At 32.8% G+C, this 121,576-nt stretch overlaps 5 protein-coding genes across 11 annotated transcripts; 2 read left to right on the top strand and 3 right to left on the bottom strand.

Moving 5' to 3' along the window:
- Positions 1-6: 6 nt before the first annotated feature.
- On the bottom strand, positions 7-7,471 carry LOC119832602 (rhomboid-related protein 3-like). Its single transcript, XM_038356284.1, has 6 exons — positions 7,215-7,471; positions 3,253-3,365; positions 2,527-2,644; positions 1,095-1,280; positions 468-740; positions 7-267 (listed from the first exon to the last, which is right to left on the bottom strand). The coding sequence occupies exons 2-6, from the start codon at positions 3,363-3,365 to the stop codon at positions 28-30; spliced, it is 930 nt and encodes a 309-aa protein (XP_038212212.1). The 5' UTR covers positions 7,215-7,471; the 3' UTR covers positions 7-27.
- Positions 7,472-56,553: 49,082 nt separating this feature from the next.
- LOC119832494 lies at positions 56,554-60,155 on the bottom strand. The gene is made up of 5 exons (XM_038356159.1): positions 59,715-60,155; positions 59,474-59,497; positions 58,722-58,820; positions 58,332-58,397; positions 56,554-56,709 (listed from the first exon to the last, which is right to left on the bottom strand). The coding sequence occupies exons 1-5, from the start codon at positions 59,970-59,972 to the stop codon at positions 56,554-56,556; spliced, it is 603 nt and encodes a 200-aa protein (XP_038212087.1). The 5' UTR covers positions 59,973-60,155.
- A 1,483-nt stretch (positions 60,156-61,638) lies between these two features.
- On the top strand, positions 61,639-69,645 carry LOC119832376 (spermatogenesis-associated protein 20). Of its 3 annotated transcripts, none has more exons than XM_038356046.1 (6): positions 61,639-61,786; positions 64,818-66,443; positions 66,726-66,934; positions 67,131-67,351; positions 67,930-68,050; positions 68,483-69,645. In XM_038356046.1, the coding sequence occupies exons 2-6, from the start codon at positions 64,894-64,896 to the stop codon at positions 68,629-68,631; spliced, it is 2,250 nt and encodes a 749-aa protein (XP_038211974.1). In that variant the 5' UTR covers positions 61,639-61,786; positions 64,818-64,893; the 3' UTR covers positions 68,632-69,645. The 3 variants fall into 3 exon arrangements, with proteins under 3 accessions (XP_038211974.1, XP_038211973.1, XP_038211975.1); XM_038356045.1 differs by lacking the exon at positions 61,639-61,786 and adding an exon at positions 63,756-63,996; XM_038356047.1 differs by lacking the exon at positions 61,639-61,786 and adding an exon at positions 64,179-64,243.
- Positions 69,646-71,935: 2,290 nt separating this feature from the next.
- Positions 71,936-79,914, bottom strand: LOC119832591 (ubiquitin carboxyl-terminal hydrolase nonstop). 2 transcript variants are annotated; one of them, XM_038356268.1, is made up of 8 exons: positions 79,878-79,914; positions 79,500-79,673; positions 78,185-78,420; positions 77,640-77,805; positions 76,010-76,120; positions 74,370-74,509; positions 73,001-73,639; positions 71,936-72,598 (listed from the first exon to the last, which is right to left on the bottom strand). In XM_038356268.1, the coding sequence occupies exons 2-8, from the start codon at positions 79,617-79,619 to the stop codon at positions 72,544-72,546; spliced, it is 1,467 nt and encodes a 488-aa protein (XP_038212196.1). In that variant the 5' UTR covers positions 79,620-79,673; positions 79,878-79,914; the 3' UTR covers positions 71,936-72,543. The 2 variants fall into 2 exon arrangements, with proteins under 2 accessions (XP_038212196.1, XP_038212195.1); XM_038356267.1 differs by having other exon boundaries at positions 79,743-79,897.
- Positions 79,915-81,173: 1,259 nt separating this feature from the next.
- On the top strand, positions 81,174-113,086 carry LOC119832722 (cytohesin-1). 4 transcript variants are annotated; one of them, XM_038356454.1, is made up of 9 exons: positions 81,174-81,324; positions 81,462-81,535; positions 100,458-100,590; positions 103,481-103,679; positions 104,465-104,726; positions 107,983-108,101; positions 109,220-109,331; positions 112,152-112,282; positions 112,882-113,086. In XM_038356454.1, exons 1-9 carry the CDS (start codon positions 81,246-81,248, stop codon positions 113,015-113,017), a joined length of 1,245 nt encoding a protein of 414 aa, XP_038212382.1. In that variant the 5' UTR covers positions 81,174-81,245; the 3' UTR covers positions 113,018-113,086. The 4 variants fall into 4 exon arrangements, with proteins under 4 accessions (XP_038212382.1, XP_038212380.1, XP_038212383.1 ...); XM_038356452.1 differs by lacking the exons at positions 81,174-81,324; positions 81,462-81,535 and adding exons at positions 83,478-83,631; positions 85,518-85,822; XM_038356455.1 differs by lacking the exons at positions 81,174-81,324; positions 81,462-81,535 and adding exons at positions 83,509-83,631; positions 84,999-85,334.
- The last annotated feature ends 8,490 nt before the right edge of the window (positions 113,087-121,576 follow it).

Here is a 121,576-nt window from a genome sequence, read left to right as displayed (position 1 = left end):
GGGCGGCGGCGCGGCGGGGCGGGCGCATCAGAAGCCGGCCGCGTCGGGCGGCGGGTCGGGCGGCATGTAGTGCAGCTCGTCCACGGGCCCGCTGAAGATGTTGTAGAGCACGGCGAACAGGGTGCACGCCGCGTACGCGCCCAGCGCCGCCCACCACAGCAGCCGCTCCCACAGCCGCTGCTGCGCGTGCTTCAGCACCAGCAGCCCGATCGTCAGCCCCGCCAGCGCGCCCGCCACGTGCGCCGCGTACGACACTGGAGGCGCTTCCTGCAACACGCACGCTTTGTTACAACTTATGTGTTAAAAGCTTATTGTTAGTCAATCATAAAAATAGATAGAGTAGGTATCAAGTTTGTATGTGTGACTGATCTATGAGAATTGGAGATCTAAAAGTTAAAACAAGTTTATAAGTAAAACTAAAAACAAAATAACAACAAGTATAATATAGTAAATATGAATAAACTCACTTTAGTATATCTAGCGTGGACCGCAAAGCCCACGTCGCAGGAGGCGACCGCGAGTGCGGCGACGAGGCGCACGGCGCCGTAGCGCATCGCATGGAAGTTGAGCAACGCGTTGGCGAGGTGCGCCGCCAGCAGCGCGTACACGCCGCCCGACGCGCCCGCAAGGCACACGTCCGGGTCCAGCACGGACGCCGCCAGCGAGCCGCCCAGCACGCCCGCCAGGTACACCGCACCGCACCGTACTGCGCCGTGCACCATCTCCAGCGGCAGGCCCACCTGGAACAACAGACGAACTACTTTTAAGACTTATACGTTAGTTAGGGAGACAAGGGTACCTACGAGGTAGTAGATTATTATTGCTTATGCCACCTTTTATCATTATCAAAACACTGTGCATACATATTTTTTAATCCTTTTTCGGTAGGTACATTGCAAATAGTTCCTTAGATATATAGAATAATTAACCCATTTGAAAGAAAAAAAAAACAAAATTGATACTTAGTTAAAATATATCATATAAATAGGGATAGGGATAAAGCAATTGTGTTGCTGAAGCAGTTAAAAAAATTGCACACATAAAAAAATTTATAAAGTTTTCATACAATGTACGAATCTATCAAATGTCCTTACCGCAAGTTGAACAAGGAGGTTGAATGCCAAGTGGAGCCAGCCAGCGTGCACCACGCTGTAGGTGAGGAACCTCCACAGTTCTTTGCGCCGGTCGGGCCGGTAGACGAGGGGCGAGTCAACGGGTACCGGGCCCGCCGCGGCCGCCACGCCGCCCGAACCCCACGCGTACCACGCAAACACTCCCAACTATAAGCAAATGTTATTTTACATTTTATGATTTTAAACTTACAAAATATAAATAATTAAGTATAACATTCTGAAGAGAATAGCTACAAATAAGTCAGATTGTTGATAAATTATAAATTTAACGATCCATTGTTAATTAAATTGAGGTGAAAATCTCAATACTTAAATGGTAAGAATTTATTTATTTCTTGAAATAAATTTCATCGTATAAACAAAAATACTAAAAGGTATCGTTTGTTTAATAGATGGCCTTATCGAGCTCTATCAGACAACAGAAAAAAAATTATGAAGTTCGAGAAAGAAGATAGTGAAAAAATAATAATTTAGAATAGAAAATAAATACATTTTATTATTCATAATATATTTACGAACAATCAAGTGTTTAAATTTAAATTCATATTCTCAAATGTGTAATTCCTAAATTTACATCTCAGAATTGTGCTTTTCTAATGCTAATGTACTCATTGGCATGAGCGACGCTAATTTGTCGCAATACTTTATTGTTAAACAGAGAGAAAACATTAATTACAATGAAAACGGGAGTATGCTGTACGAGTGATTGTAAACAACGTCAACGAGCATTCTACGATTTCTATATTACATGCAAAAACTAACGCTATGTTAAAGACTTTCTTGAGGTACATAGCCTTGCAAAGAGGTTTTCTAAGTTCTGCATTAAGCAATTGCTTATGTTGCACAGAGTATACTATGCAATAAATATACTACCTGATTTTGATAACAAGGCTCTTAATCTTAATCAAAGGTTTGATGAGTACCCGCAATGTATAAACAAATGTTTGAAAAAACGATCGTATACTTGGTTAAAGCTACTTTAGCCTGCGATTCATTATTTATGTTTTTGATTCCAATAAATTATTCACTAAAAGGAAAACCAGCTTTTCTTATCTCATACGCACGACGGTATAGCACCTCATAGGAATCGTGCACTCCGCAGTGAATCAATGTGTGACGAAGCTCGCGGTTGCACGCGCACAACAATAGATATGTTTCGAATACGTAAACTGCTTGTTTGTGCGGATGTGAAATCCGCAATTACACTTTTTAATTAGCCGACGTAACTGGAGCGGGGATCGAACGGTGTTTGCCGCATAGAAAGTGATGAGTTTCGACCTAACGGCGAATGATACATATTCGCGGTGTAAAAACAAACTATACGTTTCATCACTCGATTGAAAGAAAGTGATTTTGTATACTATACATGTAGACGAAAATGACAATAGCTTACCTCTAACAACGTCACACAGATGATAAAGAGCGGCGGTGGACAGCAAGTATATCTTTCCTGGTAATACTTGCGGTCTCGCTCTTCTGGGAGCACTTCCATTGCCACTAAGTGCACCATTCTATAACAAATTAAATATCCTAGTTAAAAACGATATTGAAAAACCATTCTCCAGTAACATACCTTTGAATTGCCCGACAATCTGATTGATGTATTTCAATATGTATACGTATTTTCCCAGTATATGGTAGCTATGCGTGTAACAAAATGCCGTAATTCTATACTTTCACGTTATTCTTAACTTGTATCGGCGTATTGGAGCAATTTATCAACAGTTTTTATTGCGGCATAGCACAGCACATGTCACTATGACACGACAAACGAACATAAAATTTTAGCGATCTATTGATTGAAATCAAAATTGAAACAATACACTTAAAAATTTTGAAAGGTATATTCGGGGCATTTAGGTAATGTTAAAACATTTTACTGGAATTTTACGGTCCCAACATTGTAATGGGATTTGTTATGACATAAGGAAATAAATAGATCGAGCAATTATGACGTAAGAGATTGTATTAGTGTTAGAAACTTTTTTAATTTTTAATAATGGAACTTTTCTGAGGATGGCTGTTTATAAATTTGAATAGTATTTTTCAGTAAATTCAGGGCCTACTTTAACAAATTTTACTCTTGTTTTACGGTAAAATAATCAGTTGACGTTCTTACCTGGCGAATAAAGTGGGGTCTTCAAGAAGTAAATGGAAATCGTTTTCTGAGCTGACCTCTCGGTCCCTCTGATGTACGGCGCATCTATAACTTCTCGTTCTTTTGCCACTCATCTGAAAGCGAAGTTCCGTATTTAATTATTGTGTTATGTAAAAGTCTTTAATACACGTGGTAAAGGTTAATCCTACTTTATACGGTAGCCAGGGCCAGCATTGGTTGGTTTAGTGTAATCTGTTTGCCTACGTGAGTTAAGTAACAACGCGACACTTTAGAGTCAGACCATCATATTGTAGTCTTTCTAGAAATTTCTAATGTAACAAGGTTATGGAGAATATCAGAGCAAAATTAATTTAGTGCTATCATGTTAATCTTAATCATTTTCAACAGCTAGAATCTGGGATTTCACTCGTCTGGTACCCGGCTAACATATTGTATCATATGTTCTAATCCAGACTATAATATATCTGTGTACTGTGTTTATAATATTAGGATTATAATAAGAATTTGATGGGCTATGGTCGGTCGGAATATAAAGTGTTATTTTAGCCACCTTGCAATTTTGGAATCTATACAAATCGGTCCTAACGTCTACAGAAATATTTTTTTTTTTAATTTGTCATGAGGTATTCAGGCTCGGCGTTAAGGATATCGTTCATGTATAAACAACCTCAAAGGTTTATTAAATCGCTCAATGCAGTGATGACGTACTTAAATAAATGCATACATCATACACGTAAAGTGAGCCGCAATCCTGCAACCGTATAAAAATGTATATTTTATTTATGAAAACAACGGTATGTACCTACACAATTACGATTTTTTATATGTGAATGCTTAATTATATACGCTATTTTAGTATCTAGTGAGAGTTAGTACTTGTAAAATAATGAACTACAATCTAACTATCACCTCGAGTCTCGGCACTCTTATTTTTATCAAAACATAGTTGCTAAGATTATAGCGAACATGGCATTCCTTGAACTTCGGTTGTAATAACACTTAAAGAAATTGTTTCTCGTGGAGTTGGCATGAAAATAGTGATAGCTGGCAATCGAACGTTGTGAGGGTGGATTAATGTGTCGCGGCACAGTTCGGCGGCTGGCTCGCGTCCAGTACCTACCTATCGACCCGCGCAACCCCAAACCATGAACGTGATGTAAAGCGTTGGTCACTATATACTTGGACCTAGAATATTGTTTGCGCTCTACGAACGACCTAACCTGAAGTTGGTAGAGCTCGCACTGTATGTACAATGTAATAGACGTTAAATGTCTTTCAGAAAATGTATAATGTTGAGGGTAATCGGTGTTGCATTAACTTTGTCTTATTGTTGTGGTTTCACCAAAAATTTGACTTTTAAAATCACAATTTTAGTTCAGGTGCCATATTTATTATACTTACTAACAATTTTAATAATAACGAAACCGACGTTTGCCGTTAAAGTTTATAACATAATCATTGTAAAATCGTACAAAACTTGCATTCGACTTATAAATTAGTCACCCACTTTTTATACAGTTAAGTTATGGGGCAATGTTATGGTATGTTAACGATTAGAGTTTGCGGGTGGGCGGTGGTAGGCAGCAAACTGTCGTTGACTGTTCGCGATCCATCAGACCATCGTCGACCATTGTCTCCGCAGTCGTTCAACTCTGTTTCCCACGAGACGGTGAAATTGCCAATGCCAAAACTCAAATAACCTAGACGCCGCGCAGACGTCAGTTAAATCTGTCCCAGCAACTAAACACATTCGATAAAACAAACGCGGAGACAGCTTGCGCTCGTGAATGTAGTGGTGAATATTCTTAAAATTCCATGTACTCTTTGAATAGTAAACGTATTTATTACGTTATAGAAATGGTTAATTGTATTGTTTTGAGATGACAACTTTTTAAAATTGATTTCAACCACAAGAGTAGCGGTCACGCGCAGTTATGTTGCTTTTCATGTATAAACATTTATTCATACAAAATATACTCAATACAACGCTATTTACAAATGAAAAGACAAACTTAACGTTGTTATGTTTTATGTTTTGTTATTGTTTGTTTGCAGTTATATTAATACGCATAAAATTGATCAATATATGTTTACAAATTAGTTCGAACTTTTCGAGTTTATAAATTAAACATTAAACGATAGGCCCATAAAGTTTTCGCAGATTTGCGCGGGTCGGGCGCCAGTGGGCGCGGTGCGCCGACGTGGGCGCCGCGTGACTCACGCCGACATCCGACACGTCCGATATGTATCCGGAACCACTAACTAGGCACTATTCCTATTGCCCATCAAACATGCGCACGAGCCTACGCGATGCGATTATCATTTTAACATGTTATTTAAATCTTAGTTAATACGATTGTTGATAATGTGTATTTAAATAGATTTTAATTTTCTAGCGTTATACATACAAGTACCTACGTAAAAATTTCATATGTATTATTATGTTTTGTCTTCGTTCCTTTTTTTTTGGTACTATAAGCTTATCTGTTTTGCTTCTCGCGATGTAAGTGTTAACATACCATCAATTCTATCGTGTGCTTATTTATCGGTGACTTATGTGGCGTAGGTGTTGGCATAGATTCATACCGTTGGTATGAAAGGCTTTTAATTGCTCTTCTGAAGATTAAGAAATCCATTTATTTAACACACTCATTTTAAAGTGATCATTCCTTTAACATTTCCTAACTAAATCATTTTATAATTAAGGACTGCACCTCATAGCCTCATAGGTTAAAGATAATCCTATTTATTTTTAATATCATACAATTTATTTGTGATAATGAGTTATGAGACAGTCAGAATGTGCTGACTTCTGAGCAGTATTCAGGTGAATTTTGAATTAAATTAGGAAGTTTCTTCTGTAACGTGGTAAAAGATTAATCTAAATCTTGCATATATTAATGCTACATTTAGAACGGCAAAGTAATGTGCTAAGCACGTGAACTCTGGGAGAATTCCCACGTACTTCCATCTCCCTGCCATTATGTTCTAATCTTTTCGAGTCTCTCTGCATTATTACAATGCCGTGAAAGCGTCCAAAGGTTTGCAAGAGGACTTAAAATACAATCTTGTGATTAGAATTAAGGGTCTTTGCATATTTGAACACATTAAAGTTTTAGGATTAAAAAACTTAAATACGAATAGCGATCCTAAAAGAAAACTATTAGTATTTATAGCGTTTTACAATGCACTTGTTTATACGTATATGTTTATTTTATGAATAAGGGTCTATTCATAGTTTTAATGAAATTGTAATGATGATCGAAGTCTAATAAAAACGTTTACATTGAAATTGTTAACTATTTACTATAATAAATTATAAGTTATGAGTAGTTAAATAAATAAATAAAAAAAATGACTGGATAGGCAATTGTACGTATGTAGTTAAATTCTATTATTATGTACTGATAAAAAATTTTAAATTCACAAAGTAACAAGTTCTTAGAAATTTCAGAAAAACAAATACAAACTAGCTTGAATTGTTTTAATTTTTTTATTACAAATGTCATACTTTATTACAAATGTCATACTTTTAAGTGCGCTGGGCGCAGGGAATTTTTCATGTGACAGTTATGCTCGTGTCAAACTTTTTTTTTAGACGATAGGTTGGTTATATCTTTATAATTTATATTATTCTATTGCAGCTTATAGTTTTATGAATAAAATGAAATGATTTTAAATGTTAGTCTTTAAATAGAATTTGAATTTGAATAGGTAATAGAACTCAGATTTGTTCTATTAACTATTCAACAAATCAAGATTTATTTATAAATTAAATTAAATTCAAAGATGAATTCATAAATTATAAGTTTACCATTATAAAGTTAAAAAATAAACAAATATAAATAAAGAGAACAAAGTTTAGTTGAAAAGAAAAAAATTAATATTCTATACACATGAAATCATATTTTGAGATATATCACAGTAAGAAAAATAAATTATACAAGAAATTTTAAACTTACCCATTTTGTCGTAATTTGTTATTAAGATGCACACAAACTTTGGGTTCTTTTTTTTTAATTTAACTGTGGATATAGTACGATAAAACTTCACAATTTACAATACATGAGGTAGATTCTTTCTATTTATTATAATAATATAGTATGTTTACTTCTTTCACTCGGCATTGAACACGCGATTGGTATTGTAGCTGTTTAGGATAGAGAGCGACACAACCTCTCCCTGTGAACGCTCGGCGCAGACTGATTGTTGAAATGACGTTTGCCGTCAAGTTTCATTCCGTCTGTGTCCGGTAGGTTTTTTGTGGTTCAGGGGATCGAGTGGTGCGGTGGCACAATATAAGAGAGGGTGGTTCCGATTCCGAGGGTTGCTCAGACGACATTCAAATTGAAAAACGTTTACAAATACTCAAGGAACTAAATATTTCTTTCATAGGTAGGTACTTTTCATTATAAGGTGTGTATGCGATTGTCCATATATTTGCTTGTGTTTTGTTGAACTGTGTATATAAAATTAATTTATTTAGGTTCCTATTTTTTATAAAGGCATACACTTTTAAAGACATTACTTTTAAAATTCATGATTAGTTTCCTGTTGTTGAAAAGTCTAAATGGCAGCACTGTATTAAGATTTGTCAGTTGAATACCTATTATATCACCTAATAATAAGTTTTAACCTTTACACTGGACATTAACTCTGTCCCTCTATTGGGTGAAGCTATTAACAAAGAGAAGAAGAAGTTTTAACCTATGGGTGAGGTTTGTCATAGTTTCATTGAAATAAGATTTAAAATTCCACCAATTCTAGAAATAGGCAGAGAACTTAATTACTCCGTAATATTTTTATAGGGGAACAGTATTATGTTATCTGTGATCCGGGCTATTTTTGTCTAGTGTATATAAATATGTAATAAATCGTAAAGTTTTCGCACAAAAACTGCGACTTGACCTATTTGCAAAATTATACCACTATTAGAAAGTTGCATCTTCACTATGTGTAATAGGCTATATGTGTACCACGGGCGAAGCCGGGAGGGACCGCTAGTATTAAATTTATAAAGATGAATAGGTACAGTTTGGATAAGAGATTTGGATATGGAAAATAAATTACTATTCAATAAAATAGTGGTAAGATTTTTGAATCATTCGGCAAAATGATAATTATCAAACAAATGAACCAGATGTGCTAATCTGAAAATAAAGGTACGGTTTATTGGTCATTGTTGTTGTAGTAAAAGTAACATCTGTTTTAGTTAATGTTTATTATACCTTCAATTGTCATTGTTTTGGTGTTATTTTACTTGTTTAATCCCTTCCAGATGTGCATCTTTGGATTAAAAAATTACATGGTACCTCAACTAGTACTTTTAAAAATTATTTCTTTTTCCTTAAAATATAAATCAAATAAATATAAATAAAGGATAATAATAAAAGTATAGCTTCTATACCTTAAAATTGTTTTCATGTGTCTTAATTCTTCGCAACAATACTACTATTAATTTGAATTGTATTACGATATTTTCTAAAGCAAATTTATCTTTTTTAATATTAATTAGTTAGCTGGGTACATTTTATTAAAAATACGCCTTCTAATAAATTCAGCAGTGGGAGTAAGCGTATGTAACACTTATTTATACATTTATTTTGTAAATATTCCTGTTTTATTTTATCTGCGTTTTCTTTAAATGCAAAAAAAAAAAAACAACAAACTCAAAGTTCGGCTGCGGCGTCGGCAAATTGTTTGATCACTGTATAATGACATTTCACGGTTGGTTAATACAAGCGAATTCCATAAGGATAGTATCAGTCAACATATGGACATAACTATTAGCAACAAGGGCAGGTGGCCGACAGGAGGTCCGTTAATTTGTACAATATTTATAGCAATATGGTGTCAGCACAAATCGTACGTCATTATGTCTGTCATTTGGCGAGGCACCGCCCGTGATGGCGTTTTGATGTGGACGAGATAAAAATAGATACCATAGTACGGTAATACTAATAGTATTACCGTGGACCTTATACTAAACCTACGTCCATGACTTTTACCGGACCATAGCCAGTCTGCGAAAAAAGTTAACAATTATACAAACGACTTGACCATAAAGCACATGGTGACATGAGCATAACAATAATACCCAATAGAAATAATTAATAATAATTTCTAGATAAATATGGTACAATACTCGTATTAGTGATATGATCAATGATGATTCTAAGCACGATGAAATAGAATGTCTTGCTAGAATCATGGCAGGTTGAATTTTAATTTATTTCAATTTTCACGGTATGTTTATCTACTTAATATCATTATATTTTATGTATAGTATGTCGCGTTTCCATGAAATGTTCCGGATTTATTCGTCCATCTATTTAAAAATACGTCAATGTTTTCATAATGTGTCTGCAACATTAAAATCTAGTCTTGGCAATGATATTAGAGATTAGGCAAGTAGTTTTTACCGTTAACGACCTAAACATATGGCATGAGTCAGGGGTGCTTTGGATTAAAAAAATATTTACCTCAGGCACATGACAGCCGCCAGTCAATTCATATTATACAACCGGTACAATTCTGTTTCCGACGCAAAAATACATGTTGTACTGATTTCTAATCGGTATTTTTTGAGAAGCACTGAACACTTTATTTCATTTCGTTATTTAGGATATAGAAACTATTTGTTATTAACGTCATGCATTATTACAGGTGTATATACGTATTAAGCAATATATTTCCAAGAGCCAAATATAATAATAATGTATAAAAAAACCGTATTGGGCAATGTTGCTATTTTTTGTGCTGAATCAGCTTAGTGTTATTATTAGAGATGTGTTTAATATCAGTTATAAAGGCAGTTTGATAGTATCGCTATAATTTGGACAAATCGATTTGGATCATGCGGCGCTTTTACCAAATGATTTAGTGCCACCAACAAATTGGGCCTTCCACATCCGAGACCGATACATGCTTGCACACGTAATGTGGATGTAGAAGCCAATTACACCAGCTTTATTATCCGTAATTTCACTCGTTTAATTTTTCGTTCTAAAGTTAAACGTTCAGAGTTTAGGCTTAGCTTTTTATATTGCATGTAGGTAGAGTATAGTAATAATCGAAGAGAATTATTTTTAACTATCTATGCTCAGATATGATCAGTTAAACATATACATATAGAAAAAAAATAAATTGAAAATTCTCTAAAAGAAGTAGAAATATGGACTTACGCGGGACGCAGATAGTAAATTATAAAGTTATTCCTAATGTTGATTAAGAATTATTTAATGATGAAGGAACGTTTTTCCCTTTTAATAATGTACTTAATATTAGTGACATATCTTATAGGTAGCATATTCTACATGCGACGAAAATAAAATATTAAGCGTATGACAATAAATAACATTGTAGTAATTACACTGACGTTTATCTAAATTCTAAAATCTATGGAGATGGCCTTTAGTTATTGATGGTTTAGCTCAGTTGGATATTTTCAGCCGTACCGATTCATGCAGCGACCGCTAAACAGACTTCCTGCGCTTCCTATATCTATAGCGGGGTTATGGTAAGGTGTGAAAGTGATTCACATTAACCAGTGACCAGTGAGTCATAAACACACGTTACACCACGTTACGCATGAGGTTTAGAACGCGAATGTGACTGACCGGCCTTGCTGCTCGATCTTGTCCGAACTTGTGAATTGTGGTACACAACAATTATCTCGATTCTCGTGCAATATGACGCGTATGTCGTCACTGGTCGCGGCGTTTTATCAGACTGTTTGTACCGATTAATTATTGTTATATTCTATTAACATTCCTTAATACTATAAAAAATATTATTGTTTGTGGTTGCCAAATAATATATTTGCAAAGAAATACTCGTTTAGTGCGTGTGTTTATATATGTTTTTTATAAATGGATAATATGGCAATTTAACTAAATTCATCGTCATTATTTTATTCTGGAGGATATGACCTACATGAGTCCGGAAGCTTCCGATCATTACAAATTTTATATTGAAAGGCAATTTTTGAAAAAAAAATGAACTTTTCAATGCTATCCCGAGGGTGCAAGTTCTTGACACGCAAGCGGTCTAACTGCATGATCTTATAGCTTTTTTTATCTATTTTTGTTTGGTTCTGATTTGCATTCAAAATTGGAACGCGAATGGCACGAACGCCTGCGGCGAGGCTACTGACTACACAATGCGTGCGCTTACGCAGGTTCTAATTTTTGGATTATAATGTTCATTATTTCATGCTTTAATTAATATATTTATGATTTATTTAATTAAAATTTTGTATTAAAAAATAATATAGAATGTTTTCAATGAATTAGACAGCAAGAATGCCGGCTGTATATCGCATTGATTGGTAGATCATAAGATCTGATGATTATTACCTTTGATCGAGGCATTCATATCATTTTTGTTTAATTCTTGTTATTGGTGATTTAAATATCTTGAATTATTGGCTATTTACCAACAAGATGAAGATCTTCTTATCACCATCTCATTTATTAACAAAATGCATCTTGTTCAATGAAACGCCTAGTTGCATTTTGTATCCCTTCTGCATTTTGACACCCATTAGGATGTTTTCTAGAGCCACCGCTCTACTCGCTCTTGCCATAGCAAGTATTGGTCAGAAAAAAAAGTATTAAAGTGTGATTCGTCATTGATTTATACATTAATTTTCCTGTTTTATTACCTAAAGTGACACGTCTATAAAAGTAATACATAGATCCAAATACATAACTATTTTATTTCCAGAAACAGATCGTGAAGTAAACAATGTCGATTCGGATTTCATTAAATAAAATGTAAATCTTTATGATATAGATTTACTCTTTTCAAAAAAATATAAATATTTTAAATAATACTGTTTATATGAGCTCACCGCTAGAAAATTCACAACAAGGAATTGTCTACTAATACAATAGAGATGAACGCATATTTATACAATCTTGTTCTTGATTAGATGCAAAATATAGACAAATGATGTGTCAACGTATGTTTTTATACAAGACTTTTATACTACTTCAAAATGAAAATATAAATCGAAATCATCACAATACAATTATATATTGAGTCGAGTGGTTTCTTGGGTAGAATGAGGTGTACGAGTATATTAAAGTACTTATTGTGATATTTGTTAACCCCTGACGTAAAAGAGAGGTGATAAATAATATGATAAGTTTGACGTATCTGTCTGTGTATCTGTGTATGTGTCTAGCATTACTCCCGAACGAATGAACTGATTTTCCTTTAATTTTTTGTTTATGTCAAAGATAATATGATCTCGAGTTTTCTAAACCATGCTTCATGTGTTTGCTCAGCAGCAGAAAATCATTAGCTCTTATAAAAACGTATAAAAAAAAGAAACTGTTCTCTTAAAAAATCTATCACTTGCCAGTCGCGTACAATTAGAATACGTTGTCTATTCCATGGTTAAAAATAAGCGAGGCATTGTATTTTTTTTATAAATTTTGTTTCTATGCAAATGTGTATCTCGTGCCCGCGACAGGTGACGTGCGGCAGCCTTAATTGTTTTTTGTATCAATATTCAAATATTATGACGTTTTTTCTGAGAGTTTTTGTCTGGACTGGCGCGGGTGTCGTACCAGGTGGTCCCAAAAAAGTTTCTTTTTGTCCTAACAGCTTGCATTTCATGTAATTCGTCCTTTTAATACATATTAAAATTTCAATAATACACATTTAATCATCAAAGTTTTGTGTATATATATATATATATATATATATATATATATATATATCTTTTTCTTTAAATTATATATGTAATTATATATGTATATATATATATCTTTTTCTTTAAATTAAAGTGTGAAGTGTAACAAAACCATTTTTTTCTTATGAAAACACAAAATCAATAGTGTTTTATGGACGTTAGTTTACTGACTTGTTATTTTTGCCCGCGGCTTCGCACGCGTTAAATCCGGAGAAGTTAAATAGATGTTTTTATATATATAAACCTTCCTCTTGAATGAAACCATGTAACCAAACCTTGAAAACCATCAAAATCCTTTGAGTAGTTTTAGAGATTTAAGCATACAGGTACATAGGGCCCTAAGGACTTAGAAAGCAACTTAGTTTTATAGTATGTAGTTATGAATAAGATAAAGTAATAAATATGATTAAGTCTTAGAATTCATAGACAATGCAATTTTCAGTTATCTATCTCGGAGGCTTGGGGTTAGGTCTATGTAATCACAGTATTCAAAAAATACCTGAGTATATAAGGGGTTATAATTGATGCAAAAAGCGTAGTTTTTTATGATAAAACGATTACTGAAAAACTGCAGTCGGAAGTTCATAAGGCAGCTGTCATGTGTTCAACCCGTTGGAAAGTTGATGATCTACAACTGTTCCCATTTGCATCCCACAAATATGATGTCTTCATTGTTAACATATTTACATAATAATTTACTTTTGATGAAATTTGAATCTCGAAAATATAAACAACACTTATCGCGATTGAATATTTAAACTCATTGTCGATGTTATATTGTTATATTTCTTAAAAATAAATAATAAGTTAAAACATTTCTTGTTATTTTACCACAATTGGAAAAGGTTTTCGATTGGATCGATTTGTCGGCACTTGGCGTGTGCGTTTAGCGTGCAGCCCTCGCACACCTGCCATAATTATCTGGTCATTAGATGGTACAGAACCCGCGCAAACCTAAAATTAGTGAGTGCTGAACCCTAATCGCAGTGGAACTTCGATTTTTTCACTGGTGCGTTAAAAGTGCATTGTATTAGGAAATGGTCAGGTTTGATGCAGAATGAACTCAACATGCACACAAATAATTCTAAAAGGATGAACTTGTGTACCCATTTGTTTATGAAAATGAACGAGAAAAAAAAATTGAAACAATAATGTTTATAAAAATTTCTTAGCCATCTAATTTAAAAATATCTAAGGAGGCTTTTTGACCACACATGTGTTGATTTTTATCTCGTAATTGCAGGTCTCATATTGAATCGTTCATTAGGGGGAGGTAGGTAGGGGGTGGGGAAGGGTGGGGTGTGAAGTGCGAGGACAATGGCGCCCCCCGCGGTATTGTGCGTTAATGTATGCGCGCGCGGCGTCGTCGACGGCGGCCACGGGGCAACAACACAAACATTTCAACGCATCTAATTTATTATCGTGTCGCATTGGGTTGTGGCGCGCAAAAAATATTGCCTTAAGGCGAGTCTTTACGAATGCTTGATAATAATTGTACCAAAATAGTTTTTTTTTTTTTTATAAACTGTGGGCTATATGCCTAGCTTATCAACATGATGCTGCTTATACATACTCCTATAATTCAACCGAAATTGAATGTAATTTTACATACTCTATGTAATTTCCTCTTATTCGAGAAATACTTGAAATTTAACTCGATAAAATAACAAGGGAAGAAATATTTAAGTGAAAATAAATAATTCTAAGTTCCGGTAAACATAATACTTTTTTTTTTAATTCAGCATCTTCTTAAGATCATAATGTAAAGTAATCTTCTGTGCTATAAAATGATTAGGCAAGGAAGGCGGATATCATTTTAAAAACACAATAATGTTTAGAAAATAGCTTAATAAACAATAATAATTTATGAAGAAACTTAACCTTAATAAACCGAATACAGTCCTGTCAGAGGATGACTCAGTCGTTGAGAGCAATTTTGAATATTATAATATGTAAACTAGTTGTTGTTGGGTGGAGTTCTTTCGTTGTCCTCTATGTATACAATTAGTAACAATTATTGTATAACAATTCTCTTTAAACGATTATGTCTATTCATTTTAATATTAACTAGCTTCGTTTATGATTCTTTAACAATATATCGATTTAAAGCAAAGTAAGTACTTAGTCTTAGAAGTCTAATAGAAAATTTTCAAGTACCTACGTTATAATATGATGCGTTTAGAATCATTGTTATCTTATGTTTACGATGTTACATCTTTATACTTTTCCTACTTATATATAGATTGAAATCAATACTAGTAAAGATTCACTAGACGAACTATATTAACGGCATCGATATGTTCATTTTCATATAAATTAATAAAGAACCTACTCCATCGGCTACGAATATACATGTATCGTTGAATTATTATTCTCATTCGTTTGTCAGTACCAGGTTACTAATATCTTATTTTATTTGATTGTCCCCAATGCATGTGCATCTCGGCCACCCAGCGCCACCGTTGGATGTAACTCTGCTTCTCTCAATTGGAACTTGCAAAAACTACATTTGCATAGAACTCGATGCTTGCTAAGATAACGGCCACCGCGTTCTACTCGCAATATAGAGCTACTAATCGTTGGAGGCGACAGTAATACCCAATGAATCTTGTTATTATATACAAATAGCCGTTGGTGCCAATATGACTCATTTACAACTTCGGGTAATATTATGTCACTATTGCACAATAAATGATGATATTTCCTTTAATCTGTTGCGTTTTATGCAATGAGCTAGTACTGGATCCTAGTATAGGAAATAAAAACTCCTGTTATAATTATTATTATGTTGATTGTTTCAATTCATTTGCTGAATGCAAATTTTAAAACTAGCGTTACATTTGAAGTTATAACTTCGCATCATAGCCTATTTGATTCATGTTTGCTACTGTTCCCAGATCCAGCAATAAGTTTTTTTAGAATTGATACTTTTGTTTTTTATGTAAAAAACAGTATAATATGTATTTTACTTGATTAACTAGACTGAGCTCTTACAGCATTCACATTATCATTACGTTTTCTACAGTGACCTCACAAAATCAATTAAAAAAATCAAGACAAAAGCCGGTAATTCTACTATATTACTTATATTTCATTACATATAACTGTCATTTTCTTAGACTATTTCAATGTACAATATAATAGTATTATTCCTCACTGATCTCAGAGCATACAGCTTCTGGTTAGCAGTGACAAATGTAGATGCCACCCACCGCATCCGAGCTGGCTCAAACAAATGCGACGTTTATTTATACTCGTGTTTTTATTTGTTTAATCGAATTCATCAATCATATTATATCCTTTCTAATTAGGTTTGTCATAATATGGTATTTTACATAATACAAAAGTTGTTGATAAGTACTGATTTTATTTTCTAAATACATGATGCTAATAAATTATTACTTGAATATTTACTATTTTTAGCAGAATTTTTCAAAATTTAACGAGCTTGGATTTTATACCGATTTTTCGTTGCTAGCCTTAACGTTTCAATTATATTATTTCTTTTCACAAAAATTTCATGTTACTAAGTATACTATATTCTAAATAGTACATTATGCTCTATCTTGTATTATTATTAGTCCTATGCTTTATATTATGTGTATTTTGGCATACTGTTTTTTTATTTTGTTTATTATGATGCTTTCTGTTTACTCATTATTTGAGGCCGAGCTATTATTTAAATAAAGTTATTTTTTTTTACTAAAATTAAGTTATAGAATTCACCTGAAATTGACTCAACCTCCAAGCGGAGAATTTGTAACATTTACACAATTTTGAAGGTTATTTACTTAAAAACATAATTAAACGATGTACTGTAAACATTCACACTAATCCGAATGTGTCCATATTGGTAAGGTATCGTTTAAAACAGCGCAGTTTGTTTATAGTATTACTTACATTAAACCTTCTTCTATAAATGTTATGTTTGCAACGATAAAGTACCTAACACAATCACTAAATCAGATTTGAGGTGTTAACTCTTTTAATTATCAGTGTCCTTATCTGCAATTCCCGAAATATAACCAATTAACGTTCCTTACTCGCAAAAACTAAAAGCAAATTCCAAAGCAATGTTTTTTTATTCCGATACTTGATTGGTCGGCGCGTGTAAATTAGAGACAATATAAAGGTTTCGGGACGTTCAGGAGTCGAGATCTTGGACTTAATCAACTTGTGATAAATTGGTGGCGAATAAAACTCGAACGTTAGCAAATATTTTGTACATTCTGTACCTAAATGTTTTGCTGTTGATACCAATACCATAAATATCTTTTGTCTTTATTATATTCTAGTTTTACGCCTGCGTAGTTAAAAGAAATAAAGATAGTCACGAGATTTTTCCTGCAGTTTCCGTACTTGTGGGATTTCCGGGATAAAAATTTTGCTTTCTCGAATCTCAAACTACATCCTTACCAAATTTAATTCAAATCGGTTAACAGAAATTCTATAATGCGTTCTGACAATGGGGCAGTATAGTTGTACCTTGATTGTACTATTGTGCATCTATTAAATGACACATTACTAGTATGACATGACTTAAACGTCTATTGTAATCTGTTCTGTGAGCAAGTCACTAATTAATCTTCGACTGATTTCTTTTATTTTGTATTTGGTATAAAATGGGTTAAAAAAGTACCTTCGTTTAAGTACAAATAAACATTTAAGGGAGCACATTTCTCGATCCAAATTATTTATTTTGGACGGGCGTGAGTTACTGTCCGACCACGCCCCTTCGTTACTATGTTAATCAGAGCCCTAAACAATACCTGCTCTAACGCCCTACTGTCGGCAGGACTGAGATCTAATATCATATCATTTTATAATACATATATCGTATATACTACTTAATGTGTTTTATATAAAGACGCAGTTCTTAATTTAACTGATTTTAAATCACATAAATGCAATGTATTATGCAGAATTGCGTGTAAACATGGAATGACATTTGAAAAAAAAAATAAATGGGTGAAGTGGACAATGTAATTGGTTATTAAAAAACGCATATATCACAGCGGAGGAGTGCCGCGTGGGAGACACAGGACGTGATTTGTATGGAATCATGGTGAGGGCCCGCCCCTTCATTAACATGCTAATGCTGATTCTGGAGCGAAGATGCGCTCGCGGCGTTGTATTGGATTAATTTAAAATTAACACCAAATAAGTGCACTCAAGGGAAAACATCGCATCTAAAAAAGTTAGAAAAGGTGCTCGTTAATGTCTTAACGCCGCGTGACGAACGACGCGGTATCGATGATTATTATCAAACAAACATAAAATGGAAATATTCACTTTTATGAGAGGTTTATTAAATAAACATAACGCTTTTTAAAGCGAATATAATTAAACCTATTTCCAATTGGATTTGGTGTTATTGGGCGCACATAAAGGCCAGAAGAATATGCGTGTGGCCAGCGGGCGGCGTCGGCGACAATGCGTTCTGTAATGTATGCGCATCGGGGAGGTCCTTGTCGTGGGAAGGCTGTACACCTTTCTCTTTTACACGATAATGGAGAATTGGGCAACAGGTGCCATATACGGTGTACTATTAGACTGTTATAAAAGCTTCTGAAGTGTTATATCGAGTTTCTCCGTTTTATGTACATAACACTACGGCATACGAGTATGTAATGCGATATTTGTGTACGAAAGCACTACGATATCTATGCGCTACGTACGCGCGTCGTAGCTCACGCGTTCGTAGCACTTCGATAAATATAACGGTGATATTCAATGTTGGTAACATTATATCAATTAGATTGTGATTGATACATAATGCGTACGTCGGCTTCTTACACGCGACCGCTCATTCGCAATTATTCTTGGCAAGTACTTTGTAATTTGGCAATACCCTCAGGGAAAATGCAAAATATTGCGATGTTTTAAACGGAATACGCTTGCTGTCTAGTCTGTGGTTCAAGTTATAGGAGATTACTAGATGTTTATTGATAAAATATGAGTATTGATAGTGTTCAATTTTTTTTATATTTACTTACTATTTCTTTATATTTTAAGTTAATAAAGTTCAGTCCTTATAACTTAATTAACTTAAATGTCAAAATGCATCTCTTAATGTATTTTCTTCATCGTAAATCATGCTTGATGTTGTTAAAATTACATTAAAAATAAATATCATGAAATGTTTAGGCGTCTTACTTTTAAAAATTACTTTTATGCATTTGTTGTTACGTTAAAGAATTATGGACAATATAACTATTGACTTGGACCAAACAATTGCACGTATATCGCGTGCGCATGCGAGCCGGCGCGGGCGCACCGCAAACCACACTGTTTTGAAACGCACTCTTCAATTATCAATCGTAAATTCCGATACTACTACACCAGCACCGACTGCGGTTAACTTATTGTCTTATTTATCTTTACGTACTCATTTTAAACGGTATGTAATTTTTTCGACGAAAGCGTAGTTCTACATTTTGGTAAAATAACATCAAACTAAGCGGATAATTACGGTAACCCATAACTTATTTGGGTGCATAAACGGCCCGGTCAAAAACTAATTTATATTGGAATGTGATATACGCAGAGGGCCTCGGGGCTCGTGCCCGACTGCCGAGTGGTTTTAATCACCTTATTCCTTAACTGTTCTCAAAACACTACTGACGAGCCGCCTGGCGCCCCGCCTGCTCTGCTACCACTAAGTATTTTACTGATTATTATCTTAACTACCCCTCCTGAAAATTCCATATAATTTATAGCTGTCTATTTTCTTCAAAGTACCTTTTTAACCTAGAAACCGACAATGAACGGCATTTGAACGACAAGTGAAGTTAACGCGCAGATATTGCATATTTTTATTAATAATTTTTCCAGATACCTTCCCGGTTCAATACCGAGTATTTCGTCTATGTAATGCTATTAATTTTTTGCCAAGTTAGCGACTGTAACACGGTTTTGTGAATCGATTCGTTCGTCCCGTCTCTGAGGCAGCTAATCGTTGTCACGGTTCAAGTGTTTGCGGACCCGCCATTCTCACGGCGCCGGCGCCGGTAGTCAACCGGATGGCGACAAATATTAAACACCTTGTCATATTCGATGAGGACATGAGGGAGCTGCAGGAATATAAGTAATATGTTGACGCGCCTATGGTTTACAGTTTAAGGGCTTCGTTAACCTGAATGAAATGCGAGAAAAAGAAAAGGGCGATAAGTTCATTATAACATGGCCGTAAGTTATATAGGTGTCAGGAAAATGTTTTTGGACTTGTTTCAATTGATAAAATAACAGAAATTGGAGTTATGGCTTCCGAAGATAGTATGAAACATGTAAAATACATTGAGCAATCAGTTATCGATCCACAGGATTTCCAATACCTTAACTACGTTTATTTGATATACTTCACTAACTTTTGGTTAATGTAACAGTTTTTGTTCAATGATTCTAAGAACAGCTGCCGTTCCAATAAATCTACGAATCTTGATGTTGAGCAGTGAAAAAGCTACAGGAAAGATATATTCAACCGATCTTTAAATTTTTGATTTTCCTATTAAATAAGTAATGAGATCTTCAACACACACACATGTCATAAAATGACGGTACACTTTATTCATATGAAAAGCAATACGTTACGATATTTGATTCATAAAGCACAAAGAGATGTGTCCGTTACTGCGGGGGCGACCATAGACAGCCCATATTCGCTATGTTGACCCGACCGTCCATTGACTTTTGATAGCTGTCAAGTTAGGAAACCATTAAATAAATACATTTTTGTAAGATTTTCGTATGCTATTTTAGTTTCCATGTAGGTGTTAGTATCCAATTGACATTTTAATGCTGTCTAATAAATTGCAATTCTTATTTAAAGAAATAGCAAAATCTACCAACTCTACTTAATATAGAACACTGCCCAAATGTTGTCATAATTTATAACAATGGTCTCTTTACAACTTCTACGATAATTTCAACGAACGCTAATTACGAAAAATAAAATAGCTAACCATTCAGATACCTACAATTTGAGCTGTGAGATTATATATTGATATCAAATGTATAAATATAGTCCAGTCGCTTTGAATATTAAATATATTTCTGTAGTTTAAACTCGATACATAACAAATCAATAGCATTACAATCATAAGTAGATGTTTGTAGTATAATCGATACCTATCGATAGAGCAATCGATAAACGTTGTATCGTCACTCGCAGCAGGTGCAGTTACACCTGTGCGCCTGTCGATTGTTGCATTCCGACTGCAGATAACCTGCCAGGATTCTTCTTCAGTAAACATGCTCCCACTTAGGTACTTAATGAGATTCCAGTTCGCGTTGAGAAAACGAAACCGGCGGTCGAAATTTATTTTTCTCTTTGTTCATTCAACATTCAGAATACACGATTTTTATGACGTATGGGTCTTTTTTAGTTATAAACTAACATTTTACAAAATAAAAAAAGTAACATAATTTTGCTAATCGTTTATAATGCAATTAAACATAAAAAAACGATCTACAAAAAGTTTTAATCGTTGCACTGTGGATAAATTGTCATAGGACTACGTGGTTAAATAATTAATGAATCAGAATTTGAATAAACCCTTTTCTATTCCTTTTTTTCAAATGTAGCGAGTAAACAAGTCTATAGAATTTTCATACTGAATAATTTTTGCCTCATAGGTCATATGCTCAGTTCACTTAATATGAGCAGAATTTCTTGTCAATTTGTCTTGCAACATTTCAACGATGAGTGTCCCATAACGGACGGACTTACAACCTCGTTGCATACAAAGCAATGCAGTTCCGATGCTCGTCTAATTAATTCTATCAGCGCTACTACTAAGTCATGTTGATATCCTTTCCTTTTTATACCTCATGAAACTTACATCATATAAATTATATTCATTATAGAAAAAGCTTAGTGTGGTGATGCGACACATAAATCTTTATTATACTTCGCATTATCGTTATGACGTTCACATGTTTTTACGTTGATAACCAATAAACAATAACGAATAATTGTTTTTGTTTTGTCAAGATAAGATTTCTTTGAATTAATTTTTTTTAAATGATATATTAGAATATATATTTCTCGTTCTCATATTTATATCGAATGCCCTTAGCCCGCGAAGTCAAAGAAAATAAAGGCATCCGGAGTTTTTCTCGCATAGTTTCCGTTCCTGCGGGATTTTCGGTATAAAACATTTCTATATCATTTCTCGGATGTCAAACTATCTCTGTAACAAATTTCAAATCATATTGTGGTTAAGGCGTGAAGAGGAGACAGACAGATAGTCATTGAGTTATTTTCAAATAGTGTAAAATTTCGCGTAAAATTTAACAATTATTGTCTTTTGTGTTTGCCAAAATATACTTTTTTAATTATCTCACAATTATGTTCATACGGTACGTCCGTATATATATATAATGAATCCCGTATATATATATAATGAATTATGACTGTTGAATAGACTTAAGGGCAAATTAAGCTAGATATTATCTTCACTTAGATACACCAAGGAATGGAGTTGCAATCGACATGGACTTATCTCGTTGGTATTTCCCTGGCGTGGCGCAAGTGGCGGTGGCTGTGGCACGCGGAGAGGCTTGCCTGTTTGTCGTTCCCAGGCGATAACCATATCTCATACAAACACCTTGTTTGAAACATTGCCGACAAACACACCAGCACATTTTTCGTTCAAATTCTTCTGGGTCAGAGGAAATATATCCTTAAACCAAGGAGCTAAGAACTTAAGTAGTTCTGATGTCGTCTGAATCTGTAATATTATTTTAAACATCACGATACGATATGCCTGACACGCGACTCTCTTATCTTCAAATTTCAAGTGAAGACGCACGTCACTCATTGTTTGCATTTTAATATCGACAAGTGCATTATTGCTATCTTCCTATTTTCCTTCATCTATATGAGTTTACTAGTATTATGTATATAGGACATATGAATCGAATCCTATTAAAAAAAATATCCTAAACCCAAACATTTGTTGAAATACAATATTAAAATATTTTACCACCGCGTGAATAAAATAACTATACTTAGTAGCTTTTCTTAAACACGTTTCATTACTCACTTAGGCATATAGTATGGCGTGCATCGTTATTTGTAGCTTTGAAATATAAAGGAGCATTCACGTATTATTTTAAGGCACCTGCAGACGACATCTGCAAGGCCGTGCGATAGGTCACAAGGCCGGTACAAAGGCACGTGCTAGCTGCTACTATTCAAGGACGCGAAATGCGAATATCACCTGCATAAAGATATGTGCCGATAAGCGAAAAAACGAGAAATTTTGAAAATTTTGAAAATTTCAATGCTATAAAACTAAAAATTAAATTTAGCGAAAAAACGGTTAAAATTGCATATAAGTTGGTTATTTTAAAGACTACAATTAATGTTCTAGTTGACTTTTTAAGTAAAACTTTTCGATAAAATTAATGAATATTGGTTCAATTAAGATACAGCTGACTAGTCTTGCGAAAAATGGGTATTATAACATATTAAACAGTAAATAGAAATCATTTATGGAAGTTTCAAACGATGTGTCGACTATTTTATTTGTTTTAAACTATTCATTGGCAGTTGTCATAAGAAAGATAAACCCAAAAACATAATTGCAAATGTATCACACTCATTACACTGATACACAAAATGTGGTCTTTTAGTTTGTTCCGTCCATTAACCACTCAAAGGACAGAATTAGTTCAGACAATTCGCAACACGAGGGGTATGCTGGCCGTCGGGGCTCCTTTAGCAGGCTAAATACGGCGACATCCGCGTCGCCAACATTTGTGTTTTCTTTGCTGAAGCGCTTCAAGCTGTCTGCTCAATTTTGAATTACTCTTTTAGGAAACCGTTTATCGTGCTTGAAGCGATTTTTAGATGCTGAGAAGAAAAAAGGACGAAAGTATATAAAATAACATCAAATATATATAATACACATTATATTAATTTATGTTTAGTACAAAGAGAAAGACGGCAGAAGGGAATAGAATCGTAAAATCGTGAAAAAGAAATTCACCAAAAATCTATTATTTTCTATTTTAATATAACACTCATAGTTTTTATAATTTTATGATCATACAAACAACGTACTAATATTATTGTCAGCAATCACAATACATTAAAGCCCCAATAGCTACAACTTCCGAAGACATATTAAATCCAGATATATATCAAGCCAAGAAAATATGTGCTGTAAGCTTTAAAACACGTTACAATGTTGAGTTTAATGAACCGAAGAAAATAACTTGAGAAGCGCCGACGTGTCAGTAAAAGCTATCCTGTTTCTAAATAAATCTTTAGTGAATTTTGCGATCGTCATTGTAGGCCACGGGCAGATAATTTTAAATGTTTCGTCTGATTTAAATTTAGAATAACGAGTCTGTATTTGACTGGTGCATTCATTTACAGTTTCAGTACATTTTGTTTTATATTTTCTGTATGCTCTAATGGTGCTTAATATAATAACTTTAATAGAGCTGCATTGTCCATTTTTCCATAGAAAGTTTAGCAGTAGCGCTTAGTAGTAGCGCTGAAAGGGTATTATCCCGTAGAAGAGATTTATCGATTTTCTTGAAGCTTGATAATCAAAATTAAATAATTTCCAGCTCAATCATATTGAATTGCACTGCGGTGTGTGTTTCTTTTCGCATCAATAACGTTTGCGTTTATCATCTACAATTGCTGTTATAATTTGGCCAATACCAATCTCAAAAACTCGTGAAAATGCTTGTGCTTAGCAGATACAGATAAATAAATAAGTAAGTTAGTGTTACATCTGAGGTCCAAGAAACCACGATAAGGTTTAATATGGAATATTATAACATTCCATTACATAAAACTACATTACGTACTAAATGCATACATTCCTACGATAAAAGGAAATTGCTTAAGATCACCATTAAAGCGGCTAAGAACAAAGCATATCATTCATAACAATAATTTGAAAATGTCATCTTGTATAAAATTGCAATTAATAAAGCAAAGCAAGTGTTCGCGTGTTACACGCTACATTTCGGCAATTGTCCAAATAAGTTCAACGTTTGCCGGACTAAACTACATTGATTATACTAATTTTTAGGTCTTTCGTTATATATACGCTTATTCTATATCTGCTACAAATAACACCAAAAGTAAAATCTCAAGGTGTATACAAAAATTGTTTGTTGTTTTCCCATAGGTAAAGCTAATAAGTAATTTCCATTTCTATGTAATATTTCGGTCCCGAAATACGTTCTTTCGTTCTTTCAATTGTACGACAAACTTCATCGTATGTATACTGAAAAATAACGAAAAGACTGACGAATTTCTACTGACTGACTACAGAAATTGTACTGACACTGTTTTCGTTGCTGTACACCATGTTTCACTATAAAACATATAAATACAAATAAATGTATGGATAAATATTCTTAAAAAGTAACACATCCAATATGAAGTTGACAGTACGCTCTGTATCGGCTTAGTTTATACGACAATTTATCGAATATTTGTGGGCGGTGCATTAATAGCGAGGACAATAAAAGGCACGATCCTGTGATGTCTAAATTATACGAGCAAAGCAATAAATGTTCTCGTTACTGCTGAGTTATATTTTATTTGTAATAAAGTATACGCAGAAAGTGGGATGGGGATTTTGTGGCATTTTTCCGCGTTTGGGACATGAAGTCATAGCCGAAAATGAGTGAAGCTCACATTTTGACATTATTGAATATTGAAGTATACAATTATTTTTAATAATTTGTTGTCTTATTCATGTCTGTAACCTTTAATTTCGGTTATTAATAATGGGTTAAAATAATAAATACTTTTGTGACGTGAATTTAATTTAATATTGTATAAAATTGATTCTTAAAATGGATGAAATAAATACTCAACTAGTGTTGAATTTTGTTTATAACCTCAGTTGTTTGTAATGTAAAGCAAGCATGATATAATTCTAGTACTCATCAAACATATTCCCAGGTTTACTGCACTCTAATAGCTCTCAATTTGTTGTGAATAAACAATGATCGCCCTAATAAATGACATTAATATGCGGAAGAAAGCTTTGACTACAGCGAGCAAACAAACAGAACACGCGTTCCCATGCCGCCTACGAGTAAGTAGATACGTAATCATTGTACGATTACGCCACTACGATTTAGCATTGTTCCATGTAATGTCTCTTCTAAATCAGAGCTGCACTGTGTCATGTGTGCTGGGACTATTATAGGCCTCGTTCACACGTATTCTTTGAATTCTCTCACGAACCGCGATGGGACCTACGAATTAGTAAATGGGACGAATTTGTACATTGTTTATTTTGATAATAAGTATAAACTACATGTAAAGATGATTAACATACATAAAATGTTTTATCTTGATTGCCTGTAAATTTGGTTATTCATATAGTAATAAGTGTGAGCCTATAAAATCTTTGCATAACGTTCATAAAAAATTGAGAATATAGTAATCTCATTTGTTATTAATATACGTGTAGAAAGTGCAACAAAAGAGATAACTGTTTTATTAATAATATAATGTGAAGGACTTTGCAATTTTCTGGTACTGGATTTCGAAAATATTCTTCACTATATTATTGCCGTTGCATGGATAATTTAAATTTAAAATTAAGAAATATTTGTTGACGTCACGTAATTGCTAAAGAAAAACTTAAAAGTTCAATACATTTGATTAAAATTTTACTTAATCCACGTTTCCTATTTTGAGAAATACCCCGAAGTAATATTGTAAACAGAGCAGATATAAATTTTGTCATCGATAAATAATGAACATAATATATAATACAAATAATAATTACTTGCCTACCCACACAATGAACTTATGGGAGGATAATATTCTATATATTATAAATAACTTGATGAAACATCGACAACTGATGTGATACCAGAAGTTTTTAAACAACGGCCCATTATGAAATCATGAGTTATTCAGATTTTAAATATTTCTTTTTATCGATCCTCGGTAAAACAGGTATACAGAGTACAGTCAGCTGCATAGTTCGTTCAATAATGATGATTGAGATCATCTGATCCGAAGTTTAGAATAGTTATTTACTTTATTTAAAGTAAGTGTATTAATACCCATATGCCTTTGCTGTATTTACTTAATCGAGAAATCAAGTATTCAAAACTGGGAGTTTGATGGTAAAAGTCAATTTGGGTCTGTAAAATAAATAAACAACGAAGACAGTAAAAGATAAAAAGAAATGAAATTTTTCAAAAAACTTGTTTATTGCAACTATTTTGCCTCACTCATGTTATTCCGAAGCTGTACTGATATTAAGAGTGGATGTGATTTCTTGCGCTCGTTCTGCGCACGCGTCGCTCATTGAGCACTCGACGGACCGCATGCGCAGGTGGCCACATACTATTGATATTCAGTACATTTTCTCGTCATTACTACTTTTTCAACAGTTTCCTGTCGCAGCATCGAGATACTCAGGATTTCGTTTTTTATGCCTACTATGTAAGCAATGCGGAATGTAAAAGATGTTTTTGAAATATTCACTCCTGTCAAAAGAATAACGATCGCGCAGGTGTAAGATTTTCGTATGCTCAAATTTTCAACAAAGTGCCTTCTATGATTTCGCGTTATTCGATATAAATATTTTTTTTTTATTCCTTTTTATTGACCTTCATTCAAGAATATTATAATTAATATTCAAGAATATTAAAATTAATATTCTATACTCTTAAGAATAATTCTTTTATGTATTTAAATATTTTATTATATGGTATGTACCTTTTATTGCACATAATTAGTTCATAAATGAACGCAAAAGGAAATCACAGCTTTTTTAAACTGTTAATAATAATTGACTTCCTTAAAATTATAATACAAATGTACAATAATTAGGAGGTATAACGTAATTATATTTTGAAATTATTTTTATTACTAACAAAATCCTGTGTCCAAATTGTGTCCAAGTATCCGTCTAACTAAAGCGAAACCATTTAAAATTCCTGCAATAAAATCATAACGTGCAGCAATTACAAATATTTTTCGCCATATCACGAGTGCTTAACTTTATGAGACTTTCAGTTCATAAAATCGATATGGGTTTTCTTAAAAACAAGGTCCTTGCAATCCTGGTATGTGGTAGTCGAGCACGCTTCGGCACGAATTGGGCCAGCTCGCACCGGGGAAGTACCACACCCCCACAGAAGACCGGCGTGAAATAGCATTCTGCTGTGTTTCGTTCGGTGAGTGGGGGAGCCGGAGGCCCATATCCTTTTCCTTACCCTTCCCAGTCCTTTCCTTTATTCCTATCGCCAATCCTTTCTCAATCCCTTCCCAAAAAGTCGGCAATCCATTTGTAGAGGCGTAAGGTCTGCAATTAACCTTATGCCTCTCCAAATGTTCATGGGCGGTGGTAGCGCTTACTATCAGGCGTCCCACCAGCTCCATTGCCGACTGTAACATAAAAAAAAAAAAAAAAATCCATCCCTATTTATAAGCTTGCTCTTTCATATAATCATAATATGTTATTTATAGCCTAACAAATACATTGATATTATATTAAGAATTTAGTACAATAATTATTTCGTAATCTATAAAGCAAGAACGCTACAAATATTTAAAACACCAATAACAGTCGGAACGTAATCACGAAGTCTATCAGATCGTGTCAACTCCAATACAACAATTTCTCTCACTGCAAATACACGATTGTTCTTTATTGCAAACGATGTCAAAAAACGGTAAGCTGCTAGAAATCTGATAATTGTAATAGCATCGTTGTATTGTAATGACGTTCTGTATTTACTTTCTTTAGACGCCGTCTCCCACGATTTCCTTTATCGAAAGCTTTCTCCGCAATAAGAATGGATTGTAAGTATAATGTGTTACGCATACATTGAATAATAGGTATTGCTATAAAAATAGTTTGACTATGAGTTGTACTACTATGAACCATGTAAAATGGTTGAACCACAAAATGCAATATAAATCCATCTTGTCTTAGATATAATACCTCAAAGTATTACTATTTTATACAATCATTCATTTAAAATATTAGAAAGTCATTTATGTAAATACATATATTATATATATTATATATATATACTTTATATGTGTAAAATTTCCTTCTTATATATTTTAATTGCTTACGGATACATTAAGTAACACCCGCATGGATCTATTTAAATATATTTCTGCACCTTATCAGTTTTCCAATATATTTACAACTACGAGTACACTAATTAATATCGTAAGCCGAAACCTGCGGGCGAGCCTAATTACAAATTTACTTCTTCCTTTCCTTATCAATATCGATGAATGTGAGAACTAGTATATATTACGGAATGTAAATAACCTGTTTGCTAATTTAAATAAAACCACCAAATCTGTCGTAGTGTTATTTAATTGTATGTGGAAATATAGTGTGAGCGGTAATAATTTATTCAATTTATTGAAATGAAATAGTATATTAATCGAATAAGGTTCAGGTTCAAAGATATAGGTAGACTCCATGAGATTTTATCAAATATACGTAAAGAAAAAATATTTTTCTGATTTATCAGAAACATAAAACTTAATTAACACAGAGAAGTTTGTATAAAGCTTAAACTTATCTTTGACAGTCAAGTCTAGAATATCCGTTCTAATTTAAAGTTGGATGTCTTAATTAAAACTTCCTTTCGATAAAACTCTTCAGAAAACTTATTAAGATTAATATTTATTCATTTATGAAGCTAGATTATGATAGGCATGATGATTACAATAATGGATGTTTAAATAACTGAAAATAATCTTTACTTACCAACTATATTCAAGTTGAAACTGTAAAACATTTTGTATGAATAAATCACAAGCCCGTCCGTTTCAAAGGTAATTTTATACTGCAATTTTCCATGAAAAACCTACTGCATTATGTAATATCCGCCAACGTTATGCAATATTTAGATTTTCTTGTAGATATTTTTAGTTTTACTTTGTTGCTATTTAATGTTAACATTTGAAAGAAATTTAATGTAAATATGAAACCAGTACCTATCTAATTCAGATATTCAATATTATTGTAATGCAAGTACTAATTCTAAATTAACTCAAAACAACCTTTTTCTTTGAAGATATAATAGAAGTTTAAATTAAAAAATGAATCATAATTTCATATTCCTCACACTTTGTTCCCTGCTAGATTTGATTCTTATCACTTATCAGGATAAGGAAAAAGAGAAATTTAGGTATTTGTAAATTTCGATCTAATCGTAGAACCATGAGCTAGAAATAAAGTAATTTGAAAGCTTACCACTAGGTGCTTATCGACCGTAATAGCGGCTAAAGGCGTTGACCCACGACACGCACTCGTATGCCGTCATATTTCGTCCTTTGAAAATATAGGCCGCTGTTAACCACTTTTTCTGATCATGCAAACTAATAAGGGTGCTTTTAATTAATTGTTAAGACGCGTGAATGCCGTTCTTCAAAACTTATCGAATATGATATGATATGTGAGATATTATTTTATTTCCATTAATTCAAGATATAGAGATTGTAAATAAAGTTATGTATCTAAAATTACAATACTATTTTGCTAGACATGTACTATTTCCTTTAGATGTTTATATCTGCTTCTGAGTTCTGATGTGAACATATCAGATATATCGTCATATATCAAAAAATATCGCGCATTCGAGGTACCGAATCTGAATAGGCGATCAATAATAAAAACCATGAGAATAATACACGTATACGATGGTGAAATGTTAACATTTACGTGATCATAAATCAAATCCACTTTGCCAAAGTAAGTCACAATTCTTAAGGCTGAAAAATGAAAATTAACATTAATAATCCACTGCATTATGTCAAACCCGTCCACATTTTACCATGTTTGCATGCCGATATTCCCGCAGTGATTTATAAAATCCTAGAGTACCGTAAGCGATAGTCTTCCCCTCTACTTCCCCTACGTTGGCGCGGTATCGGATTGCTATAAATTCGGAGGGGGCTGCGAGGGCTCGGCGCGGCCGTCTTCCGCTTTTGACAGGTTTCCGGATGATCAACAACAGATATGAACATATTGTTTGCAATTATCGTTTGTTCAAAAGTTTTTATGCGGATTTTTTAATTCAGTTTGTTTGATTATATCTCTCATGTGAACCTTAACATACCTACATGATAAGGTTGCATTGGTTACCTAGTGTATAAATATCAATAAGTTATTAACTTATAACTTTTTGGGGTTCGAATTATTTGTATCAAAATTTAAAACAGAAAAAGCGAAGAGAAAGCGAAAAATGGACAACTTTACATAATAAAATCATTGGATATAGCCTTTATGCTATAACAGAAAGTTAGATATCAGTCATGTTGGCGCCGTCTACGGCTCATGCTTCGTCTAGAAAAACAGATTTGTAGAGCACACAAATAATATGGCGACATGAATAAATTCCCGCACATGTTAAATTATTTTCCAGATCGTAGGCATATATTGAGAAGAGGAAAATGAGTCGCGCATAATTTTTTTAGGTTCTTTTGTGAAGTAAGTTATTTATTTGCATAATACATAAGATTACAATTAACCCTCGACATGAGCTCGGTTAAATGCTAATTTTTTTCGGCTATTAATCTCAACACTATTCTGATATTATTTTTCAAGAAATGTTAAATTTCGTGCCCTATTTTTCTAGAATAAACCTTACGCAAACATTCGTGTTTAAACGTGATTACATTTAATTGCTCGTGTCCCATTCAAATTTGACATTCCCTTTTCCCTTTGTAAATCCCTTTCTATTGAATGGATGGCTTTAAATTGGTCGTTACATGAATTACCCTACAATTACATTAATTTCGGTAGTTTCACAGTGGAAATGTAAAATAGAGTTATTTTTGCGTAAAATTGGATAAAGGAGTCGTTAGTGGCCTTGTTATTGTTATTCTTTTTTTTAAAATGGTAACGGTTATTTATGGAAGGCTTGAATAAATTCGCCGACATATCATACTTACGAACGTAAATTAATTTGGAGTAGGTTAAATCGATTTTGTTTATTGATTTAAATACATAGTGTGTTCACATGAGTGTGAATTGTTTTATCTCTATAAAACAATTGAACACTTTTTTAAACTAACTAAAAATATTATCTTATTTAACATTACTTCTATTATATATCTTACCAATTATTCATCTACTTAAGCTGGCAGTCTATGGAGCTTCTAGACTTATTTTCCTCGGTTTCCATGCACCCAAATGCTTTTTACGACCTCTGGGACAGGAGCTTTTACTTAAGGCGTAATGTAATATTGTAGCATGTATTTTAATGTCACAAACAACCGCCTAGCATCTATTCTCAACCCTCTCATTTGTTGAATATATTCGAGTATAAGTAGAAGGGTAAGAAGAAATATAAGTGAAAACATTTCAAGACTGCACCTTGGTAAATTTTTGTAAGCAAAATAAGTATTGAACATGGGATGTATCAAATTTAAAATGTGTCAAATCACTGCTAGGCGCCGGAACACCTTGCCGGCAAATTGGCAGGAGCACATGTCTTAGAAAAAAATGCATTAACACCCGGCTAATGCCCCAGATTGATTCACCCCAGTCTCTTACCCCGGTCGTTACTACTAAAAGCTTTACTTGGCCGCTTAACTTGAAATGTATTCAATATTTTGGTTTGGAAATGAATCTGTGCGTTACGTTTCTTGTATTTGAAATAATTTGCTGTTTTCATATAAAGGAATAATAATTAAATTAATTTTAAATGGACATTATATGGTAATTGTTAATATAAATGTATTTTTGAAAGATCTTGAGCAGATATGTTTTAGGTATATATTTTAATTAAATTTATTAAAAAAGAATGGTCAGGTGCGTCAGGTATAAAAATCGGAAAAAGTGGATAGTGCCGGAATTTCAACCGCATGAACAGAATTAGTTTTTCATTTATAATTTAAATAAGTATGGATAATGTAAATATCGACACGAACAAGAAATTCCAATTTAAGTTGAAAAACAATAACAATATCTAAGTCCCAATTTATTTTATATAAAAAATGTACATTTAGCCTAATTTTATAATTTTCAACTGGTATGTAGTCAGGGCATTTGTGTCAAATAATTCAATAGTATTCATAGACACCTTGCCGTCCTTGCCGCTGCCAACAGATGTTATCGAACTGGGCCGAGCACAAAGTGAATTGATTTGGTTGGTGCACAATCACAATATAATAATACAACAGAACGTGTCATAAACAAAATATGCACCAAAATCGCTATAGCAATATTATAAAACTGCATTATCCCATAAAAATAGTTGTCTTCATTCTACGTACAAGGAAAAGATCCAATTAACGTTTGATCCGAGTAATCTCAATGATTAACATAAAGGTTCAACTCTTAAGCCTGTGATCGCTTTTGATTAAGAATATCCACCGTAAAGTTAAACAAACGACAAAATAAACAATTCTAAGGCCGATGTTAAGATACGAGCTAGCACAAAACTCGATAAACATCATAAATAGATCAATAGATATCTCTATCGTGTTACATAATTTGCTTTTCTCGCTTACGATGTAAAATAGATAACTAAAGAGATAAAGTAGTTTCGCTAGGGACATCGTACAATGGGATTAGCAGTCAAATACAATAGATCATGGCTATAAGGCGCTAACAGTGTTATTTTAAACCTCGGAACTATCTGGTAATAAGATTACATGAAGCTTCTGTTAGAGCTGAGCTTTTATAGCGATAATCAGTGTAATCGGAGACGATGTGGTGTTAGCGTTAACAAATAAAGGAAAGCAATTGTATTCACTTTGGCATAGGTAAGAAAACAGATTAATCAAAGTGATTGAAGTCACTTTGGGAAATTTGATGTAGAATTAAAACTTCATTTATTCGTAAAGGTCATTTTAAAATTATGTTATTAACTGTACTGTGTGTCACATATATTTACATATATTTATAAATAAAACCAAAGTGATAACAAATGTTCGTCAAAAGAAAGCCGTCGAGGGAATTCAGCTGAAGATTGCGCTACTGAAGTGTTTGTTTAAAATGCTTGTTGGATTCTTCACACGTTTACACTTTCACGAAATGCAACAGATGGTCTTTGAACTTCAAGGGTCTGGCAGACGTGTTTAGATTCACTTTTTTAGCATCATACGCTGTTGCAATTTTTTGCTTATTATATATTTTACTGATATAAACTTTAAATGTACGGAGAAAAAGTAACATCACTGTTCGAATAAGAAATCACTGTGAAATCTTAAATATACACACATCTTCATCTGCATTCACAAATAATTATGTCTTAAGAGAGCCACGTGATATTTATTAATTAAATTAAACTATTGCAATTCATATATACTATATAATATACTAAATTATTTTTTGTTTTTTTGCATTGAAATGAGAATTGAGAAATTTTTTAAGAAAAACAAATCTGATATATTAAACTTGTTAAATATTAAGGATGCAAATTATTACATTATATTTCCATAAAAAAGGTGTTATATGGGATATCATCACATAGTACATCATCATAATATAATACGTGCAATTTACATAAGGCGGAAGTCGAGTTGCATAAAAAATATTTGGGCGCGTGGCTTTTTGTGGTTCAAATTAAACATGGAGGGCTTCGACGACAGATGCATGAAAGCTGCTGAAATTATTTACGCGCAATTGAACTATAATTATTTTCATGTGTGCATTTAATTATATATATTCCGTATAAAACTGAATCTTCTATACTTAACATTTATTGGCTATTTTACAGGAATTGTTGAATTACGCTCACGAATAGATGGATATGTTTTCAATAAATTAATGTGGATATTTGTATATAAATGTGGTAGTATGTATTATTTAATAACTAGTGTAATCGATATATTTTCAAGATGTCTTTTAACATATTTCGGATTCATTTTTTAGACAGAATGAGTTGAATGAATATTAATATGTACAGACAAAAAATCTTCTGACTATAATTCGATTTCGAAGAATTAAATCACACAAAGAAAAAGATACTTCAAGTGGTAGAGAAAAGTCTAGTTTCAGTTAATCACGATTCCGGCGCGCGTCAAGAGTCCATAAATCGTGTGGTTTTATTAAATTTCCTTCTCTTAGAAGACGATATTAATGAGGATGTACGAGCCACAAGATCATAGGCAACTAGAAACAACTACGTTATTCATGAATGGATCTAAAAGAACCTGTTATATCTTATATTAAGGCGTGTTCCGATGAGAATGTTATTACACAATGTTTTTACACAAGATTTAAAATATATCCACGTATGAACCAAATCACGTTCTTCCCTCATTACTAAAAATATACATTTTTTATCATAACTATTTTAATTTGGTTTAAATATAGAAATAGTATCGCACGTGTGCAGGAGAAACATATGCATAAGTTTTTTTTTTGGATTTATATTATCGTAGTGTACAGTGCCATCTGTCTTCAATACAGCCACGCAGATTGCATAAGCTCTAAGTAGAGCAGGAAAAAGTAAGCCTCTGACGCTGTGATTAATGTTACAGTACTATTACGTAGTATGATAAGATACATATTACTGAAACGACCTAACCAAACCAAATTAAATAACGTTGCAAAAATAAAAGTAAAAAAAGTTCAAAATGAACCCAAGCTGTTTGTCTTGTGTTTTTCAACAATATCTTGCTCTATTATCCGCATTGAGAGATTGGGTTGTCAACGAATGAGTAATACAAAGACTATTAGAATACTGTAGTATACGTTTTAATTTGTTCAATTCAAAATCTTACAAAGGATATGTTAAAATACTAAAGCAAGAATTATCGACTAAACTATAAGAGGGCACGAGCGCGCTAACAGCTCGTCGAGTGCTCTTTACCATACTGTCAAGACAGATCGATGTATTAAGCGGAAATGACCTATTACATTAGATCGCGCAAACAGCTGGTGAAGCGGCGCATGCGCAGCTGCCAGACGAATTTCACCAAGATCGCGAAACCCGCCTTCCGTTTCCGGCCGATTGTGGCTTTTACCTAAGGGTACGTTTGAATTGACATTGCAAAAGTCGAATAATTTTTAAGCCCTATTCATTGTTTTGGCTTTATTTTCTGGCAGCACTCATGTAGCTTATAGCGGCCATTGTTAAAGGGTTATTCCACAATAGATGCGTAATTGAGACCAGGTCGCGGTGCTAGCATATCACGTGACAGGGCGATTTTGTAACAATTGTCAGCAGCTAGCATTAACTTCTACCGTGTCTGACCACACATTGTCTGATAGTCAGGCTTTGCAGCGTTAGCGTGACAATGTGACAGACATCTTTTATAACGGAACTGTTATATACTTAGTCTATTAATATTATATTTTTGTTGAAAACATTTTAGTTTAGTTTTATTGTTGTTGATTTATTTTCTAATTAATAATGTGGATTGGTTACCTTAATAAAATGATAAGATTGACTATGAAAACCAAATAGACTAAATAAAAGAGGTAAAAGAGAATGCAACTGAAACCTAATATAATAGGTAACCTAATATAATAGGTTTCAGTTAACTTATCATTTTCTAAAACATTCTGATGAATAACATATAGTATATGTAAAGTATAATATAAAAAAAAGCAGATTAAAAACAACCTACTTAATTATATTTGCTTAATCCGCATTTAGGGGTGGCAAAGCTGCGGCGCACGTGCGTCCGCGCACCTGCCGCCCCTCCCCCACGCACCTACTTTAGATGAAAACACGAATTTCAACAAAAAAATCAAACAAGATACGAACATGAAATATTATCACAAACGATAACCTGCAGGAAACAAGACAGATCGTCTTAAAATCATTAAAAATTATCTCCCAAATTACTTTTAAGGAGCCGTTCCTCTTAATTTGGGCAGTAAACACTTCGCTTAATCGCCGATGCAGTCCATTATGTGTTTTTACAGCCATTTAAACAAACGTTTAACACCAATTAGCAATATTGATACTTCCTTTCATGATCAAAACAATCGTTCCATTTGTTTATGGTATCAAGTTCAATTATTTATTTTTTTTTGTTATTTCTCACTTTATAAAAATCCGACGATTAACGTTTAATCTTCGTTTATGAATGAAATTAATTGAGGTCCAGTAATAATTATTTAAATATTAACGTAAATTCAATAAGATTGATTTCCCCACTAGTCTAATACAAAGCTCGTCATAATTGTTCATACAATTTTTTTTTACTCTAAAAGGGTACAAATTGAGCTTGGATCCTTATTGCGGTTAATATAGTTAATGAGGGGAGAGGACAATAGAAGCACGGAAGTTCGGCTGTGTCCGCCGGAAGCAGGCCCACCGAGCGAGCCTGCAGATTGACAAGAACCGAGCCGCCATCAATGACAATACACGATATAATCAGGGTTGCTAGAAACAAAAAAGTCACGACTACATAATTCGCTAAGCTATTCTTGCGAATAACCTCAACAATATTTTGAAGGATTAATCCTTCCTTACTTATAAGCATACTTAGAAGTAATAAAAAGTGGGTCTATATAACCATGACCAGATTTTATATACCAATTAGGATGGATGGATAGCCCTGAAACCACGCTACCTTTATGAAAATATATCCGCTTTATTGCGGTCACGTAGCTAAATATTATCACATCAACATACATTTGCATATAATTGTTTCAACGTATTACTCCACGAGGTCAACGATCCATAGTAACGCTGATCCGATCCCCTGCACTTTGGGCAACAGGAAGTTATAAAAGAGGCGAAATTCCAAAACGCTTTCCCACGGACACTACAATTAACTCATAATTACAATTGGTTGCCTAAAACTTGTAACGTGATTGTACGTAAGTTTTGGGGCTTAAATCTAGGAGTGTGGCTAATGGCTGTTGTTTATGACACCTTTGCACAGACCGCCTACACAATGAATTCGAGGTACGACTGTCGTGTGCCGGCTTTGTGATGGGCACGTAGGAACTCACCTTCAGGATAAAGTTGGTTTAGAACAACATTCTCACGTTCCGTATCTATTGTAAACACTAAACGCCAGGAGACGCCCGTTACGATTCGTTTACTGCCACTATTGTTCTATTCTACACGCTTGTGAAATGTAAACAACTATATGAATGACAGATTGTCGTTGTATGAAACGGTTTTGAAAATAATGCGTACAAATAGCAAAGATTCCATTGGAACGGCTATGAATGCTTACATCGAGATCTCGTAGGCACGTCACGTAACCTACGGCTCACAGATTGAATACACCGCTAGTGAATGATATGGTAGCACCATATAAAAAAAAACAATAATTAATAAGAAGCTACTAAATTTATTTTGTTTTAAATATATATTGTCAACAAGATATGAAAAACTATTAGTTGCAATGGCAATAATGACTCAGCAAATATGGTAAAGTAATTAATTATTCAATTTAATTATTGGATAAAATTTGATGCACCATTAACCAGTAATCACAGAACAGTCCACGGGGACTCTGTATTTATGAACTTATTGGACATGACGTGTCCGCTATAGGAATTTCATGACTGATCGATCTTTTACTTCTACGCGCGTCATTTATGGTGATATCTGATAATGATGATTATGGTTGTGGGTATTTTACTCGTGTATCCTTACAGTCTTTAAGCTATAAATGTCGCATGTATAATTTCATTCATGCTTACAGTACATTTAATTCGTGTGAACGTAAATCAATGTATATTATAAACGTTCATATCGTATTTTACTCATTCGGAGGTACATAGGTTACGGTCTTGGCTGACATAATGCTAACGTAATGAGCGTATCGACGTCATTCATGTCCGTCCCATTCTCCGCACGGCCTTCCGGTGACCGCGCATATTAGACTACACACAGGTAGTTCATTTATTACCCGATTATGATATAGCAATATAGCCTTTATTTAGCAACAATAAATAACAGATTGGCGTGAAGCGTATATTAGAAAGAGGTAATATTGTGGTATTTCATCCGCTTTAACATTCCCTACGGGTAGCATGCGGACTGTATTATGTTAATTAATTACGATTTTTAATAATCGTCGTCACAATAGTCAGAATATGGGTATTGTGTATGAGTATTTATGCTCGTTATTTATTGCGAAAAGGATATTTTAGTATAGATATGCATCATATGAATTACTGTGCTTTCTCAATTCTTTAAAAATATAAACACTTAAATGCATAAGAGATTAAATATATTCTACGGTAAAATTTAATTAACATCTTTCTTAAAATATGAAGAAGTGTTAGAGAAGACATAAATAATATTATCCAAGAAGTTAAATATATGTACGTATTATCATATTCAAATTATGTGAATGCGAAACTTAGAAAGAAACTAATCCCAATGTTAATTTCGTCTATTTATTAATTATGTATAAAATCCTATTCAACACCGCATTAATAAAAAACACATTAATAACAACACAAGCGCTAAACTGAATCAAGTGTCCGTATTTGATAACCTGTTCACTGTACGAAACAATTCGTTATGGTTTATGTACGCGGCGCACGCGCATCGGCTTTTTCGTTTTGGTGCGTCGTCGCTCTTTGTGTCTCATTCATAGTATTTTAGAGTGCATCCATTGAAGTCGTATGAAGGATATCCGTCGGAAGCCAATGGGTTGTAGCTGATTCATTTCGCGGTCAATGAAACCGGTTTACGTATCGCACTTGAAATTGAAAGTGTAAAATAGTTTTGTCGATGAAACACATACCATTTGTATGAATTGACTTCCTTTTATTTTGCATTAACACTATACAATAATATTAAATGAATATTATAGGCAACTAAAACTGAAAGGGTACGCTTACAAGATTACAGTATACCTGAACATCTATCTAAGTTTATTAGTGAAAAGTGATATTTGCTGTTAAGTATAATACACGATAAAATGTTGGAACATAGTAAAAGTATTATAAGAATAGAAAATCATTGTTACATTGAGAATTTATTGGTAAACGCTCCACTTTCATTGCGTTCACGCCACACAAACAAAAATTGCCTTGATCGAATTTAACAACGAAGTTAGACAATACACTTAACATTACTTTACATGGTTAGCATTTTAACCGAATTACCTATACGTGAATTACGCAAGGTTGCAAGTGAGAGTTCGCTCGCTGAATTATTTCGGAATTAAGGAGTATTTAGGTCAAGCAGTAGCTCTATGTACCTAAGCGTTGATGTATATTTTGGGCTAGGCATCTTGATTCTCGACTAAGTAAAGGGTTTCTATCTCTGTTTCGAAAACTTCTTCATGTGAAAAAATTTGTGACTCACTCAGTCGTTACTCAAAACATATATGTATATCTATGTATTGAAAGAAAATATTAAGATTTATTTGCATGGAGATTTTAGATGATAAATGCCTTAACTGAAATACTTAAATATATAGAAAAGAAGCAATTAAAACAATTAACCTTTCCAATTATTTAAAACGTGTGTTTTCTTTATTTATTACATATTACACTATCCTTTGAATCATCAAACGCCGGCATTTATTATCAAATTGTTTTTAGGAAGACCTTTGTTTAGCAAGCCTTCGTATCTGCTTATTGCATCAACATTTAATTATCTTTTGTTTTCTTATTCTATTGTTAATTGGTACATTGACCGACTTTTTGTGCAATAACTAACTTCATCACTTCATAGTTATTACGGAGCAAGGTATTGAAATCAGCAAGATGTGTACAGCACCTATATTTTAAATTCCTTTAATTCTTTGATAATACGACTTTAAAACATATTTTAAATAAACACATCTTAATCACATATATTTCTAAAACATTTCATATTATATGGTGATGACTTGTACCACAGCTTCTTTTGAAACCTATTTCGAGCACCAATCTCTCACAACACTAGATATTAAGCTATCCATGTCCATGTAATGTATCGTTGGGCAGAGACAAAAAGTTACATTCTTTTTATTTATTACATATATACTTTCTTCAACAGTGTTTCATCAATGTCATAAAACAACCAAAACTTTTTGTGATCCTTAAACTCATGTGATATGGTCAACAGGGTGTACAATAAAAATCAATAGATTCCTGTTCAAACATAACCCTAATGCGGAGGGTGTGATCTGTAACCAAGACTTCTCCATTACCTATCGTGGGAATATACGCACACTAAATTATTAACAAAAATATTTACAGACTGCCTACTTAAAAGATTTGACCACGATTTGTTTGCGCTGACAGTTTACCGCGTACAACAAATACGTAGTCTACTATTTTTCAAAGTTTATGGGAAACTTTGACGAGAACAACAGTCAACAACAGAAGTTGAGGAAATATTTGCTTTCTATGAGAACTAAGGGGATTTTGATGGATAATAAGTACATGCTTAATTAGCATATTTTAATAATTATTCACATTAGAACTGTATAAATAATAAGACTTTAATTTATGCATGATAAATTTATATAAAACAATTGGGTCACCTAACTTTGTGAGATTTTGTGAGATTAGATACTAAAAAATTAAATTTGAAATATTAAAATTTTCAACTGTGAAAAAATACGGAAGCGATTTTCATTATAAAATTAATCTACGAAAATAAAAGCTATTAAAATATTCAAGCGCTAACGAGAAACTGAGGAGGTTAATAATGAGCGTGATGTTTTGATCTTCGCCGCTCATTAATTAATTAGTGTTAACAATGTAACGGTCGAGTTCACGTAGATCCAACCGAGACACTACAACAGTTACAAAATTCAATTTTTTTATATAGAAATGTTCCTAACAGCATCAACACTTTATTCTATAACTACAATACAGACAATTTCATAAAGTTCAAAAGATTAAAGCACAAAAAACAAACGACAACATAAAAAACGTCAGTTTGATCTCAATTATATAGCATGTTTTATATCTCATTCGAAATCTCCGCTTATCAATTAAAAGGAATTGTACTTGCTTCAATATATTAAGAGCAAGAGAGCGAATTTGCAGAAAATTGTATTATTTATCCGACTCGTACAGTATGATGATCAAATTTGTTTCATTGTCTCGAAACATACACTCTACTGTGTGTTATTATTACAGGGTTCAGGCTACGTCGAAACAGAGACATACACAAGTATAAAGTAGGCGCCTTTAAATTAACCATAATGAGGTTGTAATAATAATAATAGATGGTTATGTTAGCAAGCATAAACATTACATTAATTCGCTAACACTGGTGCAGTGGCTTGCGTAACCGAGGCACGATCATGATTCTCAGCAGACTAAAATTAGAGTCTGATCGATATCTAATATAATCTATAAATAATTTACACGTAGTAAACAATTGTTGAATAATGATGGCCTAGACGGCCAAGCCCTAAATAAAGGTCACGACATAGAATATGCTTGTTAGTGATGGATTGATGTATTTGATGTCATCGATAAATAATGTTTTTCGTATTTTAGTTTACTGTGTTTAGTTTTGTAAGTTACCTACTTATTGTTCAAGAAGGACAATAATAAAACAAAGCTCTTTTAAAATATATTAATATGATTACTAAAACAACAGTAATATAGCAACTCTTTTTTTAACCATGATATTATGCTTCAACAACATACATATTATGTATGATGCAAACATTTTCCTTCAAGTTGATAAGCAAATTACGTCAATTCTTCATGTTATGAAGGATATTATATGGCACGCAGCGTAACTATGACAACCGTGAGCAATCATTCAATCAGTCAATTGATTGAGCCAGGACGCCGCAGGATTGGCTCATTATTCAATAAACACTGGCGCCGACATCGACTACCTTGAATACATTACTTATAACAACCGATGTCATTATTCAATTAGAACACACATGTGTATTTGATTTTCATCAATTCTAGGAGTTATTCGGAGTTCCCACAACGGTCAGAAGGGAAAGTATTAGATTAGTGGGATTGACGCTGTAACAAAACAAAACAAAAACTACAATTGTAATTTAATCGAAAATATGTTTAAATTACAACAGTTACAGATGGCAAATAATTAATTTTTTTTTTCGAGTAAAAACACAAAATACACAAAAAGAAAACATAATTCTATATTTACAATTCATACGAAACTAAAATAAAGCGCACCACGAAAAGAAAGAATTAACTTGATTTATTTTCAAGCTACTGTGATGGATACATCCTTGGTAAGATTATTTTTAAATTGTCAAGGCAAATGCTTAAATACGAAGACGAACTTCAATATTATTTTGAGTGATTTTGATTTTCGTGTTATAGATCATTTAAATAAGGTGTTATAACTGTAATATTACATTAATAAAGCATATAATTTTCAGTTATCGCAGTAGTTGTTGACTCGGACTTGTGGCAAAGGATACAGGTCTAGTAATATGTACTGGTTATAATAAATATGGTCCTTTCTAGTATGTGATATATTATGAACTTACATAATAACTTTTAGCAAAAAAATGAATCGTCTTCAAACTGTCGACCTAGACCAAAACTAAATGGGACCACGGAAGCTTTCAATTAAAAAGACAACATCAAAATCGGTTTTGATGTTTCGAGTCCTGAAAAATACAGTTGAATTAAAAACCTTCTTCTTTTTGAAGTCTCACAAAATGTACCAATAATTGTCGTTTCTGCAGCTATTTCATAAGATTTTTGATGCTAAATGAGAAAGATTATGCCCATGTCAAGGATATTCTAAAGATTACAAAATGTAAGTAATTGGTGAGCGATTAAATATAGGCACAGCTTGGTTTATTTTAGCTGGTTTCGAAGTATCATGTTTTATAGAATTCTACAAAACTATATGCGTATTGCAAAATAGAGATAAACGTTTTATAAAGTACAATTTAGGTGCTCGGGATCTTTTTTTATAGATACACAATAACACCGACTTACACACAGAAGTAATTAGTATACATTGTTATAACACAAGGAATAGAAATATAATTAAAATGCCTATATGCCTATAATACATTATTATGATTTTAAAAGCGCAACCATAGAGTTTCTGCCAGCCCTTCTCAGTAAAAATGAATTATAAAAATCATATTTGTGTTTGAGTTTAGGTCTAGGTATTTATAGAATTAAGTACATCAAAGACGGTATTAAATAAATACCTATGTCGCAGTAAATGCTCCACTAAAATCATTCAATGAAACTGCTGCTGGCTACTAGCTGAAAAACAATAACAGAGACAAGTGGCAATATAACCGTATTAAATATCAACACGGGGGATTATCAGTACCTACTTAGTACGACTATTATAGACTTTCTGTCATCGTTCAAATTGTGACGTGATTTGGATGGATCGTGCGTCATATGTGTGCTTCAATTTTGAATTCACTGCACCGAGTTCATGACTTATGTATAGGCTCGGTCATTTAGCGAACATCCGAAGTATTTCCTCATTGCAGCACGCGCGGTGATGTGAGCGCTGCTTTCTTTTTGTGAACACCCACAACTTGCAATATTAATGAGCTCCACTCATACTTGATATTCACGATAAAGACATATACGTACATCCCCTATTTATATGATTTCCTAGTAAAATACCGTTGAGCAACTATAATTTATTTTGTAGGTATTATTTGAATGATGAATCTAATAGGTCATCTACGTTGCTAACAGAAAATGTTCAACTGGATATTATTGTTAGTTCCTACTTTTTTACAGGCCGTATTCAATTTCAGATTAGACCCTGGAATTATTTACTGACTGACCTTTGTTTCTCGGTATCAAATTACTAAAGCAACAAATTTTGTAATATATTTTTAATATATACTAGGTTGTTTTATCAAGGCTAGACAACTTGTTCACTGTTTGGCAGTAAAATTATAATATTTAAACATTATTCATTCATGTATAAGAAAGTATTACAAAAAAACCGTTGTGGATTTTTATAGAAAAATAAAAATATATGAACAGCGCTCAATAAAAAATAATTTAAAACAAGATCATGTAATCATGAACTTTAAGATTAACTCAAAATTAATTGAATAGGTACTAGAAAATTATAAGGAAATCAATTTTATTATTATCAATTATATTATGTCGTTGTTTTAAAATTTATAAGATAATTTCGCAACTTACACTTGATTCATGAGAAATAATAAGAGCGTGGGCGCATCATGCGATTAGCTTACAGGCACTCATTACCTTCATCCTGTGTTCAATTTCCGACTCCTACGAGAGATCTAACACTGACCTACATTCCAGGAACACAAAGATAATCAGGTCGACGGTCAATCGAGATGCATCGAACAATGTTAGCTAGATCGTGAATTGTTACCACGATCCAAGTTCAATAGAGACCTAATTTTTTTCATCATTTGTTGGTAAAATTGATCTCGCAAACCAATAATCTCATTTTTTTCCGAACGATGTAACCTTATTTGTCGATCGGCATTGCTAAACATAAGGGACTGCTGCTTTTTGTGATCGTCGCGTCGCATTGAATCAATTTTGAGTTTTTTGCGCGCAGATTCGGAAGCCGCAGGTAGAGATCCTAGATCCGGGTGCACCTTTGTGCACGGCTATTGTTATGATTTAAATATGTTTACAAATTTCGATTTTCGATGCAATAACTGTCGGAATAAATCAGCTGCGTTATACCTCCAATTGATGCTCAACACGCGTACTCTCATCGACAACATTGAAATTATTTACACAGCAATTCAGAATCCCAGTGGGAATTTGGATATAGATTAATACTGTGATGAGTCAAACATAAATAAATTATTATTTAGGATTGAATCAAACCTTATATATGATATATGATTTTTTTTCATTTTAAATTTAACAAATGGCAGATGTTAACTTTTTAAAATTATAACGAGATACGCTTAACGGTAATATAAATTACTACATATTCATTTAAATTATTTCAGTTGTTTAAGCGTAAAATTGTAACAGACACACACCGACTGAAGTTACTTTCGTATTTATAATATAATTTCGTATGGATTATAAAAATTAAAATTTCGGGTGGATTACAGAAATTTTATTTTTGTTTTATTTTGAACGATTTTAAAATCATTTTGTTTCAAAGGTTCCAGAAATACCGTTACAATATGTCACCAAAGCAAAGGGAAAAGTCCACTCCATATTTCTAAGCGATATAAAAATCAGCATCCAACAACCGTGGCGGTGCGTGAAACGGAGCAGTGACCATCTGAGCAGGAATGGTCGCGATGGCATGTAGTGGAACTAACAATACCGATTATCATTTACCGTATTTTACCGTAAACTATTCACAAGCACGCAGCACGCACTACGCAATCAGTTTATGCAGATTTCGTTATAACTGTGTCTGGTCACAGTTAGAGCATAACGTGGTGTAAACAAAGCGTACGAAACTGCATTCTGTGGCCTAATTCTATGAATATGCCCTTTATATAAAGTCTATAGAGGAAAACGTACCTATATTTATTGTTGCTCTATGTTGTGTGTTTGGTTCTGCAAAATTATATCCATACTTCATGAAAGTTGTAACAATATCTTTAGCTTTATGTGTGATATAAAAACTGGAGTGATTTTTGTTAAAGATTCTAATTATTTCAATCAGTTTATTTAATGAGTTATCAACCTTAGTGGTAACTGTACAGCGACCTCTTATTTTATAGCAATTTTTACTGTTTCGAAGACGTCTGAATGTAATTGCGTTTGATGAAATCAACTTTTATACACGAACTTAAATGATTTATATCTTATGATAATGTGGGAATTGTAACTGTCAGAATATTTTGTGTTAGGTTTTTAACTTTAATTTACTTAACGCAATCATGTCATGTTTATTATCTACTATTTTCCTTATATTTTAAAGTAAATTTGACGATGGTTTGTTTTTAAGTGTTAAGATTAAAAAAAATATTAGTTAATTGGCTAATTTGGATCATTAGTAGTTGTGTGAACTGGCATGAAAGAAAAAAGTCAAGTGCTAACGAATTGCAAAAAAAAAAAACGAAACGATCATAACTCATCGTAATAGCCAGTGGGTGCGTCCGCGCCGGCGGCACACTGTTAATATTTACTTTGTCTCTTGCGGCACGTTCCTGTACGATATCCGAAATAACAAATTATGAAATGGATGAAAAACCCCGGTTAACTTGTCGGCGATCCCTAAACATAATGTTTGATTGTACCTTAATGACAAAGCGCGGACTCGAACCACCTTTTGTGTAAAGCCGACTGATATTACAAACCAGATTTCACAATTTAGCATTTATTTATAAGAGATATAAAGTTGAAATTTAAATCGTCACTACCCGGCAGATTCTACTAAGGAGGTCCTGGTAATTGAGCAATCATCTACTCTAGCTCTTTGTGGTGAGCATTGCATCGAAAATAAATGAATTTTATTATTTGTTTTATTTATTTTGAATTTAGTGAAGAATACGATTTACGAGCTGATCTCTTGCTTTATAATTGTTTTGACATTAGCTTTATATTTTGTTAGTTATACATTTTATAGTTATAGTGTTTTACCGACGTGATTAACTTATGTATAATATAGCTTTTTATGGATAACAGTTAAACTTTAACTGATATGAACCATTGAAGTATGAAGTTATTGGAGCAGCAAATCTACAAAAACAATTTGAATGACTTTTCTATAAAATTAATAACAATATTTACATCGTGAATTTTTGAAGTAGTAGTAATTATTAAGATATATGCTTATACCCGCGGAGATAAAATTATTCACACAGGAAACAAAAGGACTCAAATTTTCCCACAAAATCGTTCATTATAACGTTGATATACGAGCCCCATAATCTTCAATTCGATCTCTAGTCACATATAAATTGATTAATATACATATATATATATATATATATATATATATACACCACTTATAGAAATACGGCAATTCATTTGTACGCCTCCAATTTGAAATATGGTATTATTGCACATATATATATAAGGTCAGAACAATAATCGTATTACAAATAGCAGTTAGTGCTAATATAATATTAAGAACCGGATCTCTTATACCCTAGGCACCTGTTACTTCTCGCCCTAGGCATATGACTCACTGGCCTACAAACAAAACTCAATTTATACTCGGACTAGCTTTTACCCGCAACTTCGCACGCGTAAAATTCGAGGTAGTTTAATAGATATTATTATACGTACAAATCTTCCTCATGAACTCTATTTATTAAAAAAAATCCCATCAAAATCTGTTGCGAAGTTTAAAAGATCCAACCCTACATACATACATACTTACATATGAACAGACAAGGAAAACGACTTTGATTTATGCTATGTAGTGATTCCCAACATACGTATCGATCCTTACTAACCAAATAAAAAAAACAAACCTGATTATTTTTAAAATGGAAAATATAAATAGATTATGATCGATAGACGCTTCAATACTAACTCACAATATTGACACCTACTCTATTTTCAATAAACATACTGGCTTGTCAGGTGAATATATACATTATTTTAATAAATAATATCCAAATTATTCAATGGCCATAAATAACTCCCTAATATTATACTTCCATTTAATGCAGGTCACAGACCGGCCTTGCGAAATGTCGCGGGAACTTATTTTCGAACATGATTCATAGTTTTTAAGCCGCCGAGCCCACAAAATAGCTTTGCGAGAATTAAGCGAAACACATAGAAATTCCATAAGGATCTATTTATATGAGAAGCTAAGCGCCGATCAAACAAAGTATCATACAGCGCGTGACTAATTTAACGCCAGGAAATCTGACAACAGGATACGTCACTTTAAAGCAGTCCAAATTAGTGAATGAAAATTATTCGACGTCTCTATTCACTCTTCTAACAACTATGAAATGTATCAAGTCCATTACGGTTTCAACAAGCGACGTTTTCGCTTGAATTTTAACGATAACAGTATATGATGTCGTACAAATAGAATGATGACGTATTTTGTTTAAGTGGCCGGACATGAGCGAGTAACAAAGGAGTGCGTCTAAAAAGGCCATTAATACGGAGGCGGCTCGCGAGCCCGGGACTTCCGCTGCATTCCGGGAACAACTATACCGAGACAAGACAGGAATAGCAGTAATATACTCGACAACATATAAACGATCGAGTACAAAGACTACCAAAAGTGTTAAACTGACAGCAATCACGACATTAAGAAAAATAATTTAAATAACGTTTTGAAGTTTTGATGGTCGATGATGTGATGTAAATTTAATGATTTGTTATATAATTTTTTTATCGTTACTTTAATATTTCGTTCGTCTTTCTACGATGTATTTGAGATATTATTTAGTTTTATCGACATAAAATGCATACAATGTATGCACAGAACATCACATGTACAACAAGTACATTTGTCGCCCTCAGCAAGCTTTTGCGGCGACGCTTTATGAATACAAGATGTTTAACTTTTTAATATTTACGATTTCCGAAGTCCTTGATGTATGTAAATTCCACATGTCAGGAAAACATCTTGTGTAGGTACGGAGCTGTTAATATTAAATTTAAACTTTAAGTTATGTTTAACATTGTCAAGAAATTCTTCACACGGATAAAGTATTAGGCTCACGACTTTTATAATCAATTTTTTGGTCAACGTGACCGTCCTCATAGCATTAAACGACTTAATGCTCATAGCTTTTTTAACAAAATATCGAATCGCCATCCAGCCAAATCGTATCGGTTCGATCCCGCGCACCTGTCACGACGTAACGCGATGGTAAATCACAAACTCTGATCGATGACGAATTGATTTTGAAACATTGATGACTTTATTGGAATTGTGTCGAAATATTCGATCGGATCCATGCCTGTGAAATATTTGTACCATAAAACCTTTTTATGTACCTCCCCGTGATAGTGTGAAAAGAAAATATAGATACAACAACGTTTAGTTTGTGTACATTTGCTATATAACAGACGCCAAATAAACAAAATTAGGGTATGATATCGATTGAAAAGAAAAAAAAAACAGAAAATTACTAAATAGCCGTCTATGACTAGAGTTGGGCCCTTATTTATTGGCATCCATGGTGATATATTACTGCAGCCCACCGGGACCGCTCGACGCGCTCCGATCGCTCTTTATTGAGATGTAGTGGACGTCGCTTACGTATGGGTGACACATAAAGTGACCAAACACATTAATTAACGTAACAACCATGGTGCTCCAATCTGAACTCATCGTTAATGCTTAAAAGGTAGAGTCCATTATAACATGATCGTTTAGCTGTTTGGTTCAGGTACACTGGAGTGTGTTTGTGTAATTTTTCACGTAAGTGGTGGACGCAAGCAGCGGGGGAGCACCGACAAAGCCCCCGGGGGAGCAGCCACCGCTTCACGGCTACACTACTGTGATATCAGTAATAACGTCACAATCTCTGAATATCTGATAAGTACGAACATTTAGGAGAATGAATTATAGCCTGTGATTACTGACACCTACAATATATTTTTATTATAAAATGTGCTTCGTTCTGTTTACTTTTATCGAATGCGTGAATTATAAGGACTATCATTTATATTATTGTACTTTTGTTGATGATTGATTCAGCTTTATTGGTATATTCATTATCACACTACGACATGATATGACTCTAAATATCAAATTTAAATATTCGTATTTAACATTTTGAAATAATGTTTGGAAAACAGGAATTAGTATAGTAGAGTTGTTTAACTCAAACTCAAACTGTCTATTTTAAGGTAAGTGCATTTTGTTTTACATATGAGCAATATTATTCAGGTTTGCAATATCTTTACTATACTTTGTTTCATACACACTTTTCTGTACAAATTTGCTAATTAAATCTATATGTTGTGATCTTACTTAAACGTATTACAATGACGAAACGTCTTAAACTGGGTTTGTAAAAAACGCACAAAATAATATAAGAAACGGCACAACCATAGTTATAATCGTTTATTATATACATCTGATTGGCAATAGAGCTTTCGATGTAGGGCGGCGGGGCGCGTAGGCTCATGTTTTGGCGGCGCCCGCCCACCGCTACTCTATTGTCTGCCCACGTGAGACGTGCTTGCATGATGTCATTTTATTAACTAAATTAACGACCTACATATATGTGCTTTTTTATTAAACTTGTTATAATAACGTGTTTAAAGTAGATATTCTATAATATTACATTTTAATTATGGCATAATTATCAAAGAAGATGCTATAACTGTTAAAAATTCTTTTAGTGCATGCTTATGTGTGAATGTGTTAAACAGAGAGACGTATTTCTTTAAACTAAATACATCAGTGGTCTTGTGGTAGAAGAAGAAATTATACTATTCTGATAGATATAAAAAAGTATTTCGACACGTAAAGGTGTTAGCGGCTTAGTCCGCCTTTCACACAAATCCTTTACAAAATCTCGTCATTCATCTTTGCAAAATTCGAACAAAGACGTTTAATTCCGTAGCGACTAATGTTAGGTAAACATCCCATTAGTGGAACACCAACAATTGAATACTGTGTCCGGTGGAAGACGCGGCTTTATGTTATATCCGTGGTTTTTCTTGGTAACGGCGGATTAACACAAGGAACATCTTGTGTGGCAAGTGAACGCTTAGTTCCGTTTACGCTTAAAGCTAATATACGTGATACATTTGTACAGTACATTACCCACGACCGTTGCACTAATGGCATTCGTATTTTGGGTGAACGTATTATTTGCTTGCTGCTTATGTCCGGTCATTGTTTTAATAGTTCTGAAGCATACGTACGTACTCTCAGAGCGTAAATGTTTTTAATGGAATTAAAAAGAAAAACATAAAGATTTGGTTCAATAAAAAAACAAGGAGTAAAACCATAACAAGCATCAAAAACGTCATCATGAAGTCATATTAGAAAGTAGAAACCGCGTGTAAAATGTGTCCTCAGTATTCAGTCCTCAGATTAAAATCAACGGTTTAAATTTCAGAACAATAGCGTATATCTCGGATGAAGAAAGGAGTCGCGCGTGGGCGTGGGAAAGGCTCGGGCGTCTTGCGTCGCGCGTTAACTCTATCCACAAATACCGCGTTCGCACTACTATTTATTTGCTACCTGTTCTCTTCAACTAATTTAAAACAAACAACGTCATAATCTTGTTAATCTTCTAGTTAAACTCTGTGCAGCACCGTTATGTTTCAAAGTAAATTTGTGTTAATAACAACTAAACAGTAAAGTTGTATTTTCAAGCGAAAAAGATGTTAGGAATAAGTTCGGAACCATTTGGTGCGAATTTGAGCCCCGCCAAGCGTAAAATTTGCTTAAAAAAGTAATCCAATTTCTTATTTTTATGACAGCAGTAAAGATAAGTTTGATAGTATCCATAATAAATGTGTATGATGAGATCACAGTTCGTGAGAACCTCGGGAGCACGTGATGTGTGACCAATGACCACGGAGGTGGCAACAGTGAAATGAACATGTAAATTCACTATAATAATACACTCCAGGCTTTATAATTATTGTATTGTTACGTGGCTCGAAGAGACTAACGACTTAAAAATAGAAAATTAATTCATGTTATAAATAAAATACCATTTCTGAGTTATATTTATAACGGGATTTTTTTTTCTTTTTTCAATTAAATATATATTATGTATTTCGCTTTTGAATATGTATCAACTAAACGTTTAAACGAGTGTACTTACGTTCAATTCATTCAATTATTTTCAATTTTATTTAGACAGAGAAAATGATTTAAAATGGATATAATATGCATGATTGATTCATTATGTACATGTAATGCTCTAAAACATTGCATTCCTTTTGTTACGTGATACACACATAAAATCTACTAAGTAAGTTAAGTAAGAATTATGATAAATTATGTAAAAGTTTTGAACAGGTAATATTTTTATGTATTTACCTACATCTTGCCCTTGTTACATTAATTGGCAGATTCCTGGGAACGTAATTACAAGCTGAGCACGAACTGTATTATTATCTAGAAATAAAATGCATCCTAGCGTAGATGAAAGGCTTTTAACCGATACGGTTAAGAGAGTATTAACATAACATTTTACACTTCACAACGTTGAATTAGCATTCCATTGCATTCTTATTCGCGGACGCAGTACAAGACAGAAGTATTTGAGGAATTTTATTTTGTTAATCCCAAACAGTCTGCCTTAGGCAGTATGACGAATCCAATTAACAGTTCTAACGAATGCTGTCGGACGAACCACTATTTATGTTTCCTCACAGTCATTGTAAATATTTAGTCCTGAACGTGTCTGGCATCGCCCTTGTCTTATCTCTTTATCGACGTAAATGTTTCACGGATCGACCGTGCTCTCTTTACAGGATACAGGTTTGTAAATAGCGATTAGAAAATGGCATTCGAACCGGCACTTTTTAATGTTTCCTTACGCCGGTAAGTGTGTTTGTTTACATATAACAGTATACATTTACATTTGATCTACAGATACGGCAAGTTATTTTTGTTAATGGGAACAGAAGTCAATTTAAAAGCATTGAACTAGTCGCGTGCGCGTGGGCATTGACAGGTGATGTCGGTCGATTATCTTCTAATTTATACGCGCCGCTCAACTCCTTGTTTTCCCATATGATATTATTCAGCGCAAACCCGCTCGCTAAATATAGAACGGAATGCCATGGCGCGATATTGTCCACTTAACTCTTCGTTTTACTTATTGATGCATTCTCTTTTAAATATTCTAAATTTTAAATGTCATTCTATTTAGAGCAGGACGAATGCTGTCATAACTAGTGATGTCACCGTAACGAGACATCTTTTGTGGCCCGTTTTGGAAACTTTACGAGCGACACCTCCACAATAATTGCGAGTTCATTCACACAACAATGTAGTTACCTTGTATTTTAATTGAATTCGTCAAGTAAATTACTATCTAACGGACTTGTTTACCTTTGCTATGTCATATGTTGTGTTAGGAAGAATGGTATCTGTACAGCATTTCCATGTGAGAAGATGTGCGATGTACCCACACAGATAGATGTTAATAAGCAAAAGTTTATCAGCAAAACCGATTATGTGATGCTCACTGAAACATAGGCTACATAATATTTTGAATGGCATGAATAGGTCATTCGATAACCTTATATGTCTCAAGGTTAATGGACACAATAACATATTAGAATATAAGTTTGGATCTAATTATACAAATGGACTACCGAATATTTTTTATGTTAAAATTGACTGGTCCACTTTAAATTTATAGCACGTTAATTTTATTACGAAACGTGATCTATGCTCCTTTAGGAATTCACTGCCTGATATGAAATGTTATTTAATCTACAATAATAAAATTAATAAATATTTCATAGTATTGAACACATTCAAATAAATAAATATATTTCTAGATATTAAACATTGATTATGTGTGGAGCGATTGTTTATTTGTGTATAAATATGAATAGTTGTTAGTTTGAAATGATACTCAGTTAGAATAAAGTAATACTTACTCACATACCTAAATCTACAGAAACCTATATACATTTACAATTTATTTGGATATATACCGCTACATTATTTATCAAAATTGAACAGGTGCGTGAGAAAGCAGTACGCGTGAAATTAGTGTAAATTTGCCGCGGTGTGGTCTTATGAAAAAATGTTACGATTACATTAAAGCATCAACCCTTGCTTCACCTTTCGCTACGCTTACCGCCACCTCTCTTCGATCATTTGTCCCTGCGATACCCCCTGACTAGGCATGTATACGTGAATATAGCTTGGATGTGTTTAATACTTTTATCGTCAGCGGTTCACTACAATGTAACATTGAAAAACTTTCAACGTAGTGATTGAAAAGTATTCATAATATTTATATTTATTTCCACATTATCTCTTATTACTAAATACTGAAAAATGGTATCACTGTAACATACAATTCAATAAAACGTTCCAAATTTCCAGTAATTGATTCGGCCAAAGCTTTTAAGCTCAAACTGTTTTCCAAATTGCCGTAATATATAAAAGTGATGGTAAGTAAAGTGCGGTAAAACGTTTTGTGTCCGAGATGGAATCACGGCATCAATAACGAATCGAATTGGGCGACACAGCGAGGTACCTAGCGGGCGCCAAGATCGCAACGATACCGTCTCTAGAACAGTAATCGTCAATAAAATCTCAATTTAGATGGCAGCGATACCGTGTGAGTTACGGACGGACAGTCCGACAGAACACGAAAACCTACTCGACGGAGGAATGTGCCCTGCGACAGGACCTGCTAACGAATTAGGTACTTCAAATTGGGCGTTATATCAATTTTATTTTATAAGTTACGGTTTTTAAGATAAGACGACATTTTATACACCATTAGCTCCTAACTTACGAGAATTTTTTAGAGCATGCGTAATTTCTTTGGCACCTGCAATGATGGCTAATGACAACTCAGCGGAAGAGATACGCCTCTACCTATTAAGGAAACCTTGTCTTTAAATTTTTCCATTCTTAACAAAGATAAGGACATCGCAGAGGGCATTTAAAAATAAATTTGTCGAAAAAGATAAATGATGGATATAACTTTTATTATTTCAAATTAAATTAACGATCCGAGCCCAACGTTACCTTTTCTCACATTAGAGGTATCTTATCTGGAATGATTGCTTCCATTACCTTAGAGAACGGACACGTTGTTTTGTTAGTGAGGGAAGATAAAGAGATTAATGCGTAAAGCAATTAATTTTGATTGAGGTGTGTTTTATTAAGTAATTGTTTTTGTTCCCTATGTGAATTTGAAACGCAGCGTAAAGTTGTATCTTTCTAATATTACTCTTATTGTGTTAAACAACATTCGTATGTTTTATAAACAATGAATGAATAAGGCAAGTATTATGTAGTAAAGGTATAATGCTAAAGCTATGTTCAGTAAATGAAGGATTACTTCCTTGAATTTGAACATTTCATAGATCATGTTAAAAATAACGAGTAAATATATTTTTAAGCTAATTTTAACTTTAGTACTCCAATCTATATATTCATTTTTTTCTCTTTGACACAAATACTCTAAGTATATTATTATGATTATTTAAAGCGTTTGGCGTGTGGCTCGTTCCCACAGCGAGCTTTAATACATTTTCTGTGTACCAGTTAGCGCCCCATAAATTGATTAAGGGTCCGCGGCGTCTCTCAAAAGTTTTTTGTGCCACGAGACAGGTAAATACTTAGTTGCTTCCATTCCACACATATTTTCCACGCGCATATATATTTAAATAAATAATAGTTCCTCGCACTGCATATCGTAACAGCGTGAACTAATTTCCTGCCAGGAAATTACTTCCATGTCAAGCAGATACGATTTCCCTAAAAGCTTTCATTTCGTCATTGTATTGTCATTTATCATTTATTTATTGCCCTACATTAAGAACACGAAGAAAAAAAAAATCACATATCTATTGTGTGTAATGGAAAGGAATAACATATAACCTAAATATGCATTCCCATCAAATTACTTCAGATGTGTATTGATCTCTTCAACATACGAGAAGAACATGTTTTTCTTTCATCATGAACTTTATTCCGCCTTGTCCTATCACCGTGATAAGAGGAGATGTACCTTCATATCATAGTTAGAATAAAACAACTTTTTAACATTCAGTACCAAAAAAATTAAAACAAATTAACAAGCTCATATTTCTAGGTTCGATAATTTGAAGCGTAAAAATGTTGGTAACAAGATGAAGTGATCATGTTTGCATTACGAGTGTATATTTATGGGAATGAAGTCAGACGATAATTTAGTCCAGAAGTATAGTGAACAAAAAAAGCCTGGAGGTGACAATATAAATAACAATTTGGCCCACCCCATTCGAATGTGGTTCGCCCGGATTAGCATAAGAATGCCGCATCATGGACGCCCACGATCCAACACTGTCCCTCGTTGTCTCTTTATACTTCGAATTTAATTTTGATTTACGATTATCTACACAATTGTACGCGAAACATTTTTGAAGCCTCTGCGCTGTTAAAATCAACATTCGCTTGAGCCGATCTCGACGAGGAAGAAAAAAAACGTTATGAAATATTGAATACAAGCGTATGAATAATTCATGCAGCTGAAAATTAATATTGTGGTTTTCAACGCGATATTAAATTACTTAATCCAAATATTACTAATAATTGCTAATTTGCTTGTATTAGACAAATAAGTAATATCCATTTAAATCTATTATATACTGTATATAATATATAACAATATTTTATAATTAAAGTTCAACAAAAAATATACCCTTTCAAGAAATAACTTCATCTTAAAATTCTTAGGACAGCGAATAATTCATGGCACCACATTTGGTTGACTTAATTAAGTGCTTCTTAAGATTCTTCATGCAAATTTTCGTTTTCATATGCCTTTTTTATAATGAATTAGGGGATAACCTTTCGTTTGACATTAAAGTGATGTATTAGGTTTAATGAGATCGTATCGTTGTTTTAAATCTTTAAACCAAAGCACTAATGATTTAATCTTAATGTATTTTTTATTAAGATGTCTAATAACCGTATATTACAACGCGAATACAAATAAAACAGAAGAGTTTATTTTAAAAAATTGGCGCTTCTTGTGTTAGCTTATTCTTTTTTCTTCCATATACAATGTATAAAAATTAAGTAAAGAGCAGTATGTATATATTTATATCAAATCAAAAATAACAAAATGTGAAACAGTACGGAACAAAACAATAATAAACGGTCGTGCTCAATGTTAATACGCATTTAAGATAATATATTTAACCACACAAAAATAAATGTCCACCTAATAAATCGAATTGGACTTTATCGAGTTTCGAGGCGACAGACAGAAACGATAAGAATGTGGGTCCTTTCCGAAGTCAAGTTTATTTAGAAAACTTTTTCTTTTAGCAAAGATCCCGTGTGCTCTTACTACTTGTAATAGAACTTGTTTTTGTGGAGCTGGGTTTTATGACTTGGGTCCATTTCGAAACGGGGCTCTTTGAGTGTAATCGGTGTTGCATCTTAATTTAGTTGTGTTGTACTTTGGAAACGGGGAGCGCCACAGCGATATTACCTATATGTACATCAGGACTAAACGATACCGCCCCCCTATATATTTGATGATAAGGTTAAGATTAACTTACAACTTTCAAAGATAAGACTAGTAATCGGCCCGCTAATACCAATTGCAAAAATTAGTTTGAATTAAATTAAATTTTCAAAATAACCTGATTGTATTAAATTATAATAACAAAAAACCAACTACAAATGCATATATTGAATGATATACAAAATAGCATATTGAAGGAAATGTAGAATCGATGTTATAATTTACTTTCTTTATAATGTTTCATTATTTACACATATTAAATTAGTGTAATAGTATTGTTTAATATTATTTATTATTTTTATAAGTATTTGATATATATCAAATACTCAGTTTAAATAGCAAAAATTCGCATTTAAATTTTTTCGTATTTAAAATTTTGTACATGCAAAACAGTTCTTCCTGCAATCACTGAATAATTTTCTCTAAATATGACAAAAGTTCACTAAAACTTACCACATTAACAAACTCTTGAAATGTTATTGCGGGGCTGCTGGAACTTCGGGCTTTATCTAGAAGTATCTGAAGAAGATATTATTTTTGTTAATACTGTCCATTGTATCTACTAAGTCTATCTACAATAAATTATGATGTAATGGATGTGAGTATATCATCGATTAATTATTAATAGAAACGAAATGGAGGAAATATACATTATAAATAGATTTTTTTTTTATAATTAAGGTTCTAATCTAACTTTGTATCTAAGATAAATTTACAGTTGTACTTTTAAGTTCAGGAAAAATCTTAATCAATCAAAATTAATAAAATACAATATGACAATAGCATTACAATGAATATAAGGACTTAACAATTCGAAACGTAAACATTTCAATGCGAATTTACCTCACGCTTGTGATGAGGCACTTGTGCTATAAAATCGGGATGCTGAAGTGTTTGCAGGAAATCTGGCCAAGGAATCTCCCCAAAACCCTCAGGATCGAACTGCACAAGAAGATAATAAACAAAACATTAGTATAAAATTCACACCTCCAACATTCGACATGGTCACGTACAAAAACAAAATTGAGATTTCAACAGAGCATCCGTAACGTCATAATCACCCACCGTTCCGAGAGTTTGCATTATTATGTGTATAATATTGTTGTAATAATTTCGTCCATTTCCAAAAAGGAGATGACAAAAAAATATTAAGCGCCCTATCTGTGCAGTGGCATTATCTCAATGTTTTCTACGTGACGACACACCGTTTGATCTGCGGCGCTACCGACACACTTTTATCTGCTTATAAAACTTTTTTCTAACTTGCTCCTGTACATTTTAATCAACTCAACATAAGGATTTCTGGAAATTTGTTTCAATGTCGTAAAAGTCACTTTTGATGTATTCGTAGACAACATGTGCAAAGATTCTAAAGTAGTCGAATTGTATAAAACATAACTCATACCTTAATAATTTTACTGTGAAAAAGGTACTAAGATTGAATATTTATATAAATTAAATAAAATGAATTACTTGTAAGATATTTTTAATTGTGGATACAACTGCATTGCATACTTGTAGTAAGTATTATCACAATTTCTATTTCTTTTCTGTTTCTAGTAATGAGAATATAGGTAATATATATTTTAACTAACCTTATCAAAAAGAAGACGCCATTTCTGAAACAAGAAAACTTTGAATGTTTTATAAATAGTAAATTAATTGATCCAGACGGAAACAAGATACATTTATTATTCGTTGGTAATTGTCAATTAAACCCAGGAAAAATCAATACAATTTTTACGTATAAATTGTTTCATAATTATACAGTAGGTAATTAAGTATAGAAATATTGAATGAGTTGTAAGTCATTTTTTTAATAAAAAACAGGCTTACATCATGCATCAACTCCCGTCGTATTTCAGCTTCATCAAGCTCGCTTCCAAGATCGGTATGGTCAGTGTCGTACAAGTGTTCAGCAGCCCTGGACAGGGATCCCAAGGAGTCTCTCGCCGACGCCAGCGAGCCCGTGACGGTTGGCAGAACTCCAGCTTCGATACCAGACTCCATAGAAGTGTTAGTAGAAAGGACAGTGGCTGGTGGTGGACCGCGGATCTCATTCCCGCCGCCGCCACTGCCCACCCAAATAGACATCTTTGCAACACCATCCACACCACTATGCCGTTCCCTCTTAGCGTTACATTAGGCATTCATGTCAACAATTGTAAAAGGTGATTGGACAGAATAATGGGACTGATAAATTTGCTATGGACAGTTTCCAAATAATAAAGAAATATGGGAAGATCATAAGGCACGTGATTAATAATTAATCTAGTTGGCACCTGGAACAAAATGATTACTATCATGTTGTGTGGCTTTTTACTTGAAACGTGTTTTGAAAGATCATGATGTTATAAGTGCTAATAAAGCAGCTCGTTAATATTATAAAGTACTAGCTGCGCCCCGCGGTTTCACCCGCGTAAGGTCGTATCCTAGGTATCGTAGGGATATCGGGATAAAAAATTGCCTATATGTTATTCCAATTGTCCAGCTGACTATGTACAAAATTTCATTCTTACAAACTTTCGCATTTATTAGTAGGACAATCTATAAAATTTAATCCAATTGAGAAAATCATTGAAATCAATAAATATCAACTCCATTATACCATTTTATATCAATATTAATTTGAAAGAATATTAATTTAAATCAATATAATTTAATACAATTTCAACGAAATAGAAATTTATCAGACAATTACTATACTCATATGATTCTATTAATGAAGGTCTGAAATTCAATAATATTGTTTATTTTAACAACTTATATAGTGAGAATTTTTTTTACATATATATTTTTGAATAAATGATTAGTAGCTTCGAATATTTACTAATCAAACCATACGAGCACAAATATCCCCATCTGTGTTAAATTCAGATAAATAAAAGCATGTTTGGTCATAACTAAATAATCTAAAAAAATTTTTAGATAGAGATAAGCACATACTTCCCTTATTAAGATAAAAAGTATCGAGTTAGCTCGTGACGCGTGAATTAGAATAGAATCATATTTATTTCTTAAGTTAGGCATCAGTTCTTGATTTAAAACTAGCTATTACGCATTTTTCTTGAGGGGAAATCAGAAGGCACAGCTACCCGAAGGGCTTCAACCCTCAGCCCGTTTCCATGGCAACGTGTCGCAGTTTCATTCACGGCGATATGCACTTTAACACGTGCGAGTGATGAAAAACGCTACCGTAATCACTACTTGATAACAAAAGCTCATCTAATCGTCTTATATTTTTTGCTCATATTCGACGCCCTCTAAATAACATTAAAGTTTTAACTAAAATGCCAGCATAGTTGATTGCGGGTTTACAGATGATTAACCATTTTAATCGAAATTAGTCAAGGTGACCTAAATAGTTGAGACGTAGAAAATATTCATGTATAATTTTTGCGAAGCGTCAGTTATCATTAGACAGTAAATATTTGTTTAATATCATTGTTGTCTTCGGTATCTGTTTACATTACGACCGTAACCTATAACTTATTTAATTATAGTTCAAATCACTCACCCAGTTCTTAATCTATTACGTCACTATCATAAGGGGTAATTTACACAGTATTTCATTCCCGAAATTTTGTTACACGACATTTCGTGTCAAGAACTCATTAAACCTCGTGAACATGCAGTATACGTCAAAACACACTGTGTTCCAGTGAAAGTGAGGATGGCGTCCAGATCTTGGCGCATGCGTTGTCTTCTCAACGGGAGGGTGCATCGCAAATATTGCATTTTGTATCTCCTGTGAGGCCCTCTTCTCTCCCGGTTAATTTTTACCTTACATATAAAAACGGTGAGAATACAAAAGCTGCGATCAACGGAAGCTCAAAATGTAAAGATGTGGTTGAGTATATAAATAATGCACAAATGATGCCGTAAAAAGCAACAGGCTGCATCGAATTGTAAGTATTCTTTAGTATAGTCTGGGCTTCAATTCTTTTTTTTTGTTCTATTAGAATTTAAGTGTCATGATAAATTATATATTGAAAAAACTTATGCAAAATCGTTACATTTCAATTAACTTTATCTATATGAATATTTTGAGAAAAATGCTAACCCAGTCATTCAAAAATATTTAAAGATCTATCGGTACGAATTCCATCCATTAAGTATCAAAACTATTTATTTTTATATGAAAAATTATATAAATTATACGCACAACAAGGGGGGTATTGATTCTGTACACAGGATATTGGTATATCTATCAATATGGTTCTCATCGCTTTAAATTGATTATTATTACCTAGTACTTTAGTTATTTAGCTAGTATTTGTGAAATTCTGCAGGCTATAGGATAAAATTTGACAAAATCAAGTTATCACATTGTAATATGCAATTTCTATATTATTTATTTTTTCTCAACATGTTGTACGTATACCATAACATATTGAAAATCACAACAAAACTAAACATAACGAATACGAAATTTGTAAAATGGCATTCAAATACTAACTTTACCAAAGATTTAATTCTACGACTTTTACAGTTTTAAGTTATCTCTATACCATGTTACATCCATTCGAGTTCAGCCATTTATGAATCTCGAAATCTCGAAATGAAATCGAATGTAGAAATACATCGTGCTTACTACATACAGCATATTTGAAGTATCTATTTGGCTATTATCATTTTTCAATCACACTAATATAATAAATGTGGAGTTTGTTTGTTTGGATGTTTGTCCGTCAATCACGCTGAAACTACTGAACGGATTTCGATGAAATTTAGTATACAGGCAGTACCTGACTTGGGTGATAGGATACTTTTAATCCCAATTATCTCATATGCGCTTGGGATAAAACAGGGATCTTGATATCCGGGCGGATCCGGGAAGAGGGCCTAGTGGATTATATTATATTATTTAGTAACATTGAAATGTACTCTGTTGGAGTTGCTGCCCCGCACTTTTATCCCTTCATGTCGCGTTAATTTTCGCCATTCGCGTACAAATCAATAAGCTGTATATATGTACGTTTGTATGCAATTATAAAAATTGAAATAAAATAGTAATTAACTGTTTCCTTTTTACGTTTAATATTACAATTTTCTTAAATTTATATGCATAAAGGCGCCTGTTACTTTAGATGAGCATATCGCCATTTCGGCAACATGTGCATTTAATAGTATCAGGATTTAGACTTTAAAAACATGGTAATTAGTAAATAGAATTACTATAAAGGATATTATTAATGTCATATTGACGAACAATACAGTGTAACATTATTGACTTTTAATCAGTTACCATGAAATGTCAAAATATGCAGTGTGATGATTTAATTTGCGGTGGCTACGACAACTCAAGTCACGAAGGTATGACTTGGCGACTTGACTTATGGAAGGGAGTCTCCTGTAAAAAGCAAAGCATGCTATAGCAGCCAAACTATAACTTAACGTTCTGCTGTCACGAAGGAAATTTGAAAAATTTGTTAAAGTGGTGCAGTTAAAAGTAATAAGTATATTTTATTCTGTAGATACATCAATTCACTTTAAGCTTTTACTTACTACTATTTAACTTCTGCAATCAGTTTTATTGCAAAATTTAGCTATTTAATTTTGTGTATTTACATAGAACAAATAATGATAATCTGATGTATATTAAATAATATGACTAGAATACTAGTTAAAAATTGATACAATTGGTAATACGTTAAGAGAACGTTATATATAAAAGCTTAAATAAGGAAGGAAGAGAATAAGAATAAGTATTCCTTTAAGTTATATTTGGTTCCCTAATAAGTAAATAAAAATAATAGTCACATCGTATCAGAATATGTTTCAAAGTGGTTTATGTTTATAATTTTGCGTATAACGAAATTATTTTGACACTTGACACATGTTTGACGATTAATTGTCAATCTTTAAACGCAAAATCCATACCTATCAAAATATTATTCTTCATTCAAAATAGAAAACAAGTGCTTGATTAAATTTATGTGTTTATTAGTAAAATAGTTTATATCCAAATTATGCCAAATAGTCGCGCAGTTTTGTTGTTGCGACGGTTGTCCTCAAACGATGGTAAATTGAAGAATTTAAATTTAAATACAAATACTAAAGAAGTATTCACTACAAATCCTGTGTGTAACCAAAGGGATTTTTGTTGGAGCGTTAGGTAATATGAGACACTTCGTAGTTATGCATATAAAACCTATATACTTTTTAACTAATATACTTTCTGTATCTTATTTGTAGTCTAGATGTAATTAAAGACATGACTAATGCATTCTAAATATATGAAAATCAATATATATATAGTCGCGTATGTATGTATATATCACAGTGTTTGGTTTTGTTTACTAAATTATCATACTTTGACCTTGTTTGTAATATGTGAATATTAACACAGATTTATTGTCGAGGTAATAATCTAAAAATTTGCTGTATACAATAAAATAATAACAATTAAATTACTTTTTATTATACCTTTTTGTTTACAACTTAGCCATTATTGGATTTAAAAATATCTGATTATATGACAGAATATAATACATAGTCTGTGTTTTAAAATTTTTGTCAAATATGTGAAGGTATATAATTATAAAAAAATATATATTTATATTGGAATTGAATATTTTCTATTCTCAAAACCTTGTCCCTCTGGTTTTTTTATTATAAAAAATTTATTGCAATAAACAAGAATTTTATAAATGAGAAATTTTTGAAGAATAGAAAAGAAGACTAAAAATTAATCAAGAACTTGTCTATTTGGTGAGCCTCACATATAAAACTTGCTAAAGATGTTAATCTTTGATACTTTGCTTCTTGCAATTCTTACTTGAAAATACTTTCCTAAGATTGAGTAATGGTAGTTATCTAACATGGTTGTTATATAACTTATCTATGTGTTTCATTGTTTATGGACTAAATAATACATAAAAATATAAATCTGTGCATGAGAAAATAATAACATCTGGGAATTCTAAAATCTTTCAGGGCTTCTGCATTTTGCAACACTCAACAATCAAATTCACCTCAAAATATACGAAACATAAGTGAAAATATAATAAGAATGGCTGCTTCTAGTACAGATGGTGCTTCAGGTGAGAAACCAAAATTTACCAACAAATTAATTCATGAAAAGTCCCCATATCTTCTGCAGCATGCCCATAACCCCGTTAATTGGTACCCTTGGGGACAAGAGGCGATTGATAAAGCAAAAGAAGAGAAGAAGCTAATATTTCTTTCTGTCGGATATTCCACATGCCACTGGTGCCACGTAATGGAAAGAGAATCTTTTGAAAATGAAGAGATTGCAAACATTTTGAATGATAATTTCATTTGCATTAAGCTGGACCGTGAAGAAAGACCAGATATTGATCGAGTTTATATGATCTTTATAATGGCTACATCTGGATGTGGTGGATGGCCTATGAATTTGTTTCTCACATCTGATCTGAAACCTGTCCAAGGGGGGACTTACTATCCTCCCGAAGACAGATGGGGATTTAAAGGATTTAAAACAATTATTCAGGAAATTGCTGAGCATTGGAGAACCAATCCACAAAGGCTCTTATCCATTGGTGATAGAGTCATAGACCATATTGAAAAGGCATCAAAGCTAAGCAGAAACTCATCAGCAGTGCCTGGCGAAGTAACTTGGTTAAAATGTGTTGAGAAATATATGTCCATGTATGAACCAGACTTTGGAGGCTTTGGAACATCCCCTAAATTTCCTCAAGTACCTGCTTTCAATTTTCTCTTCCATTTTTATGCCAGAGACAAGAATGATTCCAAGGGAAAACAGTGTTTAGATATGGTTCTTCATTCATTAACCAAAATGGCTAAAGGTGGTATACATGACCATATTTCCAGTGGCTTTGCTCGCTATTCAACTGATGGTCATTGGCACTTGCCACATTTTGAAAAAATGTTGTATGATCAAGCACAATTGGTGAGCACTTACTCTGACGCATACTTGGCAACTAAAGATGAATACTTTGCAGATGTTGTTCACGATATTATTAAGTATGTCAATAGAGACTTGAGACACGAATATGGGGGCTATTATAGTGCCGAAGATGCTGATTCATATCCCTACTATGGAGCGCCAGAAAAATTTGAAGGAGCATTCTATGTGTGGGAATTCAAGGAATTAAAAAGTTTGTTGAATGATAAAAAAATTGGATCCCATTCTTATTTAGACATTTTCTGCGACTATTATAATGTTGACGAAAGTGGTAATATACCGATTGAATACTCACATAAGGGTGAACTGCAAAATAAAAATGTGTTCATAATTTATGGAACTGAAGAAGAAGCAATTGAAAAGTTTGGTCTCACAAAAGAACAATTTAAAGAAGTTATAAATGAATGTAAAGAAATATTATTCAAATACCAGCAAAGTAGACCAAGGCCACACTTGGATACAAAAATACTATGCTCATGGAATGGGTTAATGATTGCTGGCTTAGCACATGCTGGTCAGTGCTTAGAGGAAAAGAAATATGTAGAAGATGCTATAAACACTGCTAAGTTCATAAAAAAGTACTTGTATGACTCGGAGACGGGGACTCTTATACACTCTAGCTATAAAGCTGATGATGGAAGTATTGTTCATGGGTAGGTACCAAATTATTACTACAACCATCCTCTCTAGTAGTCCCATAATATATGAACTTTTTTTTATATTCCTTATTTCTATTACATAATAAAGATAAGAAGTATTGCCAGCTATTTATATAGATAAAATATGGATTATTAAAGGCAATCTCCATGGTTATTTTTTAGTACAAAAAGTTCAAAAGTTTTGCATAGTCTGTGTCAATATAATGAATTATTGCGTAGAGGTTTCACTAATCTCATTTCTTTAAATAACCATTAATTACACCATTATATTTTTAGAGATGAGCCGATAATGGGACTATTGGATGACTACGCATTTCTGATACGCGGCTTGATCGACTTACATGAAGCGTCTCTAGACCAGCAGTGGCTCCAGTGGGCCAGGGAGTTGCAGGCGAAACAGGATGAGCTGTTTTGGGATCATGACGTCGGTGGCTATTTCACATGCTGTGAGACAGATAAAACCGTTGTTGTTAGACTAAAAGAAGGTAATTTTTATTTTTGTTTAAAAAGTCTGTAGTTTATAGATAAACTTGTAAATTATTTCTTTCTAATTTGATTTTTTCAAACTGCTATACGTAATATAAATGAACGCACTCATAATATCAGATATAAACATGGTATTTATCATCCCAACTTTCATTATATTTCACATATATTGACAAGGCATAAAACAAATTTCAGACCAAGACTGTGCCGAGCCGGCCGGCAACAGCGTGGCCTGTCAGAACTTGCTGCGCCTCGCGGCTCACGCGGACAAAACTCCCGCGCCCGAAGGAGGGGATAAGGAGAGGGATATGGCCAAGAAGATATTGCAAGCGTTCGCTAAACGAATGCAAGATGCTCCCAATGCGTTGCCCGAAATGATTTCAGCGCTCATGTTGTACAATGATTCGCCGACTCAGGTATAAATAGAAGAATATGTCAATGCAAGAGAACTTGCAAATTATCTCGTTCCAATAACATGTTTAGCGTGTTTTTATTTTGCACAGACACTTTGCGACTCGTCATTACTTTCGATTTCATACAAGAGATAAAAATCAATTGATTTGATCACCAATGTTTAAATTTTTATTTTTAATTTTACAAAAGACATTGGTTATATTAGATACTTTTTAGTATTTGTTGTAAATTGTAATCGATTAATTGCTAAAACAACGTTGCTTGGAAGAAATTGCTATTGAGCAATAATGCCGCCCTTTGCACGACATTTCCTATTTCTTTTTTGTTATTTTTTTGGTTGCTGAGTGTGCAATAAAGGATATTTTATTCATTCATTCATACCTGTGATTTATTTTTGCATTTTTATTGTATATTACCTTTCTCAATGCTTTAACCTAATTTTACATACATTTCACATTACATTTCAGTTGCATTTATCAAAAAAAAAAAATCTTTCCAATTCTTCTTCTATATTTTGTTTGTCTGTTTATTTTCGGTTGGCCTTACGTTGTTTTTTCTCTTTCCTCTCTTAACACCATAGGTGTTGATATCAGGACGAAGCTCGGACCCTCGGACCCTGGAACTAGTGCGGGTGGTGAGGTCTCGGCTGCTGCCGGGCCGTGTGTTGGCCGTCACCGATCCGGCTAATGAATCGCCTGCAGGTACCTATGTTCATTAATTAATAAACGAACAGTTACTTTTTGGATTTTTACAGTTGAACATTAACATTCTTGGTGTAAGGATCTCAGAAAAAATGTTAAAATGCTATTCTAGCGAGGCACAAACATTTATACTCGTAGATAAATCTAACAGTGAACGTTAGATTTATCAATTTTCTCACAAGATGACCGCCATTTAAGTATGAGACTGGGGTAAGATATAAGTTACACATTTAAATATATGTAGTTTCATTATAAACATATATTTATCCTTGCTTGTATCCATGATGATTATTCGCCAAACAGACTACAATCAGAAGAAAATACGTAAATAATATACGTACTGTTATTTTAAATAGCCGTGATCGCATAATTACAAAATTTATATCATTAACCAATGCTCCAAAACAACACATTTTCATGAATTTCGTACAGTGCTCAGTCGCATACGTGCGGCGGGCGACGCCCCGGCGGCGTACGTGTGCCGCCGATACGCGTGCTCTCTCCCCGTCACCGATGTCAAACAACTCGAAGATCTGCTCGACGAACCAGTCAAGCGCGGCACAAACAATAATAACTATTAGCAATGTTCAAGAGCTTGACTGTGATTGGTCGAAAACGTAACGTAGTTGTCGCCATTTGTCAATTTAATAGTCCACAGCTTATAATAAAAAATGTTGCTATGTTCAATTGTTTTGAAGCGGGTTACATTTTAATACTCAAGTATATTTCATCGTGACGCGATTATAATCTAGTTGTAATGAGTAGATAAAAATATGTGAACTAACAGTATTTAATCATACACAATATACTCAATCGTAGCTGGTAACACTCAGTCATGTTTTAGCTTAGTGATTAAATGTTTGTAAAACGTTAAAATAAACCGTACCTTTGGCAGGTTACACCAATGAACTGGCTGGATACGACAATGCTATAATAAATGAAACATTGCAAGTTCACAATAGGGTTCTAAAACTATTTAGTTGAAAAAAAGTAATTTTTGCACAAATTAATCGGTACAAAGATGAAACCAGATAGATCACCACTTATCCATGTGAGAGTATTGTGGCAACAGCGTTCAATTTATAGTTGTATTGTCTTCTCCACCCAGGATACACAACTTGACTATGTATTACTTAAATTGACGATCTCTCGACGATATAATATTTGTAGTTGGTAATCAAAGTTAACTTGGCATAAATATATTGTTAAATCCGAAAGTTAAAAAACATAACATATAATGCAGTTAGCTAAGAATACTCATTAAATTAAACTTACTACTAATGAATAATTCCTGCATATTATTTTTAATCGTTTTAAAAATATGATATTTTGTTCGCTAAAAATCATTCGAAGAATCTGTTATACAATTTATTTAAGATTTAAGGTCACATAATCTATACCTATGTTGCAATATATTTATTATTTATTTGTCTATTGTGTAAAATATTGTTATATTTTTGGAGTTGTATAAAAAGTTGGCCACTAAAAGTGGAAAAGAAAGGTCTGATAATGTGATAGGACTGTAAATCTCGAATTTGGTATATTTTATGGTAGCTATATCATTTGTGATGAAAATTTTAATAAAGTGTGTAGTACCAAAAAAGCTTTTTCATTTCTGAACCACAGAATATATATTTATGTGAGGGAGACCGGGGTGCAAAGGTGGGATGAAAATATTCTTCCATTCAATCTAACACGATTTAACACTGATAATTTCGAATCAAATTCAGGGATAAAAAAAAACCATTAAATTATCAAATTAATTTATTTTCATGACTTTCTATACAGGTATCGTTTTTTTTAATATACATACACTGGGAACATTATCATGCTAAGTCTAACATCCATAAATACATTTATTTCATTATACTACCAATTGTTCCAAATATGTTGTATTACTATAAAAAGGTCATTGGGCATATTTGACACGGTTCATGAGAAACTGCGTACATAAACCGAACATGTTTTATATTATAGAACTTGGTCTGACACCATTGTGTAGTTTTCGCCAAGATCCAGATAGTGATTAACGCACCGAAGATATTGATTTTGATAGAGCAGAATAAAAATATGTTTGTGTTTTTACCTACGTATGTATAATCAATGACTATTGCTTAATGTCAATAACATCTCTAATAATATTCACACTATTGCTATGGAGATACGTCATACATTATATTTCTAAGTATTATTAACGCTCACACCTTTTTTTTTAAACTTTCTATAATCACAATGGAATAGCACCATTCCATTCTGTTCCAGGTATAATAATAATTAGTGCTTGTTGTATAGTAGAACTGTTCAATAAACCTCAATACTTTGTGTACGCCGTGGGTCAAATGCCTGAACGTAATGCCGAATGACCTTAACACTATCTTCTTCCTTCAAATTAACATGACTCATAATCTTTATAGTTTAATTATGTACTAAACAGTAGTCGTAAATAGTGGTTATTAATTCTTTTTAGGAATTTTTGGATTTTATAAAACATAATTGCTATAGAATTTTAGAAATTTTATAAGGAATAATGCACAAGTAATTATACCAGTATTAACCAGGAAACCTTACATTACATGTATTATTTGATACAATTAATATCCTAGGGTATGCATGGAAATGTATTTAAACGTACAATATATGATGGTTGATAATTAAAACCAATAGGATAATATTAAATAAATACACCAATGATTTATACCAATCATAACATTACACGAATACATTTTAATTTAATAAAATGACTATAATACCTGTATTGATAAATTGATTTCAAATTACATTGAATATCTAAATTTACAATTTTGTATACAATTTGATTACATTTTTACAGAAATATCCTTACACGAGACAATTCTTTTGAACGCGAATTACGTAATTATACTAATTAAATCTTATTAAATGCAGAGGTACTACTAATTAATAGTTTAATGTTTCCTTGCTTAAAAAAAAAGCATGTGGGTTATTATAGAATTTTGATATTATGCTGATGTTGGAATCAATTCTTTTAAGAAATTTAAATGTTACAATGTAATATAATATTTGAATTTCGTTTTACTGACACATTAACTACGTCATGTTCATCGAAAACTAATTAGTTTTAGTCTTTGATTATCATTGATTAGGACTGACGACATGATGTAAGTCATAAAGAATATTCAGCGCGTCACATTTTATATACCGTTATTATCAAAGTATGTATATATTTAACTATGTCTTATGATAAAGTATGACCCATTCATTGGGTTGAAAGTGCATTTTATTTGAAAAGAATGTTCTACTAATGAGGCAATGCTAAGTTGAATTAATATATGAAAACAATCAGCCAGTCTCAAAGCTATTTCATAAGCACTATTAGGAAAAGGATTTGATATACCTACCTACTAAATACACATCATAAATATTAATTAAATATCACAATAAACTAATGTCAGTTCGGTCAGTTACAAACTACACACGTAAGCGATTGTACAGGCATAATTTCAAATAATGTACAATTAAAGTAGCCTTTTCGTGAACACAAAATCGCTTATTATTTTTCGAAGAAATTGGAAACAAATGCAAACAAACAGCGAGGTAGATTGACCATTTGTTCAATGTCTATTAAAATACACATAAACACTTATTTTTATCATAATACGGTGTCTTTTTCTATGTATTTGATAAGTGATAAGATTTCTTTTTATTTGAGAACTGTAACTTGCATAATTTAATTTTAGACATATCCGAAATATAACGTTTAGGACACAAAAAATCATATAGATATTGATAGAAACAAAGTCATAAGAAAATAAATTATAGCTTTTATACACCAACTATGTGCTTCTTATTCTTAGCACATAAGTATATATAACAAATCTATTTATTTTTTTATTTTTCATCAAGAAGAAGGGACAAACAATTGAAAAAGAATTTTATGATACATATTCCGATAAAGAAAAATTGTAATTGCAATAATTAAAATTATAAAACATTTATAAGAAATCTTACCACAGATTACAGATTTACTTCGCAAACAATTACTAGTACGTCCTAGCTCAATAAAGCGATATATAACTAAAATATTAGTTGAGAATTCTTCAGTCCATATTGTTCACATTTATCTTGTGAATACACACATTAAAGCTTATAAACTAACAAATTCGTGATTGATTCGCGCTAGTCATAAATATAAAGCATGGTCTAAGAAACTTATCTCCTACGTTCTAATAACATATATAACACTTTGAAGAAGATAAAAACGTCAAGTAAGTTCATTTGAATACATATGCATATATATATAGATATATATTTCATGGTGAAATTCAGTCCTACTAAAGTGGTTATCGAATATTTGCTTTAGACTTTAATATTCTTCTTGATACGATGAATCAAGATTTTACTCAATTGGATGAATTTAGTGCTAAAAAAATATATTGAAAAAACAGGCTAGTATTTAAGACGCATAATACTTATTACATTACACATAAGGACATTATGTATTCATTATCTAGAATTTATGAAACGTCGCAATCATACTCCAGGACTGTTTTGTGGTAGAAGAGCAGGTACCTGTAACAGTTTATAGTAGGTATGTTAGAAGTGATGACAAATTTTATAGGAACATGTACTATACAATCTAAATATCTTCCAAACATATTATGTTAAAAGACCTATGATTGATAATTAAGTTAGCTTGGAAAAAAGTATTCACTAGTCCAAAATATTAGGGGCCAGTTTCACCACTTGCTGACAGCGTCCTTGATACTTTGTTGGACACTTTTTAGCATATTTGATGTTATATTCGGCCATTTTAACAGATAGATAAGCTAAACCATCATATATTTATATTAAAAATAAATATAGAATCTCTACATCAATCCTCGACCATTAATGATAAAAGCACATAATCAAATTCACAATTCATTAAAAACAACATCAAAAGTGGGATCAAAATTATTGCAATAAACTCACCCCTCACTATCCAACACTTCCTTCAGCGAGGCGCTAGTGATCATGTGATCATCGCACTTGTACCAGCTCCCTTGCATCTGTCTCACGTACGCCGTGTAATGCCCCGCGTCCAGCGAGCCCAAGTGGTTCACCACAGCGAACAACGAATACCGATTATCTTCGAAAATCCCATCCGGGGCATTGTTATTGTCGGCGGCGTCCACGGCCCTGCGATGCGACGACATGAACGGCGTCATATCCAACACGTCCGGAAACGAGACGAACGTTGATATTTTCCTATCGATTTGCGACGAATGCTCGAATCTTTTTAGATGGAAGCTGGCCACTATCGGCAAGGTTTCTAAAGTGAGTTGTTTAGTGGACTCCCGATACGCTCTGCAATTCGAGCATTTGATCTTCGCGGCAGATCCCAGATGTTCGGCGCGAGTGAAACGTTCCAGGCAGCCCTGGAGGGACCCAGAAGGGCCGGCGACGTCGAGACTTATGTCCCAGAACGGGTCAATGGTTGTGGAAACGCCGGAACACGACGTGCACACAACATCGCTCTGTAATCCGCCCGTGAATATTTGATCGATTATACAATTACATCGGCCGTTCTCCTTCTTTTCTCCGTTATCTTCTACCCCGTTCATGCAATGCCTGAAATTTTATAGACAAACAATTTATTTATTTTTGAAGTTTTCGAACATTGTTTAATAAAAGACGAAGTGTTATTGATTTTTATTATTTTATTAACTCATTCTGTAATCCTGTCTTATAAGTAAAGTAAATTAATTTAACTATATTACAAATGCGAAAGTTTGTGAGGATGGATGTATATGTATGTGTAACCGATTGCAATGATATTTGGTACGTTTTATCGTGGTATTCCAATGGATACAGACTTACGCGGATGAAAATGTGTTATATTTATAAGGTTAAATAATAAATGTTACATGTTGATCTTGTCACGCATTCAATCGTAACCTAATTATAACTTTGAATACATTTAATTATTTAAACAATATACAACAATAACTTCGCTTACAGCGATAACTACATCTTTGTTATGGATATAATTTGGTACATATGCTTTTATATTGGTGCAATATTATTTATTCATAGAAAGGTCCAATGGAATACTGCTGTGCATTAAATCCAAATTCACAGATTTGATTTTAGATAACATTTTCCTTATATGTAACAAAAATCTGATTAATTATAAACAACTTATTATTGTGAGTGTATCTCGGATTAAACAGTAAATCAATATTGAAGTTTACAAAGCCAATTCGAAACCAAAAATGTAAAAATTCACTTAGAACCAAATATCTCCCTCTTATGCAAACATCTTTAAAAAGGATGTATTCATATAAGCAAAATTATGCACCTGTGAAGCACGTCAAGTGTGGCTATGAAGAATTCGTGTGCATCCTGTTGTTCGTAGCCGGCCAGGTGGCGCGCGTGCGTCCATATTAGATGCAGCAGTCGGTGCAGGGTGAGCGGCGTTTTGGCGCCAGAGTAGAATTCCTAGATACAAAACTCTAGTCAGTCTTAATAATAGAAATCGATCAAGTGCTTGTCGGACTTGCGACACGAAGGGTTCCGTACAAATATGTTAAAAAGCATTGGTCACCCATCCAATTTATGTCGTTATTTTGTTTTTTTTATTTTTATTGGTCATTATGTAAAGATTTCCACTGGCTAAATATCACGGTTCGTTAGACCTACACTAACTGACTGATGACAGAGTTTTTACATTCATGCAATAAAATATAATATGGTAGAAAAAATTCATGTATTTTTTATATTTCATTGTGTATCCTCTAATATTATCCATGAGTAAGTTTTGAGTATGTCCTCAAGAAAAATTTGAGTAATATGTTGAAATGAAAAAGCTCTCCTTTGACCAGTGTAAGTTTAAGTAAACGCATACCAGAAGGGAAAAAACGATCGAAAGAGATATGATATTGATATGTTCCATGATCCACTTTTGCATATATTTCAAACTGAATGTTACAACTTTTATGGCATACACAAATGAGCTCATACGTAACCATACAAATTACGCTTTTATGTCAATTTACATGTCATAAACGTAGAGCGTGTATATGTGTTACTGAAAGCGGATGATTCAGTAATAATAACAAGCTAATTTTGTGCTTAGCGTTTTTATCTCAATCAATTGTCTACGTAATTTGCACCTAATATTTCTTAGTTGGACCACACCATACTAACGTTGTTTATAAACATGCGCTATATATGACTTACAAGAAAAACATACGAACATAGTGATGATGCGCGTTTTAATTTTAAAACATCATTACCAAGAATGAGCATAGTTTGTATAGCAAACATCTTACGTTCTATATTATTATGATATTGACATGTCTGTTCGCGGCAAATTTTTTAATTCAGCCGTTTCATTAATAGCCTAAGCTATTGATAAACGGTGACGTTTAATTAACTATTATTTAGCGATACTCCGATATTATATTAAACGTAAACGATACGACTGCCTATCGTTCAGGTAGTTAATTAAACGGCACCGCAAACAGTGTTAAAGAATTCATTTGTACACAAATTTTAACTCATTTTAATCCTTTAATGTCATTATGTAAAAAAATATTACTTTTAACTGACCACATTTAATTTTTTTTATTCCAAGAAAGAAAAAAAAACCGTTTCTTTAAGTTACTATTGTGACCATATAAATTTTATTATTCTATTTTTTATCCCATATTTTAAGAGAAAATAAATTAAAACGAGAAAAAGATATGATGACGTCAAACACCAAAAAAAGTCTACTAAATATAATATTATAGTTTTTATCTTAACTTGCACAGGAAACAATTTAAAAATTTGATTCAATATACCTAAGCCGCGGTCACACTGCCTCCATACAGATAAAATATGCATTATTACGAAGGTACTTATAGTTAGTTACGTCACAAAATGCAGTGGGCCAATCCGACAGCCTGTAACGCTCGTACAAATCAATATCGCAATAAGATATTTATAGACACGTACCTGGAAGAGCTTCGATACCTCGCACACGAGGCATTTCCCGGAACTCTGCGCTTTGCACTTATGCTTCTCACCGAGGAAGTAATCTCTTAGCAGGGGTGTGTGGATTAATGTCTGAAATACAATTTAATCGGTATTTTGAGATTATCAAGCTTCTATTGTCAAAAAAAAAACACACAGAACTCGGAGAAACAAAGGATCTTTGGACATTAGCAATTCATATATTGATTGTTTTCATTCCCAGCATGAAAGGACTTGCACATAGGTTGTAAAGGGGATAATGCATTTGGATTAATTCATATTGCTACTAGAATTTACTAAAGCCGCATATTAAAACGTATGCGATAATCTTATCAATAATAAATAAAGTGCATATCAACAATACGCCCATATTTAAGAAATAAATATAATTTCTTGTTACAGTTCAACGTCGCCGTATCGAAAGAACAATATTTAATAATACAACAATATACTTTATAAAGAAATGTCTGCAGGCGTTCATAACAAATTATTCTTTGTTGAAAATAATTTGGATTTAGAATAATAGAAAATAGACCTCCTCCTTGGCACAGTGGTTAACGCGTGAGCGTAGAACCGAGGGTTCCTGGGTTCGATACCTGTGGGGATGCACAAAAAAAAAATGTCTCGGTCTGGTAGGACACAGAAGGATCAGCCTTCTTGTCCATAAAGAAAATCGATCAATGAAGCAGATGTATATCATCTGCCCCATACCCAAGTAGGGATCACGGGACTTAAAAATATATATATCCTATCCATATGAAATTAAGATAATTTTTGAGGGACGGTGACCTCCGTAACGCCTCATGAATTCTCATAATTTTTTGTTTTCGAGAATGTTTCCGGTGTTTTAAATATACCTATATTAATTCAGCTATTCATAGCGAAGAAAATAAATAGGTACAAATAAAATGGGTACTCGTTCTTGATTATGAAGGGTGTCGCTTGGTTTTATAATAAACTATTTATAATATGTAAGAGGTTAATTGGGTATAAAAGAAGTTGTTACATGTTTCTTTTTTAACGGTTTTCGAACTAATCTAATGTAAGTATATGGACCGTAACATAACAACACAAACCTGTGATATCTGGTAAAATATACCATGTCGGTTTAATTATGTAATGTCAAAAAGGATAGTGATGGTCATATCGTTGATACCGGTGGTTCAATCGCGTGAAAGGAGATTTTAATCAAATGTGCCGAAAAAATAATTTTACCCATAACAACACATTTGGCGATTGATTTTTATTTATATAGATTATTTACCCTTATATAACCTTGTTTTTATAGTATGTAACAAGTTGTAGAAAATTTTATGCATATCCTCACCGGTATCAACCCTGAGTGGAATTTATAATATACTTATATAGGCTATATTAGAGTTAAAAGTGGAAAAAAAATTGGAATCTCGTGGAACAATTGCATGCAATTAATGACAAATTTATTTAAAAAAATAACTGTTAGCTTGCTTTTATCTTTTACCAAATAATTGATGAAAGTAAAAAGTTACTTGATTTTCCTCTAAAGCTCTTTTCTTTTTTTAATACAATCTCTTAATAATAGATACACCTATCTCCTATTCTAGAACATTATTGCAAATTTTTTACCACTTACTTGAACGATGCAATTCATGAAGCAAGTGGAGCCAAGATTCTGTAGACCTCGTAAACCAATGGTTGTGTGGGGGCCGATCATACGCCTTTTCCGCAGGCGACGGAGAGCCATTGCTTCATTATTGTTAGGTATCCAGGGAGTGAACGGCACACTCATCCCTAACGCCCTGTTTGATTCAATGTTTTAACATTTAGTTTTCTATTAAATAATAGCTTTTATAGCTTGCACCTTTTATTGTTTAAAGTTCAGAGATTTGAAAAATATATGGACAAATTAGATAGGAATTTGTAAGATTTTATAATATTTCCATATTCTGATTTATAATATAGATATAAATTAATGAAAGTAAATAATAAACAGTGATATAATAAAAAAAAAACTTAACACCCAAATGAACATTAGTAAAAATTAATGAATGTTAGGTGACGATCCTCAACTGTGAGGAACCGACTGAGGAGGAGGAATTAATGTTAAATTATGCACCCCATAATCACAAATGTATCAAGATATTCAAAAATACATTATTAAAAACAAGATCTACTTACTTAGCTTCTTTCAATCTATGTGTTGTTGCAATTTCAGTAAGTTCTCTGTCATATATATAGTCTTGGCACTGCGCACAAAACACATTTCCATAACTCAAGTCGACATAAAGAAAATGTTTTTTGGTTTTAGAGTGCTCTTGCATGTGACCAGCATAACAGGCAAAGTATATGCAGTGAAGACAAGAATGCATCCTTGGTCCTGGCTGACCACAAGCAAAACACAAACATGATGTAGCCTAGAACAAGAATACAATATAAACATAAGACTGAAATCTGAAATCTCTTGCTTAAATCTCATTTCAAAAGCCTATGGAGATTTCTCGAAATCGATTTTGTGTATCTAATGACTCCATACATGAAATGTGTTATAACTATAGTAATAAACTTCCACATTATCCATTCATTTTTATACCTAATTCAGGGGTCTCTATAATATGCAGCACACACAGATTTCAGCTTGATCAAAATAGTCCAAATTTCCATGCAATATTGGTAAATGTTTCAATAACAAATCATTGTTTGTAAAGAAATTAATTATTTATATAATTTATTTGTTAATATTTCATCTATTTTATAGGCATCATGTTCATACATGATGCATCATATGGGTACCATGATGCATATACTCCTGCTGATGATTATAGAAATAGGTATTTGAAAATGAGAATCCTATGAAAACATTTTTTTAACAATAGCCCTTCATTATTATTGAAAGGTCTTATGTTAAGTTTTGTCTTATCTTAGGTTATGATTTATGAATTGGAAAGTGTTTCTAATTATTCAAAATATAACTATCAATTTGTACTTATATATTCACTAGTTACATTAGCACATAAAAAGTGAATGTAAATAAACAATGGTGATGAATATGGTGTCCATAACTGTTGTACCTTTAACAAAAGCAAAATAAATATTATAAAACAAGAAACCATTGAAAATAAGGGAGAAGTGTAAATGTTTAGAAAAGAAGTTAGGTAATTTTTAAAACAATAAAAAATACAGCCAATTAATAAATGTAGCATATTTAATTATATTAGTATATATACTGAAGGGCTTTCAATATTCAATTATTGCCAAAAACCCCATGAAATGTAATGAATATACTGCATAACTTAATATATACGTAAATAAATTCAAATATAATAAAATATAAACACGAGCAGGCAGACATTTTAAGAGAAATATAAAAACAGCTGCATAAATTATCAAATCAGCTGATTACAAACAACATCATTGAATCTATAAAATTAATATATAAACAATAAAAGCTGAGCAAATTCATTGCTAAATCATTAATTGCATATCATTTAAATACCTTGTATCTTCTAGCTTCAAAGGATGTACACGAAACAAAAAATGCATGCACAATCCGATATGGACTTGTGCCTTTCGCAGCTTTAAAATTGTTTAAATGTATACAGCCTGTGTCATTCATTTTTAGTGGTATTAATAACCGACTCAGCTTAGCTACACTTAGTTTAAGAGTGATCTAAAATAAAAACAATATTATAATAATCACGAAGTAAAACAATCAAGTTTCTTTTATTAATAGACATACAATAATAATTTCAAGGAGAAAACGGATTTACAAGGAACTTTTTATAAACCACGAGGCTATTGTGACGAACATAGTATTTTAATCACTATCATTTACAATTTAGCACAACAAACGAAACATAAAAGACGACCGAACCTCAGCGACCCCTCACAACACAATACATCCATAAAACTTGGGAAATTGGTGACTATGAAATATGCACACTGGTTTAGTAGTGTAGTGTTGCCATTACCAATGTTGTTTTAACCCCAGCAGAGGCAAACGCATTGCCAAAGGGAATTGCAAATTATCACTTTTATATCTACACAAATTTAGCACCTCATCGAAAGATTTTTGAAATGAAAATGATTTTAATAGATAGGTCTACCTTGGTTCTGTATAGGTCCACAATAATTGTTGTTAAGTCACCTATGGTTATTTAATAAATATTTTTTTAATTATTAAAAAAAAATGCATCTTAGTATCACATTTTAACCAAAACTGCAAATTTTTAAAGTCCTACATTCGTTATACTTAGGTCAGTATTGGTCTTTATGTTTTACTTTAATACTATTTATTTGATATATATATTTTTTATAGTATGTAAATAATAATGTATTATTGGTGCATGCGTTAAAGGCACCTAGTCATAGCATGGCGCGAAATTCAAAGATTTCCCGTCCTGTTTTTATTGCATCTAAAAAATTAATTAAAATACAAACTAATCATACAATAACAAAATATAAAATGAATTACAATACAAAATTATCAGCAATTTCACATATAAATATGAATAATTAGTATGTTACTGTCCACTACTAGTATGACATTTTCAGAAGATATAAAATTCTTATGAACTTTTTTTTAAGCTACTGTATGTAGTGTCTTAGCGCCAGTTTTTCAATTCGCTATAAAATGAACATACCTATGAAGAGAAAGCTATTATATTGCAAAGCATAGTATTCTTTACAGTATTAAAACACACTTTTATCAAGAGGCTCAGAATAAGGTGTAAGTAGATTACGTGCTATGGAAGTAGTCCAGCAGATGCGGACTATGTTGTCAGCGAATGCTTTTTTCTACAATGTCTGTCAAATTTAGTTTTACCCTTGCCACGGGACTTTACTTGGTATCTCTAAAGGTAGGATAAAAAATAAAAACGAAACGGAATCTACGTTGTAATAGTAATTAGTGTTGTGTACAACACAAAAACTATTAAGATCGATATCCCTAGATATTTATGTAGCAAAATAAATTAGCTCAATTTTATCTCTGTGCTGAGCTGTTAGTTTGTTCTTTATGAATCTCCTCTAAAGCCTTTGACGAGGCCTCAAAAACCTCTAACGCATCTATATTCATTATGCCTTTAATGTGACTTGTGTGGCATTTTTTTAAGAAAATATATTATCTGTTATATTTAATATCTGTATTCTGTCAGTCTATGGAGTAATTAGTAAATAAATATGGCCGTCAGTCAATTTTAACGATGTAAACTTTTGTTTATGTTTTTTAAAATTTTAAGAAATGATAAGTGAATTTGAAAATTTGTCTCTCGGAGGAAATAACGCCACAAGTAGTCATGCAGATCCTTTTACACATACTGGTAAATATGTTGTAATTTTTGTGTACGTTGTGTTTATTGACCTCGATGTACAACTCCTTATAACAGTAGACCATTTGGAATTTGGATGAATAAGTACCGTTTAGTTATAATAACACTTCCTGTGTATTATCTTCCAGAGTTGACACCTGAACAGCAAAAAACTCTTATCGATATAAGACGACGCAAGACAGAATTACTCTTAGAGATACAGGTTAGCAAAGATTTTTTTAAACTTATCTTCATTCTACTCTATATTTGTTTCATGTCACGTCTGTATATCCTATAAACTTTTGAATCAAATGACTGAATTTCAATTTATGGTATTTAAAAATTGATATAATTTATCAAAAATCGTAATAAAACTATGTCTGTATAATGTAATTTGTATTGCATTAATACATTGCAAGTTTAGAGTGTTTTCTTCGTGTACCTTAACTATTTAAATAAAAGAATTGTTATTTTGTTATTCAATTATCAGTGTTATCTTTAAACTGCATTGGTCATGCTTTAGATAAGAGGAATATGTGGATTTATTACAAATTGCCACAAATTTAGTTGAAGTATCTGTTACATATGAAAAGAAATAAAAATTGTAAATTCTCAAAATCCAAATCTATAAAAATATCTGTTCATACCATTTTCTTTTAATATTATATGCCATCAATTGAGAAACTCTCCCCATTTATACTAGTGTCCCTAAGCATATATTAAAAAATATGAAAACGGAATTATATTGTAAACAAATGATTAAGATGAAAAAAAGTTATGTTATTAACCAAAGAATTCGAAAATTAAGTACAATTTCGTTATAAATTTCTTGTGAGTTTAATTTTATGCTTGATATTACATATTTAAAGCTTGTTCTTGGTTTTTGATATTTTTTGGAAAATACTTGAACTAAGCAAATACAGTACTGTGTCTTATGTTAACTTCGCTGTAGGCTGCCATGCGCTGTCATCCATGACTCTCTCTTTTCTGTTTCATCAGACATAAATATCCATTGAATAATCAGTTAAATATATTTCATTTAAAATATTCAAACATTGCACATTATACAGTAATTTATTTTTAAAAGAGACAGTAAAATGTTGATGCAATTTCTGTCATAACTAACAAAGTGGCATCAAAAATAAAAAATATAAAAAACATGTTATTCCTCCGTCTCCTTTGTGCAATACCAGCCTATGATTATAGAAATACCCGATTGTGATGTTATATGTATATGAGACATGTATAAATAGTTATCCTTACTGTATGAAGTATGCTGAGGTTTTAGTAGATAACATTATTATTAATATAAAGGATGTATGATTCATCATCATGGGAGTTGTGGTTTTGTAAGATTGGTTGTAAATACTTAAATTGTACTGCAATATGTATGTTCCAGAACAGTATTGAAGTGGTACTTATATGTTAATGTTACTTCAAAAATATTCAATTAATATGTTTATTTATTTATAAAAATCACTTGCCATAACAGGACACGCCCGATGGTACAGCCATACAAGATAATAATTATAAAACATAAATAAAATATACTGGTAGTTTATATAAGTATAGAAATGAAAGAGATAAATTAATTGAAAGATATATTATCTCGGTTCACCATGTTTTTGTAGTGGTAAATGTATTGAGTTTACTAGTGCTTAGGGATTATGCACATATCCAATGGTGAAAGAATCTTTGATTTGGTCTAGTTATTAGTATTTCACAGTTATCAGGCAAAAAAAAAAACAAACAAGCATTAGTATAATTTTATTTTTCACCATTTAATTTTTTTACATGCACCAAGTTATTTCAACATTAATTTTTTATGTTTAAAATTTTGCTGTAAATTAAAAATCATGTACTCAAAATGTTCATTAAACTACATAAATTTTTAGGGTTATATGAACATTTATGTCTCAATGTAAAAATTTAAAAAATTCATAATTGTTTGCAAATAAACTGAATTAAAGTTAACTTGTATATACTCGAATTTACAAAGTACTTTATATAAATACAAATGAATAAAAATACACATCACCATTAAATACCAACAATTCATATTATTACCAGTGCTTTCATTGAAAAAAATGTGAGAGCAGCGTAGTATAAACATCAATGCGAGCTTTACTATGGGCGAGGGGCGGCGAGAGAGTCATGGAGTAGAGCCAGTGTGCACCAGTTACAAACGGCCCGCGGTGCGAGTGTGACGCGTTTTGCAGTTAGCCGTAAGCCGGGTCTAACATTGCAAATACTGATAAATAGACGGTTTCAATTTATACAAAAGTCAATGTGGTGTGTGTAGTGAATTCTCTTGAAAAGGTTGTATTTTAAATGGGTTCCGCATTCTTGCGTAATAACTCATTAGTAAGTTTGCTAGTGATAAGGCAAGATAAGTGGAAATTGCTATGACTCGCACGTCGACTGTCGTTGATTTTGTTTATAAAACTGTCTAATCTTCCAGGACCTCAAATATAATATTTTTTTACGATGTTGGACTTTGCGCAAGACTCTCGCACATGTGGTAGACATTAACCTTGTGACTCATTAGACGGTTCAAATACTTTTTAAACTCTTAATTGCAATTTCAAAGAACCTTCATTCAATTATTATTTCTTAATTTTCACATGTTATCTGTCGAGTTCCTCAAATTGTTTAATTTACACATGTGTTATTTTATAAATACCACGTTTGCTCGTATATTGTATTTGGCAAATACTTAATTAGCACTAATACAATTTTTTATTTTTTTAATTTAAATCAATTATTTTCGCTTCATTGACTAATCTTGGCTAATTAATTTGCCTCAGTTTCACGCACTGTTAAAATAGAACTTAGTTATTTGGCTGTCGATCAAGCTTTTATTCAAAAATTAGGTTACGATATGAAAAATGAAGCCATTCTTCTCTAAATAGGTACCTTGGTTAGAGAATATTTAAATATTAATCGAAAATATTTTGTATTACCGAACTTTAAATATTTAACTAGTCTCATTAGTTATTTGTTACAAAGTGATTCATAACTGACATGTTTACAAGTCGATCATTAGGAATTATTTTGTCATCGTTATCTTATTTATAGTATCCATTTGCAAAGCGAATTGGGACAATAAGCCCCAAATAAAGTAAATTTATTACGTTAAAAGTAATTTTATTACGTTAAAAATATCTAAGAATTCTGATTGTTTCACTAGTGTTAAGAATGATGAATAGGATCTTTGCCATTAGCGAGACTCTGTAAATTTCGCTGTTTGTAATTGTCTTATCAATAAATAACTGCATAAACGGGTATTCCACAGGAATAAATATTGGACAATGTTTTTGAGTAAGCTGTTATCACGTTTCCTTTGGCCACTTCCGCACAGCTCTTTGTCACATTGATAACAACCGCCTACATTTGCGAGCAAATATTGTACAATTATAATCAATGATTTTCCAAATTCACTTAAATAAATATGATTGTTTAAATGAAATGGTTTACTTGAGTGTCCAAAGAGTCGAAAACAGTGTTAGTCAAAATTACCCCATCATTATATATAACTAGTAACTGTACTCTAAAACGGACAATCCAGAGCTCGTGGCCTCCTCTGACGGGTCCCAGTACTTACCCCATTAACCCATTGTTAATTCCAACAACTTTAAAAGTCACGTATATTCCTTTACAATTATTTGATATGTTTATTTGTCTAGAAAACAAAGCGTGTTTGTTGTGCAATTCAGAAATATGCACACATAAATACGGATATTACTCTATCATAATAACACACAACGATAACTGCCCGCTGCGTACACTCAGACGTGTTGAAGATAACAATCTAGATAGGTACGCGTATAGGTAGTTGTCAGTTGTCACGGTGCCAAACTTTTGTGGCGCTCGCGCCTGTCTTCAGTCGATTACGTTCCTTAGCGGGAAGTGTATGGCGCGCGATGTGTTTACATGTTCGCCTACTGTGCGAGGCGCTTTGGTGGCCGGTGCTGATGCGATGCGCTCGTGCAACGCGCACCTATGACGACGATTATGATCAGGTGTGTTTCTGCAATCATGGTTATCATTCCGCTTTACGCACCGCAAAGTAATGGCTTCATCTGTATTTGGCAGTAAACTGACGTAGGCTAACGACACTTATCGGCGATGTGTAGTTATACCAATTTCGACCTGTTTTGCTTTTGTTTTTGCGTTTCAATAACGTTATACCGGCTTGTTGATAGGTTGCTTAACTAAACGTTTCATGTGCCCTTGTGTGTGAGGATCCCAAGTGTACGAAAGTGTAATATGAGTGGTTTGCATTAGCGCTCGTGAAGTTATGTTTATCAAGGCTGGGCCTGTGGCCCCTGAAGATGAACGCCGAGGATCCGTTTCCAATTGGTTTTCCTCGTTGAGACGTGGAGGGCGACGGAAACGTGAAGACAGTGGTGTTCCAACTAATTATGGTTCCTTGGGAAGGCGAAAAGATGGAACGCAAACGCGCGGCAAAACGAGATCCGCATGGGACTTAACAACTGTAACTAGAATGGTCTGTATTATAATATTTAATATCTCAGTGAAAGCTTTGCGATATTTGGCATTCATATTTAGCTGGAGAGAGGAGATTAAACTTTTGGCAATTATCCAAATGCGCCGGATCGATCACACTTTTCCAGACTGCGTGCGAAAGGATGACTGCACAATATTCAATGATTTTTGACCTTGCACTTACTATTGTGTTCTACGTAACGTATATGTGACTATGGGTGAATAAAGCGATTATTGTATAAAGTCGAACAGTCCCACGGACCATGACAATAATTCTAATGCGGGTGCTTTTGGTAATTTGCCTGATCATTGTTGGTTGATCAAAAGAGGGTCTCATATAATTCTAAATTGATCTTTTATGTAACAATTTAATGGATATAATTTTTATTCTTATTTATTTAAGACACGGCCATTAAAAAATCTTTATCTTAATGACAGTGTATATTAGGAACCCAAAATAATACTGAACTAAAAATATACAGAACATGACTTTATACAGGAGAATCATAGTTGAATGACTGTTCATTCTATGAGAACTCACTACTTAACTAATTTTGTGATCATATTATCAGTTATCTATTTTTGTCTTAATTATAATGTAAAAGAAAACATTTGCTACGGATTATTCTATTCTTTCTCATCATTATCATATTAGTCATTTTTATTCTAAATTAACTTTGGTGACGTCTGAACTGACTTAAACTGTGTCGGACCTAAATTCGTTTTGGTTTTTGTGCCAATTATAAAAGTTTTACACATTGACACACCTTGACCGTAATAATTTATATTCAACTGTCATAGAAATGGTTCTTTTATGCCCGTCATACAGTTTCGGGAATTACAAAAGTAGCATCAAGCTTTAGACCTGACTTGAATTTTCTATCAAAAATGACGGTTAATGAATCACGGAAAAATGGAAATTTGAAGCTGCAAAACATTCCAATACCATGGCTCCTATACTTATGCTTCAAATTGAACTTGAGGTCGTCAAGCCTTTATTTATATGCAGATGAGATCAGAGTACCTTGTGTTTGTATGTAAATGACATTCGTCACCATTATATTTATCTGTAGTTTTATAAATACATATAATGGTGAGTAAGAAATGTATTTGATGTGTGATAAGTGTATAATATATAATATTCACAAACCTATAACCCCTGAAATAAACAGTATAAAATCAGTTGTGAATGATTTAATTATATACACATAAAATAATATTTTTCGCTACCTAGACCCTTAATAGATTATTTTTACAGACATTGGGCACAGCGGGGTTCTTTTGCCATATGGCCTTTGAAAAAGTCTTATCGTATACCGTAGTTGTAAGTAACAATACGGTATTAAATCCTGTTCTCGCTGAAAATACGTGTCGATAATTGCATCTTAATTGTCGACATCTAATCTAATCTAATCTAAAAAAAAAAAACAAAAATAGTTTACAAATTCTTAGAATTGAATGTATCTTCGTTTGTAATCTGTTTCCAAGAACATTGTACATGCATTAATTCAACTAATAAATCTAGCAATAAACTAGACGAACAGTTGCTCTATTGGTCTTCACCTTCTTTAAATTCGCAACATCGTCTCAATCTTCACTTTTGTCAATAGAAACGACTGAGGCTTTGTTTCGAATAGTCAGGGTGCACGCAGGTATTCGCATTGACTACACCTCCACGTGACTCAGTCGCTTGACACGTTTGAAATTTAAATTGAAACCCGTTGAATCTTTTTGCATAGAGAGAAAAAATACATTTGAAACGTTAATATATTAAGGATACGTGTGCGTGTACTTGTTATATTTTTCCTCATTAAATTTCAAGGCATACAATATGGTCCGGATCTTTTCGAATAGTTTTAACAATGTATTATGCGACTATAAAGAACGCCTCCATGTTGGTAACTGGGTACTCCCAGATACGCTGAACGTTTAAAATCCAGTCATGCATAAACTTTTGGTTTAGCGCAATCCATAATCCATTGTTATGATATTATGATTTCATTTCTTTCTTTACCATGACCACGGTCAACTGCCTGTTCTACTATAATATTTTATATAGTTATATATACAATTACTCTTCTCAGAAATAACTTGTTATGTATAACGACCTTGTATCAAAGTAAAATACCACCAGTATCCGCATTGCGTTTGGCAAGGAAAAGAGTATCAGTTATATCATGGATTTTGTAGGGTTGTGTCATAAAATTTTTTTTCCCTATTTTAACCTTTCTGTTCAACATTCAAACTACTGAAATGTATACCAGGCTGTAACTACAACTTGTCTGGCTTCGCTTGGGATAATACTAGTTATTTTTTTATTTAGCTTTGTAATGGTGAAATTATGCTTAAAATTGTTCAAGAAGCTTTTTAAATCGAAACAAACTAACATAAAATTCAAAACTTTAGGCATCAATATTAGTATCATGCTTATAGTCAAACATGTCTATCTTAAATAGTCAAAGCACGAAGATAGATTTACTTTCCTTGTAAACGAGCTGTAATGTTGTACCATGAATAACTTTGTTGAAATAGATTGGTTGAATCAGGCCTTTGGTTGATTATTTTAACAAGATTTCTATTCTATTTTAACTGTTTGAACGTTATTCCTCATATCATAAATACGAGGAAAAATACATTGAAGTTCTTCACAAACTCGCAAGTTCAGTTAAAATTAATATACATAAATTTATTCAAATTTCGAATGCAATCCGGCTGCGCGCTAGAAGACGACGTCGAAAGTGTAGACTTTCCTTATTGGTTTATATTGATTTATGTGAAACTTTAGATGAAAGGGATAAATATTGTACAATTTGTTCGGAAATTACGCCAATGTGTTAGTTAGTAGAGAGGTTCTTTGGAAGTTTCTAATTTAACCACAAAAATATCGGACTCGACGCATTTTTTTTTTTTAATTTGTAAAAAACTTTAAAAAAAAAGTGTTTTCAGTACTTGTTGTACCCACTTTTATGTTCTTAAGTAGATTTCTTAAAGTAATTGTATGAAGACCTTTGTGTTTTTGTTGGCATTGTTGTGCATCGTTCCAGGAATAGTTTTTGTCAAAGGGAGTTGACCTTGCCAGGGGAAGGGGGTACGCGGCCGAGAACGTACGGCCGCCGACTCGCTAGACGGGTTTAACGTGCATTGCGTTATAATAACCACCTTGTACTGTTAGATATCGAGAGCACATATTTGATGTTTGCAATCGATCATTTTATGTAGCTATGGATCTCTATATCCACTTTAACGTGACCAGTTACTTTGCGATATTATCTGCGCTTTTTACCTTTTCATGATTGACCTATGACGTTGACGTCAATTGTTTTTATTCGGCAAATTTTGTTTGAGACTCACTAATATAGCTACGGAATATAAAATCCTATTTTAATCTGTGATGATAGCATACCATTATTATCAATGTTTATCATGTAATGTGGAACAATATTTACGTTTCAATCTGTTTTATCTTCAAACTTCCAATTTTATAAATTATCGTTATTTGTTGAGGGACGTCAGGGAACACGACACGGTTTTTGTGTTGGCCTAGCATTATTTCCCCAAGAACAGTTATAAAGGCTCCGAAATTTTTTAGCATTTATAACTGGTCTGCTAATACCGCAAAATAACGATGTTGGTGTAAGTATATCTCGACTTTGGTGTTATTAAAATCTTATTTATCTCATAACCAAATTGAATATAAACACTCGAGTTTATTTGTTTAAGCAGAATAAATATGGGTCCTTAATGGATTAAAGCTCAATAAAAATAATCATCAAAAATAAACGTATCAAAGAAAATAAAAAATCTTTTGTAATAAATTTGCATTATTAATAGCATTTTAGTAGGAAGTGAGAATAGGTAATGGTTACTTGGAGAAACTTTACATCAAGCAATTTTAATGACGTATAGGTATTTACCTCATTGATCCTTTTCCTTCGTTCGGTATTTTTGTTGACGAATAACAGATGAACATTCCAAGCTTTTATTTTCCTTATAACAAAACAGCAGTTCTGTTCAATGTTCGCCCGCATGTCATTTTGTCATTATGAAGTAACGAAAGTTATTTTTAGACAAAACAAACATTTGCTTTGTGTTAGGGTGCGTGTTCATTGGTAAACATAACAGATAAAAAAAAAGTTACGAACATAATCACCATGCAATATATGTATATTTAATAATACAGTCTTACTGAAAGCTTAATGTATTTATAAATGTTATTATGTTATATAACCTGTATACAAAAATAATATATTTTTTTTCGGATCTACGCATTAAAATCGTATAGCAAGCAACAACTATGCCGATACGTTATTAGGGGATGTAGAGCACGTACACTTCATAGTATCTTGATTTTTTACCTTAAATAAAACAACTTATACCTATGCTTGCCACTTGACATCTGGATGGGTTGAAGGTTACTTATACAAAACAGAGCCTGAAGTGTTCAAACGAGATAAACAAATTTTTAAATTATGACATACGAATAGTGGCTTATTTTTTATTTTTCATTTTTGTAATGATGATTTATATCTGGCTGCGCCCGTGATACATATATATAGCATTCAAAATATTGAAATCGGAGAAATAATAGTTACTGAAGTTATATATGAGATCTCTAAAAAAACTACTACTACAATACTAAATGTACATAAAATTACGCGTTATTAGTGCATTAAGTATAGACCCCGTATTATTGAAGTAGTATTAATAACATGTTAACCAACTTCAATTGAAGAAATCCATTACGACGTCTCTCGTGCCAATAACTTAATAATTAGTTGGTCAGATGAGCAATGACGAGACTGATCGATTAGTCATCATAATATCTAAGTATTGAACAAAATCTAAAAGACTCATTACATTTATGATATTCAAAATTTCATTACGTATTTAGTGGATTGTGAACAAATATAACATCTCAATACCTTTATTGTCTTCTAAGTGAAAAAAATTAATAGATTTTTCAATTTATCTGCGCTAAGAACAACACTGCTTAAAACGGTGAAGGAAAACATCGTAAGGAAACCGGCATGTCGAAGAAACAAAAGTTCGACGACATGTGACGTCTGCCAACCTGCACTTGGCCAGCGTGGTGGATTATGGCCTGAACCCTTATAGGAGGCCTGTGTCCCAGCAGTGGGAACATATATGGGCTGATGATGATGATGATTGTATAACATCGAGAGCTTTATTAAAATCTAATGAATAGTACATTTTTGGTGAAAAGAAATAACGAAAAAATAAACATAAACTTAGTAATATTTAAATCACCTTCACCGGCTACTTAAAACATTGAACTTATTAAATTTAATACAAATAAATATGTTGTCCGACGTGGTTTCACACGGAAACTATCTATGGTTAACGTTTATTATCATAATAAAACGTTAAGAAAATTAATAGTGAGTGATACTTCCGCGTTTTACGGCATTGAACTTTATCAAAACATTTATAATGAGTATAGACTATGATGTAATTATTTCGGGCGCCATTCTCAATGGACCATATGTCTTGTAAGTACTAAATGCGGTCATCATTTATCGTGACGGCGTGCTTTACTGTTCTTCTTAATTAATAGTTACGACTAAATAACGCTTTCAATGTGCATGTACGCTAAATTCAGTTAGATAACAATTAGGGGATTAGTGATAAAAATGTTTTAATGAATTTTTTTACTTAGCAAATTACGGATTTTGCGGACAAAGTAAAATTTATCCAACACGTGCTTTTTTGCTTTAAGTTAGGTGGTCAGCAAAATATATGATTCATTATTTATATTGGAATTATTTGTCTTACTTTGCGACGTCATTTACACGTTAGGAGGATTCACCTGTCGCGCGAGTATTTTAACGACTTATAGAAATAGTGTGATTAGGTGCACACACCTGCCCATGAGTTCAAGTTTATTTAATTAGTTTAAAATTTATCAGGCAACGGACGGTTTTGTTACTCACGGAACATTCAAATATTCCATAACAAAGTCTTCTCACGAAAGTAGTTAAATGGGTTCGTCTACATCTATTCTATTTTTATTTTATTCTATATCCTGACAAATTATTTTGTTTATAATAATTGCATTTCATGAATATTAAAATATGCCGATGATTCATGCCGATCTAATTTGACCAACACAGACGTCTTCTACAGCAGTATTGAATTTGCATTATGCATGCGCATTTCCATATTGCACATTCCTTGCGAGCCAAATTAGGTACGAAACAATTCCCATTACATTAATTTCTTCAATCATCTTTGCACGTGGTTGGTATATATTGACGTCTTAAATTTCAATATGCTTGAATGTCAATGACGCTGTTTGAATTTGTGGGGGCGTTGGCCGTGGAGTTTGCATGTGTTTAACGCGCCACCGCTTCTATACGAGCTGTCTCATTAGCTCCCTCCGCGAATTCTTTTGCTTTTATTACGTCTGTTTAGCCCTTGTAAATGGGAATGTAAGCACAAAGCAATTGTTGCCGGCGATAGATATAATCTATGACTAAAGCTCCCTTGCTTGATAAATGATTTTATTCCGGACGTATATATCTAAGTGGCAATTAGAGTTGAACCAAAAACAAGCACATTAAAAACTTTCAGCTTGCTTACCCCCGTAATAGTCCCACATAATATATAAATACAATGGTTCCTTTATGTTTAGCTTGTTTAGCTTGTATGTTTAATTCAACATTTCAAATCAAAATTGTAAAAAATAAATCCCCATATTAAAACTTGAAATAAATACGTAGTGTTATTTCATATAAAAATTGCATGGATGGTTCTTGGTCCGAACATTGACAGTTACAAAAATAAATAGCGCATAATTAGAATTAACACGGTAACAAATTTAACCAGCCGTGTTCTTCCATTTTGGCTTTTAGCCAGTTGGACAATCGGTATTCGTTTACACTTGGATTTTAAGAGCCTGTGGAACTGCAGTGTTCGCTACTCGGTGACCGTACACCGGAAACATGAACTTATTGTTTGTTATGCCTTTTTGTGCCCGGAGTCTGTGTGTGTAGTGTCATTGTAATGTACGTTTCTTTATATTGCTGCACTCGTTCTACGAACCACTTATTTGCACGGCTTGTATTGTAGGCTTGTGAACATATTTGCATGCTTATTGGCTTTTATTAGTGTTATTAGTTCTTTCCATAAGCTTTAGTAACATTAACGAAACGTTGAATTGTTCTAATAGCTATATTTCGTCGTGTAAAATTCTTTCAATAAGTTAAATATTTAAAATGACAATTTCTTTCGATGATCACTATATTATACGTATCGGTTATATTGTGACGCTTTCCGACATGCGTCAGATTTCTTCTCGGGGCAATAAGTGATTGGATGGGTCAAGAATGCAGGAGGTATATGTTGCGGTCAGGGGAGATGTTGGACGTGACCGAGATATTTAAGTTAATAATATAAATATTTTTATACCGTTATGCCTTTTATAAACCGAAGAACGACACTGTAACTTTACCTTTTGCACATTATATAGTTTTTGTAACATGAAATAAATTATGATATGATTTTAAACAGTTTTAAACCAAGTTTACGGCAAGATTTGTTGTGAGTATTAAATACAAAATGCATTCATTACGATAACCAACAAACCTTTCTACATTTTCTGTTTTGATTTCATGACGTGTTTGAATAATATTAACACTAAACAAAAAGACCACGAATCGGGGGGGAAAATTCTTGGAAAAACGAATGACACACGATTTGTTAGGTATTAAATACAATGTGAACACTTATTACTGGATGATTCATAAATACAATCTATTTAGTTAGCGTGTTAGCATACGCAGTCAAATGTGTTGGTACATTATATTTCGTTAATGAAAACTTTGATGTAGATATAGAATTGCGTAGTCCTAAAAGGTACTTATTAAATAAATATCTATACTGCGTTTTGGATTTTTTTTTGAATGCTGGCATGAAGTTGAAGAAGAGCGCCATTCCTGGTATTAAAGTGAAAGGCTTTACTTGACTTTAAGTATAGATGTTTTTGAGCATAAATATTATATTATAATGTTTTTTTTATAGGCATTCATTGTAAAAAACATAAACTGCAACTTTAGGACTGATAGCAATTAATCATCACAGACTAATAAAAAAACAAGAACCTTTTTTAAACCATTCACCAAAAGTTTTTATTTAATTACACTATTAGGAAGTTGCCTTAATTACAAAGTCCGCGACACAGGTTGTTTTTCTCGGAATTATATCTGAAGGTCGCATTTGTCTGTCATACTATGTTGTCGTATTCCTAAGCAAATTCCTCGCGAATTACGTAAGTTGGTATTTCCTCATTATTAACAAACATAAAAAAACACAAGAATATCAATTTTATAAATAACGTTTTGTAAGTACTACATCTTTTTACCACTGCATATTTTTCGTCTTGTCTTGAAGAAAATAATAAAATTAAATGTGATAATGTTATGAAATTACTAGGTTACTTACCTTCACCAAGTTATCGTTTCGTTTTCTTTATTTTGAAATGAGAAGTTCCTATAATTAAAATTTCAAAGACTTGTAAAATAACACCCGCTTTATACCTTCAATCACCTTTCACTAAGAAACTTGCATAATGCGTGAATGCAATTGTTCATGGCCTAGTTTCGGAAGATATATTACAGTGATGCATTTACATCAATAATAATTTATTATTCTGCATGCACAGATAAACAATTTTGTATACATCGTACCTATTTTATTATTTTATTTCGGTTAAGGTCCGAATAAGAGACAAAAGTTTTAATGAGGCTCAGTGGAAACCTAAAGGACTTTGAATCGACTTTCATCCGAATTAGATTGTAAATATCACAGTTCATACGAAAATGGCTGAGCCGATATTAGAGTTGGTATGTCGGACGTGCCGCAGTCACAAATATCACTGGGCCAGTAATACGAATACCTTGTGAACAAGGAACATTTAGGCCTTACGGGATAAGAGCCTCCGAGGAATTGATACTTTAAATAAGTAATAGTAGGGGAGCCCGAGATGCTAAATGTGTATTTACTCGAGCGTTTCAGAAACCTATTGGAATTCGCAGATTATACGATAGCAAGAAAAAAAGTCCTAAAGTGTTTTCAATTTTAGCGGTGGAGAAAGGTTTTTGATATTTTTTTTTTTTGTAAAAGAAAAACGGGGCTGTGGAAATACTCAAGCACGTGAGATTTTGATATTTTAAATGCATTGGCATATCACTAAAATAAAATATAACTTATTCTTACGATTTATGTGGTAATTTCGTGGCTACAAATAAAAGGTAAAATATAAAAATATATGACTCGAGCGCGTCAGATAAAGATATTACGGGTTATTTACAACATAAAAAATCCATATTTTGCTAATCTGACAATTTGAGCGTAACCTTAAAGAATTATCGATATTTTTAAATTTCCTGCGGCTCCTGCGAGCGCACCCACCAGTATTAACTGCTCATACTTTCTGGAGGTACTTAGTAATAGGTAAGGTACGTTCCCTTATAATAATCTGACGCGCTCGAGTAAATCCCAAAATCCCCTCTTGGGCTCCCCTACTATAAGCATGTTACGCAAAAATATGCCGTTATAACAGTTATTTTAACTGGTTTTATAGAAACAGAATTTATAATTTTCAAGATCCAAAGCACAGGTCATAGATTTTTTTTTATTTTTGTCTCATTTATAAATGATAGGGCAGTGATATTTCGAAACTGATCGTCTTGGCTTACACATATATCAGAAAACGACACCACTCACTCATTGGAAAACCGCCAATATAAATAAAATTTATTTACCTATAGGCTTTAAAGAACGATGACCTTTGTCTATGATGAAAGACCGTAAAATTGTTATAAAATATAGATAGCTCATTCATTACATTTTATTAGTCTAGGAAATTATAGCTTCTAATGTTGGATCTTAACTACAAAATTAAACTACTCTTAATTACATTGATGCATGTTTTGAATTGAAATGAGCGTAAAAGTTGATAAAAAATAATGCCCATCCTTATAGTTCGGTGGGACTCAGAGCGGTCAGTTTAAAAATGTGTGGGTATTATTTATAGATTGGCTTACATTGTCCAGGCCATTAGACAGACGATGGGACGTCGGTAACCACTCGCTAATGACGAATCTATTGTTAGCCTCATGTGTGACGGTAAAATGTTATCTTTTTACTATACGGCTATAACGCGACAAAATTATACCTTATAATAAGTTATACCTATTATAATTTAATGGTCAAAGGTTTTAAGAGCTGTAAGCTGTATATTATGTATATTTCGGCGCATTTTATGAATGTACTGTGTAATGATTTCCAACATTTGTTCATGTTGATTCGAATGTATGAGGACAATAGAGGAAAATAATGCCGTTGTTTCGTGTTCGTCAGCAAATACCTATGCATATAACCGTCTAGCGTTTATGAATGCAAAACAACACATTGCCTAGGTCTCTTTCAATGCTCTGGACACGTTTGATATGCCGCTCTTAATTTTACCTATCTAAATTATATCTATTACGTAAGCTTATTATTTACTAATCGTTATATTAAACTTTGATAGTCCGTTATATTATATGGATAAAGATTTTATTCAAAAATGTAATCGATATATGTTAATTTATTTTATAGAAACAGAGTACAAACGAAAGACTTTGCGAAACTTAGCCCAGGGAAAGTGAATTAATAGGGGAAAGTATTTAAGGATTCTCGAACACGCTCGTTTTACGACACCTATAGTTTCAATGCCAGACGAAACCTTACAATATGACTTTCATTTATTTAGTATTTAAATTGGCCATACAAAATTACTTCATAGTTGCATCTTATTAGTATCTTCATCTTATCTCCATGAGGAGTTAGGTCAAGGGGTCGTAGATAGTGGAGAAAATCAATTTTAAGAGGCTTTTGTCCTCAAGAAATATTACTTCACACGGTCCTTGAATTCTTGTTGGGTTTAAATTTCATGTGCCAATATGCCTAATAGGGAATTGCACTAAGCTATTTGCAGTTTTATTGTATGATTGTCGCTCGTTCAAAAGATCTTAATATAGATTTATGATCTGTTCCGACGTTGACTGTGATGAGTTCAAATTGCTCCGCTTTTATGCTTCTCTACTTCTTTTAAGGAATGCAACGACGCGATACGACATGACATTGCTGAGTTATTGCAAATATTTAAACTGTGTACTACTAAGATTCAAAGGCAATTGTTCTTCATCAAGTGGTTCAGTGATTTGTGTCGATAATGGAGTCAAATTGAAAATTACACCGACGATTGTCCAATTGAGCGTAATGTAAAATATAACTTGGTCAAGCGAGGCAGAGACAAGAATAATTTATCAAGCGGTCATACAAATCTTAAAATAATTGTGGAGCATCATTATGCTTTCGTAACTCAATAAACTCGGAATAAAATTGAAATTTTACATGCCCTCCACTGCTTAAAGGGTGTCAATATATTGCAAGAAATCGGCAGCAACTATACCTTTTCAAATCTTTCAAGTATACTGTTGTAAAGTGCTGTAGGATTTATTCCCATATAGTGTAAACGAAATTTATTTCCTAAAGTTAATTAAAAATGTTTTTATTTTAATTAATAACGCTGGCGGGCAATTCCTAATTGGCACCTTATTTAATTTCTAAACTAGCTGTGACCCGCGGTTGAAACCGCGTACGTCCGTATCCCGTAGAAATATCGGTATAAAAAGTGCTTATGTGTTATTTCAGTTGTCCAGCTATCTACGAAGCAAAATAGTATTATTATTCACCAATAGATGTCAGGAAAAAAAAAACACGAATAAAACACGAATATGACATTTTCTAAAAAAGATTCCTAGCTAGATCGATTTATCGCCCCCGAAACCCCCTATATACTAAATTTCATGAAAATCGTTGGAGCCGATTCCGAGATTCCAATTATATATATAGCAATTCTTGTATATATATATATATATATATATATATATACAAGAATTGCTCGTTTAAAGGTATAAGATGTATAATACTCGCGTAAAATCAAACACAAGAAAATACTATTATGAATTTAATTCAAAAATAATTTTCGATTGTCTACATTATTCCTACACTTATTTGCAGTGGGATCCCGTACTACCCATATCCCGTACATGTAGTATACAAAGAGTGAAAAGAGTTCTATATACCATTGGTTACTATTTTTTATTTGCTTCTAAATTTCATAATTGCATACTTTGTACACTATCGATTTATTTAACAAGCGTGACGTTCGTTATTTGCATATAATTTGTTTCATACTGTTTATTGTGCGTGTATAACTATAGCTCTTATTAAATTTCTTTAATCAAATAATCTCCACGATTCTATGAAACAACAAATTACGACAATAAAACATTTAAATCATGGAAAGTGTGACCGCTTGTGATGCAATTTCAATCCCTCGGACAGAATGTAATGACGGATGTGGCTCACAATCGAGTTACGGCAATCGTTACTGAAACTAACTTTGATTCGAAATGCTGGTATTTACGTCGTTAAATGACTATTATTTTTATGTATTTTGGCAAACGCAATAGCTGCCCTTTAAAATGGCTCAAACATTTTGGTTGGTGTTTATATGTAAAAATTTAAGCCATGCAATAACAGTACTAAAACCATTATTGTAGAAGAAAGAAAAGCTTCGATTTATCTTATTCGATATTTTATTTAAATCATTTTGTGATTGTGATTGTTTACTAGATTTAGGTGTTGCTAATTGATTTGTTTAAATATGTTTTTGAACTTCTCTTAACATAAACGTTTTATTTATGATCAAATTTTATCCATTAGGTGACCGATACATATACATATTTATATGTATCGGTCGGTTATTATGTATATATATGGACGTTTCGGTCGGACACGATCCTCAGCTTCGATCTTAATCCATAAAAAATTAGTCAAAATAATAAAATGCTCTTTCTTATATGTAGGTTCGTGCATCCAGTATATTTCCTTAATTATTCGTAAAGGATCACTCTGACGTGACTTTTGCATGTTTCATTCAGTCATCCGTTGAATAATACGGGTGCAATAATACCGTGAGATATAAAATAGACTTTCAGTACAGTGATAGTTAGATCGAAGTAGCACCTTCACTTTTATGGTGAAAGGCGTTATTTCAACGCGATTGCTAAAATAACTTTTTAACTACATCATATAAAAATTCTATACATTGAATATTTTATGCACCTAAGTAATATTAGCTATTTGGCTCTGTATTATTCTTTATAAAAACGAAAAACAGAATAGGGAAACTACTATCTTAAGATAGTTGTATGTCACATTACCATAATGTCACACACAATTTGTTTAAATACCTTATGCGTCCTCTTTTCACTCTATATCTAGTAGCTGGATTTCTAATTGACATACCCCGTTCAAATAGAAATTGTAAAGGCACCTGTTATCGATGTAAGTAAAAACCAGTCTAGACAGTCTTCGTAAACATAATACTCTTGTAGGCTCATATAAAGGGTACGATGTGAGCCCATTAATGTATCTATCACCCGCTAGCTATTATAAATGTATAATATGTAATAAATGTATTAAGCACACTTTGCACTGATTCCTCTTCGTTATAATTGGAAGATTCTTTTAACTTTTTTTTCCTTTGTACATAGATTCAACGTCGTTTGAAAGGTGCTTAAATATTGCTATTGTTTTATGAGCTGTTGGTTTGATGAACAAATAGTTTTGTAATGCTTATTATTTTATCGTCTAGACGTGGAAGACCGGTAGCGTTCCCTTGGGGGAATAGGTTGCCGACCGCAAATTATGTTGGAACGTCGTCAGACCGTAGCGGCGGCTTTTGAGACTTCTATCTAGTATGTGCTTTGTCCAAGACGATAATATTATGTTCATCCAACCATTTCATATTTCTGTATTTAAAATCTATAATTTATTTCTTATTGTCTTTAAGTTCGCTTTCATAAGAAAGTTTAAATTACAATACAACATTTTTATAAAACAAAATTTTATTAATGGAAATCATTTCAAAATTACGAAGCTTAAACAAACGATCTTTCGCAAGTTTTGATTCGATAGGAAGTAGTATGATGAAGAATAAAAATATTATTCTAATAAACCTACATAGAGTGTGGGAATATTTATGTAACAATGAATGAGCTAAATTGTTCGTGGAGATTTTTTAAAGGAGAAAAGGCTTGTCTGCTATAAACTGCTGTGGCAGTGTTCGTAATTATTTTCAGCTGGGCTCACTTTTGTTCGAGCTAGTGAATGTGATATTTTCTTTGTACCTTTGCTATTGTATTCGCTGATGTTCCGCTGAAAATCTGTTCGTCCTAGTTCTTTAGTTTTATATCGTGATGGAGAATTTAAATAGAACTGTTTTTTTTCCAGAGTCAATCATAATCAATTGAATTTTCTGGGCAATAGTATATATGTGAACAATTATAGTGTCTAATTCAGTTGTTAGTTTTCAAATAAAGTCGACCTTTAGAAATATTAATGTTATTCGTTTGTATGTACTGGCTGTAACGTGAATATTATTTTTCATAAATCCCTCCTGTTTGTTTGTTCCTTGGCTAAATGCGTATAAAATAAAAATGTCTATTTATGTATTGACGTACAGTTTCAAATTTACTGAACATCATTCTCTTTCTTTCTAGCAACTTAAAGATGAACTCGGTGAAGTGGTGGCAGAATTGGAGGGTCTCGACGGCCAGGAGGAGTGCAAGCAGAACAGTAAGGCCAAACAGATGAGCATAGGCAGGAAAAAATTCAATATGGATCCCAAAAAAGGTAACTATTGCAGTTTATTTAAATATATAATAAAAATTCTCAATTAAGGGTATAAATTTGTGGTCTTAAAAATTTAGAAACTTGTTGATAATTTTTAGTAAATACTTTTATGTACTACGAAGTTACATTTTATTGATTGACATTTTTATTTTACAAATTACCCCATATGAAAAGGTGTCTAGACGGAGTCCTAAATGTAAAATTAATTCGGTCTTAGTTCGGACGATTTGTTAACTGTCAGTTACAGAAAGAAATCTCATTAAATCGCCTCTAAGAAAGTATTTACAATAACCGTGGAAGAAGGAGTGTGAAGTTTTTATTACAACTCTCAGATTAGGCACTCATTCAAAAATTATTTTATACAAAATTAGGTCCATGCTATTGTACATGCTGTATTAAACGAAAATAAATTTTGGGATACATTCTGCACGTCAAGTGCTAAGTAAATTGGGGTCATTATTGCAAAGCAATTGTTAATGAAACGGAGTGATACACTTAAATACAGTTCACTTGAACAAATAAGGATAAATAGTTTAAAATATGAATATTAATTAACTACAATTGAATAATTTACATAACTAAACTTCAATGTTACTTAATAGGCATAGAAATTATTCGTTCGCACGTTTTAGAAACTACAAGGTATACGCGTTTCAGGTTAGGTTTCCTTAATTATTTATGAGTTTGTGTTTTAGTTGGTAAGCGAATGATATCTCTTTGTTGCGTAATAATTATAATCAATTGGAGTAAGGGATTGCGCAAGCATGATCGCCGTATCTTACTTTATAGTTGTGGATTATAATAATTACTCGTTATATTCAGACATTATGATATTGTAACTGGCATATGTCAGCATTTCTGAAGCACAGGTGTGTTGTTCCCACGACGGGCTTGCGAGACCGCATTGTTAACATAGATGGCAATACCACTCGTTTATGCATTTTTACATTCATCCATATGCCATATGGGTGGTGATTTATGAAACACAGTATTGCTAAATACTGTTCAAATGACAAAGTGAGTACATAAAAGGATAAACGGAAAGTGTGTTGACATGATGAAAAACATATCTTGTTTATTTTTACATTATTTGAGGTATAACTTCCATTGTTAAAGAAAGCATAACAATTTAACTAAAGTTATTGCCATTTGCACAATTTGCAAAGAAGGTATAATTACCCTATATTATGGTCAATCGGCTTTAGTTTTCTGTGCAATTAATTAACTTGGTTCATGCGAATTGTCGGCATGCATGCATATATTTTAAATGTAATTAAGGGCATAAAAAACATTACCTATTAACATGACTTTTTCTATTAAAGTTACTTATGTTTAACTAGAAACATGTAACTAGTATAATTACTTCAGTTAAATGGTTTTATGTACAGAAGTAACGACGCAATTACAGATATAATTCCCTTCCATCGCAGTCACATTTATCATCGTTAATATTGTGTACCAAGGCTAATATAATCACTGCGTACTCAGAATATGCAAGTTGGTTGCGCCAATTTATGCAGAATGACCGCTTTGCTAACAACAGCTCTCTGTGTTCATCTTTTATGTTTTCATCCGTCTCGTCCCGCTTTGTCCTTTTTTTTGACGATAACAATTTATCATTCTGCTATTTTCAATTTTTCATGGTTTTAGATCATACCAGACACGGTATAAAAAGATTTGCATTTATTTTAAGTATTAAGATTCTGAGAGCTTTTTTCTAAGATACTATGAATATACTTTAACATACCTATTGTTTAACTCGCGGAATAAATCAGCCGCATTGTCAACTTATAAAAATGTTTTGTCGTGGAACTTGAGGCATTGAATTTCTCGAAATATAAAGGTCTACGTTCTACTCTCATTGTGGGTGTTGGGTGAACGTATATGACGTCAGGGGTGAGCAATAAAGCATGACGATCATGACGTAATTTGGGCAAGATTAGATATAAATATGAAAGTCGTGGAAGTGCAAGTTCAAGTTATTCGAATAAGTGATTTTCTTGGTTTTCTGCGTGACGCTAAAATAGAGACGATCTCGTTAAGTTTATAATTGATTTTAATGTATGAGTTCTTTTGAGCTGATTAAGGGAAATTAAATTTCTAGTGGAGCTTGATACGATAGCCAGTTTTTAAAAATGAATTCTTTAGAAATTATGCGCATACAAATTTTATGCAAATACTCGTGACCCATACTTGCTTCATATTAGCTTTAATGAAAAAAAAGGTATTAAACTATTCATAAATGTTGACCTTAATTTTGAGTCAGTACATGTATTTTACACAGAAAATTACTTCATACTTTACTTTCAAAGCTACATATCCGTTCAGAATTGGCCTTATGTTTGAAAGTTTAAACTTTAAATTATAGATTTCATGATTCTTTCTTGTATATTCTAATTTATATGGAGCTCTTTTCATTTTATTAATAAAGACTAAATATATAGTTTTAGCTGCATCTCACTGATCTCAAAGCCAGCTCATTTATTTAAATTCCTAACATCTTTTCAATTACGCTGAAGAGCCCAGCCGCAGAGCTTTGACGAAGAAACAGTTCCTTTTCGGACGGAGTGCATTACTGAAATACATTTTTGAAGCGGAACACCGAGTTTGTTTGCACAGATTTTTTAATCTCATAATGTAAAATACGTGTGCTACGATGGCCACTTGAAATAGCGAATGGAGAATCATTTTGAAATGTAATAATACAATGAATTTAAAGTGCATTTTCGTAATGTTCCTGAGCGTTATTTAACAATAATTACCCGAAATGAAGAGAAAATTATTTCTGAAGAATTCTGTTAATTTGTTACAATACTTTTTTACGTAATTATATTGAGTGCGTAATAGTCAGTTCAGGAGGTGCCTCTAATAACCCGTATGGTTGTTACAGGTATAGAGTATTTGTACGAGAACGGATTACTACAAAGGACACCAGAGGACGTCGCGCAATTCCTACACAAAGGCGAGGGGCTGAGCAAAACCGCGATAGGCGATTACCTCGGCGAGCGCTCGGAATTCAATGAGGCGGTACTCAGAGCCTTCGTTGAACTTCACGACTTTACAGACTTGATACTCGTACAGGCGTTAAGGTAAGTCTCGTTTCAGAGGAGTGCCTCTTTAAAGTTTCCATTTATTATGCACGTGTTTTATCGTAATATATAGATTGATTATATGCGCAATTACTCAATGATGTGATTGTGTTTTGATTAATTACGCTCCCCTCGCCCTTTTTGATAAAGAAATTAAAGAGATTATAATGTTATAATTAAATTTCTTTTGTACTTTTGCATCAAGCTACAAAGTACACTTATTATGATTAAACGATTTTTAATGTTTCTGTATATAAAAAGGAAATTTAACGAAAATATAATAACGTTGTTTAATCTACAAGAAGTATACGAGAATCGCTAAAAAAAAACACGAATGTCGTATTAGGACTTAAAACTACCTGCATTGCAGAAAAAAATGTCAGAAAAAACAACTGTTCCTGTAAAAAACAAAACAATTGCCTGTGTATCTGTTAGCTGCAACCACGAGTTGGCAATATACAGTGTGCTTTTGTTCAGCTTTATTTTTACTATCTAATATATATATAGTGTATATTGAGTAAAGTTTTTTCTTATCCACCTAAATTAAACTGGCAGTTATCGGCAAATAAAAATTTTGCAAAGTATTAAATTAATCATAAAAATTTAATAATAGCAGTTTCAATTGTTACGATGAAAAGTTTGTGCTGCTCTACATCTTATCCAGAAGGTCTTTTTTTATTTCCTTCAGCTGTATATTGTTTTATTTCGAAAGCCTTTTGGGTTTCTCTTGCTCAGTTCATCTTGTCGTATAGCCACACACCAACAGAAACTTCACGCTGTTCCAGACAATTCCTCTGGAGTTTCCGGCTGCCCGGCGAAGCGCAGAAGATAGACCGCATGATGGAGAGTTTCGCGCAGCGCTACTGCCAACTGAACCCGGACATATTCACGAACGCGGACACGTGCTACGTGCTCAGCTTCGCGATCATAATGCTGAACACGTCGCTGCACAACCCCAGCGTGAAGGACAAGCCGACGCCGGAGCAGTTTGTCGCTATGAACCGAGGGATCAACAACGGCGGGGATCTGCCTCAGGAGTTGCTCTTGGTGAGTTTGTATACGCTATAGAGTATAGGCCATGTGGGATTTGGGAGTTGTAAAAGTAAAAAAAAAATCATTTGTTCAACAAATTATATATCACAGTCTCCTAATATAGCTTTCGCTGTATTTCAGTAGTAAAGTAGTTTCTAATGTGTGATTCCTTAAGTCTCCCCGTGGCCGCGCTGGCTATAAAGTTTTCAAAACGTCGGGTTAAATAATATAATGACGTTTAAAATCCGTTAAGAAGTCTTTAATTTCTAAATTTAGTTGTAATGTGTACTTCAAGCGCGATATAAGTTTATATTGTAGTAAAGTAATGAATGAATTCCAAGCAAAAATATACAATCACAAAATCATATTTAGGTCGAATAATATACAAATTAAGTGTTTAAAGAACTTCATGTTCGGTGAAGCCAGAATGGTATTTGAGCTAGGACAACGCTATGTAGATGTGTTCTTGTTAGACTAGTTATCAGTTGGGTGTCACCTTCGCTAATTAACACATCTTATGGTTGACGCATATTTACCAAAGAAGGCTGTAAAGGTTTGCAAAAATTCGAAATTTGAGTGAGTTGGAAATACAAAGATAACTGCGTGTATAATGTATGGTCTATTTCACAATGTTATTTTTATTTTCGCGAACATTATAACGTATATTTCATTTAAATTCAGTAAGTATATTTAGTTTGTTGTGTTGTGGTTACAGATAGTCTTTCGGGACAAGGTACTGTCTTCCGGGACCATCAATAGTTCAAGCTATTGATAATTAATTTAATCGATGTATTTACTTCTATAGTTCAAAATAGTTGAATTAATGTGTGATGAACCTCTAAATTAGAAAATAGTAGACATTTATGTATGATATACATACGCTAACCTTAAAATAAAAAATATGTGTTATCATCTACACTATTTTTATAAAGAGGAAACTTGTATTTTTTACATTTTTAACATTTTCACGCAAAAATCTCTGGATCGATTTTAAAAGTTCTTTCACCATTAAAAAGCTACAACTTCACTGAATGACATAGGCTATTTATGTATCACGGGCGAAGCCGGGGCGAACAGGTAGTATATAATATAACTAGACAAAAAATGTAGGTATGTTTATTTCAACTGATACCGTTATTAAATATTGTTTTTTGAAATATACTAAAACCTCTTTTAATTCGATCGCTAGTTAAAATATTATAACATGGTTTGATACCAAAGCTTCCACGGCCCACTTGTAATGTAACAAATGTGTACAGTTAACGTGAGGCAAATGTAGGCTACATTAGTATTAGTCCTTGTTGGCTTATAAAATTAACCTAGTTTACTTTACCGTTGTATTTGTAATGGTATTTCAAGATTCTTCAGGCGTGCTTTGAAAGGCATTTCAACTAGTAACCTGCCCCGGCTTCGCTCTGATTAACAATAATTGACCTGCATAAGAAACCGTAATAATAAAAAATGAATAATCCCGGTTTTCTATGAAATGATAAACATAATACGATGTAACGTTTCATTTGTATGCAATGGTTTGAAGGTTGGACGTACTTCCAAAATAGGTCAGAACGGCTGGATGCGCTTGAATGGAATTTTGCACGGAGATATTTAATAATATCGCATAGACTTATAGGCTTTTATCCGGGTACGGTACAAGTAATACCATGAGCTGAAACTAATATAATAATTAATATTATTCCAATATTAACTGCTGTGAGTACTATAATTAATTAATACTTCTAGAAGCGAAGTTCGTAACTGATACGTTGTATATTTGATCAATATTCATTTGCATTCAGGATATAGAATGAGCACGTATTATTTCTGTCAGTCGATTTATCTAGTTGTTAACATTGAATTCGAAGGTTAGTGTTTGTTGTAGTAATAAATTAGGTTTTTTTTTAATTTACATAGAATTTAGAATTGAATATCTTTCGCTTTTCAAATCGTGTATTATTTGGATATCAAAATCAACATTGGTCGGTTTTATTTTTGGAATACGTAAGATAGACCAATCCAATATTATATTAAAGAATTTAATTGTCTTTAAGGGAATTGATAACAGTTCGCTTATAGCGCTCTTGTAGCCTGAATTCTGAATTCACAGTACAAGTAAAAAATATTGACCTTAATTACCTGTCATAAGAACATGGTCAGATCTGAGTAATAGTATTTTATAATCACCGTTAGCCAGCATTTCCTTTACTCGGATTAACGCAATAAAACTATGTAGGCTAGCTATTAGTTTATTTCTTCTATTAACCACCAGTACATTAGCGTCATGACAACACGTTTCAACGTGAAAAATTAACATGTATTAGGTCCTAATGTAAAATTGTCACGACTCTTGTAGTGCTGGGCGGTTTAGTTGTTAACATAATAATGAAGTACCTGGTATGTGGATGTGTGCGATAAAATAGTAATAAGTGCTTCCTATAATATAATATTGTACCTTTGTATTCAACATAATAAACTGTTTGCTTTATTATCACTGCAATTAATTGTTTAAGTATCAACATTAAGCTAGTGGCCCTGTGATAGCGATGATGTATAGAGAGATACAAATATAAGAGATAGAGTACAATGTTAATAAAAGGCTTTAATTTTTTCATTCATAACATTACACAATTTTCCAATCAATCATTAATTGGCTACGTTTAGAAAATCGTTATCATTCACACGAAGTAATTATGTGCGACCTTGTTTACTCAACAATCATCCTAACCTCAAATGACGTAAATGAGACACTATAAAGTAAATTAAGCGATAGTTGATGTCAATATAATGCCCTCTTATCGGCGCCAAGTGACGACCGATAAACGTGTCATGATATTTGACAAGCCAGTTGAGTCAGTAGCGATGTGGTGCACGATAGTAATTTATTGTTTTCAATAATTCTCAACGCTGCCTTAATTTGTTTCCTAGTGCAATTACCATTCGATGTACGGTACACGTGTAGTTTAATATGTAAGTGGATCTCGTTGTTCGGTGCATTATGCAGTGATTGTTGGCTCGTTTTTATTTACGGTTTATTTTTGCATTAATTTGTTTGTGTTGATAATTATTATGCACGTGCAAATAAACAAAGATGGACTGTATTGGGTCATATATGATACATTGATTATTGCTTCCTTTTAACTGGTTTATTGTTTATTTAAAAATTTTCCAAATGAAATTAACATTCAAACAGAGATTGTAGATTGGTTTCAATGAAATATTTTCGTTTTATGTATTATTACATCTTTTAAAGTGCATTCCTATATTAAATTTCCAGTCCTTATACGAGTCTATAAAGACGGAGCCGTTCAAGATTCCCGAGGACGACGGTAATGATCTCATGCATACCTTCTTCAACCCGGACAAGGAGGGGTGGCTGTGGAAACAGGGCGGCAGGTATATATACATTCATATTTATTTGCACATAAGTCTTTATAGATAATAAAATGAGATAAAGTACGTATAATGTGTATGTAGAATGTAAAGCACTTCCATAGTATGTATATAGAAACGTCACTAAGAGATGGACAAATGTAATTTTGAAATTGAAATGTATCTTTATCGAATGAATAAATTATTGGAATTTGATAGTCGGCAGTGATTCGATGTTTATTTTAGTTGAATCAGATTGCGATCTCGTCAAGTTTCGTTTACTCCGCGGTATCGAATCTCCTCGAACATTTGAACTCCTGACATGTCTTTAAAAGACAAACGTATATTTTTATACTTGCTTTGGTTTTCTAATAGAAGCTTCTATGATAAATAGAATTAAGTGGTTATTCGCGGACAGTGTTCGATATTCTGCGTGCGCAAACATTTTGGAGTTTTGAACAAATATTTAGTTTGTTTAATATTATAAGCATTGCCTCACACGGCACTACATAAGCTCATGAATTTTATTTGCATATTATCAGTCAGATATTTTAAGTCGCTAATTACACATGGATTACGGTATTCCGCGAATCTACGTATACATTTATGGTATTTACATACCGATATAATTGTTTTTTTTTCCGTTTAATCGAGGTTGCATAACCAGTTTATTATTATATCAAACAAAAAGCTTAAGTGTCACGGTAAACATGCTCATATTATCAGTAAATTAAATATAAGTTTTGTTGAAGGTAAAAGAAATGTTATCAATTCTTCAGTGCCTATTATTTGTTTGCCCCCATGTATGTGCTTTGATAGCCTACTTGTGGTACATTAAACTGGATTTACTAAAGTATTACAATATCTTATTCAAATATAAACCATTCTGTACAGCAAGTAAATATTGCAACGTTGGCCAAGAGCCTATACACATTTCATACATTAAATTGATTGATTAAAGGGACTCTTGAGAATTTTGTTTTTTTTTTTTGTCAAACCATTTTTGTCATAATGTTCTTGTTAGAAACAGTAGCTCAAAATTTTTGTATATCCACCCAAATAAGCCTGTATCTCTTGCCTTGAACTTGTATATAGTAGTTGTTTAATACGATAAATATTTATATAATATTTTTGTGTTTCAGATACAAATCGTGGAAGCGAAGATGGTTCATTTTGAACGACAACTGTCTTTACTACTTCGAATACACAACGGATAAGGAGCCAAGGGGAATCATTCCATTAGAAAATATATCTGTGAGTATTGTATGATATACAAATTCTAGTTTAGTCTTGTACATATTTTTTGACAAATAAAATGATATGGTCGTATTTGTTCATACTTTATCAGATTGGTATCCTTAATTTCGTTACGTTAGTTTTGTAAAATATATTTATTTCAAAGGAACAAATCAATAAAAAGATGTCGGTTTGTTTTTATGTATACTTTATAAAAGAAGAAGTATTAATGTCTGTGTTAAACTGAAATAATTTATAAGTTTAATTAAAAATGTATTTACCATGCACGTCAAAGATATTTTGATATTATTAATAAAAAATAACAGCACCGTTAATGTTAATTCCCTTTTAATACATTTAACAAGCGTAAACCTTATTTTGGTCACGGGCTATAAAATCGTAAGTGCGATGTAAATTTCATATTTTATTATCAATAATACTGCATTTCGTAATCTTTGCGTTTGTCGTTTACGCGTTGTCTCGTGGTATGCGTGATCTGATATCATGTGATGATCACACAAGAGGCGCCTGGAAACTGGTTTATACTATTTAGGCGGTAATCAGTGATATTTAGTGTTATAAAATTTTATAACCGTTTGTATGATAGGGACGCGTATACTTTGCGTTTGATGGAAGATTTTCACACATACGTTGATAATGTCTGGGTGTATTGAGTTTTCTTGAGGCAGTATTGAATAGTATGTTTTACGATTATTTTCTCTTTTTATTGGAGCTGTATAAAATGATACTGTAATTGTAAATGTCTTGTGAAATCTCGAAATTATAACCATTGCTGATGATTTTCATTTGTTCCATCTTTTATAATAAACACAAACAAAAGAACCGTACATAATATCTACAGCAAGATAGCATGGATCATAAAGATCAATTTAGTAACACATGGGCATCAAATTGGTTCACGACAATTTGTACGCTATAAACTTTCTATATTATTAAAGTTAGAAACGCTTTCAGGGCAATTATTTTTTCTGTTTCTTTCTATTTGTTTCGTTTTATTGACCGGTACAATGTGAATTTCACAAATAAATATAAAACTTATAAGTTTTACATATTAATATCTGTTGTTGATCGAAATGAGCCGTTGAGAATTTTAATTGGTTATAAAATAAATGACGGTTAGTTTATATATGCATATTTCATTACATTTTATGATAAAACGCTAATGTTTTTATGGTTTATTGTGACTTCGAAAGTGAAAGTAAATGCTTTTAATGACTTCGTTACTTATTACCACCGTAAATCAACGAAGACATAATTTCGTATTAATATACACTATTTGTCATAATTTCTGATGGGAAACTATTCAGTCAACATACTGAGGTGTGCACGATGGTAATTAGTGCAGTATTAGTTCTAATATAGCCATATAATGATCAGATCTAGTGATGGGATGTGCAAAAACCACTAGAAATCTGCTATTTCTTACATGCCGGTACCAAATATAATAACTGCTTAACTGTAATACTTATATAATTTTAAAATCTGTGTTTTGATAATTTAATGAATCCATGAGGGAAAACCGAGTCTTAATGCATCTGATAACATTTTAAGTGAAAAAAAATTACAATTATAAACGTTTACATACATATATGCATAAAAATTTTTTAATGTTTATAAATATTCAGCGAGGAATTAGCTTAGCCTATATTATTTTATAGACATCTTAATTTGTTTATACTTAATCTTTAATTAAATCATTTTTAAATTATTCTTCATAAGTAGGACGTATTAGTCTAACGAAATGACATAAAGTATTCGCCTTAGATGCATTGTTATCAGGTTATTTGAGAATCGTAATAGAAACATACATAATACGATAGTTAATCAATAACTCAAGCGGTTCAATCACTCCTCTTGGATTTAATAACAGTTCTAATTGAAGTGCAATTTGAATTTCTCGGAAACTAATAATTGTATTATATCCACAATGGATTATGTTTTAATTATACAATAATAACTCAGCAGGCCGTCGACCGTGTTTAATATTTCCGTGTACCCTTTCGTGCAACTAATTGTTATGAATGAATAATGGGACGGATGTGTCACATACCAACATGTGACGCTACCACACACCGCGTTCTATAGTTCCCAATACGCGGCACAAAACATACAAGGCCTTTTCAAACACATAATTCCTACTGAATATTAGATGCTCATTGCCAGTACGAGTTTTAATGAAATGCCTATGGGTTTTTTTTGTAATGTTGTCTATTGCTCTTATGCGGAAAAAACTAGTGATCCATTTCATATCACCAACATTTTCAAAACGAGTATGCAGGCCAATGATCTTTAGACTGGAATAATACAATATAGGCTAGTTCTTATCCAGTATAACACAAACTACAACTCTTATTTGTCCTTTTATTTTATCCCACCTAATGTAATGCTAAGGATTATAATTCTATTACCAAAGACTTATGTTTTACTAGCGGTCCTCCCCGGCTTAGCCCGTGGTATATATATAGCCTAAAGCCTTCCTCAATAAATGGTCTATCTAAAACTGAAAGAATTTTTCAAAACTGACCTGTAGTTCTTGAAATTAGCGCGTTCAAATAAACAAACAAACAAACTCTCCAGCTTTATAATATTAGTATAGATATATTTAATTCATCATCATCAGCCCACATATGTTCCCAGTGCTGGGACACAGGCCTCCCGTAAGGGTTCAGGCATAATCCACCACGCTGGCCAAGTGGGTCTTGGCAGATGTCACATGTCTGACATGCCGGTTTCCTCACGATGTTTTCCTTCATCGCTTCGAGAAGTGGATGGTATGGTGGATATTGTCCATTAATTAATACCTGATAATATTTCCAGGTCCGTCCAGCGAGCGACCGGCAGCGGCCGCACTGCCTCGAGCTGTACGCGAGCGGCGGCGCCGACCTCATCAAGGCGTGCAAGACCGACTCCGAGGGGAAGGTCGTGGAGGGGAAACATACTGTCTACAGGTGTGTTTGTGTTCTACAACCTTAGCCACTAGAAAACTATATAATATATAAATAATATTTTTCTTATCTAGGTTTAGTTTTCTAGAGTATAAGATCATTTAGCAACTTTTTTATAAGAGAAAGTTGAAAAAATAACCGTCAAAGTAATGTAACGTTATGTTGGAAACAAATAAGTGTTAGTTTATTGTTAATATTATTTATTAATTCATTCATCACTACATAGCATCAAGCAACGTCACTTCCCGCTTTTTCCCAATGTATGTATGTATGTATGTATGTATGTATGTATGTATGTATGTATGCTTAAAGATCCTTAAAGAGAAGAAGCCGTGGACAAAAGCTATTTGATTACATTTATTGTTTATATTAACGCATTAATTATTATAGAAATAGCAAGTATATTTGAACAAGATAATTGAGATTTAAAACCCTCTCAGTCCGCTACAAGATACTCAAATACTATATGTAACTTTTATTTGCCATCAAATGTTTGGAGAAAAAAAGAAAGTACGGAGACATATTTACTTTGTTACTACACATATGTTATTTCGTTTCATAATGCAAAAAAAAAAATAACCACAATTTAAATTATATTCCAGAATGTCAGCGGCCACAGTGGAAGAGCGGGACGAGTGGATCGAGTGCCTGCGGCGTTCCATCAGCCACAATCCGTTCTACGACATGCTCGCGCAGCGCAAGAAGAAGGCGCAGCACAGCGTGCACTCGGCGCACTAGCACAGCGTGCGCCGGACTTTACATCTGGTGAAGTGTTAAGCTGTGAACACACACGGTCTGTGCGCTCCAGGCGCTTTTCGATGCGGCGATTTCAATATGGCGAGCGTGTTGATTACCAGCAAGCAACGTGTTACGTCACACTCGAGCGTAGTGTTTACCGGTCCTTACAAATAATGCTAAGCTGCGAACACACGATCAAGTGTGTTCTGGTTGTTGTAAGGCAAGAGCTCACTGTATTTGCAATGTAATCAGTGTTGTATCATCACCATCAAGCTTCTCTCTAGTGTACATTCTACAGGACAACACAGTGTGTACCGTTCTTTAAAAGTACTATCGTTGTAAGCTGTGAACATACGATTCATGCTGAGATCGTTAAAAGGGCATCACTAACTACAACGGTGAAATAAAGTAGGTGACATCAAATGCCTCAAGTTTTTGTGAACATTGCTTCGTAGCAACAGCGTCATATTCGAAATGCAAGAAGGAAATGGTACAAAGAGTTCGCTGACTTTAGCAGTGTGTAGTGGACTTTATTTATATAGGTGAATTGTTAGGCTCTGAAAATTTTAATTCGGGCCTTGTAATGATTGGTAGGGTATTATATGTGCGATTTTTAAGGTGAGAACTCATTGATTATGAAGTTATTGCTATTGCGCACGTTACGCATCAAATCATAGACCAGTAAGAACGGAGTGTTAACGTGTGAAGTTTAGCGTGAATATCATTTGGTTATTTTAATTCACTAGCCCAATAAAATTATATTGTCACAAGAAGGAATGATATTAAATAACTCTTTGTTTGATTTTATGATTCACAAGAGTTGATCAAATGCAGCTAAGAATTGGCTATGGCAGTAGCGGTTTTGATTGATCAATTAGTTTGTACACTTTAATGTTATATCGCTAATTTACACTGGTCCTAAAAAGGCACTAAAATATTCATTATACAATTGAAAAAATCACGACTCGTGACAATACTAATGGAAACTAAGTTTTTTGTATCGTAAAATAAACCAGTAAACAAAAAATTTGCTGTAATAATTATAGTATAAGCTTCATACATTAAGTTCAGAAGAAATTATTAATGTGATTATCAGTGAAACCATAAACAGAATGTTATTAATAATAAAAGCAATGTCTTAAAATTAAATTTATAATTTCATTTTCGAAATAAGCCGATGTATATTTCATTAATTATTATTATTGTGTATGTATGTCTTTGTGATTGTAATATTTGATTTAAGATTCATTTTAGTTATATATTTTATATCAATGAAAGATTATTTTATTTTTTCGTAGATTATTAAGTATTGTAGTCGTCCACATTGAATATGCAATGAATTATTGTGAAATGTGATATTCGAAAACAATGTGACCATAAAACATTGTTCTGTATATAAATTGAGTAATTAATTACGGTTAGTAATGTCCATGTATATAACGAAAGCAAGACTGAAAGCGTACATACATTGCTTTTTAATGGTTCGTGTTATAAAGCTGGGAAACAATAATAAAGACATATATTTTTATATAAATTAGACACGCTGTATGATCTAATGTGATTAAATACAAATAAATCGAATTTAGTGCAAAATTATTTCTTCGTGGTAATAAAAAGTATGATAAAAGGTTAGTGATGTTGGCCATAATAATAAATAATAAATCTATTAGCTATTGTTAGTGTGTTACATATTGTTCGTTGAAAACGTTGCGGTTATAAATTATTTCTCAACAATGGTACAGTATTTGCTACCTATGTATTGAAAATCATGCCTAAATTTATTAATTTCTATAACTGATATTATTTCGTAACGTAAGATGTTTATCTTCTTTTTTATTTTTTTCTAAGAACATACCATCAACGCGATTGTATAAAGCGTGTTGAATTTATTAGTTATTTTTATTTCCCAGCTTTATAACTGAGGAGAGTACAATGCCATTTTGAATTATTGCTGATTGCAATGAGTGTAGTTAGCTGTTAATTGCTTCTCGTTACCTCGACAATAGCTTATATATCAGAAATGCTGCCAACTTGGCCTAATTACGTATTATGTTATGTTCACATCCAGTTATGACCGATCTTTTACATAATATACTTTCTATACGCTCTGCAACGTTATGATGCTTTATGTATTCAATTTGCAAATACATATGTAACAGATAAACATTTTAACTGAAACACAAAAAAACCTGTGCTAAATCTTTTCCCGATTACAATCCATTTCTCAATAACTTGCTATACTCCACAAGCGACTAGTTTCATATCTTTTTTTAATTCACGATTTTTATTTCTATTGTTGCAAACTGATTTACCTTATTTGTTTTGTATATAAAGCTTCATATTATGTTATGTTCTAGGTCGGTACCACGCTAAAATAATACAATCGTCTTTTCACAAAATGACTACCTTGTTACAATAGTAACAATCAACTCCCTTGCCTTTTATATTGAAAATATTTTGTACCTATTGTATAAATGTCATAAAATATTGAAGGCAAAAAATAATCAAGTTTATTAAATAATGGAAGAACAAGCGTCATTTTGTGTAGAAACGATTCTTTAGCAATTAATTGGAAATCGTAATTTTTATAATTCGTGTAATTTTTTTTCACAATAATATAGTGGATGTTTGAAATAACTTGAATTCGGTAGTCAATGCTGTTGTTTTCCTGTATTAATACACATATAGCTATGTACATTTAAAGTATGGTTGGTTATTCATTTATATGTAAGGTGTGTATATTTATATTGAATTGTAGAATATTGTTTACCACATACCTGTACTTTTATTGTATATCTGTATGTAAATGGAAAATAACTGACGGTTTTTAATAAATATCTGTATTTATAGCCATTATTGAATCACTCACGTTTACGAGCAGTCGATATACATGTAGTTATTATTTATGCAACGTGCTTTGTAATTTTGATGCGCGTCTACTCAAGGTGAAACATTAGTATTCTAGAAGTTACGAAATGTTGCGCAAAATGAACAGTTTTTAATTAATAATATTAATAATTTGCTAATAAATTGTTGATTTTAATGAATTACTCACTCGTATGATTGAATGTAGGTGTAAATATAATTGTATTTATATAGGATTGAACACTTTTATGCAATAGTAAGTGATTATATTATGATGTTTAACGCCTTAAATTTGTTTGATTCGGTCTGTTAGTTCAATTATTTGCAATAATGAAGTTAACATGTTTATATTATGATTCAGATATATATTATTGAGTAATTACAATTCATTCGCTTTCTATTTTATGTTATATGAGTTAAGGATCTCTTGAATTTAGTCACCGAGAGATTTTGAGCATATAGACGTGTTATCGTAATACAACTGTAAAATATATGCATTTTTGTATAAAACGTGTGAAGTCCTATATGAAATAGTATGTTGTGTGTTTTAACATAATCGTATTTAGGGAATGGTGCCTAACGATCTGTTAATTAGTATTAAAGCTATGTAAATTCGCAATCGGTTAATTTATCTCAATTGTAATGAATTATATATGACAATGGATACATGCATAATAATTATTGTGTTGTAAATAATTTTGTAAGAAAAGAAATACATTATTATCTTTATTGTTTTGTTTTTCTTTCAACAACTCCTTGCCCGTTTGATTTTGATTAACATGTTATTGTTTGTTCTTTTGAAAAATTTTGCAATTCGTAATTCGTGATAAATATGTTTTATAAGAAACGGAACTGAAGATTGAAACGAGAATTAACTGCAACTACCTCACACTTGGACAGAGGTAAAGAGTCAGGAGGTATAGTCCCTACAGTGAGAAAAAATATGAAGAAATTATTTTATCTTTTATAAAGGAAGTGTGGGGCATTACGATATTTTTATTGTGGGAATTGAGCGCGCTTTGTATGAATTGGACCGGGGAACGCACTGGGAGAGGTACAGCAGCCCCGCAGAATTTGGCAGATTGACACAATAGAAGTTGTGAATGTTTCATAGTATGAGGGGGGGAGCCGGAGGCTCACCCTTCCCAATCCATTCCTTTATACCCGTCGGCAACAATTTCAAAGGTCCAAGTAGCCTGAAACATTTTTCTTGAGTCTGTTTTCCCGAACGTGTACAATCTGGAGGTCTTTAAGGGGAGAGCTGGCTCTTAGGCCACATCTCAGCTTACCATCAGGCGAGATCGTGGTCAAGCGTTTTTAATAAAAAAAAACCATGTAAAGGATTTTGTAACAAGTCTTATAATCTGTTACCGTATCTACTACGTAACGGGTAAGCAAATTATTTGATGCATCGTTACTCATTTGCTTCTCATTAAAATAATTAATTACATATCGATACTCATGTAGTATTGAGTTTTTTGTGAATTGCGAAGTGTGAAATGTGAAATCCAAATTGTGTATTAGAAATAGCATATCGAATTTTATCTCAACGATCATAAAATTTAGTAAAATGGGTAAGTGTGTTAGTAACTCGGCTGAATTCGTTTATTTTCAAGCGGCTACGCTGTCCAAGCGTGAAGTTTGTTGGCTTCCTTTTCCGTCGGTGAAACGCTCTTGCGTAAATGCTTCTGAAATAATATACTGGAACACTGCACCGATGTACTCGGTTATGCTAAGTGGCCGATTATTATGTACCTATTGATGGTACAGGTTTTATTTCGAAATTTAATAGTCTCAAACTCAAACTAAAATTGACGTCCATCAGTAGGTCACAGCTCACAATAACTTTGTTATTGTGAGCTGTGACCACGTATGAGCACGTATAGCTTTTCGCCTAATTTATTCCTGTCGGTCTTCCGTCCCCTCTTAGAATATGAGAGTGATGATTGATTATGGGTGTAGTCAGGTGGTTTTAGGGGTTAACACCCGCCTCGAACAGTTAAAATTTCAAAATTAAATGTGTGCCCGTCTCATTTACTACCTTTTCCTCTTAAACCTATACTGATCGCTCGATAAACCTTTTCTTGAGTTGTGGGAGGGAGAGAGTATGAAGTCTAACTACGCCCGTGTGTTTTTAATGAAATGTTGAATTATGCACAAGTATTTGTGGAAACTTGATGCCAGAAGGACTATTATAGAACAAGTTATTTTGATTTTATGCAAAAGTATAAATACAGTACCAACGTAATAAGTATTTTGTGTGTGGTAGTCTGCTGTGTTTCGTTCGGTGAGTGGGGGAGCCGGCGGCCCATATCCTTTTCCTTGCCCTTACCAGTCCTTTCCTTTATTCCTCTCGTCAATCCTTCCTTCATCCCTTTCCAATTTGAAGTCAGCAATCCATTTGTAAAGGCGGTGTGGGCGGTGGTAGCGCTTACCATCAGGCGACCCACCAGCTCCATTGCCGACGGCGACGTAAAAAAAAAAATACATATGTATATAAGTAGTTAAAAAAAAACATGTTTCTGAACATTTATCACAATAAATTATTTCCACACATTTTAACTTATGATTAAATCATTTGGAAACAACAACTTTAACATTAATTTTTACTTATTAAACATTCAAAAATATAAAAAATAAAATAACTTGACCTCAGAATAAACGTTGCGTTTCGAGTTGGCTAATAAATATCTGCCTCGTTTTTCAGCTTGACCTCTTTAAAAACTATTTCATTTGAGAATTGCTTACGCTGTGTTGTTAGTGATAAGAAACTTGTTATGTGGAAGGAAAACATTGTTATTTAAATTTTTTATATTTAAAGTAATAAAATTAAACAATTACTTAATTTAAAATCTATCAAAGACGGTTCAATTGGAAATTGAGTCTGTAGATGGAAAATCCTTGTTTCATTAACTCATATCAATCACACACTGACTCGGTCTAATGGATTAATTCTGCGGCCTGGGTGCATTAAAGTATTCTAGATTAAGATCCCAGTTTCATTCACATGGTAAGGTTACGTATTCCTAGATAAAAAGTATTACATGTACTTATAAACACTCATAGCAGTTACAAATAAAGTTAATAAAGAAAGAAAGATACCTAGTGTTATTCATAAAAACTAAAAAAAACACATAAAACCCTAAAAAAGGTACAATAATTCCTGTTCATGTATTTCTTTATATATCACGATGTTAAATACTTATATGAAGTTATATTACAGTTTGTTATTTTGTGTGTATTTTATAAAATGTTGTGATGATGGACAGGGGAGTTCCCAACGCGACGGTAAATGTAAACTAACTACAAGTATCTAATAACAGAAATATTTAATCTTGTAAAGCATTTTAAAGATACACGTAAGATGCAGCCAAACAAAAAATAATGGGATTTTCGAAAACCAATGTTCATTGTTTAAGCGGACCTTGACGTTGACCTCTATCATCGTTGTAACCTTTTACGGAAACTGCGTGATTAGGATTAATTTTCTTTTGTTTACTACTATTTAAGTGTATCTAGGTACTATACTACGGTAATTAATCTGTGTAATTTCTCGTAATATAAGCCGGATTACATTGTATTCTAAATAAGTATAACGTTTTATGACATCAAGGAGGTAAAATTCATAAGAACTTGTCACGAGGTTGGATTTTATTAGCATTCGATTAGACCTGTTGCCCATGGACAAATGCATAACGATTTGGCAATGGGCTGGTCTGCATATTTTCAGTACCACTAAGTTTATTGATGTCATAATAAAGTAAAGGTTAGAAAAAGATGCAAATTACAACAAGCTTTAACTTTCACATTTATTACTAAAATATCTAGTAGAGGTAGAATAACTTAAATAATTCTCTGTATTTGCTACTATCAAAACCAATTTTTCGTTAAAACGCGTTTTCCCTATCTTAATATATATAAATCTCGTGTCACAATGTTTGTCCTCAATGGACTTCTAAACCACTTAACCGATTATAATAAAATTCGCACACCATGTGCTGTTCGATCCAACTTGAGAGATAGGATAGTTTATATTATGGCAATTACGATAAATTACTAGGTCCTAGTAAAGATATATAGAAGTAGTTGTAACTAAATGCTATCGTTCTAAGTAGGGACAGCGCGTTAATACTAAATACGTTTTTATTTTGGTCGATATAGAGTGGCAAATGCCCTAATTTCGGTTCTGGCACTCGCCGGCCGCTGCCCACGGCCGCAGCACTACTGTTAGTTTAGGTGCCCCGTGCTTTGAGACCACTTTTTTTCAAAAAGCTTTTTTTCAAAAAACAATCATGTTTAATGATATCATTAAACATAGAAAAAATATATACGTAGTTTCCTGGCGATTCTGATCTTGGTAATAAGATAATATCATTAAATTTTTGTAACATTTTGAATTAAATCTGTACATATGAAGTGAGTCAAAATCAAGTTTAAAGTAATCGGTTTTATAGAAACATACAGTTGAAGCTAATATAAGCCCGTTAACAATTGCACAACAAATCTTTGATTCAATGACTTTGAGTTAAACACTATATTTCAGTTGTGTGGCTTCTCCCTTTACACAAAAAGCATTAATTAAGCTTTAATACATGAGAGATGTAAATCGCAATGAAAAATAACTTACATTTACTATTTAAGTGGCTAATGTTTTCAAGACAGAAATCGCTATTTAATCCTTAGTCTCCACGTGTTTCAGTGGAAAATGGTATAATTACTAAAGCGAGCGGCAACTTCAGTAAAATATCTAGGTACTTGACGATTGTAACTCGGACTAAATCTGGCCATAAAAATAAAAGAATTGGAATATAAACTGTTTCTAGTAGCGCTTTATTGGAATTACTATACCTGCTACTATCATAATGCAAAAGTATTTGAAAATGTTTGTGAATGACTTCATCGTATATGATTGAAATGTGGCTATGGAGTTACCTACATTATAATGTAGATTAATTCTTCTATTATACTTGTTTATACTTATATCTGGGTGATAATGAACCAGGTATTATGTACAAACGGCTCCACCACCCTGTTATGCTAATATATGACCTTTCTCCTGTTAAAAATAGCTCGGCTACTTGCCCCGTACAAACACCTAACAATAATTTAGCTTTTATGGTATTAAATTGCTTGATATAAGTAATTATTTATTTTAAATGGATATCGAGTATAATAAAAAATGTAATTGTTTTCTGTTGTTGGTCAATAAACGCTGTTATGTGTTTGTGAACAATAACTGTTTAAGCGATATCGAAGCGTCGTCTACGGATCAATGCACTGTTGCCTTTCATATTTTTTATTTGCTTATGTTGAAAGAATTTTTCATTACTACATAATAGAGCAAAAGAGAGATCTGTTACATTTGTGCATTAGTCAATACAATTGTAACCATCTAGTATATTCAGAAATTAGTATTGAATGTAGATTTTGTATCATAAACATATTACTGCAATTCGAATGATTAAATTGAAGAAATCTTTCGGTTTAGTCATTTGAATCTTTTTTTTGTACTATTGCCAGGAGAAGGCTCGAATAAAATAAAAATGAATTAGCCTCGAATAAAATAAAAAATGCTTGAGATTAAAAAAAAGTATACTTGGGCGGTACCAGAGCAAACAGCTTATACCTAGTCTTGCCATAAATATTGTAATAAAGAAAAAAGAAAATTGTTAACTGCAAATAACATTTATTACT

The sequence above is a fragment of the Zerene cesonia genome, chromosome 15 (assembly GCF_012273895.1).
Source record: "Zerene cesonia ecotype Mississippi chromosome 15, Zerene_cesonia_1.1, whole genome shotgun sequence".
NCBI lineage: Eukaryota > Metazoa > Arthropoda > Insecta > Lepidoptera > Pieridae > Zerene > Zerene cesonia.
The sequence above is the reverse complement of the archived record's forward strand: the minus strand, read 5'-3'. Positions and strand labels throughout refer to the sequence as shown.

Excerpts from the sequence above, each read along its gene's own strand:
- LOC119832602 (XM_038356284.1), bottom strand. The coding sequence starts at position 3,365 with ATGAGTGGCAAAAGAACGAGAAGTTATAGATGCGCCGTACATCAGAGG. Across the intron at positions 1,281-2,526 it reads TCTGTGTGACGTTGTTAGAG|TTGGGAGTGTTTGCGTGGTA; the intron begins GTAAGCTATTGT and ends ATTTGCTTATAG. Across the intron at positions 268-467 it reads TCCACGCTAGATATACTAAA|GAAGCGCCTCCAGTGTCGTA; the intron begins GTGAGTTTATTC and ends TGCGTGTTGCAG.
- LOC119832494 (XM_038356159.1), bottom strand. The coding sequence starts at position 59,972 with ATGTCTATTTGGGTGGGCAGTGGCGGCGGCGGGAATGAGATCCGCGGT. Across the intron at positions 58,821-59,473 it reads GGCGTCTTCTTTTTGATAAG|TTCGATCCTGAGGGTTTTGG; the intron begins GTTAGTTAAAAT and ends CTTCTTGTGCAG. Across the intron at positions 58,398-58,721 it reads TGCCTCATCACAAGCGTGAG|ATACTTCTAGATAAAGCCCG; the intron begins GTAAATTCGCAT and ends TATCTTCTTCAG.
- LOC119832376 (XM_038356045.1), top strand. The coding sequence starts at position 63,851 with ATGCCAAATAGTCGCGCAGTTTTGTTGTTGCGACGGTTGTCCTCAAAC. Across the intron at positions 63,997-64,817 it reads GATTTTTGTTGGAGCGTTAG|GGCTTCTGCATTTTGCAACA; the intron begins GTAATATGAGAC and ends AAAATCTTTCAG. Across the intron at positions 68,051-68,482 it reads GGCTAATGAATCGCCTGCAG|TGCTCAGTCGCATACGTGCG; the intron begins GTACCTATGTTC and ends AATTTCGTACAG.
- LOC119832591 (XM_038356268.1), bottom strand. The coding sequence starts at position 79,619 with ATGAATGACACAGGCTGTATACATTTAAACAATTTTAAAGCTGCGAAA. Across the intron at positions 78,421-79,499 it reads TTGAAGCTAGAAGATACAAG|GCTACATCATGTTTGTGTTT; the intron begins GTATTTAAATGA and ends TTCTTGTTCTAG. Across the intron at positions 77,806-78,184 it reads CATAGATTGAAAGAAGCTAA|GGCGTTAGGGATGAGTGTGC; the intron begins GTAAGTAGATCT and ends TGAATCAAACAG.
- LOC119832722 (XM_038356452.1), top strand. The coding sequence starts at position 85,613 with ATGTTTATCAAGGCTGGGCCTGTGGCCCCTGAAGATGAACGCCGAGGA. Across the intron at positions 103,680-104,464 it reads ATACTCGTACAGGCGTTAAG|ACAATTCCTCTGGAGTTTCC; the intron begins GTAAGTCTCGTT and ends ACGCTGTTCCAG. Across the intron at positions 104,727-107,982 it reads TGCCTCAGGAGTTGCTCTTG|TCCTTATACGAGTCTATAAA; the intron begins GTGAGTTTGTAT and ends TTAAATTTCCAG.